General features: G+C 42.7%; 3 protein-coding genes and 1 non-coding gene across 4 annotated transcripts; 2 read left to right on the plus strand and 2 right to left on the minus strand.

Moving 5' to 3' along the window:
* Nucleotides 1-7029: 7029 nt before the first annotated feature.
* On the minus strand, nt 7030-91795 carry FYCO1 (FYVE and coiled-coil domain autophagy adaptor 1). Its single transcript, XM_049777297.1, has 18 exons — nt 91689-91795; nt 81556-81692; nt 76769-76875; nt 73683-73808; nt 69373-69479; nt 67701-67844; nt 64951-65038; nt 59265-61652; nt 58227-58319; nt 57467-57585; nt 55130-55297; nt 52376-52525; nt 51702-51910; nt 47405-47537; nt 29883-29978; nt 18364-18574; nt 8879-8988; nt 7030-7230 (listed from the first exon to the last, which is right to left on the minus strand). The coding sequence occupies exons 2-18, from the start codon at nt 81608-81610 to the stop codon at nt 7155-7157; spliced, it is 4380 nt and encodes a 1459-aa protein (XP_049633254.1). The 5' UTR covers nt 81611-81692; nt 91689-91795; the 3' UTR covers nt 7030-7154.
* CXCR6 (C-X-C motif chemokine receptor 6) lies at nt 40733-41776 on the plus strand. The gene has a single exon (XM_049776722.1). It carries the CDS (start codon nt 40733-40735, stop codon nt 41774-41776), a length of 1044 nt encoding a protein of 347 aa, XP_049632679.1.
* Nucleotides 91796-97906: 6111 nt separating the features above from the next.
* XCR1 (X-C motif chemokine receptor 1) lies at nt 97907-98908 on the minus strand. The gene has a single exon (XM_049777400.1). It carries the CDS (start codon nt 98906-98908, stop codon nt 97907-97909), a length of 1002 nt encoding a protein of 333 aa, XP_049633357.1.
* A 14041-nt stretch (nt 98909-112949) lies between these two features.
* LOC126015225 (U6 spliceosomal RNA) lies at nt 112950-113056 on the plus strand. Its single transcript, XR_007498112.1, has one exon. It is a non-coding gene; the product is annotated as a U6 spliceosomal RNA (small nuclear RNA).
* Nucleotides 113057-144179: the final 31123 nt, after the last annotated feature.

The raw sequence follows: 144179 nt of genomic DNA on the forward strand, positions 1-144179 counted from the left end.
CGGAGAGACAGCACAGCAGTGTTTGCCTTGCAAGCAGCCGACCCAAGACCTAAGGTGGTTGGTTCAAATCCCGGCGTCCCATATAGTCCCCCGTGCCTGCCAGGAACTATTTCTGAGCAGACAGCCAGGAGTAACCCCTGAGCGCTGCCGGATGTGGTCGAAAAACCAAATATATATACATAAATTTTTGTATATATACATATATGATCACAAAGGAAACAATTGAAATATATTTATCTATTAGAACAAATATATGAACATATTCCTCTTTATTAACTAAATAAAATTTATCAGTAGGTTTAATGACAACCTAAATCTCAGAGTGAATATAGGAATAAAAGATATTCCAAGTGTAAAACAGTTGCCACATAATATCAATTGTTACTGGTGATACTCTCAGGTCTTGCTAATCCATACCAACATATGTTATCTAGCATCAAAGAAAGATTATCAAAGAAAGACCTTCTAACATTTATAATTATAGAAGTTAAAGGAATATACCATTTCCCCATCCAAGTTCAGAGACCTGCATTCTGTATACAAACCAGCTTGGGAACCATGTTTAATCAGATGTCCCCCAACCCATATCAATTGGTACCAAACTCAACTACCTTCTTCTAATTTTGGGGGGGGGTTGTGTCACATCCGCAGCACTCAGGGGTTACTCCTGGCTCTATGCTCAGAAATTGCTCCTAGCAGGCTCAGGGTATCATATGGGATGCAAGGATTCGAACCACTGTCCTTCTGCATGCAAGGCAAATGCCCTACCTCCATGCTATCTCTCTGGCCCCACTTCTAATTCTTTGTTTGTTTTTATTTTTTTGTTAATTTGGGGGCCACATGCGGCCGTGATCAAGGGTCATTCCTGGCTCTATGCTCAGGGATCATTTCTTTTCTTTTCTTTTCTTTTCTTTTTTTTTTTTTTTTTGGTTTTTCGGGCCACACCCATTTGATGCTCAGGGGTTACTCCCGTCTAAGAGTTCAGAAATTGCCTCTGGCTTGGGGGGACCATATGGGACGCTGGGGGATTGAACCACGGTCCTTTCTTGGCTAGCACTTGCAAGGCAGACACCTTACCTCTAGCGCCACCTCACCGGCCCCAGGGTTCATTTCTTTTTTTTTTTTTTTTTTTGGTTTTTGGTTTTTGGGCCACACCCGGCGTTGCTCAGGAGTTACTCCTGGCTGTCTGCTCATAAATAGCTCCTGGCAGGCACGGGGGACCATATGGGACACCGGGATTCGAACCAACCACCTTTGGTTCTGGATCGGCTGTTTGCAAGGCAAACGCCACTGTGCTATCTCTCCGGGCCCAGGGTTCATTTCTTGAGGGGCTCAGAGACCATATGTAAGGCCAGAGATTGACATGGGTTGGCTGTGTGCAAGGCAAATGCCTTTACCCTTGTATCATCATCCTATTTTACTTCTTTAATTATGGACATGAGTGAAACAACTCTGGATTTTCCCAGTTTGCTAATTAACTGTCAATTAGAAGTATTATCCTTACATGTAAATTTAAGTCATAAAATTTTGTAGTGATAAAAGATGTCATCTGTTTAAGGGTTTCACAACAAAATTATTTCACAACAAAATTAACTCATTTAGAAATACCTTATTCTCAGAACTAAATTTCATATTTTGAAAGGTTTTTAAAATTTATTTAAAGAAAATGTGTCACAGTTGACATAGTTGATCATAGTATATTTGTTCCCAGATAATTTATTATTTCTTTTATAATAATACTTCTTATTTGACCAAGGTGGATTACATACCTTTCACAGTAATATTTTAGGTACATATTAACATTAAATCAGGGGATTCCCATCACCAAAGTTGTCCTCCCTCCACCCCCATTCCCAGCTTGCATTCCATATCCCCCTCCCTTACCCACCGGGAATGCCAAATTTTTCATTTTTAACTTTTAACATAGTTAACCCAAATTCTAACCCTAGCCCTAACTCTAACCATAATTTTTTTGGGGTCACACCCAGCAGTGTTTAGGGGTTACTCATGGCTCTACACTCAGAAATAGCTCCTGGCAGGCTCAGGGACCATATGGGATGCCGGATTCGAACCACTGTCCTTCTGCACGCAAGGCAAATGCCCTAACTCCATGCTATCTCTCTGGCCCTGTTCCCAGATAATTTAAAGCAGAGTTTTTGAGATAAAAAAAAAATAAAATGGACCCAAAGAATAAAAAAAGAAAAAGTACAGTAGCAATCATGCTTGTATAAATTATTGTATCACAAATAAAGTCATTAATACAATAGCAAAAGTCTAAGTAAGCTCTTGCTGTTACCTGTCCATTCTGTTAAATTGGGGTGTTCCTTTAGAGATGACGGCATCAAAAAAATGACATTGTTCAGAAATTCAAAGCACTAACTGATACTATGACTTTTAGGGGCATATACTCAGCTTGCAGACCTCTGTAGCAAGTCAGCCCCTGAAGAGGTTAACTGATGGAGGGATGGAGGATGAGGCCTTTCTCTTCCAGCTCGGAGTACGCGTCTGCCACCCTGTCTAGCCGAGGGTTCTGAGGTGAAACGGAGGGTAAACAGCTCGCAGACAGTCAGGCTCGTGGAAATATTCGCTTTATTCGGTGGACAAGACTGAAGTCCAAAGACTCAGCTTCAGTTCCAGCCCAAAAGCCCTGGCCTTCCACAGACTCTTGTTTTTATCCACCAGAATCAGGTACCACCCAATGGTGGGATCAGACACCAACCAATGGTGGAAGCAGAATCAGTACTACCCTAGGGTGGAGGCAGAATGCCAGGTCACACCCTAGGGTAGGGCACAATCACCAATCAGTTTAGGGTGAGTAACATAGTAATCCCCTAAAATATTTACATACACAACAGACCTCCAGTGATGAAACAGGGCCATTGGGAGAATGGTGATTCTGGGTGATGGAGACAGCAAGTATGTCTTCGTCAGGGCAGAGGCATGTTCCACCCTCTCTCCTCCTGAGATGGCTAGTTTTCTGCTGTGTGTGCTGGTGTACCCATAATCTTTCATGGCTCAGTTCACATCTCATGAGAGAAAAGAGAGAGCCTATGGAGCTGGCATTAGAATATATAAGCCTCCCAGGAACATTTTCCCTTTCTTCCTATGGCAGATGCCCCCTTCTTGGGAACAAGAAATTACCTCTTAGTGACAATTCCAAGCAGCCACAGCCCAGGACAAACTTGGTTTAAGATCCTACCTTTTGGGAAAGAGACTATCTCGCCTGGTCCGTCTATTGAGCTGTGAAAGTCTGACTCCTCCCAGGCTTCAGCTGGAGCTGCCAGCTGTAGAGAAGTTTGGTGCATCGCATACGTGCCAGGAGGAGGGAGGAAGCCACAGCAGCATGAGGAACACACATCAAAGGCCAGACGTTAACACTCAGGCTTCGAGTAGCTTCACCATCTTTCTTCAGAAAACGGTGGGTGTGGGAAAAGTAAAAGGCTGAACTTTCAACCCTAGGCCACTGTGAACGGCTTTCACAACAGCTGGGCTTCCCCCCCAGTTTTTTGGTGGCTTCAACTGCAACAGCTCATTCAAAAAAAAAAGTGTGTTTTCTCATCTCAGGACCCAGACTTTATTATCTTTTTGCTCTATGAACGGGTGTGGTTAGCCAATGCCTGGCACCAGATTTTTCCCATGCATCTTCAAACCGAAAGGGCTGACCCTGTTGAGACTCTTTTTGAGTCACTCGTGAAACCTTGTCATCCTCTGATGGGGCCCATAAGCCTAGAATGAAACTAGCAGCTCCCTGTGTCCTGGGGTCTACATACACTCAAAGCTCAGTGAAAACCTTATGAAACCCTATGGAAACCCCAAGCAGAAACATTGGGTTATATAAGGTGTATTGGGTGAGATATAGTTATGTGGGAGGCTACAGAGAGTTGTGCTGGATAACGCTTACACACACACACACACACACACACACACACACACACACACACACACACACACCACACCACACCACACAAACACACACACACACCACACCACACCACACAAACACACACACACACACACACACACACACGGACACTCGCAGCCAACCTCAATTTGATCCCTGGCCATCCATATGGTCCCCCAAACATCCAGGAGCCCTGAGCACAGAGACAGGAGTAATGCCTGAGCACTACCAGATGTGGCCCCCAAACCAAAAACTAAAAAAAAAAAAAAAAAAAAAAAAAAAAAGCTATATCTCAGGACTGTGTCTTGAACTTGAACTTCAGCTTCCCTTACCCTCCTCCAGCAAGTATCCCTTTGCCTTCCTCTACCATGGGCATTTCCAGTATTCTCTCCCATTGGTTAATGGACTGCTGGTGACCTGACATAATATTGGGATTGACACCCAATCAAGGCCATTATTGGTGAGGTGGCAGATTCTCCTTGTGTCTAATTTACTTGCTGCTGTGGAAAGGAGGGGAGGGTGGGAGAAGATAAATGAAACATGGGCCTTGCTCTTAAGGCTTGGGCACTCAAAAGGGAAGGATGCAGTTATTCTTGGGGTGGGATGAGAAGTGAGTTAGAGGGTCTGCCTAACATAATCTTGATCCCACAGTTCAGGTGTGATGGGATCACATCACTCAGGATCCATATTCCGAGATCTGAGATGCAGGGCAAGTTGTTATATGAGAGGCTTTGTTCAACTTTGTACCCTATGCCATTGACTCGTGTGTAGTTTTGAGTTCTCTGTGTACTCTCTGCTGGCCCCCACCCTTTCTGCTCCAGGACTTGGCAAGATCAGAGGCTTGATCTTAGCTCATCTGGGTCGTGGCCAGTGCATCAGGAGAGGGTATGGGTCAGAGCAGATGGGGAAGTGGCAGCCATCCATCCCTAGTAGCATTGGCTGCCTCCAGTTTCTCTCAAACATTTCAGTAAGAGATAATGCACCACTGTCCAGCATATGGAGCACATTCTAACTCCTAATGACTGATTTTCTTGATCTCCTGATAGCGCAATGGAATGAGGCAACACTCCACTCAATAATATCATAGTGTTCGCTTTATTTAGAACCCTGAGGTTAAAAAGGAAACATTTCCAAATGGTAGAGCAGAAGCTACAAAAGACGGTTTGGGGATTGAAAAACTTTTCACCCTACTGTGCAGGCGGGTGCTGTCATTTGATGTGCTTCTGGGTAATTCTTTGGCAGAAGAGACTAAACTGGATTCCCAGTTCTGCTATCCTCTAAAGGCTCGAGCACTGAGTATGAGTCAATTAAAGTGCAATTCTGATTCCAAAGCTGCATTCAGAGGCTTAGGCGCTGCTTTGCAGTCACCAGAAAATGCTCTAGTTAAGAGGTTCTAATGAAGCCTCTGATTAGAGATGCCACCTGAAATTTACAGATAAACCTTTACTATTTTTTCAGAAGTGTTTCAGAGTTCAGTCTTCTTGGAAGAATCACAATCAGGGGAGAGCCTATACTAGGGTATATATACTAATATATTCTATACTAGGATACTAAAAAGTATCTGGTAGGTGTTTTTAAAAACAGGAATGGCCAGTTCAGCAGCATTAAGGCCAACCCTTTTCTCTAAGCAGCACACGCACATGCTCTCTGCTTTCAATCTCAGCACCTCAGCACCTCAAGGGTGAGGCTCTCCCCTGCGATCAGTGGACATTTCAGAAATAAAACTCCTACCAATGAAACGCTGTGGACATCAAACCATCAAATCAAAATACACAGACTTGGATAGGTTTTTTTTTTTTAATCTCCTAGTATGGATTTTCTTTTCCAAGTCTAGAATGACTTCACTATCGTAGGAGACAAGTGGGAAATGTTAAAAATTGTCCCCTTTGTTTTTGTGTGTTTTGTGTTTTTTTTTCCCTAGAGTGGTTTCTCATTCCTACATTCAAGTTTCCTGTCCAAGGATTTCTTTGCCTACAGTTGACCCAGTCTACTGTAGGCAAGTGGGCCCAGCTAGGAACATGCAACTCCAGATGCCCTTTTTCCTTGGAAATGTGTGCCCATGTGTCTGGGAGAAGCTGGTCAGTGGCTTCAGAGATGCCGTAAATAAGGCAGCAGGTCTCGGCACTAAACAGCAAGTGTGACTGACTAAGAGAGCAGGGCCACCAATGAATTGTCTGTTTCTCCCTCTTTATCTATCTGCTTCCCTCCCTCCATTCTTCCCTTCTACTTTTTCTTCTTCCCTCCTTTCCTATCTTCCTCCCTTCTTTCCTTCCTCCTTCCCTTCCTTCTTTCCTTCCTTTTAAAAATAAGGAGCTGGAAAAAAGAAAGGACCTGGGATCCCAAAAGTATTTATTTTGTGTAGATTTCCAGTGTGCATCAGTCTATTTACTGGCTGGGCCAACCACTCTAAATAGCTGTGCTCCATGCCTATTTGTATTTTAAAACACAAATGCTTATAGTAAGGATGAAATTACTTATACAAACTACTCTGAAATTGACCAAGGTATACCCTAGCTCAATAGTACACAGAAAACATAAGTGGACACAGGAATAGAACAAAGGACAAATGTCTACTACACACATGAACCTGCCAGGATCAATGTGGTTACTGGGGATTGGGAAGTTCTTTAACATACAGAGGCCTTTGTGTGCCACCATAGTTGATGCTGGAGATATCACATCACAGCCCTATATCTGCTGGTGAAATGGCTGTGGGTTGGTTTCTTAAGACTCAGGAAGATTTTATTTATTTTTAGGGTCTCTGGGGCATACTCAATGCTCTCTCTAATCCTGCAGAAGCAGCCACATGGCATCTGGCTCTGCTCACCTGCGCTGCACCTAAACCCTGACTATGGGCACAAAGTGGCCAGTAGAGAGGTGGATTTTCTGCAGTGGAAGGAGGGACCCCAAAACTGCAGGAAGACCTCTCCTCCTTGTTCAGGAAATGGATTCAGGCACAAGCCACGCACTGCCAGGGACCTGGCATCTGGGGTGTGAGGTCCCAAGACCAGAGTACATCAAGCATAAAGACAATTGAGTCTCTGGAGGATGGAAAGTTGCTGGAGCCCTTAGAAGCCGCAGGGGCTGAGTGCTGGTGCAGTGTAGGTTAAAAAAACTGTATATGTATATATATATAAAATATACATATATTAATATATATTTAAATTTTAGTGCTTTAGGTGACAAGTAAGAAAGAGTAGTGTGTCCTATAAATAAAGTGTAAAGAGAAGCCGTTGAGATCCAGGTGCTGTGGCTACAGGAAATCACTTCCATCATAGATCACAGGTCTGTCAACTGTCAAACGATAAAACACCCTTTTGGAGACAAATCTGAGGAAACAGAAAGAAAAGGAGGTGTTGTAAGTTTGAGAGGCAATACTTTCCCTGGGGCAATGGCCTGGATGGATGATAGGCGAGGGGATCAAAGTGAGGAGACTCTAGACCTTATTTAGACATCTGTGCCTCCCCCTTTACCCCAATGCCTTGTCCAATGGAGTATCTTCCATGTAAAGGGCCAGCGTGCCTTGAGATGTGACACTGTAAACTCTACCTGGACTTGGGAACAGAAACACCCCTTAAGAAACCTGCTGTGGGGCCAGAGAGATAGCATGGAGGAAAGGCATTTGCCTTTCATGCAGAGGGTCAGTGGTTCGAATCCCAGCATTCCATATGGTCCCCCGAGCCTGCCAGGAGCGATCTCTGAGCACAGAGCCAGGAGTAACCCCTGAGCGCTGCCGGGTGTGACCCAAAAACAAAAACAAAAAAATGACACCCTGCTGTAAACCATGCCCTCACATGGCTACTCTGAGGTGACCCCTGGATCTTGGTGGTTCAGACTACATGGGGGAGTGGATGGAGCAGCACTGAGATGAGGCATATGTGGAGCTGACCATAAATTTCATTCTGATTGGGCATGAAAATCTCTGTTCTTCTTGACTTGAAAATCTCCTGAAGCCCCTGAGATGACATCAACAGGCTCTAGTCAGATTTGTGGGAGCACCATAGTTACCAGTGCAAAGGGAAACCTCAGCAAACTTCCCTGTCATCTTCACTAGCCCATTCTGAGGCTGAGTGAAATAGTGGTAAATCTCACAGTCAGCAAGATGAAATGGGCAAAACTGAAGTCATGGGGGAAAGATAACAGTCTGGGACTGCCAGATCCCATCCAGCCCCAACCTCTGCCCTTCTTACTCATGTCTTTGGATGTTTTGTGTCTGAGCCAAGGAGTTCTGCAAGTTCAAGGCATTTGCCTCTTCACCATGAAAACCTCATTCCTTCCTTCTTTGATGTATGCTCTTGGCTTTAAATTCAGGGTACTCAAGGTCAGGAGATCGGGAGGGGAGGATATAGTTTTCCCTTAGAATGCCCAATCAAATGATTCTGAAAAGCATCATGGGCTGGCTTGGAGACTGAAGTGGAGGAGATGTGGCTACTAGATGTGGTCAGTTGTTGATGCTGATCACGTGTGGCTCATAAAATAGGCAACCTCGAGTAAGAGCTTATGCTGAAGCTAGAAAATAAGAAGGGAAAGGTACCCTTGCCACTGTAGCCTTAAGCACTGTCTCACATGTCCATGAAGGAGGGTTTTTCTCTCATGGTCCACACTCAATTGCTACTCTCCTCTGACTCAACAGTCATTCATAAGTATTTACACTGTCTCTGTGGGGATGGCAGTGTGGGCAGGGACGGCCATTTTCTCATTTCAGGTGTACAGCACCTTCTGCAGTGATGTGAGGAGAAAGTCCCTCCACAGACCGGATGCTGTGTGGGCCTATCAGAGTGGAGGGTCTCAGCTTACGTATCAGCATGAGCTTGTGAATGTAACCTGGTGGCATGGACACACCACAGTCCAAGGGGTTGACATCAAAGAGCAAATTATAGTAAACAGCAGCAACTAACCACTTTCCTTTAAATATTTGCTCCTGAGGCCCAGTGATGGGTGGGTTCACTGGGGTGTGATGAGTGAGGAAGCCCTTACCTGGAGAAGGTGTTGTCGAAGATGAGCATGTAGATGCCGGGGGCACGAACCTTGAGCTGGCCCTGAATGTTCTCCTTGTGGGAATTGCATCGGGTGGTAGGAATGAGCACCTGGGAGAAAGGACAGGTGAAAAATACCGGAGGCTGAGAGGATCCTCAGAGCCTCAGTTCTCTGCCTGTGTCAACTTTGAGCAGCCTGGTGTCTTCCATGTACCCCAAGTTTGCTCAGCACTAATGGTGGAAGAGGGCTGTATGAGTTTCAATGAACCAGCATTCTGGACAAGTGGTCCTCAGCTCCTCCTGACCATGCTAAATGTTTGCTAATCTGCTCCTTTATCAGGACAAAGAATACTTCACTGTCTTCATGAAGTTGGGGATTATTCTAGTAAAATCCATGAAATGGGAATGGCTGTGGGCCCCTGTTGTTCCCTGGGCAGTGGAGGGTTGGGAGGTTCAGATCAGTATGGCTCAGGCCAGGCCTCCCTTTCACACTTCTGTCTATTTTAGGACAATGCCCAGAGGTTCTCCAGGGTTACTCTTGGTGGTAATTGTAAGACCATTGGTGGTGGGGTTAGAAGCCATGGCCTCACATAGGCAAGTGCACTGAGCCAGGCCCTATCTCTCAGTGCACTTACACACTTGGAAAGCTGCTAAGTCCACTTTCCTCCAGGCAAATACTCTGGGCTCTATCCTTACCATCTCTCTAAGTGCCACCACATTCTGTCCAATTTTGGCCTTATTAATTCACATGTTCCAGGGCTTTAAATCATCAGCCTTACTCTGAATTCCACAAGAGCAAGAAATTTGTTATAGGAAACATTTTCTCCGGATATGTTCTAAGGGCCTCATGGCCAGATGGCAAACCAGAGCAAATAAATATCTGCTGCACAGGGTCACATCTGGGCACCTTGAAAGGCCAACCTGTTCCCTGTGAGGTAGCCTTCAATCCGCTGACCAGCAAAGGCACATTTCAAAACTGAGAATGCAATAGGACTTGCAATAGGAAAAATGAAGTAAACAGAGATAACCAATATTAAAAAATATATTACTAGAATATACACTTAAGAAACCTGTTTCACAATGCATACCGAAGCCTTCATTTCAAGCTGAATATAAAGAGAAGTTCTCCTGATCAACATAGCTTCACATTGCTGTGGTCATGAGCACAAAACCTCGTTATGAAATGAATGCTTTTTTTCACTGAGTTTGGTTACAATTTTTCCCTGCTAAGCACTTTTTAAACTTACAAAATTGTTAAATTCAAAAGAGTTATAAAGATATGTTCACTCTTCCAACTTAAACTTTACTATGACTGCATATTTCTTCTTGGCTGCAACGTTTCCAGAGTGATGTGAGTTCCCACGAAAGGTTCTAGCCCATGGGTTGTACAATTTCATGAATACGTCAGACAGGAAAACATCCCATTAGGGCAGTAAAAAGTACCGAGATAAAGTGGCATAAAGATAGTCTTCGATATGTTTGTGATAGAAAAAGTATAGTCACTTTGTAGACCAATCCATAAATATTAGCATCACCATAATAATGTTATCTCAACAATTAAAAATGAATAAACATTCAAAAATATAAATAAGAAAGATGCTTGGACAGGAGAACTGGGAGGTACCTCTTCTAGCCCCTGGTTTTTGTTGTTGTTGGTGGTGGTAGGATGTTAGGTAAGACTTCCTGGAAGAAGCATCACTGAACTAGGACAATTTGGCTCATTATGGGATGTCTGGCTGTTCAGAGTAATAAAAAACAATATATTCAAAGACATCAAAGGATGGCTAAGATTGACCCTCCCAGGAAATAATGAAGAAAAATAGACAAAACATAAAACAAGTTTTAAAAATGTGGTGGCTGTTCTTGGGAGTATTCAGATGGTGGTGGTGTTTGGGGGTCACCATGTCCACACCAGGAAGTTCTCAGGTTTTTTTTGGGGGGGGGAGGGTCAGACCTGGTGGCACTCAGGGGTTACTCCTGGCTTCTGTGCTGAGAAATCACTCCTGGCAGGCTGGGGGACTATATGGAATGCCAGGAATCGAACTTGGGTCTATCCTGTGTTGGCTGCATGCAAGGCAAACACTGTACCACTGTGCTATCTATCACTCGGGCCAGGAAGTTTTCAGGAGAAGGAAGTCAAGTGTCAGAGATAGAATCCAGGTTCTTGCAAATACAAGGCAAGTACTCTATCTCTGAGTCTCATTCCTAGTCTAAAACAATAGGTTTTAGGCAGTGATTGGAACCAAGTGAGCTGTCTTACTATTTTCAGAGCAAAAGAGAATCTTAACTAGAAGGAACAAACAAAAAACAAATAGTGTGGTACAGAGTCAAACCTAAATTATGTCAATAATCACATTAAATGTAAATAATCTAAACATCCCAGTTAAAAAGTCGATGATTAGGTTGACCTAACTCCATTAGAGCCACAAGAAATGCAATATAAATAAAAAATATACAATAGGCTAAAAGGGTGTAAAGTGATATACTATCCTAGCCCTACTGAAAGAAAGCTAGATTGATTAGAATAGCATCATAGATTTATATACATGAACATGGCGAGGGACCGGCGAGATAGCATGAAGGTAAGGCATTTGCCTTCCATGCAGAAGGACGGTGGTTCGAATCCCCGCACCCCATATTGTCCCCCATGCCTGCCAGGGGCAATTTCTGAGCATAGAGCCAGGAGTAACCCCTGAGCACTGCCGGGTGTGACTCCAAAACCAAAAACAAACAAAACAAACAAACAAATAAAAAACAAGAACATGGCTAGAGGTAAGTTCAGGATAGATACTATACTTCATTAAGAAGACTTAATCCTGGGGCCGGCGAAGTGGCGCTAGAGGTAAGGTGTCTGCCTTGTTTTTTTTTTTTTTTTTTTTTTTTTGGTTTTTTGGGCTACACCCGGTGACGCTCAGAGGTTACTCCTGGCTATGCGCTCAGAAGTCACTCCTGGCTTGGGGGACCATATGGGACACCGGGGGATCGAACCGCGGTCCGTCCAAGGCTAGCGCAGGTAAGGCAGGCACCTTACCTCCAGCGCCACCGCCCGGCCCCAAGGTGTCTGCCTTGTAAGCCCTAGCCAAGGAAAGATCGCGACCTCGGTTCCATCCCCCGGCATCCCATATGGTCCCCCCAAGCCAGGGGCAATTTCTGAGCGCTTAGCCAGGAGTAACCCCTGAGCGTCAAATGGGTGTGGCCCAAAAAACCAAAAAAAAATTTCAAAACAAAAAACAAAACGAAAAAAAAAAAAAAAGAAGACTTAATCCTAAACAACTGTCCCTGAAGACAAAAATTTTAAGATACATTAAACAAAAAATGATAGAATTATAAGGAGAGAAGCACAAATCCATGATTAGAGTCGGAGAATTTTGTACCTCTCCAGAATGTATAGATTAAGTAGAAAGAAACAGCATTATCATTCAACACCTGTAACTTTTTATTTTTATTTTTTTTGGTTTTCGAGTCACACCCGGCAATGCTCAGGGGATCATATGGGATGCCTGGATTCAAACCACCATCCTTCTGCATGCAAGGCAAATGTTATCTCTCCGGCCCCAACATCTGTAACTTTTGGCCACAAAGTTGAGTTTTAGTCTATCACCAGTCAATTGACCCAATACTCAACCACTTTCTGTTATCTTCTATCCCTCTGTTAAGTACTGTTTTTTTCCCTTATAATTTAAGAGTTTTTGTTTTTTCATTTGTTCATGTTTTATTTCTTTATCTTCCACACAATTGAAATTGTACAACACGTGTTTTTGAACTTTCTTTGCTTAGCATACTATCTTCAAAGTCCATCCATACTTTTGCAAATAGTAAAATTTCATCTTTAAGAAAAGTATAGAGCTGAGTAATATTCCATGTACAACACTGTGCTATAAAACATTTTCATTGCAAACATATATGATGGCAGTTAGAATTTTTAAGCCATGTATGTAGCGAATTAGACCTTCTAGATTTTTTTTGTATACTATGATACACAACAAAATCACCTAAAGATGTTTTGCTCAATATATCTATCCCTAATGTTAAGTCCTATATTACTGTATACCTCATGTTCATTCATTCAATGGACTCCCCCTCTCCCAAGTGAGCTACTTAAAATAATGCTGCAATGAACATAGGCACTACAACATCTTTTCTAATTAGTATTTTATGTTTTTTAGAGAAATACCTTGAATTGGAATGGCAGAAACATAATGTATTTCCATTCTTTTGTTTTGCTCTGATTATTTGTTTGTGGGAGGATACCTGGTGATGCTCAGGCGTTACTCTTGGCTATGCACTCTGGAGTCATTCCTGGTGGGCTAGGGAACCATATGGGACATGCAATTCCTACCCTCTGTACTATCTCTCTTACCCTAACATATTTCTATTTTTAATTTTTTAGGAATCTGCAGTCCATTTTCCTTCAGGCAGCATCAGCTAATACTCCATTAACCATGTTTAAGATTTTCCTTTGGGCCGGGAAGGTGGCGCTACAGGTTAGGTGTCTGCCTTGCAAGCGGATGGACCGCGGTTCGATCCCCCGGTGTCCCATATGGTCCTCCCAAGCCAGGGGTGATTTCTGAGCACATAGCCAGGAGTAACCCCTGAGCGTCAAACGGGTGTGGCCCAAAAACCAAAAAAAAAACAAAAATTTTCCTTTTATCTTTTTCTTCTAGTAGAGAAAACAGTTGACAATGCTAAGGAATACCAGGATATTTTGGAAATGTAGAATTGGACTGTTTGTGATTTTTTCCTGTTTTCTGAAGATTTTCTTGCTAAATATTTCCCTTTTGTGCCTATAGGCTCAGGTGGCTATTGTCTTTGTTTTCACTTGTCCCTAGAATACTTGATTTATCTATTCATTTTCTCATCGATCTCATTCAACAGCCAATCAGTATTATGATATTTAATCTCCATATTTTTATGATTTTTTGGTTGACTTCTAGTTTCATACCACTGTGATCAGAAAAGATGCTTGCCATTATTTTAAACATCACAAATTTGTTAAGACTTCTTTTGTGTCATTGAGAATGTTTCATGTAGACTTGTAAAATCTTCTGCAGTTTTGGATGACACAATCTCTACGGACCTATTTAATCCATCTGGTCAAATGCATCACTTAACGCCACTGCTCTTTTGTTGAGTTGTCCAGATGGTCTATCCACTGACTTAAGTGGAACCTGAAAGTTTCTTACTTCCTACTGTGTTATGTCAATGTATCCCTGCAGGTCTGTTAGTATTTGCTTTATACATTTTTGTGTGCCTAAGTTGGGTGCATATACATTAATAAGTATAATGTCTTATGATGGGCACCTCAATCATTAAATATTATCTCTTTGTTACAATCTTTCTGACTGAAAGACTTCCATCTGATATAAGTATTGGAGTTTCTGCTCTCTTAGGTTCCATTTTTTTGAGAATTATATTCTATTCCTTAACTTTAAACTGATGTTTTTCATGAAGTTGAATTCTTGGATACATAATTAGGTTTTGTTTTTAAGTCCACCCACCGTATGGGCACCTTTTAGTTGATGAATTCAGTCCATTTATATCTAAAGTGATTATTTTTTTGTTTTTTGGTTGTTCTATATCTTTATTGTTTCTTTTTACAATGTATTTTCCACTTACTATTATATTTACGTCTATTTTATCATGTTTTCTCAGTTTCCTCCTATTTGTGCTATGCCTCTGCTCCAGATTATTGTCTTGTGGTTACTCCAGGGGTTGTATAGAATGTCTGGTAGCATAAGTAGCCCCCCCCTTTTTTTTTTGCTCCTCTGATATTTTTTGTGGCCTCAAGCAGGTTGTGAAACTTCTCTGCCCAAGTTGACCTTTTCTTTAGCACAGAACCTGGGCTTTCCTCTTTATTCTGTCTCTATGTGTCACGCTAGTCTTCAGCCCTGAGCCACCTTATGTCCTTGATTCATATTCTTTGCCAAATTCACAATTTCTAATCTTACTGTTGAGGCATGACCTTGATAGAGTTAGTCCCAAGTAGACAGTGCTTGATAAATGTCACAAGGCATGGAGCTGGCTCTGCTGCATTGCGTCCTCTGTTGGCTGCTTCTTCACTAAACCATTTCCTTTTACTCCCTTCCATACCCTAATTCAGCTCAGAGGTCTCCTGTCCTTCTTACTGACCCATGACCCATGCACAGCCATCGTGTCCACCTACAACATCATGGCACTCCTCACCTAGAATCATAGTTGTCTAATTGCCAGGTCTCTTCTGATTGTACTGTGACCTCTTCAAGAACAGATATACTGTTGTTCTAACTTCTCTTTCTACCCTCTGTGGGTCCTAGAGAGACCCAGAATATAGCAGAAACTCAATAAGTAGTTGTGAACAGACTGTAAAGTACACAGTACAGTTTCTTATACTTGTATTTCCATAATCATGAAATAGGAGTAGCACAATTGATGTGATATCCTGTTATATCTTATAAGGCCCTGGCCAGTAAGGAAGTTTTAGATGGGGGACAAGCAGGATAAAAATTCTTTTCTTGGGGCCGGAGAGATAGCATGGACATAAGGCATTTGCCTTGCATGCAGAAGGATGGTGGTTCGAATCCCGGCATCCCATATGGTCCCCCGAGCCTGCCAGGAGCAATTTCTGAGTGTAGAACCAGGAGTAACCCCTGAGCACTGCCGGGTGTGACCCAAAAACCAAAAGAAAAAAAATTCTTTTCAGACACAAATAAAAGCTGCTACTCAGAGGTATGGGTAACAGAAGGCAGAGCAATACCAGAACATCCTTCTCATTCTGTAGAATCTACAGTGATTATGGACTTCTTCTGCCCCCTAGCGTCCACTATGGAAAAGACAATGGAGTCATCATTTCCAACTTTATTATTTTTGTTTTTTTGGGGCCACAAATGATGGTGCTCAGGGTTTAGTCCTGGCTTTGTGCTCAGGGATTACTCCTGGAGGGGCTCAGGGAACCATAAGGGATTCCAGGGATCCAACCTAGGTAATCCATGTGCAAGGCAAGTGCTCTACTGGCTGTATTATTGCTCTGGTCCCCCTTTCTGACTTTCTGTCTGGAAGGAGACATGAGAAATATATTGTGTTCTTTGCCTCCTGGAAGACCCAGGTCACAAAGTTTCTGATTCCTATTGGAGTCACACAGGTCTTCAGGGCAATAAGGATTTGTCAGGTGAAAAATAAAATAGGAAAGAGGCCCATAGCTAAGTTATATTGCAATATATATATATATATTGCAAGTAGATTGGCAATGACCTGGGCATCTGATTTGGTAACCCCTTGTCCCCTTACAAAAATATTAATGTCTAAACTGGAGGTACAAAGAGCTGAATGCTTAGTAGTTGTTGGGAGTTTGAGGGGGAATAGCAAAGGCCTGGTGACAAATTCTTGATAGTGAGGTTGTTTTTTTCTAGAGCAGAGTTTATGAGAACACCGGGTGAGATGCTACTGAAATAACTATCCCTCACTCTGAGTTCAGGAACTGAGTCAGGAACTTTTGCTCCTTATGTGCATATGGGACCAAGATATTCCTCCCAGAGACAGCACCATCCTCTTTGTGGGGTCAAACCACAAAAACGTGTCACCACTCCCAGGTTATAAGCCCCAGCACCTTCTGACTGGAGATTTGAAACCAGGTAGGTGTTATAGCTGCAAGTGCTCAAAAGAAAATGACATATGGTCCACCGATCCCTGCCAAGAATAATCCCTGAGGACGGAGCAATAGCACAGTAGTAAGGCATTTGCCTTGTATGCAGCTAACATAAGACAGACCCTGGTTTGAATCCCAGCATCCCATATGGTTCCCTGAGCCTGCTAGGAGTATAGAGCCAGGAGTAACTCCTGAGTGCTGCTGAGTATGACCCCAAAACAACAATAAAAACAAAACAAAACAAAACAAAATAAAAAGAATGATCCCTGAGTTCAGAGCCAGGAGTAAACCTTGAGCACAACCAAGAATAAAACACAAAGCAAAGGTTGGGGGGGGGATGAGAGGGCAGTTTTTAAATAAGATGATAAGACACCAATGAATTATTGAACCAAGTCCAATTATGAAGACTAGGATTAAATGTCTGGAATGAAGTCAGAGAGGCCAGAGAGGACAAAGCACTCTCTGACAGGCAGAAGGTAATTGGGTAAGGCTGGGAGGAACTTGAACCCATTCTGGCACTTTCCTCCATGAGAGTGGTGGAACAGGGTAGACTGCTGTATGCTCTGCTCAGACACCAAGCCTGACTCATGTATCTCCATATTTTCTCATACCCGAACCAGGGTCTCCTGGGGATATTCAATAGCCACACAAATAGAGAGCCAGGGAATCATGTCTCACAATGATTTCAAATTTTTTCCCTCTTCATCTTGAGTCTTTTTACATGTAAGGAAATGGAGACATTTTCTAGTAGTCAATCAGCTGAAGGTCTACTCTAAGTGCAGATCTGGTATATCTTGACTAACCATATCTTTTTTTTCCTCATCATTGATTCAAATCCACCCAGACAGGTCCTCTTGCTGTCTTCCAGAAAAGATTCTAGCATGGAATTCAGAAGCAGGTACAGGTCCCTCTTCCTCACCCCACCATACCCCCAAATCAAACTCTTCCCAGAATTCTTTTGTCTTGTATTCACCCCTATCAACTATCATTTTTGAGATCTAGACCAGTGTGACTCTCCCCCATGGCTATTCTTGGGACTCATCTTAGGAGGTTGGGTGATACCCCTGGAGATTGTGACCCAGTGGTTTGTGACCCAGTGGTATGGGTCACTTAGGATGACTTCAGAAAGGATGTTGAGGTACTCGTCACATGCAGCCAAGGCTGAGAATACTCGCAGACTGCCAAAATTCCATGCTTAGGACATCATGGAGTGGATGAACTGGCATGATTTTTAAGCCCAATCACTACTAGTGACATAACAGATACATCTCTGCTGACATCTTTTGGGGAGATGCTCTGTACTAAAAGCTAACATCCAGAAGTAAAGAGGTTACACTTCCTCTCACAGGGGCCCTAGCCAATTTTCTTTTCTTTTCTTTTCTTTTCTTTGTTTTTGCTTTTGTTTTTGTTTTTCTTTTTGTGTCACACCCTGCAGCGCTCAGGGATTACTCCTGGCAGGCTCGGGGGACCATATGGGATGCCGTGATTCAAATCAACATTCTTCTGCATGCAAGGCAAACACCCTACCTCCATGCTATCTCTCTGGCCCAGGCAATTTTCTTTTGTCCTGGATAGCTTGATTGAAAAAGTAACCTTAGATAAAGTAATATATGTGTATTTCTCCAAGTCTCATCTATGAACCAGGCCAAAGCTGTCTAAGAACAAGATGTCCTGCTGGCACCAGAATCAAGATTTCTTGGGTCTCTGGGTTCCTCTTCTCCCAGCTGGACAAATGCAGGTACACTGTGGGCAGGGTGATATAGCTTCCAGGGTGCCCCCACCCTGTTGTCTCTTTTTGAGAGCACACCCAGGCCAGCAGGGGGCAGGATGCTCAGGAGAGGAGCTCAGTGGTGGAGTGGTCTTACCTTACACTGATCCAGAGGGGAGTCCTCCGTCTCCTGGAAGACCACGCTGAAGGAGATGCTCTTGGGGTCAGAGGAAAAGACCCAGCTGATGGTGAAGCCTGCCTCATTCACAGTGATGGGGATGAGGCTGTAGGTATTGGATTTCACGAACAGTTCCCTGTTGCCTTCCCCAAAGTGGATGATTTCGTCCACTGTAAGGGGCAACTTTATCCTGAAAGAAAAATGAAGAGAAGGGTCTGTTCAAAAGGATCAAGAATCTGAGTCCATGGGCCAGGTCATCTGAGGTTCAGAGGTGGCTGGAGAACCTGGTGTACCTTGAGATGACAAAAACTGGGTAAGCTTGATGGCAGTTTAATGTTGGGAGAAAAACCGTTCACCAAAATAAATAAATAAATAAATAAAAAATAAAAGTAAAAGCAAATGCTTCCTGAGCATCCACTACATTCCAGGTACAGTTCAAGGTGCTGGGGATAGGGTAGCAAATACTGAAAAGTCCTTGCTGGAACAAACCTGGAATGGCACCTAAAAGCTTGGTAGGACCAAGAGGCATGCCGAGCCACTCTATGCCTCTCTTGAACAAATGGGCACAGAGCCTTTGGTTTCCAAAGCTTTCCTAAAGCCACTCATCAAGTACCTGCCCACATCCTCTCCCCTGGCTCTGCTCAGTTTCCTGCTCTGGTCCCTTTACTGAATGAGCACAATGAAGCCCTTCTTCTGTCCTTAAGGATCTCCTATTCTGTCAGGGGTCTTGCTTCTTGTTGAAATATGAAGCTTGTGGCCTGCCCAGTGATTCCCGACTATGAGTGTTGCCTGTGTGTGTTTTTCCACTGTCCTGTCTCCGAAACCTCTTGGGAGTGGGCCTTAAAGGGCCCAGAAAAATAGCATTCCCAGAGGCTCCAAAGAACCCCACCACAACACGCAGAAAAAAATCACACTATAAGCGGGAAAATGGGGAAACTGCGCAAGCAATCAACATGCACAGAGAATGAAGACGATAGCTCGGATGACCTAAAAAGTTGTTTCTGTTGAGCTTATCATAGACTTCTATTTTCATCTGTTCCCATTCTTTGACTAATTTTTCCATTGTCTGTTCATTTGCTTTACGTTTTTTTCCCCCAATCTCTCCCGCTGTATGGAGTTGTTATTTATCTCATCTTCCACAGCACCAATTCTTTTCTCAGCTTCTGTTACCATGGTATAGAGCTTATGCATTTTGTCATTCAATTCGTTTACTGAGTTTTTCACGCCTGTTATTTGACCTGTTGTTTCAGTTTGGAGTTTTGTGATTTCTGTCTTCATATTTTCTTGGTTCTTATTAGTGTTCTGTTCAACTCAATCCATGGTTTCTTTGAGTTCTTTGAACATCTTTCATATTTCTTGTCTAAACTCATTATCTGAGAGATTGATTAGTTGGTTGGCCATTTTTTGGTCATCAGAATTGTCATCTTCATTCTCTATGTCTTATGCTGGCCTGTGTTTTTCCCCATTGTCACACTTGTATTGTGGGTATTCATTGTCTAAATTATGTGCGCGGCCATGCTCCTCTGGCTCCGCCCTTTCTGGGTGGGTCGACTTGCCTCCAAGGAAGATGAGCCCTCTGTGGATAAAGTCTCACACAGGATCAAATCTTAGGCCTGAGCAGGCAGCAGAGAAGACAGTCCGGGGACAGATGATGGGCTTCAGTGATCCAGCTCAGTTCTTTTTTTTTTTTTTTTTTTTTTTTAAATGTTTTTAAATAATAAAAAAATCACATTGATTAAAAAAGAAAGGAAGGATTGATACCAAATTTTTCTTTTTTTTTTTTTTCTGTGCTAGTGAAGTTCATATCTTTTTTTTTTTTTAATGCATAATTTTTTTTTTATTTAAACACCTTGATTACATACATGATTGGGTTTGGGTTTCAGTCATAAAAGGAACACCACCCATCACCAGTGCAACATTCCCATCACCCAAGTCCCAAATCTCCCTCCTCCCCACCCAACCCCCGCCTGTACCCTAAACAGGCTCTACATTTCCCTCATACATTCTCAATATTAGGACAGTTCAAAATGTAGTTATTTCTCTAACTAAACTCATCACTCTTTGTGGTGAGCTTCCTGAGGTGAGCTGGAACTTCCAGCTCTTTTCTCTTTTGTGTCTGAAAATTATTATTACCAGGGTGTCTTTCATTTTTCTTAAAACCCATAGATGAGTGAGACCATTCTGCGTTTTTCTCTCTCTCTCTGACTTATTTCACTCAGCATAATAGATTCCATGTACATCCATGTATAGGAAAATTTCATGACTTCATCTCTCCTGACAGCTGCATAATATTCCATTGTGTATATGTACCACAGTTTCTTTAGCCATTCGTCTGTTGAAGGGCATCTTGGTTGTTTCCAGAGTCTTGCTATGGTAAATAGAGCTGCAATGAATATAGGTGTAAGGAAGGGGTTTTTGTATTGCATTTTTGTGTTCCTAGGGTATATTCCTAGGAGTGGTATAGCTGGATCGTATGGGAGCTCGATTTCCAGTTTTTGGAGGAATCTCCATATCGCTTTCCATAAAGGTTGAACTAGACAGCATTCCCACCAGCAGTGGATAAGAGTTCCTTTCTCTCCACATCCCCGCCAACACTGTTTATTCTCATTCTTTGTGATGTGTGCCATTCTCTGGGGTGTGAGGTGGTATCTCATCGTTGTTTTGATTTGCATCTCCCTGATGATTAGTGATGTGGAACATTTTTTCATGTGTCTTTTGGCCATGCGTATTTCTTCTTTGTCAAAGTGTCTGTTCATTTCTTCTCCCCATTTTTTGATGGGGTTAGATGTTTTTTTCTTGTAAAGTTCTGTCAGTGCCTTGTATATTTTGGAGATTAGCCCCTTATCTGATGGGTATTGGGTGAATAGTTTCTCCCACTCAGTGGGTGGCTCTTGTATCCTGGGCACTATTTCCTTTGAGGTGCAGAAGCTTCTCAGCTTAATATATTCCCATCTGTTAATCTCTGCTTTCACTTGCTTGGAGAGTGCAGTTTCCTCCTTGAAGATGCCTGTAATGTCCTGTAGTGTTTTGCCTATGTGCTGTTCTATATATCTTATGGTTTTGGGGCTGATATCGAGGTCTTTAATCCATTTGGATTTTACCTTCGTACATGATGTTAGCTGGGGGTCTAAGTTTAATTTTTTGCAAGTGGCTATCCAATTGTGCCAACACCACTTGTTGAAGAGGCTTTCCCTGCTCCATTTAGGATTTCCTGCTCCTTTATCAAAAATTAGATGGTTGTATCTCTGGGGAACATTTTCTGAGTATTCAAGCCTATTCCACTGATCTGAGGACCTATCTTTATTCCAATACCATGCTGTTTTGATAACTGTTGCTTTGTAGTACAGTTTAAAGTTGGGAAAAGTAATTCCTCCCATATTCTTTTTCCCAATGATTGCTTTAGCTATTCGAGGGTGTTTATTGTTCCAAATGAATTTCAAAAGTGTCTGATCCACTTCTTTGAAGAATGTCATGGGTATCTTTAGAGGGATGGCATTAAATCTGTATAATGCCTTGGGGAGTATTGACATTTTGATGATGTTAATCCTGCCAATCCATGAGCAGGGTATGTGTTTCCATTTCCGTGTGTCCTCTCTTATTTCTTGGAGCAGAGTTTTATAGTTTTCTTTGTATAGGTCCTTCACATATTTAGTCAAGTTGATTCCAAGATATTTGAGTTTGTGTGGTACTATTGTGAATGGGGTTGTTTTCTTAATGTCCATTTCATCCTTATTACTATTGGTATATAGAAAGGCCATTGATTTTTGTGTGTTAATTTTGTAGCCTGCCACCTTGCTATATGATTCTATTGTTTCTAGAAGCTTTTTGATAGAGTCTTTAGGGTTTTCTAAGTAGAGTATCATGTCATCTGCAAACAGTGAGAGCTTGACTTCTTCATTTCCTATCTGGATTCCCTTGATATCCTTTTCTTGCCTAATCGCTATAGCAAGTACTTCCAGTGCTATGTTGAATAGGAGTGGTGAGAGAGGACAGCCTTGTCTTGTGCCAGAATTTAGAGGGAAGGCTTTCAGTTTTTCTCCATTGAGGATAATATTTGCCACTGGCTTGTGGTAGATGGCCTTCACTATATTGAGAAAGGTTCCCTCCATTCCCATCTTGCTGAGAGTTTTGATCAAGAATGGGTGTTGGACCTTATCAAATGCTTTCTCTGCATCTATTGATATGATCATGTGGTTTTTATTTTTCTTGTTATTGATGTTGTGTATTATGTTGATAGATTTACGGATGTTAAACCAGCCTTGCATTCCTGGGATGAAACCTACTTGATCATAGTGGATGATCTTCTTAACGAGGCATTGAATCCTATTTGCCAGGATTTTGTTGAGGATCTTTGCATCTGCATTCATCAGTGATATTGGTCTGTAATTTTCTTTTTTGGTAGCGTCTCTGTCTGGTTTAGGTATCAAGGTGATGTTGGCTTCATAAAGCTATTTGGAAGTGTTTCTGTTTGTTCAATTTCATGAAAGAGTCTTGCCAAGATTGGCAGTAGTTCCTCTTGGAAAGTTTGATAGAATTCATTAGTGAATCCATCTGGACCTGGGCTTTTGTTTTTCGGCAGACATTTGATTACTGTTTTAATTTCATCAATGGTGATGGGGGTGTTTAGATATGCTACATCCTCTTCCTTCAACCGTGGAAGATTATAAGAGTCCAAGAATTTATCCATTTCTTCCAGGTTCTCATTTTTAGTGGCGTAGAGTTTTTCAAAGTAGTTTCTGATTACCCTTTGAATCTCTGTCATATCAGTAGTGATCTCTCCTTTTTCATTCCTGATACGAGTTATCAAGTTTCTCTCTCTCTCTTTCTTTGTTAGGTTTGCCAGTGGTCTATCAATCTTGTTTATTTTTTCAAAGAACCAACTTCTGCTTTCGTTGATCTTTCGAATTGTTTTTTGAGTTTCCACTTCGTTGATTTCTGCTCTCAACTTTGTTATTTCCTTCTGTCTTCCTATTCTTGGGTCCTTTTGTTGAGCATTTTCTAGTTCCATTAGCTGTGTCATTAAGCTACTCAGGTAAGCTCCTTCTTCCTTCCTGATGTGTGCTTGCAAAGCTATAAATTTTCCTCTCAGTACTGCTTTTGCTGTGTCCCATAAGTTCTGAGAGTTTGTGTCTTTATTGTCATTTGTTTCCAGGAACCTTTTTATTTCCTCCTTGATTTCATCTCGGACCCACTGGTTATTGAGCATGAGGCTGTTTAACTTCCAGGTGTTAAAGTGTTTCTTCTGAGTCCCTTTGGAGTTCACAAATAATTTCAGAGCCTTGTGGTCAGCGAAGGTAGTCTGCAAAATTTCTATCCTCTTGATCTTATGGAGGTATGTTTTATGTGCCAGCATGTAGTCTATCCTGGAGAATGTCCCATGTACATTGGAGAAGAATGTGTATCCAGGTTTCTGGGGATGGAGTGTCCTATATATATCCACTAGGCCTCTTTCTTCCATTTCTCTCCTCAGGTCTAGTATATTCTTGTTGGGTTTCAGTCTGGTTGACCTGTCCAGTGTTGACAAAGCCGTGTTAAGGTCCCCCACAATTATTGTGTTGTTGTTGATATTATTTTTCAGATTTGTCAACAGTTGTATTAAATATTTTGCTGGCCCCTCATTCGGTGCATATATGTTTAGGAGAGTGAATTCTTCCTGCTCTACGTACCCCTTGATTAATATAAAATGTCCGTCTTTGTCCCTTACAACCTTCCTGAGTATAAAGTTTGCATTATCTGATATTAGTATGGCCACTCCAGCTTTTTTATGGGTGTTGTTTGCTTGGATAACTTTTCTCCAGCCTTTTATTTTGAGTCTATGTTTGTTCTGACTATTCAGGTGCGTTTCTTGTAGGCAGCAGAAGGTTGGATTGAGTTTTTTGATCCATTTAGCCACTCTGTGTCTCTTAACTGGTGCATTTAGTCCATTGACGTTGAGAGAAAGAATTGTCCTGGGATTTAACGCCATCTTTATTTCAAAATTTGGTGTGTCTTTTGGGTAGTCTTGTCTTAGATTAGGTCTTTCAGTTTTTCTCTTAAGACTGGTTTTGTGTCTGTGAAGTTTCTGAGCTGTTTTTTGTCTGTGAAACCATGTATTCTTCCATCAAACCGGAAAGTGAGTTTTGCTGGGTATAGTATTCTGGGTGAAGCATTCATTTCATTCAGTCTTGTCACAATATCCCACCATTGCTTTCTGGCATTGAGCGTTTCTGGTGACAGGTCTGCTGTAAATCTCAGGGAAGCTTGCTTGAACATGATTTCCCCTTTTGATCTTGCTGTTTTCAGAATTCTGTCTCTATCTGTGGGATTTGTCATTGTGACTAGGATGTGTCTTGGGGTGGTTTTTCTGGGGTCTCTTTTGGTTGGTACTCTTCGGGCATGCAGGATTTGATCACATATATTCTTTAGCTCTGGAAGTTTCTCTTTAATGATGTTCTTGACCATTGATTCTTCCTGGAAATTTTCTTCCTGGGTCTCTGGGACTCCAATGATTCTTAAGTTGTTTCTGTTGATCTTATCATAGACTTCTATTTTCGTCTGTTCCCATTCTTTGACTAATTTTTCCATTGTCTGCTCATTTGCTTTAAGTTTTTTGTCCAATCTCTCCTGCTGTATGGAATTGTTATGTATCTCATCTTCCACAGCACCAAGTCTATTCTCAGCTTCTGATACCCTGTCCCAGAGCTTATCCATTTTGTCATTCACTTCGTTTACTGACTTTTTCAGTCCTGTTAGTTGACATGTTATTTCAGTTTGGAGTTTTGTCATTTCTGCCTTCATATTTTCTTGGTTCTTATTAGTGTTCTGTTCAACTCGATCCATGGTTTCTTGGAGTCTGTTGAGCACCTTCCATATTGCTAGTCTAAAGTCCTTATCGGAGAGGTTGATTAGTTGTTCAGTCATTATCTGGTCCTCAGAATTGTCATCTTCATTCTCTATGTCTGATGCTGGCCTGCGTTGTTTCCCCATTGTCACACTTGTATTGTGGGTTTTTCTACGTGTTGTGGTGGTATTCATTGTCTATATGATGTAGGCAGCACACTCCTCTGGCTCCTCCCTTTCTGGATGGGCTGACTTGCCTCTAAGGGAGGGGAGTCCTCCGTGGATGAAGCCTCACACTGGGTCAAATCTTAGGCCCGAGCATGCAACAGAGAAGACAGTCCAGAGAGAAATGTTTGCTTCTGTGATATAGCGCCGTTCTTAGTGTGATTTTTCCTTCTTGTTGCAATGGAGTTCTTTCCTTAGAAAGAGTGCACGGCCGCGTAGCGGAGCGGAGAGGCCGTGCTCCTCTGAGCCTCTTTTTGCCCCACTCGCAAGAGTTTCACGCAAGAGGACAGTAGACAGACATAGACAGGTCACACTCACAGTCTTTCACAGCTGAGCCCCACTGGGCCGGTGTACTTTCGCGGATTTTCCCCGCCTGGTGTCACACACAGGGAGCCAGCTTTTGCAAAGGATAGCCGGTTTTTATGCTCTGAAGTCCCTCCCTGAAAATGGCGTCTGGGCGAGCGAGGTTTCTGGAGGCTCTTTTTGCCCCACTCGCAAGAGTTTCACGCAAGAGGACAGTAGACAGACATAGACAGGTCACACTCACAGTCTTTCACAGCTGAGCCCCACTGGGCCGGTGTACTTTCGCGGATTTTCCCCGCCTGGTGTCACACACAGGGAGCCAGCTTTTGCAAAGGATAGCCGGTTTTTATGCTCTGAAGTCCCTCCCTGAAAATGGCGTCTGGGCGAGCGAGGTTTCTGGAGGCTCTTTTTGCCCCACTCGCAAGAGTTTCACGCAAGAGGACAGTAGACAGACATAGACAGGTCACACTCACAGTCTTTCACAGCTGAGCCCCACTGGGCCGGTGTACTTTCGCGGATTTCCCCGCCTGGTGTCACACACAGGGAGCCAGCTTTTGCAAAGGATAGCCGGTTTTTATGCTCTGAAGTCCCTCTCCATCATTTTTCGTTGTTGTTATTGTTTTTTTTGTTTGTTTTTTTGGGCCACACCCGGTGATGCTCCTGGCTATGTGCTTAGAAATCGCTCCTGGCTTGCGGGACCCTATGGGACACCAGGGGATTGAACCATGGTCTGTCTCCCAGCTCAGTTCTTAAGTGTGGATTTTTCTTCCTGTTGCAGTGAAGAGCGCATGGCTCGGTAGCGAAGCGGAGCCTCTGGGTGTGCGAATTTTCTGGGCCCTTTTCGGCCCACTTCCAAGAGATTTAGGAGGCAGGACAGGAGACAAACACACACAGGTAGCACTCACTTAGTCTCTTTCTTGACTGAGTGTGACCCCCACTATGAAGCTCTTGGAGTTGTGTGGCATCTCTGAGGTCACAGGCTCGGGTCTCCCATCAAAAACACAAATCCTACCCACTTCTCATTCTGTCTCCCTACCACAGCAAGCGCCACCTTGTGACACACATCACAATTTATTTACTTCCTGAAATTGAAGTTTGCCTCTCTCATCCTCTGTTAGAAATGAGACTCTACGAGGACAAAAATAAAGTATTCTTTGAGTTATTCTCTAAGGACCCAGACAGTCTTTTGCATGCACAAGGCATGAAAAAAAAAATATTTGAGGATGTGGAGTAGAGAGCACAGCAGGTAGGGCACTTGCCTGGCATCCCATATGGTCCCTTTGAGGATCACCAGGAGTGATTCCTGAGTGGAGATCCAGGAATAACCTCTGAACACAGTCAGATGTAGCCACAAAGCAAAAAGAATAAAAGAATTGAGGATGTGCATTTTGTAGTTTCATGTGTTCAGTCATATAGCCACAGGGCACAGATGTTGGAAAAGGTATGATATGGGAAAATATACATGCAACATAAAATGAAATGTTAACTATTTACATTTTAAATTATATACATACAAATAATTATCTATTTTCGTGTATATGATCAAACTTTATGCTTTAAAAAAACTATATACATATACCTGAAAAACTATACCAATGTTGTTTATTATCCAACTTTTTTTAACTTTTTACAATGAAAATGGTTCTTATGGGGCTGAAGAGATAGCATGGAGGTAAGGCATTTGCCTTTCATGCAGAAGGATGGTGGCTCGAATCCCAGCATCCCATATGGTCCCCTGAGCCTGCCAGGAGTGATTTCTGAGTGTAGAGCCAGAAGTAACCCCTGAGCACTGTCGGGTGTGACCCAAAACCCAAAATCCAAACACCCCCCCCCCAAAGGTTCTTACAATAAGAAAACAAAAAGGATAAAAAATTAATCACTTAAAAGAGTTAAAATATGAGGCTGGAGCGATAGTGCAGCGGTACGGTGTTTGCCTTGCATGTGGCTGACCCAGGAAGGACCTCAGTTTTATCCCTGGTGTCCCATATGGTCGTTCCCCCAAGCCAGAAATGATTTCTTAGTGCAGAGCCAGGAGTAACCACTGAGCGTCCAAAAACCAAAAAAAAAGAAGAAGAAAAAAAAGTTGAAATATAACAATAATGAAAGTGTTTGTCTTTATTACTGAATAAATGAGATGTAGTACATGTGGATACCATATACATATTTATATACACACATGAAATGGAATGCCATTTAGCTATCAAGTAGTATGGAATCAAGGGTATTAAACAACAACAAAGAAATCAGAAGAAATACAAGTATGGAAGATTTTACTCATGCATGCGATGTTAGGAAATAAAATAGATACGTGGAAAAAAATAAAAGTAAAACAGTGAACACTAATAACAGAACCAAGTTTACTGACGAGAAAGTGGAAGCCAAGGAAAAGGACGAAGGGGTGAAAAGAAAGGATGGTGAGACTTACTTATTTTTCCTAAATATTAAAAAAAAAACCAGGGGCTGGAACAGTGGTGTGCGCCAGCCTAGGATGGACAATGGTTCGATTCCCGGCATCGCGTATGGGCCCCCAGGCCAAGAGCAATTTCTGAGCACATGGCTAGGAGTAACCCCTGAATGTCACTGGGTGTGGCTGAAAAACCAAAAAAATAAAAAAAAATAAAAAAAACAGAAATTATAAAACCAACTACCTTTGACCACTTAAAATAAGAAAACAAGGGGGAGCCAGAAAGATAGCATGGAGGTAAGGTGTTTGCCTTGCATGCCGAAGGTCAGTGGTTCGAATCCTGGCATCCCATATGGTCCCCTGAGCCTGCCAGGGGCTATTTCTGAGCATAGAGCCAGGAGTAACCCCTGAGCGCTGCCAGGTGTGACCCAAAAAAAACAAAAAAAACAACAAAAACAAACAAACAAACAAAAAACCAAGGAGCTGGAGAAATAGCACAGAAGGCAGGTGCTTGCCTTGTACACAGCTGACTCCAACAAAATATTTGGCTTCCCAGAAACCAGAGATAGCATGAAGGTAGGGTGTTTGCCTTGCATGCAGAAGGACAGTGGTTCGAATCCCAGCATCCCATATGGTCCCCCGTGCCTGCCAGGAGCGATATCTGAGCATAGAGCCAGGAGTAACCCCTGAGTGCTGCTGGGTGTGACCCAAAAACAAACAAACAAAAAAAAAGAAAAAAATATTTGGCTTCCCACTTCTATCAGGAAGGGTCCCTGAGAACAAAGCCAAGAGTAAGCTCTAAGGGCCAGAGCGATAGTGCAGTGGTAGGGGGCTTGCCTTGCACATGGCTGACCCAGGAAGGACCTTGGTTCGATCCCTGGCGTCCCATGATTCCCCAAGCCAGGAGCATTTTCTGAGCGCATAGCCAGGAGTAACCCCTGAGCGTCACCAGGTGTGGTCCAAAAGCTAAAAAAAAAAAAGAGTAAGCTCTGAGCAGAGCTACGAGTAGTCTCCTGTTCCTCCAAGGGAAGAAAAGCAAGCACAGTTTGTTTTCAAAAAGAACACAGGGGGAGGAGGTGAGGGAAGTGTGGTTAAAGGGGACACAGTTCAGTTCTTGTCTCCATATTCTTGGAGAGAAGATCACTATTCTACGGGCCTCAGCTTCTCCTCTGGCAAAACTGAAGAGGGAGCTAGCTGGGCATTGAGTTAGAAACTGTGCCTGCTGGTTGACTGCTGACTATAATAATTGATTTATTCAAATCCTAGCAGGCAGTGAATCCTATCAGAAGGAAGACAGACTCTGAACAATCTCCCTCAAACACAGGATGTAAAGAACCAGAGGAAGGACACTGAAGATTCAAGATCAACAGAAACTGAGAACTGGTCTTCAGTAGGAAGATCACCAGAAGACAGGGGATGTGGGGGGACGACATTGGAAAAAGATGAAGGTAGCAGACACTGGAATGATTTGTGCCTGAAACTTACTAGAAGTTGTATTGCCAATCATGGTGCCTAAAAGAAAATTAGTAAAAAATTAAAAAAAAAAAAACAACAACAACAACAACCACCCAGCAGTTTGCACTATAGAGGAAATGTTGCTCCCTACCTAAATGATGCCTAAAAATGGGAGAGGAGCAGAGACAGAAAGTTAGCTGGGTGATATACTAACACCTCAGAGTGCTTCCCAGCTCAGGCCAGGCAAAACAACACTCGCGCCTCCTCTCTTGCTCAGGAGCCCGTCACTCACATCAGTTCTCCAAAGCGCAGCAGGCAGATTTCAGCATCTTGACTCAGAGGCAAGTCTTCTGCATCCTCTGGTGTCAGTGAGTTGGATGTGGCATCCCTGAAACGGCAAACAAGAAGACAGCTGCTTAGCTATCAGAGGATACGGTCATGTAGTCATGCTTGGGGAAGGTGCTGGAAGATTAGTCACCTGAATCCAGGGCACTGAAGAGAGTGCAAGCCAGAAATAAGGGTTAGGAACTGGAGTGATAATAGAATGGGTAGCATGTTTGCCTTGCACATGGCAGACCTGGTCTCAATCTCTGGCATCCTCTATTGTTCCTTGAACCTGCCAGGAGTAAGTCCTGAGAGCAGAGCCAGGAGAAAGCCCTGAGCACTTTCCAGTGTGGCCCCAAAACAAAAAGAAACAAATAAGGGACACAGCACACCTGCTCACAAGCTTGAGGCCTGTCAGTGACCGACCTCCACTTCTCTCCCCAGTCAGCCCACACCCTCAAAAGAGGGGACAGGCACACCCACCTTACCACAGGGAGAGGGGCATGCATTGGTGGGCAGAGTCTCTCTCTGCTGCCTGTATCCAATTTGCAGCTTCAGGGGGAGGTTGGGCACTATCTAGGGAACCTAGTAGCTCAAAACAAGGCGGCACTCAACAGCCTGGGCCTCACATTCATTTGCTTTCAGGCCTGGTAACTGCTTTCTCTGCTGGAAGTTTCCAGGGTATGGGAACCTACTTTTAGGGTTGATGCTGTGAACAGGGGTGGGGACTGACCTGGGCAACCTCTGGCATTAGCTAGACTAGATCATCTGATCTGCACTAAAGCCCGCAGTGGGAGATAATCTCTGCTCCCCCCCCCCCACCCCCCCACCCCCCCGCCTCCTGCACAGCATCTTCCCTCTGGAGCAGAATTCATTCAGGTTCCAGAGAACATGGAAGGCAGCAGTGGTCCTGGGAGTCAAAAGGGACTCTTGCCTGGGCTCTCTATAACTGAGTGACTTTGGTGGGGGGTTCCTGTCCTAGATGACACCAGGTTCTTCTAACTCAAAGGCAGCTTACTTCCAAGGGCCTAAGGAGGTGCTTTTAGGACGCCACAGAAAAGGCAGCCCACTCTGGCTTTGGTCTTGACCTTTTTCTCCTAGCATAAGCTCGTGCCCTGCAGATCTTGTGCCCCTAGAGACAAATGGTGATGTCTCATCTGCCTGTTGATCAAAAATATAAAATATACTATGTACCTTAAATATTACTGTGAAAGATTTGTTATTCACTATTGGTCACAATAAAAACTATTAAAAAATTGAGAAAGTCAATCTAGTCTCCCAACTTACTCAATGGACATTTGTTTTCAAATGCACAGGAGGAAAATTGATCCTCTACTAAGCTGCCTTGTTAATATATATATTTCTGAGTTACTAAAAGTTGTTAGAGGAAGTTTTATAACTGCTAAAATGTATGTGTTTCTCTTTATAAATAAATTGACTTTTCTACTCAAAAAGTATATAAAGTATATAGTCCATATGTTGGATGAGGTTGCCCCAGGCACCGTGTTTCTAACCCCTCACGTGGACGGGTCTAATGAAGAAGGGTTATAGCAGCAGACTGACAAGCGGTCAGTTAAATTTTCAACAGAGTCAGCTTGCTTTTAGTCCATGGCCCTGTCCACTATGTGCTTTTCCTCACATGAGCTTTCTCTGCTAAGGTTTTTGCTACCCCTCTCGCCTTGAATTGAATTGAATGACAATTCAATGGCAAAATAAAAACTATAAGGATAAATACATATCTATATTTACCTCGGTGTTATCTACAACAGCTAAGATCTGGAAATAACCCAACTGCCTGCTAACTGGTGAGTGGATAAGGTAAGTACGGTATGCACTCAATGGAACACTACTTGACTATAGGAAAAGATGAAATCCTGCAGTTTGCTTAAACTAGGATGAAACAAGAAGGTATCACTGGGGCCGGGAAGGTGGCGCTAGAGGTAAGGTGTCTACCTTGCAAGCGCTAGCATAGGACGGACCACGGCTCGATTCCCCGGCGTCCCATATGGTCCCCCCAAGCCAGGGGCGATTTCTGAGCACATAGCCAGGAGTAACCCCTGAGTGTCAAACGGGTGTGGCCCAAAAACCAAAAAAAAAAAAAAAAAAAAGAAGGTATCACAATAAAGTGAATCAGAAGTATAAAACAGCATAGTATTGGAATAAAGACAGACCCTCAGATCACTGGAAAAGGCTTGAGTACTCAGAGAATGTTCCCCAGACATACAATCACCTAATTTTTTATAAAGAAGCAAGAAACCCTAAATGGAGCAGGGAAAGCCTCATTAAACAAGTGGTGTTGGCACAACTGGTTAGCCACTTGCAAAAATGGGAACTTAGACCATCAGCTAACATCATGTATGAAGGTAAAATCCAAATGGATTAAAGACCTTGATATCAGACTTGATACCATAAGGTATATAGAACAACACATAGGTAAAACACTCCATGACATTGAGACTAAAGGCATCTTCAAGGAGAAATTGCACTCTCCGAACAAGTGGAAGCAGAGATAAACAGATGGGAATACCTTAAGCTGAGAAGTTTCTGCACCTCAAAGGAAATAGTGCCCAGGATACAAGAGCCACCCACTGTGTGGGAAAACTATTCACCCAATATCCATCAGATAAGGGGCTAATATCCAAAATATACAGGGCATTGACAGAACTTTACAAGAAAAAAATACATCTAATCCCATCAAAAAATGGAGAAAAGAAATGAATAGACAATGCCAAAATAGAAAAGACACATGAAAAAATGCTCCTCATCACTAATCATCAGGGAGATGCAAATCAAATCAACGATGAGATACCACCTCACTCCACAGAGAATGGCACACATCACAAAGAATGAGAACAAGCAGCATTGGCAGGGATGTGGAGAGAAAGGAACTCTTATTCACTGCTGGTGGGAATGCTGTCTAGTCCAACCTCTATGGAAAGCGATATGGAGATTCCTCCAAAAACTGGAAATTGAGCTACCATACAATCCAGCTATACCACTCCTAGGAATATACCCTAGGAACACAAGAATACAATACAAAAGCTCCTTCCGCACACCTATATTTATTGCAGCACTATATACAATAGCCAGACTCTGGAAACAACCAAGATGCCATTCAACAGATGAATGACTAAAGAAGCTGCGGTACATATACACAATGGAATATTATGCAGTCATCAGGAGAGATGAAGTCATGAAATTTTCCTATACATGGATGTACATGGAATCTATTATGCTGAGTGAAATAAGTCAGAGGGAAAGAGATAGACACAGAATAGTCTCAATCATCCATGGGTTTTAAGAAAAATAAAAGACATTTTTGCAATAATCCTCAGAGACAAAGAGAGGAGGGCTGGAAGGTCCAGCTCACAACATGAAGCTCACCACAAAGAGTGGTGAGTGCAGTTAGAGAAATAACTACACTGAGAACTATCATAACCATGTGAATGAATGAGGGAAGTGGAAAGTCTGTCTAGAGTACAGGTGGGGATGGGGTGGGATGAAGGGAGATTTGGGACATTGGTGGTGGGAATGTTGTACTGGTGAAGGTGGGTGTTCTTTACATGACTGAAAACTAATCACAATCATGTTTGTAATCAAGATGTTTAAATAAAGTTATTAATTAAAAAAAGAAAAAAAGAAAGACAAAATACCAGATATAGTTTCACAGAGAGCAGAACAAAGCAAGGCGACCAACATTCCTGAGGAACAGTAGAGGAGGGGCCATGGCAGTGGTGTACTGGAAGCAAAATAGCAAAACTTTTGTAATCTGTGGTAGAAATCATGATGCTTTGATGTTCAAAAGTATTCTGATTATTTCTTCTCTTCCTCCATCTCTCCTGCCTCTGATGACCACGATTAGAGATAACTTCTGGTTAACTGGAAGTGATGATTCAAGAGTAGCCCTAACCTTTACCCACTGGAACAGAGGTGAGGCGAGGATGGAGAAAGGAGTGGGCAAATTGGATTACTCGTGATTACTCTTGGAGGTGATACCGAGTTTTCCCTTAGATATTGAGCCTTGCCTTCCCTTGTCTTCCCTCTTTCCTTTTCTTCCCTCCCCCTCCCTTACCCGCCTTTCCCCCTTCCCTCCTCTCTTGCCCTCTTTCTTCCCTTCCCTTCCCCTCCCCTTCCTTTCTCTTCCCTTTCCTTCCCTTACCCTCCTCCTTCCCTTCCCTTTTCCCTGTCCTTCCCCCTTCCCTTCCCTCTTTCCTTTCCTCCCCTTCCCCTTCTCTTCCCTTCTCCCTTCCCCTCCTTCTTCCCATCACTTCTTTTCCCTTCCCCTTTCCCTTCCCTTTCCTTTCCTTCCCTTCCCTGCTTCCCTTCCCTTTCCTTTCTTCTTCCCTTCCCTTCTCCCTTTTCTTCCCCCATATCTTCACTTTCCTTCCCCTAACCCTTCCCTTCCCTTCCCCTTCCCTTCTCCTTTCTCCCTTTCCTTCCTCCTCCCTTCCCTTTCTATCCCCCCTCCCCAACTCATTGGTGCTCAGAGCCTACTTGGGGGACCAACAAGGATGCTGGAGATCAGTCCTGAGTCAGACACATATAAGGCAAAGAACACTACTCATTGTACATCTCTCTGGCCCTGAGAGTTTGCCTCTCAATAGCATTACAAACAGAGTACATCAGGATCCATTTAGTAGGCTGGGAGTCAACTTATCTATAAACAACATGAATTTAGTAGAACAGAAATATCAACACAATAGCAGATGGTACGTGAGTGTCAGGATTTTTATGAGGCACTTTTTTTTGTAAAGGCTACCAAATTTTTTTCTTTTTCCTATCTTTTTATCTCCAACAAAATCACATAATTTGAATCATTCAGCCTCATAAATTGAGGAGAAAAAAGGGTGATACCAGGGCCAGTCATATGAACATGTAGTGGAAATAAAAAATGATCAGACTTGAACACCAAATCCAAAGTCAATGACAACAGAATAGATACCCAATCTACAACAAGTTCTAAAGTGGAGACCAGTTACACTAGTATTCTGGGGGTTAAAGGAGGGAGGCTCTCTCTCTCTCTCTTTCTTTCTCTCTCTCTCTCTTGACTTTATGCTTATGTGCTGTACATAACAGGGCGGTCGAAATAAATGTATTTATTAAAAAGACCACTAGAAGGCACCCTTTTTCCTACTAGAGTCATTTCCTTTCTGCTGTCTTGATTTTTCTCAGAAAAGATCTAAAGCAGACTTGATGCGACTGCAAGTGACTTTTCTCTTCTTCTGACCGTGAGAAGCATCTGCCAGCTAGGGGACTGAGAGGGCTGATGGCACGCCATTCTTTTCTGGTGAAGTTTTGTCCCCAAGATGTCTGGCGACTTGCTGGATCTACTGAGATGACTGATCATCTTGCATCTCTGGGCAGCTGTTGTGTATATTGCAGTGAGTCTCTGCTCACAAAAAGCCTTAGTGACGTACCTCAGGGTAAAGAGGTACTTTTTCCAAAACCCTCAACAGGAACTCACTGTTCCTCACTGAGGAATCTGATGCTTTCATAACCAAGAAGGAACCAAGAGTGACCAGGAAACAAGGGGTTTGTTGGAAAAGCACCCAACATCATGGCGCAGGATTCCATGCTGGCCTGGATGATAGGCCTTAAGAGTGAGTGTATGGAAGGGGAGTTGGGGGAGGGAGATGCTTGCAGCTTGACCTCTGTAGCTGGAATCTAGAGTGTTCTAAAAACTCTCATACATCAAAATGCTCATTTATGCTAATTCTGCAGATTTCCTGGTGAGCAGACAGGCCAGGAGAGTTATGGATGCCTTCGAAGCCCCCATTCTCTTAGAGTTTCACTGATAAATCTCAAGAGCCTCATTTGGTCCTCAGCCCCATAAGGCCTGGCAAAAGGAGAAGCACCATTTGCTCTGATAAACCATGGCAGCCTCCACTGGAGAACCACCACCATAAACAAGGAAAAAAATGTGACCATTCCAACTTGATAGCATAAAAAGGAATGAATTGCTTGGCTCCTTGGTTTTGTCAGCCATATGGAAACTCGCTGCTGGAGAGCACGGAAACAGTGCTTATCGGTGCATCATCACAGAGGGGCGCATCTGCATGCATTCTTGGATTTGTTCTGTGCATGTGCTCAGTGGCCACTCCAAGTTGTGCTGGAGGTCACTTCTGGGAGTGCTTAAATCATATGATGCCAGGAATTGAATCCAGTTCTGTAGCATGCAAAGCATGCACTTAGCCCATTGAACTCTCTCTCTCTCTCTCTCTCTCTCTCTCTCTCTCTCTCTCCTCTCCTCTCCTCTCCCCCCACTTGCACCCTCTTGTTTTACTATTAAAGTAAACTCCTAGTAGGTTTTTCACTCTCATTTTTTTTTGTTATTGTTTTTGGCCATTGGCTTCCTTTTGGCCATTGGCTTCCTTTTGTCCAGGAAACAAGTGAAGAAAAAAGCACTCTGGTACTTGATTTCTGATTACTTGGTAACTATAATATGTACTATAAAACATGCAAACCTAAACATAAAAGCTTGTCTGCATAATCAATTCCCAGGAATAGCTCAACAAGCTATCATCAACATGTCTGCTGTTTTGTGAGGTTACTTTTTCTGTGGCCCTTCTGACTCAACCTCCACTGTTGCCATCACCTAACAATGCCCCTGCAGCTGGACTCTTTCTTGGCATCAGGTTCTGGAATTGACCCTGGACTCTCATCCATGAGTAGCCAACATTCTGATGAGGACCTCAGCTTGAGACGGTCAGGAATTGGGATGGACTGAGCAGGTAGACAGACTTCTATAATGAATCTGCAGCAGGCAGTAGTCTTGGGTCCTCTATAGATTCTTCTGTTCATTTCTAGTCAGAAAAATGTTTTCCAGGGGAAACCCAAGCCCTATGGCTGGGACTGGTTCTTGAGAGGTGTAGGGTTTTGTTTCAAAGAAAAGTAATGGCCAGGAGACGAAGACTCCTCCGAGCTGTCTCATTTTCCTTTTTACAAAAGAAACTTTATAAACTGGATGAAATAAAATTCTTGTCCCTATGAGTGGCTCATCTCCTCTGACTGAGCTGCAGGCTTTCCACGGAAGAGATTTCCACTGGAGATTGGTTTGACAAATGCAGCCAAGGTCCCCCAAGCAAATACACCACCCTTCGCTAGAAGCACATGATGTGCACATGGGGCCATCAGGTGAGGGCCTACTTCCCCCCTAGTCTACAGAAAAGCACTCTGAGAGAGGGGAACACAATTGAATGAGTGTCTGACAAGGCTTCAATCATTGTAATTCCACCTTGTGAACTGGTCCCAAGCAAGGGGTTTCTGGGAAAAGCCTGTTAGTCAGTCCTCAGAGTGAGCCAGGCAAACACTTGGAAGGTTACTTCAGGCCTTCTCCCCTTCAGATCTGGCTGTGTCTGCTTATTTGTTTATTTGCTGCTGGGTCCCCTCTGGCTGTTCTTTTATCTTTTCATCCTCTTCAGACCTGACAAAGCCTCCGGAATTCTGCCTCAGGAGAACACCCCCACTCACCTGCACCAGGGCAAATAGTTTGAGATCACTGATAATCTATGAAAATATCATCACGTTTTCTTTTTAGCCAAGGCCCCAGGGATAACTCCATACTCAAAAAATTTAGGAAAGTTAGCTTGAACTTTGTTGTCAGATGAACCCCTTAGTAAACTAATTTTGATAATCTGCTTATTCCTCTCTAGTGACTAGATTACATGATAGTAGTAACTGGGAGCATCCAGGACAGTCCCTAACTACTAGCAGAACTTAGTATTTTTCCCAGATCTTAGGATTGTTCCTAGCACCTTAAATCCTGCCCTAGAGAGGAACCTTGGGTGAAGGCTTGTTCAGGAGAGTGATAGCAGAGAAGATGAGGAGAAAACTGGCTGGATAGGAGTTCAACATCAGAGAAACTACTTCCAGGAAAATGGAACTAGAGTCCTTATCTCTACCTTGATCTCCCCAGAGAAGAGGACAGGGGTATATAACTCAAGCACACATTCTTAATTCTCATCTTCTGAGGTGTTATTGCCACAAATGCCTACATATGTTTGGCCAACAAATAGAATCGTAATGTTGTCAAGGTTCTCAACACCTACGGGGAATCCAGGAGTGGAAAGGGCAGTCTTGGGGAGCCATATGATTCCATTCATTTCAGAGTAGATGAGCATAGCCTGCTAAGAGTCTGGAATGGGGTTAGTTTCGGAGCAAGTACTCCATCAGGTCCACTGACACAGATTATAGGCCATTAATCTGGAAGCAACAGAGACTCGGGTCCCTCTAGTTACTATCTGGTGGCTAGAGTGATAGCACAGTGGGTAGAGAGTTTGCCTTGCAAGCGGCTGACCAGGGTTCAACCTCTGGCGTCCCATATGGTCCCCTGAGACTGCCAGGAGTGATTTCTGAGCTCAGAGCCAGAAGTAACTCCTGAGCACTGCCAGGCATGCCCCCTGTCCCAATAAATAAAAATAAAAGCGTTATCAGTGTGGGGCTGTTATTGCAGCAATGGTCTTCAATACTGTTCTCTACTAAGAAAAGATTAGGTCTGCCTTGCCTCGTATGACTGCTAGAAGAATGGTGGGTGGCAGGTTATGTTGGAGCTGCACGCATGCGCAATCACACAACTCAGGCCAGAGATGAACTCGGCATCGATTTAGCCCCAGATTGTTCCAAAAATATTCTGTGACTAGTGACTGAAATACATTCAAGATGCCAAAGCTACCAGTTTTCAGTAGGCTTCCAGAGTCAGATCTGTTTCCGTGTTGAAACAGACAATGTTGTAATAGCCCTGCTAGGGGAAGAAAAAGTCCTCAGTGAGGAGTCAGTGGTTTTGGAGTATCAGAGCAGTCGTTCCTATCTTTGACCCTCCCACCTTTCAGTTACAGGAGGAGTCAAGTGCTTCTGATCTCGAAGACTGAGGTAAGATTGGTGCTCAAAATAACCAACCAGGAGTTCTTCAAACACACTCAACAGAAACAGAGTTCACATCACAGAGGGACAGAGGCAGACCTTGTCCTGAGCCATCTCCTATCTGAAATAAACCAACAGTGCATCTCTTGACGGCAAAGGTGAGGGCTGACTGGGTGATGTTGGGGCTCTGACTCATGCATGGAGCATATTACAGTGGAAACAGTCTAGTTTTTGAAGTTCAAAATTTACTTGTCATTTGCTACTGTGAGGGCTCAATGAGTGTTAATGTGCAAATGACTCACCCAGGTTCTGGGCACAGAGTAAGACTGAGTAGGGTGATGGCTCTGGTATCAAGGCAGTAAGGTCCTTGCAGGGACATTAAAAGTCTAGTCACTGGCTATATTTGTGCCCTGAGTATTGCTCTTCCTATGTGTTTTCCATTTCTTTTATATGTTATGTTATGTTATGATGTTATGTTATATGACAAGCTATTGGCCAAGATGATTGCTTACTATCTTTTCTCAATCTAAGTAAATATATCATTCTAGGCACTTTAAAACATAAGGAGAAAAAATAAGGACGAAGGGTAGTGTGCTCTTGCTGATTAGATTCAATCGTTTCTCTGCATTAAGTAATATAGTTCAAACTTATTCATCATGGATTCTTCCTCTTCTTTTTTTTTTTTTTTTTGTTTCTGGGCACAACTGATGGCGCTCAGGAGTTATTCCTGGCTCTATGCTCAGGAATTTCTCCTGGCAGTATTCGGGGACCCATTTCTAGGAGGGGTCAAGTGCTTCTGATTTCTAAGCCTTGCATGCTGCCGACGTGGGTTCCATCGCTGGTAATCCAGTATCTGCTTTTCTTAAGATATCTCAAGTATTGGCATATAAATGGAAAAGATTCATTGCACACTGATCATTTTAAGGCCTAAACTGGTAAAACTAATGATGCTCTAAAACCACGGGTTAATTCATCCTGATATCTGTCTGATCCTTAGGGTTAAATGCCAGCAGGGTCAAATTGACATAAAGAAGGTTCAGAAGTGACAATTTTAATGCACTGGGAGCCCCAGGCAAGGTAAGGCAGTGGTGAGCTGATCTTTGCTGCTAGCCTTACTGCAAGAAGGCTGCTCTTCTGTTCCATTTTCAATGCACACATGCAGCCTGACACTGTTAATTCTGAAAGTTCAAGCTCTGTTCCTTTCTGAGAAAATGAACCTCTTTAAAGACCAGTAAATTGGGAGATGAGGCTCTGAGAGTGGGATGGCAAACTAGAGGCAGATAAAGGGAAAAGTTTGGGTCTGAAAAACACCCAATTTCTTGATCATAAAACCAACTTACCCAAGGTGCCTTCTTTTCATTTCTTTTGATGTTATGTAAATAAGGAAAAGAAAAGGCAGGGCAGGTCTGAGTTCTCCAGGAACATGCCTATTTATAGAGAATGGGACTGGCTGGTTGGGCAGTTGCTGTAAGCTGGAGATAGATGAGACCAGGCTCTCTCTGCCTATTAAAAGACAGGGCTGTTCTTGCAAATTCTTTCAAAGGTAGACCTTCGCTCTCAAGACCATTCAGCACAGGAATTTTTTGCATTGTGGGTTGAGTTATCTTCCAGGTGGGTAAGATTCAAAGGATTTTTAGATATAATAAAAATTCTCTCAACTTGTTAGAGCAATCTCCCTTCAATAACTGGTGGATTTTTTTTTTTTTTTTGGGTCACATCTGGCAGCGCTCAGGGGTTACTCCTAGCTCCATACTCAGAAATCGCTTTGGGCAGACTCGGGAGACCATATGAGATGCCGGGATTCGAGTCACCGTCCGCCTGCATACAAGGCAATTGCCTTACCTCCATGCTATCTTTCCAGCCCCATAACTGGTGGATTTAAGAGGATATTTATCCCCTCATTGCAGGTATATCGTCGGTCCCAAACAGAACTCCTGTGTTTGACTTACAGGTGTTATCATGCCAGACACCATGTTTCATGAGGATGAATTTCAGATTTTCAACATTTCTGATGGCGATGACCAGGAGCATCAAACCTTCTGGCACTTCAGAAAGTTCTTTTTGCCCTGCATGTATGTGGCAGTATTCATCTGTGGCCTGGTGGGGAACTCCCTGGTACTGGTCATATACATCTTCTACCAGAAGCTGAAGAGCCTAACAGATATATTCCTTATGAATTTGCCTGTGGCTGACCTGCTGTTTGTCTGTACTTTGCCCTTCTGGGCCTATGCAGGCTTCCATGAGTGGGTCTTTGGTGACATTCCTTGCAAAATCCTGTTGGGCATGTATACTTTGAACTTCTATACATCCATGCTCACACTCACCTGCATCACTGTGGACCGCTTCATTGCTGTGGTTCAGGCCACCAAGGTCTACAACCAGAAGGCCAAAAGGATGATCTGGGGTAAGGCCATCTGCTTATCCATATGGGTGATTTCCTTGCTGGTTTCTTTGCCTCAGATTATCTATGCCAATGTCACTCACACAGACAAGTACAACTGTGCCTACGATGAAGAAAGACTTTCCACGATGGTCCTTTCCATCCAGTTGATACTGGGGTTTTTCTTGCCACTTCTCACCATGATTATCTGCTACTCAGTCATCATCAAGAACTTGTTTCAGGCACGAAGCTTTCAGAAGCATAAGTCTCTGAAGATCATCTTCCTGGTGGTAGCTGTGTTCCTTCTGACCCAGATGCCTTTCAACCTTGTGAAACTCATCTGCAGCACAAACTGGGAATATTCTCTCATGACCAGTTTTCATTATGCCATCACAGTGACAGAGTCCATTGCTTTCCTGCGTGCCTGCCTTAACCCTGTGCTTTATGCTTTTGTTGGCCTAAAGTTTAGGAAGAACTTCTATAAACTTATGAAAGACATTGGCTGCCCTTACTTCAGGGTCTCAAGCCAAGGAAAGTCCTCTGAGGATGCTTTTCGGACTTCTCCTTCCCACAATGCAGACGCCACTGGCATGTTCCAGCTAAAAAGCCACTCAGATGGATAAGGGGCTTGAATAAAGGGAAGATTTGCTTACAGTTTGTACATTCTCATGGAAAAGTAATCTAATGCTATAGCTAATGTTGGACGGAAGGAACATATTTTGTTCTCTTCTTCAATACCCATGCCCAAAGCTCCCCAGGAATGCTGACACCATGAGAATGTCTGATGAGGAAGATGTAAGACATCGTATCTTCTTCACTGGGACTAAAACTGGAAATGGTCAACAAAGTTGTTGATGGCAGATGACACTTTGGGATCTCTCCCAGATTCCTCTAGCTCCTGGGAAGCAAGAGAGACTAGAGAGGTTATGAGTTGCTGGCACATGGCTGAGCCCTCATTTACCTAATATAAATGAGATCAGTCTTGGCCTCATGTTGGGGTCCAACTCCAGTACAGTACCTGTCTGTAGTCTCTTTCTGATGAATTCTTAGAGGACTAAACACCAAAGACTATGAATGAGCCCCAATAACTCAGAGTCAGTTGAGAGTCCCAAAGGTCCATCAAAAGCTACAAAACTGTGTGTGTGTGCAAGTCAGTTTAGATGACATGACTCTAAAGAAGCATTTCTGAGATTGGTTCTTCAATGTGTTTTTTTACCAAAACAGAATTACTTAATGCCCCTCACCATCTTTCTGCACACATATAAAACATACAGATGTACATATACTACACACAGATCACTCAGGTCATTTTCATGACCAGAAAATAAATCTTTTTAACAGCCTACCTAATCCTTTAAGCTTCTTTTATTCTTAGGCATGTTCTGCTTTAATGTAGCATGTCTGAAACCCACCAGCGATAATGGTGGATTCAGAACATAGCAAATTGGTTAAAAGTTTTCTGGGCTCTGCTGTCAAGGAAATGGAACATACCAGAAATAAAAACTCTCTTCTGTGGTTCTAACCTTCTGTCAAAATGTAAGGGGCATTCTGCCTTGTGGTCACAGAATGAGGCTGAGTTTTAAATGTCAGGTTGCTTATGCATGGTTGTTTGATCCCTATAATCTATTGGGCAGGCTTAAACATTGATTTTTGACGCAAAAGGTTCAAAGCCACTAACTGGATTTCAGAGGACCGATGCAAACAAGTGTGCAGGTAGGTAGGTGGGCCAGCCCTGGCTTCCCGAGTATAGCTGTGAGGTCTGAAAAAATCAGAACAAACCCAGTTCAATCTCTCATGAGTTAGTAATCTCTTTCCTTTTGGTGAAACATAACTAAACAGAATCCACCTTGAAGAGTGATTGTAAAGAGACCTTGAAAATACTAGCATGGTTTGTGTTTTGAGGAAGAAGGGCTCCTAAAGGGCAGTAGTTAGAAGCCACATACTATTTCCTGTCAGTTGGCAAAGCTTAGGGACACTTGCCTTGTGCTTTTAGGAGCCTTCAGAAGCTGTATGGCGCACCACATGCATCCAGTTTCCTTCTAAGTACAGGCCAGACTTTGTGGATCCCGTAGTTCCAACCCACATTTCATAGATGTGTTGACACATCCATGAGAAAGCTGCACTGCTGTGATTGGGCAACATGGACCACCAAGAGTGCCTTCAATCAACATGGTATTACCAATGCCCTTTTGTAGGGACTAGAGACTGTGCCCTCCTTCTGCCACCTTCCAATTTTCAAGTGAGGAAACTAGTTCAGCACCTGCCAAAGCTCACCCAGTGGAGGTGTGGCTGGGGCACTTGTGGACAGGTGTCTCTGCCCATACACACCTCACAGGGGTTCCAAGCAGCTGAAAGGCCTGGGTAGCTAGCAAATCTGGACTCGTATGATGGTAGAGATGCTGGACTAACCGAATCACCAGGCAGCTTTCTAGCCTTAATCATCATTGTGCCATATCCTGTTACCATTTTGTGTTTGAGCTGCCAGGCATGAAATCTCCTGGTTGGTAACAGACCTGCTGCAGGTCTCAGGTACACAAAGCTGACCACAAAGCGACAGCTCACAACTGGTGACTGCAGAGATAATCTGTGAGTCAAGTGAGGGGGGTCTGTGAGTTGGTCAAAGTCAGTATCATCTGGGTATCTGAGATAATTTTCCTTGGAGAAGAACATGCTGCTAAGTGCTAGATTTCAGGGCACATAAAAGACGTGCATGGCTGAGCCCCTGACATCACCACTCAGGTCAGATACCAGGAAAACAATGCACAAGCCCAGAAGGCTTCCAGGCACCAAGAACTAGACTCCGGTCTTCCTTCACACTTTCTCCTCACATCCTCCCAAGTGCACTGGAGGGAGAGCTGGCCCTCCTTTGGACAGATGAGGGGGACTGAGTTCAAGGGGCAAAGGCTGCTCCAGAGATGGAACCTAAAGTGGTTATGAGGGATCTAACCAAGTGTCAGATTCTGGGGGCCTTCACTGCCACATGGTCTTGATCAGAAGAGGGGAACACCTTGTGCAATAACTGTCCTATGATCAGGGAGTAAATATTTGCTTTGCTCATCTTCCTGGGATTACTAGGGCTGAGGATAGCAGGATGCCAGGCCTGGGCTCCAGTTGTGGTGGGCTGGGCCAGCCACAGGAGGACTATACATACACATCTGGAGGATGCTGGAGGACATCACTCTCTCACTGAGATAAGGCTACACTCCCATGCTCGGCCCATCGGGGAGGGACCTCTGAGACAGCTTAAGAATCTTCAGAATCCTTGCCTATCTCCCTGGCAGGCTGGATTCTGAGAACTCTTTCTGTCCTATTGGTGCCAGAAAAGGCAAGAAGACAACATCCTGAGCCCTAAGAATGGGTCTGTGTGGGGAGAAGTGGATACCGGAGACAGGTTTTTGATGTAAAATTGCAGAGTGAGGACCCAGAAAAGAGAGTTGTATACATTAAAATGAGAACCTGGGGGAAAAGTTCAGGGTCCAAAGCCATATCATCTTGGATAAGTTATCTGGCCTCCTCAGGCCTGTACATTGGGCAGAATTCCTAGTACTGTGAAAGACTGGAATGGATGAAGGCAGCTGGATGAGGCTCTATCTATATGGTATTTTTGTTTTGTTTTGCTTTTTGTCACACCTGGTGACAAACAGGCGTTACACCTGGCTATGAGCTCAGAAAATGCCCCTGGCTTGGGGGACCATATGGGACACCAGGGGATCGAACCATGGTCTGTCCTAGGTTAGCGCATGCAAGGCAAACAACCTACCGCCTGCACCACCACTTTGGCCCCTCTATACGATAAATAAGTGCCCTCTGAGTCATTTCCTCGTTGCTGATTTCTTTTCAAAGTTGTTCTTCAGAGAAGCTTCCAAGGTCCAGGGTTCCTTACTTCCCCTGTACAACCTCACATTCCTGGTGTTTCTCCTTTGTTTTGGAGCTGCCAGGCAAGAAATCTCCTGGTTGGGAAGTGAAAGAGCAGGAGAGAAAGTTCCCCAAGATGCTGGGGATATATCTGGAGGTAGTGCACAAAAGCACATGATGAGGTGGGCCAAGGTCAGTTCGGTGAGTCTGGAGGCTGCTCTTGGTTCTCCTCACAAACAGACCATGGGGACAGCAGGTTCCTGTTGGCTAGCCAATGTCTGTCTACCTGGGAGGTCCTGGGCTAGGAGGCTGGCAGTTTTCTTTCCTTGGGACATTTTATAATGTCCTGTAACTCAAAACATGCATTTATTAGAGTTCATAAACTCTTCTGGTTTGGTTTTTACTGGGAAAGGGGAACAGGAGGCAGGGTATGTGGGTAGGAAATGTGTGTGTGTGTGTGTGTGTGTGTGTGTGTGTGTGTGTGTGTGTGTGTGACAACTCATCATTCTACCCACCACATGGAGGCTGTGGCCATTTAAAGTTGTGGTATGGCTATGGGCAGTGGCTTGGTATTACTGGAGTGGAATATTCAGAGGGGTAGAACAAGAATCCAGGGGCTCTGGGAGAATCTAAGGTGATGCAGACATCTCAGAGAGAGGACTGTGATTAGGAATGCTCTGTAAGCAGGGCCCAAAGGTGCAGAAGCAACAATGAGCAGGGGCCACCTAGAGCTGGGTGATGGAGAAGCCTCATCCACTGTCGAGTCAGATGCTAGAGTAGTGGGAAAAAATTAACTGAGTCGAAAATCTCAGAAAGATGAAGGATGTTATCTAACAGGCAGAAGAAATCGGGGAGGATCAACTCACAATCCACCCAGCTTTCCTCTGAGTTCTGGGAGGAGAGAGAGAGCACCAGAGATCTCAATGCTCTGGACAAAGGCATCACTGAAACTTAATGGAGAGTAAAAGAGAAAATGTCCAACCCAGGCATCTTGTCAATTCTTTTGAATTTCTTTGCGATGGAAATAATAGTTGAATGAGAATTAGGGGCTAAGAAACAGAGCAAGTCTTTGGTGAGAGAAAGTTGATACTTTCTCATGGATTCCAAGGTGTCAATGCCTGACATCTTAGTAGGAAGGTACTTTCCATGGTTATTTCATGTTTTTAGAAATTAGCCCCCACAAAACTCTACTCACTATGCCTGCTAGAAAATACACCCCAGCCCAATCCCCCCAAAATGAGAGGTCAGCAGATAATGAGCACTGCAGTTGATGCTATCATTGCACAGTCCCAGGGAGGATCAGCAGATCTGAACCACTGACTGGGGATCATAAGATAGTGGGGATGAGCAAGTTGCAGGCGGGTAGAGGGGAAGTTCCTGCAGGACATGGGGTAACCGACTCATATGGACTTTGATTGCTTTTAGAATGTGGGGACTCCAGAGGTGTTGAGACAGAAAGAGGCATTTATGAAGAGCACAGATTCACCCAAGCAACTGAACCTAAATCCAGCTTTCCTTTCTCATGGCACCATTACCAAGTCTGATTACTGGTTCCACAAGATAAATGTGCTTTTTGTTTATTCATTTATTTTTGGGTTGGGTGGGGGGCACATCTGGCTGGGTCAGAGCACAAGGGTGGCTCAGCACTTGGGATCACTGTTGAAGGGCTCTGGACTCTATGTGGTGCTGGGGTTCAAACCAGATCTACCATGTGCAAGGCAAGTACCTTAACACGTTTATTATCTCTTTGTCCCCGGAATGTGGTATTTTTCCAAAGTGGCAAATTGCTCTGTATGGCCATGGGAAACACATCTAAGGGGTTCTTAAGTGTTGAACTGTGGTCTCTCAGATATCTAGGTTGAACTTTAATCTCCACCACACCTCAGAATGTGACTGTATTTGTATATACAACCCATGAAAAAGCAAGAGCTTAAAAATGAAGCCAATCCGATATCAGAGGAAGCACATACTGAGGGATGAATAAGAGAGGAGAATAAGAAAGCTGCATTTGTGACCCAGGAAAGAGATCTCTCTAGACCCCAAACGTGCTGGTACTTTGGTCTTTAGCTTTCCAGACTCTGTCATTGAGAGAAACCTGGGGTGTTCTGTGATGATGCTTCTAAATAGATTAAGACAGTTGCCCAAGCCTAGGGAAGTCCTAATAGAGATGCTGAAAACAAAGAGGCCAACTTTCAGGTCTCAGAACTCTCTGACAAACCTGGACACTGACTATTTCCCTTTTCCTGGTGTTCTTCAATGACCAGCCCACCCCCCAAATACTGGTGTAAGGCCCCTTTCTTTAAGCAAAGAAACTCAAATCTAACTTTTCTGTGCACTGAAATCAAGGCATGAGGGCCAGGGCTTGCTGAATACCGGCTAGTGTGATTTCTACTCACTGTTCCATCATATTCCGGTCAAGAGATTCAGTCTCAGTGGGTGTTTCAGGCAGGGAAGAGCCAGACTCCTGTATCTGACACAGTTCCTCATCTGTGATGATGTCAAACACGGCATCGTCTGGGACCCTGCAGTCTGGGTTTACGTGTTGGTCACAGAGGCAGGTGAGGAGAGAGAGAGAGAGAAGCAAAGTGACAAGTAAGCACATGGTTGGAATTGGAGGCATATGAGGGGAGAAGAGGGAAGGCATCTAATGTAGGACACCTCTAGGTCACAGCTGCTCTGTGCTGGTGAGAAAAATGGCTCTGGGGACAATCTAGAAAGCTGAGAAGGGAACTATAGGTAAAACATTTGGGAGATAATTTTAAGTCCCTTAGTCAGAGCAGAGAGAACTTTCAACCTCTGACATAGTCCCTGATATCCCTTATTTAGAAGGAAAAGGCTCTACTAAAACCTTACTTACTAGGCAAAAACCTACAGGAAAGGAAATACTTTTACAACACTGAATCCTTGCTCTGTGGGACACAGGTTCTACCTACTCCTGCTCTGAATACAGGGGTCTGTCTGCCATGCAATTCCCCCTTTCACTGTGGGGTGGAAAAATGGTTCCTCAGCTTAAGGAGTCACAGCGCGCAATGTGCTTTTGACTGGGACTGCGTGTCCAACACTGCAGTTGGAAGGATGCAGTAGGACACTCCACGCCAGTCACCTAACTACAGACACTCACTTGAGTGTGTCATGGAAAATGTGATCTCACCTCTCTGGTATGTGGTTGGGATAGTGAGAAGAGGAGAGAGGAAGACAGAAAGAAAGAAGCAGGTCAATAGGAAATGACAGAAACCAAAACAAGTAACCTCAGAGCCATCACATTGTGGCATGGTATCACCGTGTAGTCACTGATTGCCATCAGTGTGAGGCAGGGCAAGGGACTCTCAGGCTAATTAATCTTGTCTGTAGTCTGAAGGGTTTGGGACACAAGCTAAGAAGGGGGAGCTGGAACTGGTCTCCTCCTACAGACAGTCACCCTCTTGTATATACCTCAGAAGTCTGTCAGAGGGAAGAGAAAATGGGCAACAGGGATTCAAAATGATGTCCATAGAGGAAAATGGAAATTACTAAAAGAAGTTCTAAATAAGAAGAGAATCATAGCATATTCAAGGGCCGGAAAATCCGATTATATTAAGATGTCAACTCTCCCAAAACTGGTCTGGAGAGTCAATTCAATTCCAAACAATATTTCATTAGGATTATTTGTGTTTTGGTTTGCAGGGTCAAGGATCAAAGCTAGGACCTCATACATGTGGGGTGTCTATTCAACTACTGAGCCACATTTCCAGCCCTCACTAGGATTTCTCTTTCAGAAATTGGAGAGCTGATTCTAAAAGTTCCACACAGATGCAAGAAAAATTGCAAGCTCTGCAATTGAAAAAATAAGAGTAGAAGAACCTATTCTATCTGATTTCAAGACTCAGTAAACTATTGTGAACACAGCAGTATTGATATTTGTAAAAAGAAATAGCACACATATAAATGAACAGAATAGGAAGTCCAGTCATATAAAGGCAATTTTTTTCTTCAGTGCAGTGATCAGGGGACCATACAATGCTTGGGATAAACCTGGAGATTCCACATGCAAAAAAATTTACATATGCCACAGCCCTTTGAGTCCTTTGAGTCATTTCTGCAGCTGGTTTTTGTGTCTATTTGTTTGGGGTTCATAGCTGGTAGTGCTTGGAAGCTATTCCTGACTCTATATTGGGGATTACTCTAGGTCGTGCTCAGAGGACTCTGTAGTATTAGGGATCAAAATAGAGCCCCCACCCCAGATTCAATGTCACTATGTACCTAAAACATTACTGTGAAAGACTTATAATCCACTTTGGTCAAAATAAAAATTATTTAATTAAAAAAAGAAAAAAATTAAATTAATAAAGAATACATTATTTTAGTTTAAAAATAAAAACAGAGCCCCCTGCATGAAAAACCAGAGACATGCTTTACTTGTACTCAATCTGCTGAGATATGTCTCTGGTTCCTCTGCAATTTAGTTTTGACAAAGATGTTAAAGCAAGTTTATAGGAAAGGAAAAGACGTTAAACCAATGTTACTATAATAATTGAAAATACCATTTTTAAAAAATCTTTAAATTTCTACTCAGAGGGTTCAACTCATATAAAAATTACATTAAAATAGATCACAGATCTAAAGATACAACTTAATACTCATAAAATTTCTAAAAGAACATAAGAGATCTTTGAGTGACTGGGTTAAACCAAGACAGCTATAAAGTAAAAACAGTTGATTTATAAAGAAAAAACTAGGAGTTATTAAAAAATAGGAATACTTGAAGCAATTAAATGTGCAAGCTAGGGGCCGGTGAGGTGGCGCTAGAGGTAAGGTGTCTGCCTTGCAAGCGCTAGCCAAGGATCAGGACCGCGGTTCGATCCCCCGGCGTCCCATATGGTCCCCCAAGCCAGGAGCGACTTCTGAGCGCATAGCCAGGAGTAACCCCTGAGCATCACCAAGTGTGGCCCAAAAACCAAAAAAAAAAAAAAAAAAATGTGCAAGCTATACCTAATCTAGTTTGTCCCAAGTTTAAGAAAATAAACCTGACATACAGGACTTTGTAAAAATTATAAAATTTTGGGGCCGGGCGGTGGCGCTAGAGGTAAGGTGCCTGCCTTGCCTGCGCTAGCCTTGGACGGACCGAGGTTCGATCCCCCGGCATCCCATATGGTCCCCCAAGCCAGGAGTGACTTCTGAGCTCATAGCCAGGAGTAACCCCTGAGCGTCACCGGGTGTGGCCCAAAAACCAAAAAAAAAAAAAAAAAAAAAAAAAAAAAAAAAAAAAAAAAAATTATAAAATTTTGGGGCCAGAGAAATAGCACAGCGGTAGAGTGTTTGCCTTGAATGCATTTGCCTTGGGATGGACCAGTGTTTGAATCCCGGCATTCCATATGGTCCCGTGAGCCTTCTAGGAGCAATTTTTGAGTGCAGATCCAGGAGTAACCCTTGAGTGCCACCGGATGTGACCCAAAAACATACATATAAAATTTTGTTCTTTGAAAGAAAAACTTACAGTTTAGGAGATTTATAAAATATACATGTAAAACAAAACAAAACCCCTATGTCAGAACTTATAAGGAAGTCAATATAGAATTCAATACTGAAAAAGTATTGAATGGACAAAAGGTCAGTAAAAGAACAAATGGACAAAAAAAGGCCAGTAAAATATATACTCATACACTCCAGCAGTGCTCATACTTGAAGTAAATTATGGGCCTGCCAACATCCCACAATGACCTAGATAAAATAAAGAAGAAAGAAGAGCATTCTGAAGGCTGGCTGACCTGGACTCAGGAAAGACCCAACAAGTGATAAGCTACAGAGGAACTGATTCTGGGCCCGGAGAGATAGCACAGCGTTGTTTGCCTTGCAAGCAGCCGACCCAGGACCAAAGGTGGTTGGTTCGAATCCCGGTGTCCCATATGGTCCCCCGTGCCTGCCAGGAGCTATTTCTGAGCAGACAGCCAGGAGTAACCCCTGAGCACTGCCGGGTGTGGCCCAAAAACCAAAAAAAAAAAACAAAAAAAAAAACAGAGGAACTGATTCTGGAATGAAGATGAGATTTACTTGTGCCCATGTCATTCCAGTTCTATCTTGTGCCAGAGATCCACAGCCAGTCCCAGAGAGGTTAGCCTGGGCCAGCCTAAGAGACTGTGCTCAGAGGAAAAGCAGCAAGAATTCATCCTGCTTCCGTTTAGTGGGTTAAAGGAGGCAAAGGAGGAAACAACCACTGGCCACTCAGAGAATGTGATCAACAGAGAGAGTACAGAATCCTTAGTCACCTGGGGGAGGCTTGGATATGGGGGTCAAAGTGCTGGGGACAGTGTTTTTTCCTGAAGTGTGAGCTGCACTGGTGACAAGTAAGGGAAGAGGTACAGACAGATCTCAAGGCTCAAGAGAGTTCAATGGCTGGATGCATGCTTTGCAGGCAGGATCCTCAAGTCTGATTCCTCTCATGACAAGGGCCCCTAAGGACTGAGTCAGAAGAAGCAACTGAACAACACTGAGTGTGGTGGCCCAAAAACCTAAAAGATACAGGTCTTAAATCTAAGTAACTGAATCATAGCAAGTAAAAGTGATTTTCTTTTCAATTCTCTTTCCATCCTAATCACATCAAAAAGAAAGTCCCAAATTGGTTTTAGTACCTTTTTAATGCCTAAGTTTGGAAAACATCAAAGTTATCTTAGCTGCTAGGGGCGGTGGTGGCACCCTGGGATGGAGCAGGAGCCTAACCTTGGTCTCCCCCTGGAAGGCTAGTTTGGACCGGCGATGACATAGAGCTAGGCTCTCCCAGGCTTGTGCTCGAGCCACTGCTGTTGGGAGAGCTGAGCCCTTCGCTGAACTTCTGGAAGCAGGCTCGGCAGCAGCGTTCCTTCTTCCCATTTGGCTTGGTCAGGACGTAGTTGTTGCAGCAGTAGTAACAGAAGCAGCGGCCACATATCCTAGGGAGGAGAGCAGCACAGGTTGGTGAGGACCATATCCTGGGTGCCTCGTGGGCTTGTTTGGTCCCAAAACTGGGCTCTGTGTGGGTAATGGATGCTATGGATGCTATACGACTCGCCTCCTACCAGGCCCACTCCACAGATTCCAAAGAAATGGAATTTCTGACCTGGGCAGATAATTCCGCATCTGCTCAACCCTCTAGGAGAGCCATGCATGCTGGCCTTCCTCTGTGCCTGGTGAGGGCTTGCTCTCTTCTGCTCCTCCTGTAAAGCCATGGCCCCTGTTTTCCTAGTTCCAACATTGCCCTTTTCCTCTGGCTTTACTTCTCTTCCCTACAGGGGTCCCATACAATGGAAAGGTAGCACCCTCTTCCCAGCCAGTCAAGCAGCTAGGGTCCATCAGGGTCCCTGGTGCCGAGCCACTGGCTCAAGCTCAGGGTGCCAGGGTGCATGCTGTCTACTGACCTGCAGTGGTGCCTCCGCACCATCCAGCTGAACTCCCGCTTACAGTCCAAGCAGTGGTTCAGCTCTGCTTCCCCAAGTTCCTTCTCCTCAGCATTGAGCTTCTGCTGGAATTCTAAGGCATCTGACTTTTGCCACAGAGCATCCTTGTCCCTGTGACCAAAGAAGAGAAGAATCTATGAAAACAATAGAACTATCACTGACTCTTTATAAAAAAACTGATTCCAAATTCCCTAAGACAAAGAAGAAAAAAAATCATTTTGATTATTGGAAATACAAACTAGACTTTGTAGAAAATGAGATTAAACTCAGATCAGGGGCTACTGGCCCAATCAGCCACTGAGCGCTCCAAATCAAATACTTCTTTCTCTCCTTCCTCCATGCAAAACTTGGCAGGCTTGGTTGGTGTGAGTAGGACCCGATCATTCCCGAAGCAGGCCTACACCCTATTGGCTCTGACTCCAGGAGACTAGGCACTTGCCAACTCTGGAAAGTGTGAAAACCTGGTGTTCCCCTCATATACTTTTGGGAAGGCGGGCCCAAGATTTTTGCCTAAAGTCACAAATGCTAGTTCCAAACTAGCAAGTCAATGATATGTAGACACAATTTTAACTTTAAAAACTAGTTCTAATTTAACATCCCAGTTCTAAACTAATTCTCCAGTGAAATTTGGAGATACTGACACTTGTTTATCTCTGGCTGCTAACAGCAAAAGAAAAGGGTTAATCAGATTTTAGGAAGGTAGGTCAGAGTACAAAAAGAGCTCGTCAGATCTTATGTGGTTCTGAAAGGAAAGACTCCCGACCATACTTAAACTGTTTTCTATTAATAAGGCTGAAAGTTATTTAATCTATCATTATAAAAAATATCATCTACTAATGAGGAAATATATAAGATTGGGGAGAACCTATTTCATGACTTCACAGATATGGGGTATGTAATCATCAAAATCTCCCCTAACGCAAACTCTACCAGATGAATGACCTGGTTTCATCAAAAGTAAATTGCAACAAGGGAGAGAAAGAGAGAGAGAGAGAGAGAGAGAGAGAGAGAGAGAGAGAGAGAGAGACAGAGACAGAGACAGAGACAGAGGACGAGAGACAGAGAGACAGAGAATGATAGAAAGAGTTAGAGAACAAATCACCATGAAATGTTCAAATATAATTTAGATTATAACTAGAAAATATCAACAAAGCAAATTGGAAAATTTAAAACTAGATAGATTATATGGGGCTGGCACTATAGTGCAGCAGTAGGGCATTTTGCCTTGCATGTGACTGACCCAGGACAGACCCGAGTTTGATCCCCTGGTCCCATATGGTCCCGCAAGCCAGGAGCAATTTCTGAGCACATAACCAGAAGTAATCCCAAGCATCACCAGGTGTGGCCCCAAAACAAACGAACAAACAAAAACTTAGATAGATTATAATACTAAGAATTAGTTCATCTTAATGCATGGTCATGGATGATACTGCAATTATTTAAAACGTAGAGTCTGTTTTTGAAAAGTACATACTGAAATGTCTGAGGATTAAATGATACTATGACTGAACTATGCCTTAAAATAAACTAGAGTTGGGGGAAGGGCAAGGGAAAATGGAATAAAACAAAACTGGCCATGAGTTGAATTCTGTAAAGACCGGGAAGCAGGTATACAAGAGTACACCATGTTAGATTAGTTTCTATATTTGATAATTTTTATAAGCTCAAGATAAAGAACTTTTGGTATGGCTTCTCAATGTGGAGAATTCTAGAACAATTTCACGTAAAGCTCCAGGTGTCTATTTTCACTTAAGACAGCAACCTGATGGGGCTGGAGCGGTGGTGCTAGAGGTAAGGCATCTGCCTTGCAAGCGCTAGCCTAGGACGGACTGTGATTCGATCCCCTGGTGTCTCAGATGAGCCCCAAGCCAGGAGTGATTTCTGAGTGCATAGCTAGGAGTAACTACCGAGTGTCACTGGGTGTGGCCCCAAAACAAAAAAACAAGGACAAAAAAAAAAGAAGGCAACCTGGCCACTGTGCTCAGTGCTGATGCAGCAGCATCTGGTAGAAGACAAGCATGCAGTGGGATGAGCACCTTCGGCCTCCAGCTCCCTGACACACCTCACTGATCCAATCTACAGGTTTACAGCTGCTGTTGGCTCCCTGAAGGCACTGAAGTTTGGGACTACTTAGACTGGGGGAAGTGGGGGTGCAAAAGGGGAAAGGAAGTTAGGAAAGTAACAACAGGTATTTGGGGGAAATTCCAGAAAATATTAAAATGTATTGTCCTTCTTGTGGCTAAGTACACAGAGAGTTTGAAAATAATTTGTCACACTATGAAGCCACAGAACAGCCACACTCCAATGGAAAGAGTGAGACTCACTCTTAGGTCACTCGAGATGGAATAGGTCTAGTACATGTGTGTGTATCCTAAACAACAGAACACAGGTAGAGGGGCCCGCTTCCCTCGAGGCTTCTTTTTTTGGTTTTTGGGCATCACACAATGACGCTTACGGGTTACTCCTGGCTATGTGCTCAGAAATCACTACTGGCTTGGGGGACCATATGGGACACCGGGGGATCAAACCACGATCCGTCCTAGGTTAGTGTGTGTAAGGCAAATGCCCTACTGCCTGCGCCACTGCTCTGGCCCCTCCCTTCAGGCATTTATTATTATTTTTTTAATTTCCTAGAATAGCTGCATTTCTTCTAAGAAAAAAAAAAAAAACAGACTTGGTGAAAGCCTTTGCCCTCTAGTCTGACCCAACACTCACCTGAGCAGCTCTATCAGGCGTTCTTCCAGATACTTCTTGGTTCTATTCAGGTCATCCAGGTCAGCAAGCAGCTTCCGGTCATTTTCCTCCCTGTTTGTCACTTCCTCGCAGAGTTTGTCATAATACTCTTGGCTTTTGGTTTGGGCTTTTTCAAGTTCCTCCTGTGTCCTGGTGGAAGCATGGTCAAGTTTTGCTGCTCACTCATAATGTCCAGCTGTCCATGTACCCACCCAGGGGTGGGTTCTCCAACAAACACAGAAACTCTTCACACTCACTCAACCACAAACACACACCCCAGACCAGGGTTATTCCAGGAGCACCAAATGACATTAGGCTGGGTGAGCAAATGTCGGCACTGTTTGGTTTTGAAGCAGAGACTGAAGTAGTTCAGGGAGCCCATGGGGAAAGATGCGCACACACAACTCATGATATGGGACTTTGCATGAAGATGGGGGGAGTCAAAACGGAAAAGGCAGGGACTGCTTTCTGGAGGAATCACACTGTCCTCTGGGGTGCTGTGGGATTCAGGTGTGTGGGGCACAGCATAGGGTGCTCTGTCTGTACAGAGGTGCTCTATCTGACAGAGCTAAAGCTGCAGTAATTCAATCCAGGTGCTGTGGAGTCTCTTCACTTACAGCACATGGACTATTGCCTTCCTACCCTTGCCTACTCAACCCTTAGCTCACCGATGCCCTGCAGAGGTCCCAAGATGCTCTGTGCATTTTGCAGGATGTTTACAAAAAAAAAGGTGCTAAAGATTAGAGAGCTCTAAAGAGACTAACTGCTCTAAAAGCACACACAGGCATAACCAGAGTCCAATCCTGGTCAGATGAAGTGAGGAGTTAAAAGAATTGCTTTAAGAAATCTAACAGTTGCTGTTTTAGTTTTTTGAAGCTTTTATTTACTTATTTTGACTTTGGGGTTATAGTTGGCAATGCTCAGGAATTCTTTCATGCTCTATGCTCAGCGATTACTCCTGGTAGGGCTCTGGGAACCATATCTAGAGATTGAACCCAGGTCAGTTATTTGCAAGGCAAGTACCTTATCCTCTGTACTATCTTTCAGTCCCTAATCTGTAGCATTAAAAAAAAAAATAAACAAATCACCATCATCAGCTTATCTTGTCTTTAAGTTGTCCTGTGAAGACAATTTGCCATATGCAGTTGGAGCTCTATAGGATTAGAATTTTGAAAATATCAGATGAAAAAAAGTGGATGGATATCCAAATTATTTTATCTCCAACTTCCATGGTGTCTCCAACCAGCTGGGGGCAGCATGCAACAGTTCAGTTCCAGTCTCCTCTCTTCCCCTACACCCTGATAGGACTAACTTGGCTCCATCCACAGGGCCATCAGCTCAGGCTTACACTCTAGGTGGGTCCAAATCGAAAGAGACGGTAAGGCTTGTGGATGCCTTGGGGCTGGTCAGACTTAAAGGTGAAAGGCTCAAGGGCCAGAGAGAGTGGTAGGGTATTTGCCTTGCATGTGCCCAACCCAGGATGGACCTGGGTTTCATTCCTGGCATCCCATATGTCCCCTTAGCCTGCCCAGGAGCACAGAGCCAGGAATAATCCCTGAGCGTCCCGGATGTGGCCCAAAAACTCAAAAACGGTAAAAGAATCAAGATGAAAGGGTCAGAGCTTGATGGACTCTCTCTCTCTCTCTCTCTCTCTCTCTCTCTCTCTCTCTCTCTCTCGTTTTCTCTCTCTCACTCTCTCTCTCTCACCAGTCCCCCACAAAATAAAATAAAAACTATCTCTCTCTATATTTTATAAGAAACTGTTGAGAAAAACACACAGGAGACAAACAGGCTGGGTTCCCACCCCACAACCCAGAAGACCTGACTCTTGGGCAGTGACTTAGCTTTATTGGGCCTCCCTTTCCTCAACTGCACAATGGGAATAAATAATAGTACTAGCTTCCTAGAACTGCAGGAAGGATTACCTGGGCAAAGAGCTGTAACAAGATTAAAGCAGTGCCTGCCTCCCCTGTGCCCCCCCCCACTTCAGAACTATCTAAATGTTTACTACTATTTTAACAAACATTACGACAGTCCCCTTTCCATTCTGTGCTGAGTTTTGCAAAGCAAGTAGTGAGTAAACTGTAAAATGCCCTCCGGAGATAAGAAGGTTGTGCAGTGGTCGATAGGGTGGCAATGGGCCTGGTGCCAGACTCTCTGGTGTCTGCTTCTGACACGCAGCACCTTCTAAGGCTGTGGCTTTTCTTGCAAAAGGAAATTTCGAGCCTGGTATGAGTGTCTGACTTTCTAAATGACTTTCTGCAGGAACAAGTGCCTTCCCCGCTGACCGCACCACCGCAGAGGGGGTATGGAACCCACCTGCCCAGGTTTTCTCGCAGCGCAGCCTCTTCCTCCTTCTTCTTCAGCATATCGGCCTGGCTCTCTGCAAGGCGGCTGCTTGCACAGCTCAGCTGCTCTCCCAAATCTGCCTGGGTAGCCTGGCACAGAGAGGCTCTGCTTGCAGAAGCCCATGCAAAGTTGCCATGGGGGACTGCAGTGCCCTCCTCCAACCCAGTGGTCCAGGTTCTAATTGAATGGACCTTTGGATTTAAGGTCTACTTGGGAGGGTGACACGCCTCTCTCACGGTGGCCCTTTAACTGCAATTGGTGATGGTGGTTGGAGGGGAAGGCAGGATCAGGATCTCTGGGACAGGGGGTGAAGATGGGGCAACAGGGAACAGAATTCATTTGGAAGAGTCCCTGCCCTCAACACGGGGTCTTGGCATCACCCCTGCACCTGTGCAAGGCAGAATCAGCAATGAGCAATGCCTACAGAGGGCTCCAAAGGACAGCATGTTTCTTTGCCAGTAGTCACTGGGATGGGTGAGAAACACAACTGGCAGCTGGGCATCCAACAGGAGTGGTGGGAAGGGGACGGGACATGACCCCAAGGGATCTCAAAGGTATGTGACGACAGCTGCAGCTTGGGAGTGGACCGTTCCTTGGGAGTCCTCTGAGGTAGTGCAGGGAAATGGAACCAGATCCTGCTTTTACAGAATGGCCCCTTCTTCCCCTTCGGGGTCAGCTGCTAGCCAAGGCTCACAGGCAGGCTCTTCCCAAGTGCCCAGGCAGTCCCTACCTTCAGCTTCCCCACAGCTTCCTCGGCAGCCTGTAGCTTCTGACTTTGTATCTCCAGCTGGTCCCGGAGGCTCCTGCATTCTTCATTCGCTGTCTGGGAAGGATGAGAAGTGATTGTAGAAGCAGTCATTGTTCTGAGGCTCCTCTGGCTCCATCCACCCAGGCAGTAAAAATAAACCCTTTTTTTACCAACCCCAAACTCCAAAACTCCATAGGCTTTGGACTTCAGTGGTAACAAATCCCTTTCAAGCTTACTAAGAGACTTAGTTCAAATCGCAAGCTTTGCATTCAAATTCTGCAAAATGTGTCCTTTGGGCCACATGGAGTGATATGAGAAGGGAGGACTCCTCCAAGGCTCATCTGAGGAGGGGTAAGGAGTGGCATAATGCAAACACAGCCAGGGTCCATCACTGAAAGCCAAAGCCCAGACAACTGCCCTGTCCTCACTCCCTTGCCATGGAGCCTTCTCCTTGGCATGCAGAAACCCATTCTCCCAAGTTCATGTATCCCAGGGTTTTGTGAAAAGGAACCATGTATGCTCCACATGTGGCACCTAGTCTCAGGCCAGCACCTGAAGGATCAGAGGGGCCAGAAACCCAGACTGAGGCAGGTCAGATACCTGAGCAGAGGTTTCAATTAAAAAAATATGCCAAGCTATATACTAGATGTTTAATGTGCACCTGCCATTCCAGGGCCCGCTGTGTGCGCTGCAGAGTGGGGGGAAGGCACAGGCTTTCCAACCATTGGATATCCTGGAGGAAGCCCCCAAAACTGAGCCTGACACATGCGGCTCTCTAGCTTCAAACATTCTATGCAGAACGAGTTGTGCGCAATGACTTCAAGTGTGGACTTTGGGACTGAGGCCCAAGATGCTGTGCATAAGGAGAGCAGGAGGGAACCTCACTCAACTGGGACAACGCCCCCCCCCCCCAGTGAGATGTCACCCGGACAAAAGGACACCCTTCCCTCATGTGCCCCAGACACTTCCTCCCCACCTCCAAGAACCAGGTGGAGTCCAAAAGCACAAAGCTAGAGTTACCTTCAGTTTGCTTTGAGAGTCCATGATCTCAGTGCTCATTTGGAACTTGAGAGTGTCATGCTCCTGGCGCGAGGTCTCCTGGAGGCTCTGAACCTGCTGCTCAGCCTGGGCCAGCTGTGCCTGCAGGCCTGGCAGCAGGCTGGCAGCTTCCTTGGCCGCCTTCAGCTCCTCCTGCAAGCTCTCCTTCTCCTGCTGCAGGCCTGCCACTTGGTGTTCCAGGACCTCGTGTTTCTTTGAGGCTGTCTCTTTGGTGTCCTGAAGCTCTTGGATGGTGCAAGCCAGGGTCCTCTCCACCCGCTCCTTCTCTGCAGTCAGTGCACAGACCTGGACACCCAACTCGGCCGTGTCAGTGTTGGCACGATGCAGTTGCTCCTGCAGTTCGGCATGCTCCACCTCAGCTTCCTGGGAACTGCATTTTGCCTGTGCCAGCAGTTCTTGTAGGGCCTGCAGATCTTCATCCCTCTGTTGAGCTGCGTTGGCCCTTTCCTCTTGCAAGGTTCCTTCCCGCTCTGAGCACTGCAGAAGCTCCTGGACGTGTGCTCTGTTGAGAGCTTCATTCTGCTCCTTCAGCTGCTGCACCAGGGCCTTGTGCTCCCCCAGCGTCTCCTCGGCCACACTCAGCTGGCTCTGCACCTTCTCCTGGTCCTCTAAGGCTGCCTGGAGTCTGGCCTGAAGGTCCACTACCTTGGCCTCTAGTCGCTGCGCCTCTCCCTGATGGACCTCTACCTGCGTCTGAGCAAGAACCAGTTGCGCAGTGAGCTCGCGGGAGGCGCTGTCCTGGGGTGGGTTGAGTCCCTGCTGGCTGTTTTCTGCTCTGAGGGGCTCAAGCATCTGGGGTTGCTGCTGGCCCATGAGAGCCTGGAGCTTCTCTGCCTGGGCCTCTGCGAGTCGCTGGCTGGCCTCCACCTGCTCCCGCAGTTGCTGGCATTCGGCCTCCTTGCTCTGCAGGGCCGCCTCCTTCTCTGCCACACGGGTCTTCATGGTCTCCTTGGCCTTCTTCACAGCGAGGAGACTGGCTTCCATGTGGTCACCCATGTGCCGGATGCTGGCCTGCTCGGCCTCCAGAGAGGCCACGGAGTCCTGGAGAGAGGCCTCCCGCTTCTGGAGGGCCTGGTAGTCTGTCTGGAGGGCCTGCAGCTTGCCTTCCAGGGCCTGGTTGCGACTCACCAAATTCTGCAGCTCCTTCTCCAACTCTTGGTTGGCCTGCTGGAGTCTCTTCTCCTCATGGTGGCTCTCGGTTGTCTTTGTGTTGTCTATCTGTCCGTCCTTCGGGCCTCTCTGCTCCTCCTCCTCCTCCAGTTGAGTGATCTGGGTGATGGCAGAGTTTTGGGGCCCCAGAGGCTCACTCTGGTTGGAGAGCTGCTCCAGCATCCCCACCTTCTGGGCCAGGCGGTCTCTGTCCTGGATGAGGAGCTTCTTCTGCTCTTCCAAGTCACTCACATGCTGGCTCACCTGGGCCAGCTGCGCCTCCAGCAGGGGAAGCTGCCGAGTGAGGGAACGGGTCTCTTGTTCCAGCAGCGCCTTGTCCTCCTGCAGTCCCTGCTCCTCCCGCTTCACCTCCAGCAGCTCTCCCTGCAGGGAGAGGACCCGGCTGAAAGACTCCTGGAGATCTGTTTGGAGCTGGGCCACCTGCTTTCTCTTCTCGAGTAGCTCGTCCAGGAATGGCTCCATCTCTATCATCTGGTCTTCCAGGCTGACCCGGGCCTCCTCCTTCTGCTGCACCTCTTTGAGCAGTTGCTCCAGGCGGGCACTCTGCTGCCTCCTGAGCTCCTGCATTTCAGCTTTTTCCCCTTCGAGGGCCTGGAGCTTCTCCTCGAGTCCCAGGGCCACATTGCTGGAGGCGAGCTCCGGCTGTGGCTGTCCCTTTGGCTCCAAGGCCAGGTCCACTTTGTGTTCAGCTCCACCTGGCTGGCTGTGGATGCTGGCCAGATGTTGGTTCTTCCTGTCCAGTGAGTCCCAGGTGGCCTCAAGGTCCCGAGCCAGGGGCTGCAGCAGGGCCTCCATCCGCTGCAGGACTGAATCATAATCCTCCTTCTTGGCTGCGCCTAGCTCTAGAGCCTGTAAGCATGTCTGCAACTCTCGTACTGTGCTCTGTGTAGCCTGCGTAACTTCCCATTGCTTCTGGAGTTCGGCCATCACAAACGTGAGGTAAGCACTGTTCTCTGCTACCATGCAACCCCGATCCTTCTCCTCTCTCAGCTGCTCTTTCTGCAAGCTGACGGTTGTCCTCAGCTCCTGGTTCTCTCTCTCGAGCTGCTGTATTCGCTCCTGGAGCTGCTTTTCCCGCACCTCCAGCTGGTCCAGCTCCACCCGCATCTCATCAAAGCCTTCCAGAGCCTCGTTGTTGAAGCCGCTGTTCTGGTCAAAGCTTGAGGCCAGCTCTTGAGTCTGTGGAGGGAAAATAAAAAGTAAGTGTCACTGGGCTGAAGCCACCTGGCTACCTGGAAAGGAGACTTCAGTGTTTCATGGAGAGACATAAAAATAAATGCAGAAATTGGGGCCGGGCGGTGGTGCTAGAGGTAAGGTGCCTGCCTTGCCTGCGCTAGCCTTGGACGAACCGCAGTTCGATCCCCCGGCCCATATGGTCCCCCAAGCCAGGAGCAACTTCTGAGTGCATAGCCAGGAGTAATCCCTGAATGTCACTGGGAGTGGCCCAAAAACCAAAATAAATAAATAAATAAATAAAATGCAGAAATTATAAGACCTGAAAGCCAGTTTATCTAGTAACTGGATATACTCTAACCCCCGTGCTCATAACCACAGCCAAAGGAGAGAAGTAGCACATCCCAGGATGAAACACCACGAGTCCTGCAGAGACTCAGAACTTAGACTTGTCGTCCACTTTGCGTTACTGCTTTAGTGACTTCGGGGATGTTGATCTTTCTTTCATTCACGGTGTTGACCGAAACCACCTTCAACCCTGCTGACCCACTGCAACATAACCACAACATCTGAGATAATTAAATCACAAAAGAGATTAAAGATTTGTCTATTTCCTACTTTTAATACTTCTTTTTTTGTGTGGGGGGCTCACCTGGCAATGCTCAGGGGTTACTTCTGGCTCTGTACTCAGAAATTACTCCTGGCAGGTTCAGGGCACCGTATGGGATGCCTGAGATTGAACCTGGTGGGCAGCATGCAAGGCAAATGTCCTACCCACTATGCTATGGCTCTGGCCCCAATACTTTTTATCTTCATCACTTTTATCTGCTGATTAAGTGCTCTTTCCCACAAAGCAATATAGAAGTGGGACTATTTCCTTCTTTTTTTTTTTTAATCTTTTTCCGTTCTTGGTTTTTGGACTACACCTCAGGATTCTCAGGGGTTATTCCTGCCTCTGTGTTCAGGACTGACTGCTGGTGGTACTCAGGGAACTACATGGAATGCAGGGGACTGAACCCAGGTTGGCCACATGCAAGGCAAGTAACTTACCCACTGTACTATATCTCTGGGCCAAAAACATTTCCTATTTCTAACAATACTAATGCTTCTGCTAACACTTTTTTTTTGTTTGTTTGTTTGTTTGTTTTGTTTTTGGGCCATACCCGGCAGTGCTCAGGGGTTACTCCTGGCTATCTGCTCAGAAATAGCTCATGGCAGGCACAGGGGGACCATATGGGACGCCGGGATTCGAACCAACCACCTTAGGTTCTGGATCAGCTGCTTGCAAGGCAAACACTGCTGTGCTATCTCTCCGGGCCCAACACATATTTTTTTATTTTTTGGTTTATCGAGTCACACCCGTTTGATGCTCAGGGGTTACTCCTGGCTAAGCACTCAGAAATTGCTCCTGACTTGGGGGGACCGTATGGGACACCGGGATCGAACCACGTTCCTTCCTTGACTGGTACTTGCAAAGCAGACACCTTACCTCTAGCGCCACCTCACCGGCCCCAAAGGAAGACAAAAGGAAGCAATGACAGTACAGCAGTGACAGAGCCCAGACATATAGTAATTCTGTGGTTCTGTAACTGAAGCTGGAACTCATCACTTCTTTTTTTTTTTTTTTTTTTTTTGGTTTTTGGGGCCACACCCATTTGATGTTCAAGGGTTACTCCTGGCTAAGCGCTCAGAAATTGCCCCTGGCTTTGGGGGGACCATATGGGACATCAGGGGATTGAAGCGCGGTCCTTCCTTGGCTAGTGCTTGCAAGGCAGGCACCTTACCTCTAGCGCCACCTCGCAGGCCCCCACTTATTTTTTAATGAAAATAATTACTTTATTTAAGCAGCATGATTAAAAACATGTTCATAATTGGGTTTCAGCTATAAAATGCACACTCCCACCCACCAGTGCAACTTTCCTGCCACCAATGTCCCCCATTTACCTCTTCCCCCATCCCTGCCTGTCTTCGAGGCAGGCATTGTAAATCTCTATCATTGTCATGGTAGTTGCTAGTGTAGTTATTTCTCTAACTGCACTACCACTCTTTGTGATAAGCTTCATTCATATCCTGGGCTGGTCCTTTCAAAGCTCATCTCTATTGTGTTTGGGTATTATTATTAAGATGCTGTATTTTATTTTTCTTAAATCCCACAGATTAGACTATTCTGTGTTTATCTCTCTCCCTATGACTTATTTCACACATCATAATATTCTCCATAGACATCCATGTATAGGCAAAGTTTGTTATTTCATTTTTTTCCTAACAGTTGTGTAGTATTCCATTGTGTAGATGTACTACCGCTTTCTCTAGCCACTCATCTGTTGTCAGGCACCTAGGTTGTTTTCAGATTTTGGCTATTGTAAATCGCACTGCTATGAACATAGGAATGCAGAGGGCATTACTGCATTGTGGTATATCCCTAGGAGTGGTATAGCTGGATCATATGGGAGCTCAATGACCAGTTATTTAAGGAAAATCCATATTGTTTTCCAGAAAGTCTAGACTAGCTGGCATTCCTATCAGCAGTGAATGAGAGTGCCTTTCTCCCTATATCCACCCCAGCACTGGTTGCTCTTGTTCTCTGTAATGTGTGCCAGTCTCTGTGTAGTGAAATGATACCTCATTTTCATTTTGATTTGCATCTCTCTGATGATTAGTGATGTGGAGCATTTTTTTCATGTGTCTTTTGGTTATCTCTTATTTGGTTATTCTTCTTTGAGGAAAGATCTGTTAATTTCTTCTCCCCATTTTTTGATGGGGTTTGATGTCTTTTTCTTCTTAACTTCTGTCAGCACCTTGTATATCTTGGATTTTAGCCCCTTATCTGATTGCTGAGGTGTGATTAGTTTTTCCCAGTCTGTGTGTGTGACCTTTTTACCCTAGCTACTGTTTTCTTTGAAGTGCAGAAGCTTCTCAGTTTGAACCTTCTAACACTTACGAATTGCTTGCTTATGCTTGCTTATGGTACATTCAATCTTCTGCTCTACACTCACTCTACACCTACCCTACATTTTTTTACAGATGAGAAATTTGAAGCTTCATCTTCCCTGAACCATTCAGTTGTGAGGAGCAAGACGGATGTGGCTCCAGTACGTAAGCCTTTTCTTTTAGAATACTTTAAAAACTGGTATAAGAATTAAAAATTTAAAAGGTCTAGGTTCTATTTGGCTATAGGAAACCTACAGTACAGAAAATAGTGGTTGGAGGAGCAGATGTCTGAAAACAGGAAACTGAGCAACTGAGAACAAAGGCATATCGGGAATGTACTGCCATGAGGAAGATCTGGCCTTCCTGGCATTACCTGCAGGTAGCTCACCAAGCTGCTCATGCTGGAGCTTCGGCTTGGGGGTTTCCACATGTAAGCAGATGAGCCGGGGGTCACTGTCCTCCTGCAGGGCCATATAACAGAAATGCCCATATCAGAGCATATTTACACATACACACACACACACACACAAGCAGGGAGACTGCAGATGTCGCTAGGCAACTAGATGGTGTTAGAGGTAACACAGTGGTCCTCAAACTATGGCGCGGGCCACAAATTGTATTTGTATCTGTTTTGTTTCTTCATTGCAAAATAAGATATATGCAGTGTGCATAAGAATTTGTTCATAAGCTTTGTTTTTTTCTATAGTCAGGCCCTCCAATGGTCTGAGGGACAGTGAACTGGCCCCCTGTTTAAAAAGTTTGAGGACCCCTGGGTAAAGCCTCTGGAGAAAGTGTAAAAATTCACAATCCAACAAAGATCACATTTTATGTCACTCTTAAGTGTAAGGACACCTTTCCTCCTACTGCCAAAACAACTAAGTAAGTCTAACAGTATCCAATGTTTGTATATTGTTTGCCTTGAATCTTTTATGCTTGCCATGGTCTGTCAACTAGGAGAGGACCAAGTAGCCTTGAATCTGATAAATAAGGTTTACACTGTGCTCTTAGGCTCCTGGGTACCACTTAATATTATATCTCTGCAGTGTGGCTAGAAGACGCACTTCCAATTCAAGTGAGTGCAACAGTCAGTGCAGAGACAGAACATTTCCCTCACTAGAGTACATTCCAGCTGACAGCACTAGTCTAGAACATGAAGGCTTATATGACACTTCTTGTTTCAGTAGGAACAACTGTAAACTCTACGCTTCTTTTTTTTGTTTTGTTTTGTTTTGAGGCCATCCCCAGCGGCACTTGGTTTTACCACTAGCTCTGTGCTCAGAAATTACTTTAGGCAGGCTCAGGGAACCAAATGGGATGTTGGGGATTGAACCTGTGTTAGCCAATGTGCAAGGCAAATGCCCTACCCGCTGCACTCCATCATTCCCGCATCACTCCAGTGATGCCCTGGTCCTACCAATGATCTAGCATCACTCCAGTCCTGAGATAAAAGTTTTTCCATAAAAAATTTTTAAAAATTGTTAATTAGGAAACTACTCTGAAGGACAGAAGAGTACACAGAATTATTTCTGCAATTTTTCTTAAATTGTAAAGCAATTTCAAAACAAAAAACTTTTTTTTTTATTTTTGTTTTTTGTATTTTTTTCCTTTGGTTTTTGGGCCACACCCGGTGACACTCAGGGATTACTCCTGGCTATGCACTCAGAAATCGCTCCTGGCTTGGAGGACCATATGGACCATATGGGATGCAGAGGAATCGAACCACAGTCTGTCCTAAGTTAGTGCGTGCAAGGCAAACGCCCTACCAATTGCGCCACTGCTCTGGTCCCAAAACAAAAAAGGTTTTTAAATGATATATCAAGTAGATAAATATGACAGGATGTCCCTCATTACATTTTCCTGTATACAAAGTACTTCCAAATAAAAACATAAAATATTGATGTTAAGAATGCCTCATTAGGGCCCGGAGAGATAGCATACCAGTGTTTGCCTTGCAAGCAGCCGATCCAGGACCAAAGGTGGTTGGTTCAAATCCCGGTGTCCCATATGGTCCCCCGTGCCTGCCAGGAGCTATTTCTGAGCAGACAGCCAGGAGTAAGCCCTGAGCACTGCCGGGTGTGGCCCAAAAACAAAAAAAAAAGAATGCCTCATTAAAAGAAAGCAAAAGGCAAAGAATGCTGGATTTGAGTCTGATGCCTTGGTCCTACCAACGATCAGCTGTGTGTCTTTGAATAAGTCTTTCACCCTCTCTCCCTTCTCTGCCTCCCTCTTTCCTTCCCTCATTTCCTCCCACCCTTCTTCCTTCATAATTTTGGGCTGCAGTCCAATGGCAGTGGTCAGTGCTTATTCACAGCTTATTCCTGGCTTTACACTTGGAGATCACTCTTAGTGGGAGTGATCCAAATGGGGTTCCAGGAATCAAACTCAGGTTATCTGCACTCAAGACAATGCCTTATCCACTGTACTATCACTCTGGGCCCTCCCTCCACTTGCTGAGCCTCACTGAGAGTAGCATTAGGGTTGGGGGCCAGAGCGATATTACAGTGGTAGGGCGTTTGCCGTGCATACTGTTGGTGGACCCGGATTTGATCACAGGCATTCCATATGGCCTCCCAAGTCTTTCAGGAGCAATTTCTGAGCGCAGAGCCAGAAGTAACTCTTGAGTGCTGCTGGGTGTGACCCAAAAGCCAAAAAAAAAAAAGGTAGGATGGGGTCAACTTAGCATGGTTGTCTACTTTGGTAAAAGAGATGAAAATATAGCACTCTTCCTAGTTGAATGGAAGCTCTCACTTCCTCTCTCATTCTTCGAACTTCTACTAGTAATCCCAATAGGAAAAGACCTCTTGTTCATCTCTCCATATCCACAAGTACCTGAATACATTTAAACATCTTGGGTGTTTAAACATCTTGGGTGTTGTCTATGGATCATCATGGACCCATACCCATACCATGGTACATTAGGTTAGTGTAAGGCTGGAGCTTTCAACTGTCATATTAGTTATGATTCAACAAAGTCTATAAAAATTAACAGGCATAAGAGTTGTAAAGCTTTATACAAAGTACTGAGCTAGCAAAATGGCTCAGAGTCAACTGGTGTCAATCTTCAATATGATTAAAAAAAATATCTCCCCCTTGAGTTTTAAACCAAGAAAATCTTCAAGGTACCTGGCAAAGGTGGGCCAGGCAGCATCCAAATCATAGCCCCTTGATGCTAGGTCAAACTGGACTTCGTTCAGCTCATAGAGTTGGACCATAATGTCAGAGTTCATTTTAGGCTTCAGAAAGGGACTTCTTGCATAGTACCAGTCACTATAGGAAATAAAAAGGGAATAAATTATAAAAGCAATCAGATAAAAAATCAAGTTAATGAATTCTCCTAGTATGGTTCCACCTCATCAAATTAAAATTCCATTAAATCAATTAAAGACACACACAGAGATCATCTGATTTTCATAATATCTAAAACAAATGAGCCACCTTTTGACTTATTATATATTTCTCTATAACAATACAAGAAAACTTAAATCCAAATTACCTGCCAAGAAATGGCCCCTAAAGGAATTAAATACTTATTATTTTTTGAAACATAACTTCATCCTTTATTCCTTCTGGAAAATTAAATATAGAACACTGAATGTAGGGGCCAGAGAGATAGCACAATGGCATTTGCCTTGCAAGCAGCTGATCCAGGACCTAAGGTGATTGGTTCAAATCCTAGTGTCCCATATGGTCCCCCGTGCCTGCCAGGAGCTATTTCTGAGCAGATAGCCAGGAGAAACCCCTGAGCACTGCTGGGTGAGACCCAAAAACCAAAAAAAAAACAAAAACAAAAACAAAAACAACACTGAACATAAAGGTTAAATTGTTTAGACAACAATTTAAAAGTCAAGGGCAAGGTGGTGACTAGTTCATGGAAAGCAATAAAATTAAAATTTTAAATTAAAAAATTAATTAATAAATTTAAAGAACTATTTGATTAACATCCCCAAACTGTGATATGCTAGAAGCCCTACTGCTTATGACAGTTTGACAAAATATCTATAAATAACCATCAAATCAAAGAGGCCATAGTCTCAATTATAGGAATTTACAAGGCCTATTCATGCAAGAGAAATGGATCTTTATGCACATCAATTTTTAATATGACAAGATGAAGCAAAATGTTTTCCAACAATATTTTTAAATTCATAAATTATTTTTGATCAGGTAGGAAGACACCCCTAGGAAGAGGAGAGGCAGATCTGGAGAATGTGTGTTCGGAAATCCTGAGGACCAGGTGTAAGGTACCTGATTTGTAACTTATACCTTGCCCTCCCCTCTCTCCTTCACATGTTCAGTGCCATATCTTTCCCCATTCCTGCCCTTCCCAAGTTTCTGCACTAACATCACAAAGACTGACTATATGGACAGCCCAGAAGGGGCACAGAAGCTCTAGACATGCCCAGCAGGTATGACGCAGCATCTCTCCTGACTCCTGGGTTGATGATGTAAAAGCCTCACCGGAAATTCTAAGTACCAAGGACAAGCTAAGTACAGGGAAATAATTACACAGTATGAGGAATAAAGAGATCTAGGCCCAAGCTCTTTTAGGTCCCAACATTAGTGTAGAAGAGAGAAATCCCCACTAAACATCTCTCGCCTTGCCTATGAAAATCCATTGCACTCTGCCCTACATGCATCAAAAATGGTGGAAGGAAGGTGCAAAAGAGGGTGATGCGGAAGGGCTTTACTTAGGGTGTGACACAAGCAGACACAGCTGCATTTGTCACTATAACGAATGAGGGGGCTTTAGTACTTCACAGAATGTAATGGGAACAAGCATCAGCTGTACATTTACCTGGTGACTTTGGTATTCATGAAGCATTGCTGTAAGGTGTCTGCCAGCCTCTGATGCACCAAAGAGTAGCGAATAAATGCTCTGCCTTTTCCCAAAGATGTCCGAAGCTGCAAAGAAACAGATAACATAAAATTAAAACTGTCCACTTACCTCCAAACTAGGCATCAAGGCTTCAAAGATGGCTTCCCAAACAGAAAAAACCAGAAGATTTCACTTAATTTACCCTTCATACTGGCTTTATTCAGGACCCTCATAGGGCTAATAATTACTGATCCTCAGAGGATGAACTCCAGAGAATGAGGCCCACCCAGAGAAGGGGGTGGACCTCTCGCACTTATTCTCAGACTCCAACTGAGATAAACGTGTAGATTTAGCACATATGCTCAGGAAAACATGTGTGAGTGGCTCTCAAATATCAGCAGACTCTATCAGATGCTATTCTCCTTCCTCTGCTAAAGGGGCTGAGAGGAGGGATGCTTCTTGGTGACCCAGTCATGCTGGAATAACAAAAATGTCTGTCCTTCTGTTTCAGGAAGTCTGAGGTGAAGGTGCAGAAGGTCCGGATGGAGGCCTATCTCTGACACCTCTTCCCACAGTGCCAAAATATGGCTTATGTCGAAAAGGGGATCAGTTAGTCAGAGACTTGGCTAAACAGGGTTCCAACTGTATTCACACAACTGCTGAGGTGAATAGAATATAGGGGATAATCACAGAGGACACTTGAGATTAATTTGCAAATCAGGATCCCCAAAGCTCAAAATAGCCAAATCCATAGAACCACTCAGCCCACTGCCTCCTACACACACACACACACACACACACACACACACACACACACACATGCACGCACAACTCAAAACATCATCCCAATCCTTCATCCTAACATGACTGGACTGGACAGGAAATCCGTGGTAGAGTCTCTGCTCTGACACATTAATTATTGTGTGAACATCCTGGTATCTAGAACCTACACCTCAGAGTTGCATGTCTTACTATTAACTCAACATCTTAAGTATTGTTAAAAAAACAAAAAGGTGTGAAACCTCAAGAACTACTGAGGCTGCAGAATGTTAGTCTTTGTTAGTTCTGTGGGTTTGGGTCACTGGCTTTATACAGGCTACCAGGCTATGTCTGTAGGTGGATGGGGGGCTGATTTTTGGTCTTTGGGTCCACACCCAATAAGGCTCAGGGCTTGGGGCTGGAGAGATAGCATGGAGGTAAGGCGTTTGCCTTTCATGCAGGAGGTCATCGGTTCGAATTCCGGCGCCCCATATGGTCCCCCGTGCCTGCCAGGAGCTATTTCTGAGCAGAGAGCCAGGAGTAACCCCTGAGCACCGCCGGGTGTGGCCCAAAAACCAAAAAAAAAAAAAAAAAAAAGGCTCAGGGCTTATTCCTGACTCTGTACACTCAGAAATCATTCCTGTCAGGACTTAGGGGACCATATGTGGTATTAGGGATGGAACCTGGGTCAGCCCCATGCAAAGCAAGTGTCCTATCCACTATACTATCTCACTGCCCCCCACGGGGAAAATATGAAGATTCCCCCCCTCCAAACACCTTTTCATTCCATGAGGGGAGAGCAAAGTGTTAGTATGAAGAGTACCTTGGGACAGAAGAGAAGAGCTGAGTAAGGCAGTGTGAAGCCTGGCATGCCAGTCAGACCAAAACCCCTCCCACAGGAGCCTTGAAATCTCACCAGAATCTCATGTCACTACCCACATGTGAGAGGCCCCAGGCATAGGTTTGTCCTCATAGCAAAACAGTCATCAAAAAATAGAACTGAGGACCTCAAAAATTTCCTAGTGGCAAACATTTGAGGCGATATTTTCAATTGAACCTGTGAGCTGAACTGACTATCTGTAAAATAAGCCTTTTTTTGAAAATAATAATAATAATAATAATGGAGCTTTTTATTTTAAAGGCATTTTTTTTGTTGTTTATTTTGGGGGGGAAGGAAGACATACCTGGTGGTGCTCAGGGGTTACTCCCAGCTCTGTGCTCAGAAATCACTCCTGGCAGGGCTGGAGCGATAGCACAGTGGTAAGGCGTTTGCCTTGCATGTGACCAACAAAGGACGGACTCCAGTTCGAATCCCAGCATCCCATATGGTTCCCCGAACCTGCCAGGAGCAACTTCTGAGTGCAGAGCCAGGAGTAATCCCTGAGCACCTCCAGGTGTGACCCCAAAACCAAACACCAAAAAAATAATCACTTCTGGTAGGCTAAGGGACCATATGGGATGCCAGAGGATTGAGCTCGGGTTCGTCCCTGGTCAGCCACATGGCAAGGCAAACATCCTACTGCTGTGCTCCGGCTCAGTTAAAGGCATTGTAGAACATCTTTTGAGGAAGAAACTCATCCCTTTGTACCTTAAATAAAATACTGTGAAGATTCTTAGTTTTTGTTTCTAACACCACAGGTTTGCTTTCAAAACCCGGTTCCTTAAATTGTTAGCATCTAATCCCAGCTCCTAACGGGCTTGACTGAGAAGCGAAAGCAACAATGGACAGGAAGTCTACAAAGGATACTTGGAGGCGATTCCGCTTTCAACCAGGCAGGGAGCCAGAGCCTGAACAGAGGTGCACCCTGTTCCCATCTGGTCTCCTGAGGTAAACATGCAAAGTCAAAACTAGACTCTTTCAAAAGCCCTAGAAGTAGCTCATCGGGAACTTTAGACCATGTTAGCCAGAAGGCTGCTTTCCACTCCAAAGAGCCCTGAGGAGCCCAATTACACTTCCTTTTGGGGCGGGAGGGGGGACGATGTGGTAGGTGACACCTGGCTGGATTTAGGATTTACTCTGGCTCTGTAAAAGTTTAGGGATCATTCCTGGTGGTTCTTATGGGACCCTATGTGGTATCAGAGAATAAACCAGGTCAGCCGCATGTAAGAAAAGTGTCCCCATTTACTGTACTATCCTCCTGGACCCTAAATAATACTTCCCATTGATTAGCTTTTGATGCTGGCTCATTGACTCGGATGGCATTTAACTATTAAAATTAACCCAGATGGGGCTAGAGCAATAGCACAGTGGGTAGGGTGCTTGCCTTGCATGTGACCAAGCTGGGTTTGGTCACCAGCAGCCCATATGGTTCCCTGTTCCCTGCGAGGAGTGATTCCTGATATAAAGCCAGGAATAAGGCCTGAGCATTGCCGAGTGTATCGTGCAGCCTACTGACCTAGTAATACCCTAGGCAATTCTACCAATGATGCCTCAGAGACAAGACTTCAGAGGAGAGATGAGACAAGTGAACCCTTTGTGCCAACTTCCGAGAAACCACTGTTGTCTGTACAAGCAGGGAACACTAATACTATGAGAAGTCAAGTTTCCCTGACCCTGATGCCAGAAGATCTGACTGCCTAACATGAAAAGAAAACTAGCCAGAAGCATAACCCTAGAAAATGAGGATGAAAATTCAACTTATTTCCATCCTTGGGGTGTCTGAGGTCATAAAGCTGGAGCCTTTAGTTGCTCTGAAGAGCCAAAGCAAGGACAGGGGCACTAGAAACCTTCTCCAAATTCACAAACACAGCTCGGCACCCAGGATCTCAGTGGCTCACTGGGAAGATCCCATAAGACCTGTCAGAGCTGCCGCGTGTTTAAGGAACCTGCAGAGCAGAATGACCCTCAGCTTCTGAGCTGTCATATGGTGTGTGCAGCTGATGAAAAATGTCTACCTCTCAATACCCTGCAGATAAAATCAGCTCTGGAGGACAGAGTGCAGAAGATCTTCCCAGAGTTCCGAGCTCTGTGGCCTTTCCAGAAGGCCAGTCAAAGGACAGATCTCCTGATTTTAAAGGTACTGCTAAGATAACAGGAAAGATTAAACAGACAAATTCTTAGTTTCCTCTCTGCCCCAAGTCTGAGATTTACTAGATTGTGGGGGAGGAGGAAGAGAAGATTATTAACACACCAGCATTTTAAGAAATCTCTCTTAAGATCTCCTATCATCCTCTTTATTTCAAGTCCAAATTTCCTGGGTAATTTCCTGTAAGAAAAGCTGACTTATATACCAAATATACCAAGAATTTCATCTAAAAATGCTTAGCAATGGAGGCATCCAGAACCAACATCAGGTTGACTAGTCTGCACTGCTGGGTATGTGAGGGCTATGTACAGGCCTATCACGACAGATCTATTCCTCAGCTTGGGAAAATCTTGTTTAGGAGACTCCCCTGAATCCAATCCCTGAACTGGACTTCGCTGCTTCATGACTTGCATGACCCAACTTCCGCACCTGGCTGTCAGCACCAAAGATGTGTATGCATGAGACACACAATAGGAAGATGTGACCCTGTTCCATTGGGCTTACCTCTGAGATAGACTTGACAAAGCGAATCCCATCATTGGCTCCTTTCACCTTTGCCAGGCAGGCACAGAAATAATCCCAGTAGTCCTTCCTGGTGCCTAGGAGGGTAGCCTTTTCCTTCTGATCAAACTGGGTAGGGAAAAAAAAGACAGAGATCAGAGGTCCAAACCCATTGTTGGTCATTTATTCATTTATAGAAATAGTGACAATAGTTTTGAAGCAGTGAAGCACTGAATAAGGTCCATCACTAGCATTAATTTTTTTCCAGATGAGGGTATTTCACTCTCCAATTCACAGAGAAGGAAAGTGAAGCTAGGAGTGGTTAACTGGCTTGAAGTGCAACACTAGTGAAATTTAGGAATAATATTCCTCCTACTGCCAAATTATCCCTTAAAGGTAATTCTGTGCCCAGAGCTGGGGAAAGGATCAGCAAAATTGCTAGTAACACATGATAAAGACACACAGTGGTAACATGTGGAGTCCTATTTTTGTCTCAATTTATGTAATAAAAGAGTTAGTGGCATGTTATCAAGTATTAATACTGTTTCAATACACTATAATAAAAGCACATAAATGCCAGCTATGAGTCATTGCAAATTGGTCATTTCAAATGGATCAATTGAAAAATAAGCCCCTTCCACATTTCCCAATATATTTCTCAGTAAACCCCTTCCATATTTCCCAGAGAATAAAAGGAGTTGAAGAAGCCTGGAAGGGCAAATACTTCAATGTGCTGCGGATAACTCAGGTATCTCTGCAGGACTCTCATCCTAGCCACTTTTGTGACTATGATGCTGCAAACCACAAGTGTTCAAAATAACACAAAAATTCCTCAGTTTGATCCCTGGTGTCCCATATGGTCCCCCAAGCCAGGAGCTATTTCTGAGCGCATAGCCAGGAGTAACCACTGAGAATCACCAAATGTGGCCCAAAAACAAAAACAAAAAAAGGAAGGAAGGAAGGGAGGGAGGGAGGGGGAGAGAGAGAGAGAGAGAGAGAGAGAGAGAGAGAGAGAGAGAGAGAGAAAAAGAAAGAAAGAAAGAAAGAGAGAGAGAAAGAAAGAAAGAAAGAAAGAAAGAAAGAAAGAAAGAAAGAAAGAAGAAAGAGAAAGAAAGAAAGAAGAAAGAAGAAAGAAAGAAAGAAAGAAAGAAAGAAAGAGAGAGAGAGAGAGAGAGAAAGAAGAAAGAAAGAAAGAAAGAAAGAAAGAAAGAAAGAAAGAAAGAGAGAGAGAGAGAGAGAGAGAGAAAGAAAGAAAGAAAGAAAGAAAGATACACTGAGAAGACGTGACAACAACAATGACCTGCGAGAAGACATGACAACAACGATGACCTGCTCTACAGGACATGGTTCTCTCTATTGCCCCTTAAGTGTGAGGTGAAACGAGAGGATGCTCTGCACCATCCTGACTGCAATATGGGATATGCAGACTCCAGGATCTTTAATACAGAAGAATGATACCAACAACAGAGACTATGTGAGGAATGGAGGTGTATTGCCACTACAGACTATGACTTGAATTGGACAAACTAGTTTGCCTGGAGCCTAGAGTCAGTCCTGTGCCAGGAAACTTCAGGGGTAGGGTCTCCATGTATTTAGACCATAATTTGTCTTTCCATGTCCCTTATGTTTTGGTGGGCCTATGCAAACAAATGCCACTTTAATATCGTTTTTTACTATGTTCTCTTGACTCCAATCCTTAAGAAAAACAACCCATTAAAACTTTTGAGGTTAACTTAAACTAGTAAGCATGTGCATGGAACTAGAGAAATGTACTTTGCCCTCAATGTTTAAAGAGTTACATAAGTCTAATATCTTTAGATTATATGGTGTGCTGCTAAGAAACAATATGTACTACAACTGGGGATTTGAGGGACAAAGTAATTGTATTGTACATGGGTTCAGTTTTGTTTTTCTTAATGTTCTTTGGCTGAAAGTTCAAGGCTGGGATATCATCGATGGAACTACTGAGAATCCTGTTTATGGGTGATTGGGCTTCCACTGTAACTTTACCCTGTCCTCTTTCTTTGCATCTTTGTTGTCATAATTAAAATAATAAAAAAAAAAAAAAAGAAAGAAAGAAAGAAAGAAAGAAAGAAAGAAAGAAGAAAGAAAGAAAGAAAGAAAGAAAGAAAGAAAGAAAGAAAGAAAGAAAGAAAGAAAGAAAGAAAGAAAGAGAGAGAGAAAGAATGAAAGAAAGAGAGAAAGAAAGAAAGAAAGAAAGAAAGAAAGAAAGAAAGAAAGAAAGAAAGAAAGAAAGAAAGAAAGAAAGAAAGAAAGAAAGAAAGAAAGAAAGAAAGAAAGAAAGAAAGAAAGAAAGAAAGAAAAGAAATCCAGGTTAAAAAAAATAATAGGAAAAATTATAATACCCTGTCCCACCATCCCCTCGGTAAGTCTCTGGTAATGCAGTGCTACCAAAACACTGTTAGCTTCTCTTTCTCCTCCTGCCTGTAGGAGCTACTTTTCTACTTTTCTACATCTGCTAGATTCCTCCCATTAATGGTCTTCAGCCATTCTGAAACCTGCAAAGAGGCTCTGGGAGGTGAAAACTCGCTGAATATGGGAACTCTGCACTTCAGGAATAGAGTGGACATAAGAATCATATTAATCATTGTGAATTCAAGTTGTGTAATTAAGTTGGAGACTTCCTAGAGTGACTCCAGAAGACCAAATAAGCCGGGGAAGATAAGAACCATAGCAACAGGTCTAATGTGCTCCCTATCAGGCAGCAGCTCTGATAGGCTTCTCTCTGAAGGACCTCCCAAGAGGCCACAACCTTGGCACAAGTACTGGTATGTAAAAATATACAAATCTAATTGGAGAAAGATTCACAGTCATCCAAAGAGTAAGTCATGGCTCTGTGATAATGGAATATTGAGTCTGTCTTAAATGATCTACATCACCAAAGAAAATTCTCAGTTCCCAAAACCAGGGGCAATAGTCTAGTTAGTTCCCCGGAGGATGATACTTGGAGGCTTGAGCCTATGGAAGGCACATGTCTGCCCTTCTGCTCCTATCTTTCCCATCCACAGCCTAAATGTCAGAAGCAGCCCAGGACAGAAGCAAGAGACAATAGGAGAGAAGTCACTTACCTGTAGGAGATACTCAAGTTTGTAGGAAAACTTATGCAAGCTGGTGTTGTCATCAGTGATGGGTTCACCTGCCTCCTTAAATTCTTTGCTTAGTTCTGTAACAGCATCTGTATGACAACGAACAGGGAACAGGGAGCCAGAGAGAGAAGCAGAGTAAGCCCAGGAGTGACAAAAGTCAATGATTAGCAATGTACCAGGGCACTTGGGCAAGTAAAGCGCTACTCATGCCCCTTTGCCCCTATGGAGATTATTCAAGAGAGCAGTCACTTAGCAGTAACTTGCTGATAGGGCTCAGTTAAGCCTGCATGCCCACTAGCAGGGATTCCCTGGCCAACCACTTTGCCATATGGCCGGATAACTGAGAAGCGTTGTAATACTGACCTAAAAAAAGCTTTATCCTTTATTCTAGCCAAGTTTCTTAGTCTCCATTACATCCCAGTGCTCAGTACAGTTAAGTTCAGGGTCAAAAAAAGCCAGAATGTGAAAATAAGAGGATAACTCCAACAAAGGCAGCAATAAAACCTGTTTCTGTTGACTGACTGCTTATGGGAGATAGGCTTTTCTAATTGTTCCTATCTCCCTGAGATCTCTAAATCTGTAGAGAGGTAGGAATTGCCTCATTTCAAAAAATCCAAAATGCAATTGATTCTCCAATGACAGAACATTTTAGAGCTGTTAAAAATAAAAGTACTGGTGGGCTGGAGTGGTGGTGCAGGGCATAAGGCACATGCCAGCCTAGGACAGACGACAGTCTGATCCCCCAGTGTTCCATATGGTCCCCCAAGCCAGGAGCAATTTCTGAGCATGTAGCCAAAAGTAACCCCTGAGCATTACCGGTTGTGGCCGAAAAACCAAGAAATATAAATAAATAAATAAATAAATAAATAAATAAATAAATAAATAAATAAAAGTACTGGGGTCAGAGGGAGAGAAAAGCAGGCAAGCTAGCTGTCTCAAATGCAGCCATAATACTCTACAAATCCATCCATCTGTAAGCAAGCTTCACGACTTCAGAGGTACCTCTTTAATTCTAAAAAAATTTATCTACCTGTGCAGGAAAAGGGAATAAAAACAAATAAATGGTACCACCCAAAGCTCACCTCACAGCCTCTAGAACAGTTGGATTACATGTTGGGCTTTGTTTAGATGCTAGGAAATATGTCCTCAAATTGAGCATGCTGGACAAAACTATCTTCTCTGATCATTCTAAAGAAGAAAAGGATCCTCCAGCAAGTCCCTGTTCTAAGTCACTGGAGTTAGGAAGCAAACTGGTTCCACATTGAAACTGTGCTCTAGCTAAAATGGAATCAGCCCAGACTATATGGACAAAGGCCACAACAAAGACAGGTTCTTGGGACTAATTTTTATGATGATGTTCTTTCTGTTCCCTACTAGCAGTATCCTGGGGTGAGCACTGTAAGCAGAGCAGGGAAGATGCTCAGGCTCCTTGCCCTAGTCTCAGGCTGGGTACACACCCACATTCTAAGCTGGGAACACCTGACTTAAAAAGAAAGAGCCTTTGGCTATAAAATCTAAAATGTTCTGAACTAACATCTGAAAACCGAAGTGAGCTTATGTTCAAGTGCTTTTCCCAATGGTCTTGAGAAGGAGTGGGGTGGGATTGATCATCAAACCTGCTGAGCACAGGAGGAAAGCAACTGCACCTTGGAAAGGTGAAGGAACTTGCCTATCGCCTTCTAGGATGAAAAGGTGGAGAAAGAAATGCCCACCTCCAGAGCCCTAACTACTGCAGGCCACTGGAGCATAGGCACTTTCCTGTGGAGGAGTGAACGCCAAGGTCAGGAGTGCGGGGATAACACCGCCCCACTCACATCACAAATGCCATAGATTCATATGATCATATGAAAGTTACCAACAGAGAAAAAATTCCCACCCAGTGGGAAAGTTTCAGTGAGCTAAGTACACATAGGATACAGGACAGTCACCAGTGTCAAGACACAGAACAGATGCAGCTAGCTCATGGGGGTGAGACAGCGAGGGAGCAACTGGAAAAAAAAAAGCCATCACCTGTTTACCTGGTATAAGGATCTCTAACTGAGAATGGAGCCTCTTTTCCCTCCTTATAGAGCCATCAATTCCTAAAGCTTTCCTTAAGAACCTGAGGTTGCAATTGAAGATGGCTCACTCTGGGGGAAGACTGAAGGCAAGGCAAACTCAACTTTGTGGGACTGTGAGTTTCAGCAAGGAGTGCACAGGTATGGTGGAGAGCATTAGGGGTGTGTGTGTGTGTGTGTGTGTGTGCGTGTGTGTGTGTGTGTGTGTGTGTGTGCGTGCGCGTGTGTGTACATGAGGGATTTAAGGGAAGTCATCTAACTTCTCTATGCCTGTGTCTGATCTGTGTCTGTTTCTACCTCACAGGACCAAGTGCAGGAGTCTGGATTGTTATCAAATGAGGCATGTTTAAGATCATGCCTAGGAGGTAAGAAACACTGTTTAAACATTTGCTCCTACAGGCTGTAAGCACTCTGTAAACAGAAGAGAATCCTGAAGAAGTGAGGTCATCTCCTTGACCTATAACTTCAGAATGTAGGCTATACTCTGACTACCACTAGCTAAAAGACCCATGGTCTGAGAGATTGTGGCTAGTCACTGCTCTGTCTGAGCATTTAAGAACATGCATGATATGCATGATATCCCTTCAGTAACAATATTGTTAAAGGGAAAAAAGGAGAGAGAGAGAGAGAGAGAGAGAGAGAGAGAGAGAGAGAGAGAGAGAGAGAGAGAGAGAATAAAAACATCTGCCAAACTAGATGCAGGAAGAAAGGGACTTTCATGTACTGCTGATGAAAATGCAGACTGGTTCAGCCTTTTGGGGAAAAAAAATGTGGACATTCCTTAAAAAGCTAGAAAATTGAACTTCCATATGATCCAGCAATACCATTCCTAGGACATACTCTAGGAACACAAAAACACAATACAAAAATGCTCTCTGCACTCCTATACTCATCACAGCACTATTTAGAATAGCCAGAATCTAGAAACAACCTAGGTGTCTAACAACAGATGAGTAGCTAAAGAACTGGTATATCTACACAATGGAATAATAAGTAGCCATCGGGAAAAATGAAGTCATGAAATTTGCTTATATGTGAATGAATGGACAAGGAAATTATTATGCTGAGTGAAATGAGTCAGAGGGACAGGAATAGACATAGAATAATCTCACTCATTTATGGGATATGAGAAAAAAGGAAAGACAGTATGGCAATAATACCCACAGAAAATAGAGATGAGGGCCTAGAGGACCTAGAGGTAGGGAACTTGCCACAAAGAGCAGTGAGCGCAGTTAGAGTAGAAAAGGGTCTACTATGTCAATGATAGTTTGAACTGATCACTCTGGACAAAAACTCGGTACTGGAAGGGAGTAAAGTGGCATGCATGATACCCTTTCCTTAACAATAGTATAAACCACAGTCTCATACATAGAGAGAGAGAAAAAGAGAAAGATAGAGACAGAGATAGAAAGACAGAAATAAAAACAGAGAGAGAGAGAAAGAGAAAGAGACACAGAGAGACAAGAGACATAGACAGGGAAAGAGAAAGAGAGAAAGAGAAAAGAAAGAGAAAGAGAGAGAGAGAGAGAGAGAGAGAGAGAGAGAGAGAGAGAGAGAGAGAAATGCCTTCCCCAGAGACAGGCAGAGATAGAGAGCTGGAGGGAACAGGGAGACATTGGCGGCAGGAAATCGTGCACTGGTGAAGGGTGGTATACATTCTATGACTGAAACCCAACTATAACAATTCTGTAACCATGGTGTTTAAATGAAAGAATAAAAAACATGTCTGCCAGAGGCTAGCAGTGCCGAGGACAGAGAGGAGGGCTGGAGGGAAACTAGGGACTTTGGTGGTGGGAAATGTACTCTGGTAAATGAAGAGTATTAGACACTCTATGACTGAAACTCAATCATAAACAACTTTATGACTATATTTTCACAGTGATTCAATCACATTTATTTAAATAAAACTTCTACTTTCAGTATGTCATGAATGGCTTCCTGTTTTATAAAAATGGGCCAAGATCCAATGAGGCTCTGCAGAGGGTGGAAAACTTGCCAAAATGCTGACCTTTGGGGCATCACGTGGAAGCGTGAACCCGGGCCCTAGATTCTGCAGCCAGTCTAGAAAGCAGACCACTGCTCCCGATTCTACACCTCCTCACACACTTTCCCTCCATGTCTTTCTCCAGTAAAGCTGCCTGGATGTCAGGAGACTGCAGACCCAGAAATGGTGCATGTCACAGGCTGCAGAACTGCCAGCTAGGTTGGAGAGCAAAACAAGAAAGACGGGTATCTGGTCTTCCTGCTGAGAGGGTGGAAAAACATTCCTCCTCAAATGAGCCAACTCAGCCCAGAGAAGTGTGACTCAGCCCAACTTAACAGATAACTTGAAAACAGACAGACAGACATATAAATATACATACACACACACACACACACACACACACACACACACACGCACACACACACACACACACACACATACACACACATATATATACAAAATGAAATTGGACCCTGACTCAGGAAGGATTATATGAAACCACTTATGAGTGGTTCCAACAGGCCTTGTGTGGACGACCAGGCAAGCTCTCCCAGCCTTACATAAAGAGGACATTTGAGCCCCAAATATTCAGTATGTTGTGTCCCGAGGGGTTGAGTTACTCTCAGGGTGACCAAAGATGAAAGGACTGGATTTCCATTGGCAGCAGCAAAAGTCCAATCACAGGCCCCTCAAAACCCAACCCACTGCGCTCCAGGGCCTAACTGTACCTTGCAAATCACGAATAATTCTCTGGATCTGGCTCTCGGAGCTAGCAGAGGCCATGGCCACTGGATGCAGGCCAGCTCCCTGGGCTGTTTGCTCCTGCCTGGGTCCGGTCAGCAATGGTCAGACTCCATGGCGGCACCTGCACAGGGGAGGGGAAAGAGGCCGTGGAGAAAGAATTCACTGACAGATCAGGATGGCAGTGAAGAGGCGAAGAGAAACGCTGCTCTGTCCAAACTGTCTTTCAGTTTAGGAAGGGTTCACCCTTCAGTGCGGGCCTTGCTCTGTGGCCATTCTCTGGCTGGTTTCACACACTCTGATATTGAGACATAATGTCCTGGCTCAGGGCTTATAAAAACAACATGCTGAACCAAAGGGATGGCTTGTTCCTTCTGAGCTCCCTTCCTTAGTATCTCTTTCTAAGGCAGGACTACCTCGCTTTCCGCTCTAAAAAATACCTCCCTTTCCCCTGTCCTGTCGGCTGGACCCACTTTGAGACAGGTCCTTAAGCCTAAGGGCCCACTCTCCCCAGAGTCTGTCTCCCTACCCCAGCCCCACAGACTTCTTCTGAGGAAAGCCAGTAAGAGGGGCCCAAATCCGGAAGGAAGGACACATACCCTGGAGTTTCCGAACCAAGGTGGGCTTGGCTGGCTTCAGCAGGGAAGTGGCTCCCTGGTGGCAGCTCACTCTGACCGGGTGTGCAAACACAACCTGCCTGCCATCAAGAGCCTGCCCGGCCCTCTGTCCCCATGCCTCTATTTTAAGCTCGTTACAGTCCTCTTGTGACTGGTGAATCCTGAGTTACCAGGCCTACTTGGGCAGCTGTTGGAGTGATTTAAGGACACAGGAATGGCCAAACACCAAAAACGATGAGAAGCTCTGAGTAGCATTGGAAAAAAGTCTGAACAGATCTTCTGACTCTGTCAGAACCTCTGATACTGTTCTTGGATGCCCAGCACAAAGTACTGTTTGCTGGCAAAAGCAGAGTGCAGGAGTAGAGGATGCTGTGGAAGCAGCCGCTGTGCTCCAAGACCCGATCATTGCTGAGTCTTATCTAGTTGGTGCTTTACACACAGGATCAGTTAAGCTCTCACCATCTCCGTTTTGGGTAGAAACTGGCACTCAGAGAGATCATGTAACCTAAAGTCAGGGCTGGTAAGGAGTGGAATCAGGGTTTGAACCCCAGCAAGATCAATTTCAAACCTTATATGTGACCTTGCAACTGAGTCAATCACTATAGTAGTCACTCAACCATTTCCATATCCAACAGGCTTCCCAAATGCAGCTCTGTGCCTTCCTCACATGTGTTGGACCCCCATCTCCCATCATCACCTTCCTCTCTCTGGCCCTGGGGTCAAGGAAAGATGAGCCCAAGTCGAAATGATCCTAGTCACAGTTTCTCCAAGTAAGTACAGAAGCATCCTGTTCCTGTGTCAGTGCCTCCTGAGGAGAGGACCAGATCTACTCTTAACTCACAAGCCAGTGGAGCTGTGATTCAGTGAGAATAGGTACAGAGAATGCATCTCTAGGCTGGGTAGAGAGCGGCAAGGACACACCCACACAACACCCTCTTTCATGACTTCAGCCACAGAGCAAAGCCCCTCCACAAGCACTGGTAGCCAATCTTTCACAGATCCCAAACCTGGGTATGAGGTAGCAGAGAAGCTGCTGGCCTGTACCCTGGCCCCTCTACAGGTCCCCTGCTAGCATATAGCTGATCAGGATCCAGATCCATCAGCCAGAGTCCAGGCCTTTGCCTGATCACCCGCCACTCTCTCCAATCCAGCATACTCTGCTGATGCCAAGTTCCCAGGTCTTTGGAATTGCTGGTTACACAAGAGCATTTTCCCAAGAACCCCTGTGTCCAGCAAGGGAATGAACCCAAGGAAAGTGCTGCTGCTGCTGCTGGGCCTGGAGGTCAGAGTGCATCCCTTTCACCACACCACATGGCTGGGGTGGGGGGTCACCACCTCACAAGTTTTCCAGAAGTAAATCAGTATTTCTGGGAAGAAGCTAGGCACCACAGGGAGGCTATTCTCCCAGACTTGCAAAGGCCTGCTTTTAGCATTTTGTCTTCTTCTCCTTGTCTGAGAACATTATTTAGCTGGGAGGGAGAGAGGGGCACTGTTCCCACACTCCACTCAGCTTCCTGTGTCTCAAGGTAAGCTTGTCCATTGAGGGGTGGCCTAAATATTACTCTGCTACTTCTAGTATAGAATATGGGGTTCTGCCCAACACTGATAACCAATTGGTGTAGTTTCTTGTGATTGAACCCCAGAGAAAGGGTCAGGCTACATGACTGCAGACCAGATTCTAGAGCCATGTCCTAGGTGCTGCTTGGACTTCTGACCAAAAGAACTAAAAACAAGGCTTAGTTCAGTCCTGATCCCCTCTTCAGGATTGAACAATTTGTTAGTAAACTAAGAGAAGCAATTTAATGCTACATTAGTTTGCTATAAAGGATACAATATGGGGGCAGTCAAATGAAAGATCTACATAGATTTGGGGAACAGGAGGAAGAGGAGGCGTATGGAGCTTCTGCTCCTAACACTCTGCTGGATTGATCAACTCAGAATCATTTAATTTTTTTTTTAACTTTTTTGATTTAGGGCCACACCTGGCAGTGTTCAGGGCTTATTCCTGGCTTTGTGCTCAGAGATCACTCCTGGTAGAACTTGAGAGATTGGGCCCAAAGAGATAGCACAGCGGCATTTGCCTTGCAAGCAGCCGATCCAGGACCAAAGGTGGTTGGTTCGAATCCCGGTGTCCCGCATGGTCCCCCGTGCCTGCCAGGAGTTATTTCTGAGCAGACAGCCAGAAGTAACCCCTGAGCAATGCTGGGTGTGGCCCAAAAAAACAAACAAACAAACAAAAAAGAACTTGAGAGATCATATGGGGTACCAGGGATTGAACCCTTGCACTTGTGTACAAGTCAAGTATCCTACCCAGTGTACAATTGCTCCAACTTCCCCAGAACTATACTGCTTAGAGGGCCACAGAGGTTTCATTACATGAGCAGGACTTATTAAATCACTGGCCATTGGCCATCACTCCATATTCAATCCCTTTCCAGATGCCTTGAATTAAGGGAGATATAAATTTCAACAGCCTATGAGTTGGTTGATTCCTTTGGCAACCGCTCCCATCCTAAAGTTGTAGATCAGTCCCCCAAGAGTCAAATTACTAGGTATGGTTGAAAGAGCTTTGTTATGACAAATAAAAAAGATGTTGTTATTGCCTCTGTCACTCAGGAAATCGCAAGTTCTAACCTGAGACAAAAACAAAATGCCTATTTCATACTGTCACAGAAATCACAAACCTGTGGCACTAATCAGACAGACATTGACCTCCATACCCATCGGTAAACTGCTTGCTCAGCTGAACAGAGACTCAGAGAGGCATGTGGCCAAACACTGCTTCAACATGGGGACAGGAGAAGGAGACGGTGGTGGAGAAGTACTCCAGGCTCCATACCTTGCAAAGTACTCAAAGTGAAAATCACCTCCGTGATTTTTAATAAGAACCTCAGGGTTCTGATTATAGGACATGTAAGACTCTCTATCACTTATGGCTGACCCTGGTTTGATCCCCAGAACTGCAAATGGACTTCTGGGGACCACCAGGAGTAACCCCTGAGCACAGAACTGGGAGTATCCTATAAGCAGTACTGGGAGTGGTCCAAAAATCCACCAACCAAACTAAAACAAATAAATAAACAAAAAAACGAAAAACAACAAAACAAAAACTTACATCATTGTCCAGACAGATTCTTTCAAACACCAGAAAAAAAATGTTTTTTTTTAAATGGGGGTTTTTTATAGAATTTTACCCAATGCTGAATTCTATTACCAACAACTCAAAACTATCTTTAGAGTTATCCAGAATGTATGAAAACATCCAGTCTTATGATAAAGGGCAAAACAGATTAAGTGAGTAAGAAATATTTCTATCTATTACCTAGGACTATTGCCCATGTTTCTAGTCACAGCCTACATATCACTTAGAGGTTAAGGCCCTCCCTCCCAATTCCTCCTTTCCTTGCCCAGATGCTCAAAATGTCTTAATAATTGTGAATATAATTTAGTCCCAAATTAAGATACTAAGATGCCAACTAACTATACATAAACTTATTTACACTGTGGCACCAACAACTGATAGATAGTCCATAATATGGCTCAGAAACTGAGTATGATATGAGCAATATAGCATTTGAGTAACAACATGAAAAGACTAAAAGTTCAGACATGAAGGAGATCTAGGGCATGAAAGACAGCCTTGCAGTACCCTTCATTTTTTTTGTTTTTTACTTGCTCCCAAGAGCAGCTAAGGCTGACCCACAGAGGGCCCCACACACTGGGCTACTCTCCCCAACTCCCAAACTGAGGGAAGTGGAGGCAGAAATCTGCTGTAAATCCTACTAAGAGACAGTTCAGACAGTCAAATCCAGCAGGACTTCCTGGAAAAGCCCAATGCTGTGGCCTAGTTAAGCACATCCAATAATATCTTTCTAGCCCCCTACCTGCAACAGGAAGGCTGGAGGTCTTGGTGCTAAGTGCTGAAGTGCTTGATGGGTAGGTGGGCTCCCTTCATCAGCACTTCAAAAGGGTGCCCAAGAGAGTGCTCAAGCATCTCTCAGAGAAAGACATTTCCGCATGGGTCCATTAGGTGACCCAACTGCTTAGACCTGTTATTAAAGTGTTGACCAACCGCATGCTTGAGTCTTCTTTCCAAACACTCCTTACTTCCTGTCATCTCTCTCTCAAAGGGAATGACACCTGGGTTTACCATTACTTAAGGAACCTTCTCCTGGTCTTTTCCCTTGTACAAATTATTCCAGGTTTTTTTGATTACTGCTCCCTGGTACATACACAAAACTAGCCTCAGTTCCAACCCACGGGCCTAGAACTGGGCCAAGAAAAACCTGTGGGTGTGAGGTATTGCTTCCGGCCCCTGGGGGAGGCTGACTTCTATTCCTTTTAGAAAGCTGGGGAGCTGCTTCAAGCAGAATCCATGTTATCTGTATTTGGAACTGCTGGGCCCCTTGGAGAAAGCAACCAAGAGGAGGTGGCAGCAAATGAGCAGAAAACTTGAGCAGGTTCTAGCTACAAGAGCTAGTAGGCCATTGAGAGTCAACTGGCACATCGACTCCTGCCCCAAACAGAACCACCTACACAGAAGTGGGGGAAAACTTCTAGATGTAAATAAATGTCCTAGATCCCTGAGAATCTCCTTGGCCAGTGTATCAAAGAAGTTAGTCCAGACAGTGATGAATCATTGGCAGGGTATGTTTTCACCACAGTACACAACCTGGAGGAAGACATGACACCAGAATGTGGTAAGAAACTGCCTGCCAGGAAAGAGAAATTTGTGGGGTACCTTGAATCTAATGCAAGCTTGACCAAAGAGCTGGGCTTACAGCTGTGAATCAGCATGGAAGAGCCTTTTCCTTAAAGAAAAGGAACCTCCCATAGAAAAAGATAGCACTCCAAAAAGCTTAGTCAAATGAGAGATCACCTGAGGCTTGGCAAGTACTTGGATAAAAACAGGTGAGCACACAAGGCACCAAACCTCACCTGTGTACTTTGTCCTGGTTCTCAGCATCTCTGGGAAGGGGGCTCTCCTTTCTGGCTTTCTGCCTCTTCCACCACAATTGTCATTCATCTCTTGTTGACTCTATCTTGAGCATATGTTTGAAGCTCCATTGCTCATCCTTATTCCTCACCCCCCAACACAGTCTGACACAGAGAGAACCCTTAGAAAATTACCACTTAATTAGTTAATGGGCTAAAACCAAGCACATGCTTTTATACTACAAACCAAACCAAATTAAGAATTAGGCATAAAAAAAAAATTATAAGAGCACCAAAATGTAAATAGTAATTATCCTTTAATAATATGAAATTTGAACACATTTTTAAAAAGAACTCTATGAGCACCACTGGGTGTGACCCAAAAGCAAAACAAAACAAAACAAAACAAACAAACAACAAAAGGGGACTGAAGAAATAGCACAGGGCAAGAGCATTTGTCTTGAACATGGCTGATCCAGGATGGACTGTGGTTCGAATCCCGGCATCCCTTATGGTCCCCTGTGCCTGTCAGGAGCGATTTCTGAGTGCAGAACCAGAAATAACCCCTGAGCACCACTGAGTGTGGCCCAAAAACCAATCAATCAATCAATAAAGTTTTTAAATAAATAAATAAATGTAAAGTCCTCTTTGAAGTCAATTCTCTACCCCAAGCTAGGAGTATATATAGTACTTAAGTTCCTGAGTTAGTTGGTAATACTTGTCTTTGGTTTCCAGAATCAGATATAGAGCCAGAGGGAAAACAATCAAACCACAGTTCCTCTTTCGTAGCTCCTTAGAGCTACACTGATGCACAGGCCCTAATACCTGAATAGAGGATATGGCTCTTCTAGAAGCAGATATTGGTATTTCTCAAATCCCATAAAGACTTGTGCAAATAGGAAGGATCACTGAGAGCCACTACAACTGGTTGCAACATGAAAAGAAGAAAAAACTTCTGGCCCAAATGAACATACTTTCTGCCATCCTTTTCTGAAAGCCATGGATGGTGCTCTGAAGCTGAAGCTCTTATTAGTGGGACAGTTGCAAATCTTTCAGCCATTTTAAAAGACTGATCTAAAAAAAAAACAAATGACAAACACTGACTTGTGGCAATATTACAATATCCACTATACTGACTTATTCAGTAGATCAAACAAAAATTCTTTTCCTGATCAAAAGCTGCTTCTTTCCTACATTGGCACTGAAATTACAAAAAGGAAATGCCTTTTCAGGCACCAAATGACTTGACTTTGACAAAGTCAACCCTGAATCATCTCTGCTCATAGGTGGCTTCTGAGGGTTACCAGGCACCAGTTAATGGACTCACCTGCTCTTCTGCTTGGGGTTAATCCAGCAAATGCACCTCCAAAACTTCCTACAATTGGTTTTCACCATAAGACCACAAGGAGACAATACACTTCCTCAGCCTCTGCCTCAGGTTGAAAAGATAGTCTAGTCTTGAGTCTCTAAGTACCTGGGGAATCATTAAGGAACCCAAATTGTCTTGTGGTCAACCCTCTCCTACTACAGAGAAAAGGGGGCTTCCATTTCTTTTCTCTCTCTTTTTCTTCTTTTTGTTTTTTTTTTGGGGGGGGGGGCATGCCAGCAATGTTCAGGAGTTACTCCTGGCAGTGTTCAGGGGACCATAAGGGATGCTGGGATCAAACCTGGGTAGGCCAAGTACAAGGCAAATGGTGTACTTACTGTACTATTATTCCAGACCCTATTGCCATTTCTCAAGTGCCTATCTAAGATTCTGCAGGAAGGGGCTGCTCTATTTGTGCTTCCTTGTGGGTAGTTCCTCTAAACATAAAGATATGTTGGGGCAACCCTGCCCTGAGCAAGACAGAGCCTAAATCCTCTCAGGGCAGAAAACTCTGGGACTCTCTTTTCAAGAAGTGATTGGGTCAAATCCCTTCTCCTTACCAGAAATTCCAGCAGCCCCCACCTGGTTCCTTTGTATGCTTGTTTACAACTTGGATTTACTGGAAAACAGAGATTATTTTGTAAACCTGGGTGGGACTGGCTCAGGAGAGCCAGAGCTATCTGTCCTAACTGCCCCACCCAAGGGTGGTCTCTGTGCTCAATAAAAAAAATGGCAGTTCTAGCAGGCAGCTTCCTCTCCATACCAGACTACTTGTATTTTACCCTCAGCCTGGTTTGGATTATTTCATGCGTGACCCCAATTCAAACTCCTTCACATGGCATGTGGGATGATTTTATACCCACCTACCACCACCATCTTCCTAGAAGAAAAATGGCCTGACTCCTCTACCAAGCTCCAAAAGAAAATAATGGCTATTAATACTTCCCAGGTAGCCTGACCCTAGCTGCTACCTCTGTGACATTTTAAGGAAAGGAGGGAGGTTCCCTTTTATACACAAATTACAACAGCCCAGTGCCACAACCTATACTCTCCAACAGAAAGGGCCCAACTCTCAGTCTTAACCTTATCAAACTTCCAAGCCACCAAATTTGTTTCAGATCTATAAATCTTAGACCATGTAGCCACAACACCTCAATGTTTTATAGTAGTGTCAGACCAGTCATATCACAGGAAATCTGATGGGAAAGTTACACAGAAATCTAAAAAGCTCACTCAGCCTAAACAGTAACACAGAACTAGCACCAACCATCGTTCAAGTAAATCCTTAGACTCTGACTTCAGAAACACCATGGAGATATAGAACAATCATTTCAAATTGACCCCTGTTTGATAATTCCATTTCCCTTTGTGTTGTAACAAACAATATGAAACAAATGTGTTTATGCCTGTATGGAGGCAAGTTATGGTAATGGGTGGGAAATTGGGAACACTGGTGAAGGAAAGGTCACACTGTTGGCAGGGTTGATGTTTGAACATTCAATGCCTGAAATGACTGTCTTATGAAGAACTTGGCAGATTATGGCACTATAGTAAAAATTAGAAAAGAATAAATAAGAACAAAGAATACAGGTCTCAATGTGTAACTCCTGAGCCCAAGATCCTCCTGCCTCAGGGAGCAGCCAAAAGATCAACCAACTGTAGACAAACAGAACAATGGTCAAAGTGAAATAGCTGGGGCCGGAGAGATAGCACAGAGGTGGGGTGTTTGCCTCGCATACAGCCGACCCAGGACGGAGGGTGGTTCGATTCCTGGCATTCCATATAGTCCCCTGTGCCTGCCAGGAGTGATTTCTGAGCGCAGAGCCAGGAGCAACCCCTGAGCACCACCGGTGTGACTCCAAAACAAACAAAAAAACAAGCAAACAAAAAAGTGAAATAGCAATGGTTGAATCTAAGAAGTGGGCATGTAGATGTTTCCTTACAACCAAAACAAGATGAGCTGAAGGGGTAGTACAGTGAATGGGGTGCTTGCCTTGTTTGAGGCTCCTTAAAAGTTCAATCCCTGGCATCCCATATGGTCCTTGGATTCCCTAGGGTAAACCCTGAGCTCCACCGAATGTAGACCAAAAATAAATAGAAAACAAAACAATATAGAAAACGGGAGTCACTGGAGGCAAGAAACCTCAGAAACCAGACAGCATAGGACAGCCACCTCTCTTGCCAACATCAGCAAGTGGCAGTCGATGCATGGAGGCAGATGGCCAGAGAGAAGGCTACAGACAGAGCTTCTTTCTGTGGCAGGAGGGCAGCGAGTCCAGGATAGTTTGCTCCGGCAACCTCAGAGACGGCTGACCCATTTTTCTGCAGGGAAAGGAAACTGCTGATGTGAGATAAGCAAAGGGATAGGGCAGTGAGTGGGGGGCCGTGGCTAACACAGTTAAGCACTACCCCTACCTATTTTTTTTTCTTTCTGGAGGAGGCAGCTGCCAAAAGGAAGTGTGGGCATCAGAGGACATGTGAAGTCATGAGGGCAGGATTGCTGTGCCAACCATGCTGCTTTTTTGTTTGTTTGTTTGTTTGTTTGTTTTTAACTCAAAACATTAGATTCCACCCTGCCCTCTCCAACCCACACACTGAGCTTTGAAGACTCTGCCCCAAATCCATCCTGGCCACACAGGACCATCTGTCTGCTTGCAGACAGCCCTGGGGCCTTCTCCAAGGGGCTGAACTTGGATCTGAGAGTCGCCCCCCAGGATCCCAACAGTCACCTAGGGGTGGGGTAGGGAGAGGGATGAACCCTTGTCACCCAGGTGCACTTCTGGGACTCAACAGCCTCTTAAACTGAGTTAGGGGACACCCGGGACCTGTCCCCCTTAGGCCCAGAGGCCAAAACTTGTTAACGAATAACACCTGCACCAGACAGGCTCCCAGGTGGAAGAATGGCTCAGGAGGGAAGGGGGTTCTGGAATGGTTTGGGGGGAGATTGGGAGGGCTCAGTCTTTGTATCTGATCACCTAAAGCAGTAGCCCCGAGTTCCAGAGTCAGCTTCACCTCCCAGGGATGCTCCCCCAGACCCTCCAAGGCTGGAGCCAGAGGCCAACCAAGGCAGGGTCTAGGGGAGACCCTGGAGGGCGGGGACAGTGGAGGCAACAGGTGACAAGCACCCCGGAGTTTTCCACTCCCGAGCCGAGATCGGCTGACGCCAGGCCCTGAGTTCCCGCAGACTTCCCGCGCCACTTACGAGCTCAAGGATCCCCGGCGGGGCACAAGCGAAACTTTCTGGGGTCAAGAGGAAGAATAAGGGAGCGCTGAGCGGGAGGCCATGATACGCAGGATACTCCGGCAAGAGAGGCCGGGAACTACAACTCCCGGCATGCCCCGCGCGACCTTGTTGGACACCTCCCGCCGAGCCTCACGGACTGATGGGCGCCGACTACAATTCCCGACAGGCTGTGCGCTTGAAAACGCCTTCGGGTCTCGCCCCTCCCACCTTCCTTGTTTTGCCCCGCCCACTAAGCCAGCCCGGCTTTAACCCTTTGAATCCTGGACTGAGTGTTAAGGCACACACATCCTAAGGATTTTTGAATTCAGAATCGTGACTCTGGGAAGTTGACATCTGACTATCTCTGAGTTGTTTTTGTGCGTGTGCTGTCAATGAAAAATACAACTAACACCCAAAGATTTATTAATATGTAAGGAAGCAATCATCTTTTTTTATATGTTGGATCCAATGGAAGAACATGATATATATTGCTGGGCATGATGTCTCATGTTTTTAGTTGCATTTTTGTCCCATCTTTTTGGATAGACTCATTTCTTCACAGTGGGACTTGGTAAAAATCAGTGCTGAAAAACTGTGTTCATAAAATACCATTCCTTAATTTTTATCCCACTCTTAGCTCAATTTATATTTATATTTTATAGGTTTAAAGCATTCTGGACTCTGTTGAACACATTGCATTTGTCAGTAATATCTCTTATGGGAACAAAAGAGCAAGGCAGCTGTCTACCTGCTTCTTCAGCTTGTGACTGGATTTCATCCCTTAGTGCTAGCTGCACCATCCTGCACATGTTTCCACCATTTAAGCCTAAAAACACTCACACGATTTAGCTGATGGTCAGTGAAACAAGGCACCACGAAAAAATGGAAAAAGAGAGGACGTAGAGTAGAATACTATATATAGGAAGTGAAAGATATTCTCTTAGTTAATTTGTGAAGTTGTTCTTTTGGCTTGATGACCCTACCCTATACGGTTCACACCCTTAGTGCTTAGAGGTAGCCCTGGATAGTACACAGGGACCTTGCCATGCTGTGGATGGCTTTCTATGTGCAACCCTTGTGCACAGGCCATCCAGCTATCTCCTTGACACTTTTTTTTTACTTAATTTTAGACTATAGCCTTTTAATTACCATCGTTGATAAATTAGGTATAAGTATAAATCAAATTAAATGAATGGGGAGCCAGTTGGGGAGAAGTGATTTTTCAAATTCTCTTTCCCTATTAAAAATTATGAAATGAAGGGGGATGAGAAACCAGAGGGAAACCATTGTCTGAAGAGTTTTATGAAGTATGAAAGGATGAAAGCAATTTCATTTCAATCGTATGGTCTAGTTCTTTGCTTTGGAACTTAGACCCAAAAGGAATTAGGAGAGTACACAAATTTAATATTTAGAGAAGGCCTATTATATATGGAACACTATGCCTTAAAGCCACAATGTTGTATTTAAAACTCACATGAGCCAGAACCAGAGCCACATGGAGAGAGAGAGAGAGAGAGAGAGAGAGAGAGAGAGAGAGAGAGAGAGAGAGAGAGAGAGAGAGAGAGAGAGAGAGAGAGAGAGAGAGAGAGAGAGAGCTCAATGGACTCAGTACATCTTTTGCATATTCAGGAGGCCCCCATCCAATCTCGGGCACTGCCTGATTCACTGGGTATCCAAGCACTACAATGAGTGATTCCCAATCAAAGATGGAAATTTTGGGTGTCTCCCAAATAACTAAATAAATAAAAAATAAAAAGTGCAAACAATAAAATAAAATCCTTGCTCAATAATTGGCAAAATGGGTTAGATGATGTTAGATGGGGTACCGGTACCATATGGCTGTAGTTGACAATGCTGCCAGCTGAGGGTGCTACTGGGCTGTGATTTCCCCATCTGGACGTTCTCAAACAAAATTATCTTCTTCCCTGACATCTGTATAACCCCAAAGGGCAACTCCAAGAGATCTGGTGTTATTTTATCCTACCCTTAGAAGTGTCATTTTTGCTGTTCTCTGTAGATCATATTCAGGAAGAGGATACATTGAACCCCATCTCAATGAAAGTAATGACATAGACTTTGAGGATATGTTTTAAAACTCTATACTTAGTTCCTTCAACTTTATTAAAATGATACTTCTTAATGAGACTTTCCCAGTCTTCCCATCTCTCTGATTCCGTACATCAGCCCCGACCCTATAGTTTCTTTCCTTTGCTTTATTTGTGCTCTGTGAAAACATGGCTACCAGGCCAAGGAAGAGATAAGCATGTAAATCTGAGCATTTAATATGGACTTTAGCTCCTGGGCAATTTTTATTAAGGTTAAAATTTCCCATCATCCTGACTCTTATGAAAATGTTCCACACTTTTCCTTCCAGTCTCTCTTCTATATTCCTTTCTTAGTTCTAAACCCAAATAAAAATTCCCCATAAGACAAACTCTCTCATGAATTTACATAATAATTTTGCAAAAAAAAATAAGGCATATTCATCATGTTAGTTTTTTATTTGTACAAATGATCTGTTTTTTTTTTTCAAGTCAAAAAAAGCAAGTATTTTTATACATATGACCTCATGTACACTTTGAGAAGTAAGTAGAGTTTGCCTTTGTATTGTTGACATTTATAGTTTTATAGACATGGATGCTGAGGCTCTAAGAGGCCCAAGGTAACAGTGGGTAAATAAAAGATATTGGCTTTAGGGGATGAGACTGCTGAGTCTTTTCTGTTACTTTGGAAACTGATGTTGATGGATCTCTTGTCTCATATTCTGTAGACTTAATATATGAAGGTCATTAGGATTCCAACAAACCCAGTGATGTCAAGGCTGGTGGGTGCTAGAGAAGAGTTTATGGGAAGTCCTTTGGGTGATAAAACTCAAGGAACTTCCATTCTGGCTGAAGTCATATGAGTTCTGGAACAGCTGTGGACTGAGCAGTCTGTTCCTTCTCAGAAACCAGAATTTTTGTCCTATTCTGTTTCAGAAGCAATGGAAGTGGTGATGCATTCATGGAGATCTTCTCTGGGAAGATCTTTTATGTTTTTTTGTTGGAAGTATGGTAGAGCTTCAGACCTGTATCTAGAGAACATTTTTTTCCCTACTAGAAGGAATAGGACTACAAAAGTTCAGATGATATTGAACAGGGTTTTAGTGGAAAAGAAAGAGAGAGCACAGCTAGTAGTTCATGGAGGTGTGTGGACTAAGAGTTTATGATGTTGAACAAATTTGTAAGTCCATTCTTTTATAGTATGCTCTTTCATTGTCCTACTTATACTCCCACCACCACCCCCTCTCTCTCTGCAGTTGGATTCCTAAAATGTTAGGTTAGTTTAATTAAATATTTTTTCTTGGAAGAAGTTTATTTGGGATGCCAAAACATCTCAATAAAGAAAGAGTTAGACATGATTGTATTTGATGAAGTGCTCCTAGAGATATGGAAGTGCCTTTGGAAAAAATTACTCAGATAAGCATCCTGGATATAAAGAAATAGTATGGGTGTGGAGAGTGGTGAGTAAGCTTCTCAAAAGGAAATTTTCTGGAATATAGTACCTCAAACTTTACTCTGTAGGTTCAAATCCCCATGGTGCTTTGGTTTGACCAAGTGGACATGAAAACTAAAACCTACTGTCCTTTGACTCCTTAGTTACAGCCTGACCTCTGAATAGAAGTTGAGTAATATTTATTAATATCAGTGTTAGGAATTGTTAAATAATTAGCTTAACCAGAAATATGCTAAAATATATCCGATCAACAACTATGTTATTATCTCTTTCCCTTTGCTGTTTTCTTTTCCATCTACTATAAATGATAATTCCACTTGTTGGTTAGAAAATTGCTGATTTTCCAACTCTTTAAAGGTACTACTGATTTTAAAAACTTTTGTGGGCACAGAGACCAGGGAACAGGGGCAAAGGGGGTCAGGGTCTGGGTCATATTTGAGTGGTACTCAGAGCTTACTTTTGGTTCATTACTCCTGGCACAGCTGAAGTTGACCAAACTGGGTTGACTAAGGCAAGGCAAGCACTTTGACTATTTAACTATTTCCCCCATACTATTTCTCAAGCCAGCTTGCCTAATTTTTAAAACCAGATCCTCCCTTTTTCCTAACTAACTTAAATTCCTCCAAAGTTGACTTTTCACAGGTGACTAGGTCACTGACAGTTGGAATGGAAGAGGGGGTGCCTTACAGATTCTGTAGGCTCTTACTAAGGATGCATCAGCAACCACTTTCTTTTAAAATGTCTATATTGAGGGCCCACTAATTGAGTGCAAGGTCTTGCTCAAGAAACTGTGGAAGATTCTGGAATTTCCATTGTCAAGGTAATGCGCTCAATGTTCCTAACAAGGGCACAGATTAAAATCACCTGGAGAAGATTTTTCCAAAGGCCTCATCCAGAGCTAAATTAGGTTGACAGGCTGGGACAATATGGGTGTGGCTTGGCAAAGTTTTAAAGATTGGCTTTTGTCTCTCTTTAGGTGTAAAACTTTGGAATAGTTTAAGAGGCAGATGAATGTCCCACTAACTAAAATGAGGCTGAATATCAACATTACCACAGAGAGGGATAGACATATGCTCTGAAATAGTTGGCTAGGGAAGAAAGATAAATATCCATAAATCATTAGACTACGACAAAGAAGGTACAATATGTCCCAGGACAAGACTCCAAGAAAGCATAAATTAGAATAATGACAGATGTCCTTCTTGCATCCTTTGAGTTCAGTGATAACTCACCTGTATCCAAGTTTGGAGGGGTACAAACCTATCCCCTGACACTGCATTTGGATGGCGGCAGGGGAATCAGTGAGGCACATATGTGTAAGGGAGCAGCAACAAGATCTATTTTTGAGGAAACAAGCTGAGTGCTATGGAAACCTGAAGAGTTTTTCTAAAAAACTGGATTTTCATGTGGGGCATTTTGGCTAGCGAGCAAAGAGATAAGTATTCCAGGCCTGAGTAATATATAAAAAAGACCTAGAGGTAATATATTGGGAAGTGACATGTCAACAAAAGGTCCCAGAGTCTTTTTTGATTGGATCTGTTTTGGGAGGTAAAAGTGGAAAGAGACTGGAAATTTTATCGGTAGTAGATGGTAAAGGCCTTAAAAGATTTGAAGAAGTGTCTAAGCCTTGTTTGTCAATAGGAGGAGTCAATGGGGTTTTGAAACATCTTGGGGGCCTTGCAGAGGATGTTAGGGAACAAAATGAACAAATGCTAAAAATGAAATTATTTGAGGACAGATTTATAGACATGCAATGGCAAGAAACTGTGAGACACTGAAGGTGGATTTCCCCGGGACTTGGTCATAGACGTGGAGAAAAAGGAAAGGCAGCATACATGATGACTCAGGTTTGGAGTATGTAAGTATGGCGGGGTGGGGAGTTGAAGAGAAGCTGGTGCCATTAATCAAGCATGTCCATGGAAAGTGTGGAATCTCAATGGAGGATGAGAAGTGTAGGAATCTTCACCTTAGGTATCTTGGCCAAGATGAGTCTTCACTTCTGGGTCCTTTAGACTGGCCTGTTGGTACCTGGTGTATACCTACTTTGTTCCTCTTTATTTTCTCCAAATGAATGCATTGTGCAGAATGTAGCACTTAGAGCTTCAACAAGAGGCTGATGCTCATAACTAGCACTTAGCTCAGGTGCAAGTTCCAGTTATGTCCCAGAAACTGCAACTATAATACAGAACTTGTCTCCAGTACACCTAAAGATGTTCCAAATCCAAATTTCATTCTGAGTATGCTTCTTTGAGGATGTAGTTACTTTAGTTCTGTATATAGGAACATCTTGAATCTATAGCAGAGCGGAACAAACAAGATCAGCTGGAGCAGTCCAACAGACAGGAAAGGAAAAATCATCTTGCCAGTATCTTGTATTTACAAAGTTTTTACAACCTTTAGTTTCAGGATCTTGAAAGATGCTCCTTTCTGGGAATCATATTACATTCTAAGTAATAATGTGAAACCCATGTCAATGTAAATAAATGGGGGCATCAATAATGGAACAGAATTCAAGAAACATTTTTCTAGGTGACAATATAGCATTCCCAGGTGGGAAGCCACATTTTTTTTTGAAGAAGAAGAGGCAGGATGGGGACATATTATCCTTGCAGGCACAGAATCCCCAATGTTGCACCTTCTATTTCTCTTTGCTATCCCTCCAGCTCTTCTGTGCACCCTTGCATGTACCTCCAAACTCCCTCTCAATAGAAGGAAGCACCCTCATAGTTGAATCCACCCAGGGAGTGAGGTTTGGGGAATGGACTGGATGCCTGCTGCTGGCAGAGCCAGTAACGCCGGAAGAGATTTTTAAGGTGTCTGCGGAACTTGATGCCCACAAAGACATAGAGCACTGGGTTGAGGCAGCAGTGGGAGAAGGCAAGATGCCGGCAGATGAGCAAGGCGTAGTCTATCTGTTGTTTGGTCTGGCAGTCTTTGATAAATTGAAGTTTCAATAACGTCTCCAGAAACAAAATCAGGTTGTAGGGAGCCCAGCTGAGAAAGTAAGCCACCACAATAGTAAGGATAAGCAGGACTGTCCGGTGGTGACGTTTGGATCGCATGCGAAGCAGGGTGCGAAGAATTTTCACATAGCAGAACACAATAGTTCCCAGAGAGAGTAGGAAGAAGGTATTGTGCTGGTAGACAGAGATGACATGCCACTTGATCTCTGAATAGTCACATCGACCATAATTCACCTCGTGGAACATGGTGTCAGGGATGGAGGATAGGATACTGGCTGTCCACATGACTGTGGTCACCATCATGCGGCACTTGAAGGTGTTAAAATTCAAGGAGGAGAGGGGGTTCACTACAGATAGGTAGCGGTGGACTGTCATAACGGTCAGGAAGAAGATGCTGCTGTATAGGCTGATGGAAAAGAGCATGTTGGAGAGTTTACACACGAAGTCTCCCAGAAACCAGTCAATGTGATATTCTAAGATCCACAAAGGCATCAAGCTAGAGAACACCAGGTCTGAAATGCACAGATTGAGGATGAAGACATTGGTGAGAGACTCCAGATTTTCATATTTCACCAGGACCCACAATACCAGGCTGTTGCCCAGCAGGCTGAGGAGGAATACCAGGGGGTAGAAGACGGTGGTGCTCATGGTGGCAAAGTCAAATGACTCGTGTTCGCACACAAAACTATCCATGTCATAGTCAACAGTGAAGTTGTCATCTGGGTTGTCTGTGGTCTCCATTTAGAGGTGGAGGGAATCTGAAATGAGAGAAGCATGGTGTTTTTTGTTTGTTTGTTTGTTTGTTTTTGGTTTTTGGTTTTTGGGTCACACCCGGCAGTGCTCAGGAATTACTTCTGGCTGTCTGCTCAGAAATAGCTCCTGGGCCCGGAGAGATAGCACAGCGGCGTTTGCCTTGCAAGCAGCCGATCCAGGACCAAAGGTGGTTGGTTCGAATCCCGGTGTCCCATATGGTCCCCCGTGCCTGCCAGGAGCTATTTCTGAGCAGACAGCCAGGAGTAACCCCTGAGCACCGTCGGGTGTGACCCAAAAACCAAAAAAAAAAAAAAAAAAGAAATAGCACCGGGCCGGCACGGGGGACCATATGGGACACCGGGATTCGAACCAACCACCTTTGGTCCTGGATTGGCTGCTTGCAAGGCAAACACCGCTGTGCTATCTCTCCGGGCCCAGAAGCATGGTGTTTTAAGTGAAGAGATTAAGTTATAGATCAACAGGACCCATTTTACACACGCACGCGCGCGCACACACACACACACACACACACACACACACACACACACACACACACATTAAATAAGGACCAGAGACCAGCTTCTAGTTGGTGAACTATTTGTAATAAGATTAAGGACTTTTGGCAGAACATCAAGTCCCTATGTGTACTATTTAGTCTTGTTCATTTTTTTCTTACAAGATTTTCTTTCTTTTATAAATAAACTCTTTAATTGAATCATCATAAGGTACAGTTACAGAGTAGTTCATGATTTAGTTTCAGTCATACTTTGTACAACACTTTTCACCAGTGCACATTTCCTACCACCAGTGTCCCCAGTTTCTCTCCTTTCCTCCTCCTCCTTCTCCTCTTTCTTCTTCTTTTCCTCTTTTTTCTCTTTCTTCTCCTCCTCCACCTCTTCCTCTACTTCTCCTCCACCTCCTCCTCTCCTCTTCCTCTCCTCCTCCTTCCTCCTCTTCCTCCCCCTCTCTCCTCCTCTTATTCCCTTTTATTTTTTATTTATATTTTTTCTTCATATTCCCTTTTAGACACTGTGGTTCTTGCAAGATTTTCCTTATTTTCCTTATGTAAGAAGCAATGTATCAACACCCAAATAAATGAAGAGAATTGAAAATAGTTTATAGGATTTTGTTTTGTATTCTTTTGATTTATGGAAATTAGTACAATACATTTGTATGCTGCTGCCCACTTGTGAGTCTTTGGGTTTTTATTGTGTTTGTTTGTTTGTTTGTTTTGGGGCCATACCTGGCAGTGCTCAGGGGTTACTCCTAGTTCTTCACTCAGAAATTACTCTTGTTAGGGCATTTGCCTTGCATGCAGCTGCCCAGGATAAAGCTGGATTTATCTCTGGCGTTCCATATGGTCCCCCAAGCCAGGAGCAATTTCTGAGCCCATAGTCAGGAGTAACCCCTAAGTGTCACTGGGTGTGGCCCAAAATCCAAAAACCAAAAAATAAAGAAGAAAAAAAGAAAAGAAATTACCGTTGTTAGTGCCCAACCCACTGTATTATTCCATGTGGTTGGCAGTGTGCAAGACAAGTGTCCTACCCACTGTACTATTGCTCTAGCCCCTGAGATTCTCATATTTAGGGTTTCTAGTTGGAGTAACTATGTTACTATGGTTTTTTTTGGGGGGGGGTTTGGTTTTTCAGACCACACCCATTTGATACTCAGGGTTACTCCTGGCTAAGTGCTCAGAAATTGCCCCTGGCTTAGGGGGACCATATGGGACGCTGGGGGATCGAACCACGGTCCTTCCTTGGCTAGCGCTTGCAAGGCAGACACCTTACCTCTAGCGCTATCTTGCTGGCCCCGTTACTATGTTTTTTTATGGAGGTTTTCTTTTTTTGCATTGTTGGGGTTCAAATTTCTTGTGAATTTTAAAGAGTGCCTAATTTATGCATTTGAACCCATTACACTTAATTTTTTTTTCTTATTGGGCCAAACCTGTGGTGTTCAGGGGTTAGTTCTAGCTCTGCACTCAGAAATTATACTTGGTAGTGCTTGGGGAATGCCAGGGATCAAATCCTGGTTGATTGCATGCAAGTCAAGCACTCTACCCCCTGTATGATCTCTCTGGAAACATAAACTTTCAGTTATACTTATTTCTTACATATAAAAATTGTGTATTTATATCTTATAGATAAATTTAATGCACATTACAGCAAACTTATCTCTGACATATACAAGACAGTGTTAGATTCTAGGCTATAAACTTGAGTAATTAATAGACTAAGCAGTGTATAGTTTAGAATAAAATCAGAAATTAGATATTTGTTATTTCCTGCAGTATGACAAATTGGAAGTGGAACTATTTTGGAATAGAAGCATTCTAATTACCTTTTTCTTTCTCCCTTTCTTTCTCCCTTTCTTTCTCCCTTTCTTTCTCCCTTTCTTTCTTTCTTTTTTCTTTCTTTCTTCTTTCTTTCTTTCTTTCTTTCTTTTCTTTCTTTCTTTCTTTCTTTCTTTCTTTTTTCTTTCTTTCTTTCTTTCTTTCTTTCTTTCTTTTTCTTTCTTTCTCTTTCTTTTCTCTCTTTTTTCTTTTTTCTTTTTTTTTGTTTCTGGGTCAAACATAGTGATGCTTAGGGCTAACTCCTTGCTCTGCTCTCAGGATTTACTCCTGGAGGTGCTCAGGGACCATAAAGGATGCCGTGGATATAACCTGGGTTGCTGTGTGATAGGCAACTACCCTCCGTACCCACTGTACTGTCACTCTAGCCCTATTCTAAATAACTTTTGTATCAGATAGATAACCCCCAACTCCATTGTATTATTGCTTTTCTTTCTCCAGACCACTGATGACTGGCCATCTTTTGACTATTAGCACTCCATCTATATGGGTAAAATTTCTTTCTTTTTTCTTTTTTTTTAAATATATTTTTTATTTAAGTAACATGATCATAGTTGGGTTAGAGTCATAACCAGAACACCCCCCTTCACCAGTGTAACATTCCCCCCTCTCCCTTCCCATCCCCTGCCTGTATTCAAGACAGGCATTCTACTACAGTTATTTGTTTTTAAGTTCAGTGAGTTACATTTTTTTTCCTTAAAGGATAAAAGTAAAAAAATATAGTAAAGGTGTGATAGTGGCAATCACCGTTGTTTGCATAGGTCCAGAAAAATGGGGAAAATGGAGGGTAAGATTTCTTAACATTAAAACCTCTCCCTCTATTATTTAAATTCATTAGAAATAACAAGTGTTTATAAATTCTTCATGTTTGAACATTTCTCATGAATACTGAACAAAGCAAAAGGGAGATGGGCTGGCTTCTTGGCCTACATCACTGGTGAATTATAGTCACAAATCTCACCTCTGAGCACCTCTAAGGTTCCCCTCAGCTCTGCAGGAGTCCTTAGGCTCCTCTGCCTGACAGGGAAATCATTGCTGTTGGACTAGTTAACTTCTATTTTACCCTCATGCCCTGGTCTTTTCTTGCTGTATAATCCTGAATATTGCCATTAGAATGAGTTGGTAAGAGAACTTTTTGGACAAGCGTATCTGATTAGCAAATACTGGGCTATATTGCCTAGAGAATAATTAACTTGGTTCCACACAACCCTTCCATTTTTATCAGGGTGCTGTAATAGTTTCATGCATACATCGTTCCAACACCCCTCCCACTACCATATTGCCCACTTTCCTAAAGAACCCCCTACTAATTTCTTCCCTCCCTCCCATTAATCTCAATTCTATAAATCATATCCAGTTCTAATGCCACTGGCCATTTATTCTTCCCTCGCCACATTTCTTTACATTTAACTATGATAGAATAAACTCTGGTGAGACCAATCCTAAATATGAGAATGATAATAGAATAAGAACAAAAAGGAGTAATTTCTACAGTTACTACTGAGCTACCAAAAGATGGTGAATATTATTCCCGCCCCCCACTGGGGGAATTATACCCTAGTCTTCTGTATGCAAAGCATGTGCTTTGCTTCTGAACTATGCCCAGAGCCCAAGATTGTAAATACTGAAAGAGTTTAAGAAAAAAAGAGAACAGGGGGCCAGCGAGGTGGCGCTAGAGGTGGGGTGTCTGCCTTGCAAGCACTAGCCAAGGAAGGACCGCGGTTCGATCCCCCAGCGTCCCATATGGTCCCCCCAAATCCAGGGGCAATTTCTGAGCGCTTAGCCAGGAGTAAACCCTGAGCATCAAAACGGGTGTGGCCTGAAAAACCAAAAAAAAAAAAAGAAAAAAAAAAAGAGAAAAAGAAAAAAAGGACAGGAAAACAGCATAGGGGAGATTCCATGAGTAATTCCTGAGTGCAGAACCAGGAGTAACCTTGAGAATTATCATGTGCAGCCCATAAACAAAACAAAACAGTATTCTGACCAGTTACTAAAACAAATAGGATAATCAGGTTAACAGATTCAACAGCTTAAATAAAATGGTCAAGTTTCTTTGGGGGGGGGGCGTTTGGTTTTTGGATCACACCCGGCAGTGCTCAGGGGTTACTTCTGGCTCTATGTTCACAAATTGCTTCTGGCAGGCTCAGGGGACCATATGGGATGCTGGGATTCGAACCACCATCCGTCCTTTTGCATGCAAGGCAAATGCCTTAACTCCATGCTATCTCTTCGGCCCCATGGTCAAGTTTCTTTAAAGAGTCAGTCTACGAAAACTGACAAAATTGTGTGGAAAATATAAATAGTCCTATATTTATTATAGACACTTAGTTAACCATTAAAAAGAAAATTCCAAAACTACATAATTGTTCTAGTGCATATGTTAAACATAAAGAAAAATAAAACAAAAAACAAAACAAAAATTTTACAATAAATCCCTCGTGTATAGACATAAAAACATTTAATTAAACATTAACAAATCATATATAGCTATACACTTGAAACAGATATTGATAACCATCCTGGTTTTTAATCCCAGAAACAAGATTGGTTTAATATGTTGAAAAATAAATTAAGTCATGTGCTAGTCCTTTCTGATATCACAATAGTGAAGTACCTATTCATGACAATGAAGGGGAGAAAATATTTTTAATTTTTAATTTGAAAGTTTAAATTCTCATCAAATTAGCACTGAAAGTTATCTACAGAAACCATCTGCTTTTCCATAGTTTGTGTTTTTGTTGTTAGTTTTCCCAGCATTTCAAAAGTAACTCATGGTTTGATTATTGGCCTGGGGGATACAAAGGAAAATGATTACCTGATCTTAAATCACTCTCTTACATCCCCGGAGTTTGGCCCTTTTTCAGAAATAACTACTCTCCCTCTTCATCACTGTGGTTCCAAGTTCTAAGAATCAACTTAACTTTCTGGTACAAAAGACAATTTGGAGTGAAAACACACAGCAGAATTGTTCAGCCACCAAGAAAGAAAATACTTTACATCATCCTTACTTTTCTACAGCATAAGAAGAGAAGCCTTGTGCATAATGGCTCCACTCAAAATATGGTTCACAGACCAGTTATGTTAGCCAGACAGATTTTTGGAAATTTCCAGATCTATGGCATCAGAACTTTCAGAGAAAGATTCAGGTATCTGAATATTTACTGGCACATTAGGTGATTCTGAATCCCATAAAATTTTAGAACTCTGGTCTAGACTATTAGCAAGATAAGAAAATATAAGTTTAATTTTTATAAGTGAGCTCACCTGTTCGCACACTTCTTTCCTTGAGCTTTGAAGCAGAAGTGATGCTTTCCTCTATTATATTTTAAGAAATCAAAACCCCTGCCTTTGGCTGAAAAAGAAAGTTTACTGTGTAAGGGGCGGGTTGGGGTACTGAAATCTCTAGAGGGGAATAGCTACGTCACTTATAATAACATATCTACAGAGCAAAGAATGAATTGGAAGACCTAGGGGATAGTTCAGTGACAAAAAAAATCTTTCTTTCAAGCTTGAGCTGAGATTTGGAACCCCAGTTGCTATTCACAGGCACTGTGTATGGTCCCCACACTTTGACATTTGTGACCCCCAGCTCTGAAACAGAATGTGCATTTTCTGAACCACCCCACAGCTGAGCACCGCAGCTGAAATGTTCATCCTAGGCAAGGACCACAAGGGAAAGATGTGGAATGTGGCCAGAATGTGACTCTGGAAAGCACATGTGTTAGCATCACAGTGAAACCAGCCCCCTCCCGCACCCCCAGGGAACATGACCATCAAGGAGAGTGGCCCCTGTGTGCTTTGTAGCTAAATGTGTCAACATCACAGCCAATCATGTGTGTGATCCTTCATAGTCATCACAATGATAACGAAGGAGAGGAAATATTTTTAATTTTTAATATGTAAAAAAATAAATTAAAAGAATGCATTTGGATCCCTACTTGGCATGAGATGCGAACATGTGTGACAGTGAATCTAAAGCTATAACCTATATGTATCAACAGACACTATCAAGAAATGAGAGGGGAATTTTGATTAGGACTGAATGGAGTCTGCTGCTAGTTTTTGGAACTATTGACGTCTTCATGAAATATTGATCTTAAGTGTATGCCATAGAGACAAGCTAGAAGGGAAGGGATGGGATGGAAAGGAAACTGGGGAAATTGGTGGCTAGAAATGAATATTGGTAAAGGAATGGGCGCTTAAACATTCTATAACTGAAACTCAACTATCAAATTTTTAACACTGTATCTCATGGTGGTCTAGTAGAAATTAAAAATTAAAACTTTTAATTTAAAAAAATTGAGTTTTCAAAGCCCTAAAGATCTTCAGTTTCCCCTAATGGTGTCTTCTGTTTTTCAGTATTCAGATGTCACACTATTTGCTTATATTTCTTTCTAAGCATTTTAATTTAATGCTGTGGAAGAAAATGCTTTATGGGAATATGAAAATACAACTGATTTTAATATATTGGTCTTATAGACTACATTTTTGCTGAACTTAGTAGTTTAAATGAATGTGTTTTTAGACCGTAGTTTTTAGACTAATTTAGACTTTTTGATTCATCAAATCATATTTATCTGCACATAAAGTTAGTTTCACTTCCTTTTCAATTTGGGTGCTTTCTGCCACCTGCTCCCACCCTGCCCTCCACTTACCCACCCCCACACCAATTGCCCACCTGACTCCTCAACACAGTGTTGAGTTGTGAATAGGCATTGTGACCTTTCACTTTAAGTTTAACTAGTAACTAAGTCACTTACACAGAGTGAAGGAGCAAGGAAGTCTAGCACCCATCTGGACTGGCTCCAAGGCTGCATATTTTGCAGGTTTAGTTTAGGTTAAAAAAACAAATGACACCAGGGCCGGGGTGGTGGCGCAGAGCCGTAAGGCGTCTGCCATGCCAGCTCTAGCCTAGGATGGACCTTGAAAGATTCGGACATCCTAATCTAGCTGCCCGGAGCAGAGAAATGAAGAGGCTGATGAGTTCCAGCAAATGCTTTGAAAAGTGCTTTAATACTGACCATTCGGAATGGCCAGGGTCTATGGATTCCCAGAATAGGACCAGAACCAAAGACCGCGTGGGTCCCTAGTCACCCCCTTATATAGGATGGGAAGTGGGAGGGGAAGGAGAGTCCTTGAGGGCTGGACACGAATCATTGGTGAGGTAGGGGTAGAGGTGGGGCCGAGGCAGTGACGACTTCCTTAAGGGCGGAGCCAAGGTAGTGACGACTTCCTTAAGGGGCGGGACACCCGCCAAGGTTGGTGGGGGGGTGCTGATTTCCCTTTTCAATCCCCACTTCTTGTACTTGAGGCTTCTAATCCTAGAAGCCAATGTGATTAGGGGCCTCCACTTTCTGATATTCCTGGCTAGAATTATCTGCATGAGCTAATCCGTGGCGTAATACCATAAGTTTAACTTTTTTAACCTGGGTTTATATGAATGTAGTGAGGCAATTATGCATGGGCCAATGGCTACCAGAAATGAAAAGGCCCAGGAGGGACCCCAGTAGGGGTATTAGATAGGGGAGAATCCCACCCCATAAAGACCATAAGGGACCATCCAGTAGCTCCTTATCTTGGCCAGCTACTCTTGATGGTGCTTGATTGTTTCACACATTTGAAATTAACTCTTGTGAGAGTCTGTTATTCCTGTTTAGCCCTGCTGGCCCTGCTCCCCTAGTTATCAATTTACCTGCTACTTCTGAGCCCTACCAGTAGAGTGCTCAGACCTAGGAGTGCCTCCTAAGAGATCTATGCTAGGCAGAAGGATGGGCTCTTTTCCCGGGATGATGTTAATGTTGGGGGGCACTAATGCTGGGACGCATATAAGCTAAATTTTTACCACACATTCATACCTGTTCCGGAGGTAAATACCCTGGGCTAGAGGGAGCAGGCAGGACTTCTGAGCACTGAGTACCTCCTACCTGACCCAGGTTTACAGATTTGGTGCTGTTATGCGAATTTGAGGATTCAAAGCTAAAAGGGGCTACCTTTCAACTAAAGAAGCAAAGGTTAGATTACCTAGTTAGACAGGGACAGCCAGAGGCCAATTCCCCCCCCCAGAAGGGAGGCAAAGGCTGAGGTTTTGCTTTACACACCCATTCCGGCTCCCCCAAACACAACACATGGGAGAAGTAGAGGACCGGAGGTAAGCAGTTCGAGCCCTTCCTTAGCAAGTGCCAGGGAGAGCATTTTCAGAGTCAGTGAGTGCATTAGGGTTGAAGTGTGCCCGCTGGACCCGTATCTTGAGGGGATTCTCAGTGTGCTCCACTGTGAACTCAGGAAGCATGTCGTCCACCTTGACAGCAGTTCTTTCCACATAGGCTCTAGTGTTTGTGAGCGATACCGTTTTACTAGGACCTCTCGGCTTCTGGGGCTCATATGCCTGAGTTCCTTTCAGACTTGGCTTTGTAGGGGGCATCGATGGCGGCCGGCCAAGCTGCTAGGAGAGTGGAAGGGGAAGAGAAAAACATTATAAGGCTCAGAAAACATTTGCGCTGGGGGGCCACCATATGGTTGCTGCTGAAGGAAGACTAGGACTTTTATTCTGGTTCTATGAGCTGACTCAGCTGGGCTTTCAGGGTTTTCTTCTCATAGGCTGTGAATTTCACAACGAAGATAAGGAGGTTTCTGCTTCCTTTTTTTTAATTCTGCAACTTAAACAGCTGTTGGGGTAGAGAGGACAGTAGAGCCCTAAACTCCAGTTGCCTTTCCTGCACTGGGTCAGACAGAGATGAAGAAATTTCATTTTTAGTAATGACTGTTCTACTTTTAACATTACCAAGAGAAGCATAATTTTTGCTACCTGCTTTAACCTCTGGGATAGATAGGCATAATGTTATTTTTAGTTGTTAACTTGGCTTATTAATTCCTGTGGTCTTTCTTTTCCCCTTATTTCTCTTATAGCTTTTTCTGATGACCATTTTGCTTTAGAGATTTCGTCACCCTAGAAGTTATTAGAGGGAACGTGGTCGAAGATCAATCTTCTGTAGCTACTTCAGGCTGACAGGGGACTGCAGTTTCGATCTCTAGATAAGGTGAAATCTCATATTTCCTAAAGGAGCAGTTAACTGGTTCACTTTTGCAATCTTAACACGTGAAAAGGATTAGATTAATTAGACAGGGGAATATTACTTAACCCACTCAGGCCTTGGAGCAGTAAATAGCACAACTTGAATGGCACAGCCGTTCTTATTGTCTGTAATGATAGCACAAATTAAACAACAGAAAACAAAGCATTATAGCATTATGAATAAACACAGCTTTGAGTTACTTCAGTTAGACTAACATTTGCATTTACAGTTTATAATCTGGTTTAATACAACTAGTAAGAGCATTTTTGCATAAGTTACTTCAAAGAAGTGGGTTTTAAGTTAGGCCCACTAGAATTTTAATTAGCTACCAAAAATGGTTTTTCTCTCCACCTTTACCTTGTACCTTACCAGGTATTTGAATAACTTGGCTTTTTCCTTTGCACATATACAGCATGTTGGAGAAATCTCCATCTGGGGCACCCCATTACTTACAGAGCTTTTTTTTTTGAGATAGGTTGTAGACACCAGGTTTTTCATGTCAGTCACTCAGGTTTGCTGATGAGATGGTCAGTTCAGCATCAGAGGATCTTCTGGCTGGCCTGGGCTGTAGGTTTTTTACCCTCTTTAGGAATTTTTAGAGGTGATTTGTCTGTTCCACTTCTCTCCAGGTTTGGACAGAGACTGACCTCGAATTCTCTTCTCCTGAGATTGAGGGGTGAGAGCAGGGGCCCACAGGGCTGTGATGATCTTCTAGGGAAAATCTTCAATTTTCCTTACTCAGGCCATTTATCTCAGTCTCTCTCCGGTCTTTTCAGCCAAATGCTCTACGGATGCCTGCTTGTCACACCACCTCAACTTCAATTATTCCTCTGGAAAGAGGGGCTTTGGGGTCCCCTCACTAATTTTTGGATTTTCTGTCTGCATTGGGGGGTCACTCCTCATGCAGAGAGGAAAGCCATCTGCTTGTATCTTGTGCAAAAGCAACATGATGCCATGACATAAATGGTACTAAAAGTTCTGGGAGAAGAGGAGGAAAAGCAAATATTACTTAAATTACTTAGAGAATTTAGAATCTTTTTCTGCAACAAAATATTTCATACATTTTTTCTTAAAACCATGACCAATTTTATAAAACCTCCTGTGATACAAATATTAATGTTCTTGGTAACATATAATGAAAAATTGCAAAATAATATTTTAATTGCTTAATTTAAATATAGAAATTTACTTAGTTTCTGACCTTGGTTTTGCAGGCAGAAAACACCAGCAATAAAACACCAGCAATTTGCGTTACACAAATTAATTTTGAAAACCAGAAGAATGAATGCTCACTACTTCTGGCAGAACATGCTTAAAAACATTTACACTTTCTTTTAACCTAGAGACATATTAGTAATTATTTATTACACATTTTTAATTTCTTTGCACCACTTTTCTTTCTGCATGCAAGGCAAACGCCCTACCATCCGGCTCCTTCTCTTTTCCTTCCTTTTTTTTTTTTAAAAACTTCTTCACTCTTCCTTTAGCAGTGGTTAAACCTTCACGTGCACCAAAAACAAACAAAAACAACCACAATATTTTGCAACATCCTTATTTTTTTTTTGTTTAATGAAACCTTTTAAGTTAGAAATTTAAAACGCGTCAATAATTTTTTCCTGACTTCCAAACCATTAACTAGATTTTTCTTTGATATGTAAATGACCCACAATACCCCAACAGGTGAGTTTGGGACAATGGTTTGCCCTGGGGGCATGGTGAATTTCCTTCAGGCTGGAGAGTATAAAGGGCAACATTTTTTTTTCCCTTCAGCTAGAGAAAAAAACGGCCAGTTGCTTTCTTTGGGCCTGAACACATGGCAGGATAGTCGGGGATCACAAAGTCCAGAAATTCTCCAGGGAAAATTTATCCCCCGATGGCCATTTGAGAAATCTGGGGTTTGCAATTTCAACACCCTCCGCCATGTCCCTAGCGTGGCCCTTGCACGCACCTGCTCCCTGGTTCGGGGGGGGGGGGGGGTTAGGGCGGGTTTCGGGTGCCCCTCTCCGCCCACGCCGCGGGCAGCGGGGGGTCGCGCGTCCCGCTGGGCGTGGTTGGGTCGCCGGGGGTTTTTGTCTCTTGCTTTTTTTTTTTTCCTCCTCTTGCTCCCGATCACCGGATCCGGCCTTCCTCCCCTCCGTCACCGGTGTTGGCGACTGGCCCTCCCGATCCCGGGCTGGGATGACTGATGGGCGAGGGAGACGCGGGCTCGCCGGCGGTCGGCCCCTTTCCCCAGGGGTCAGCCTGCGAGAGGGGGTCGGGGGCGCGTCCCGTGGTCAGATCAAAGAAAAACATAGAACACACAGACAAAAACAAACAAACAGACAGACAGTGGCGCCACACTGAAACAACCAAACGAATGTGTTCAAGTAATCTCTGCAGCCCACAATAAATCCTAGACAGACAGCTATGCCAATGACCAAGTTTTTGAGCTCCACAAATCACAGGCAGACAACCTCTCTCCCAGCAGCCCGGGAACGTCTTCCCGCTGCTCTTACTGAACCCCTGGGGTACCACCAGGGTTGTGACCTAAGCAGCCCAAAGCTCGTCAACTTTCCTGCCCACCTGGTATTACGCGGCAAGTGGGGGGGACCACACACACCTGGAAACACATCAAGTGGGAGGTCCCTTAGTCACGCGAGGGGACTCAAACCCTCCCTGTTATACAAAGTCTGCTATCACTCACTCGGTTTTCACATCGAGCAAAGAGCTCATCAACATCAGCTAAGCTACCACAAAGTCAGCTTCCCCACGGACACAGATTACAGACAGACACGAAGCAAAGCGCGCTCTCTCTTACACACACACACACACACACACACACACACACACACATCAGAACTCACCAGATCACCTGTTCATAACTGTGTTTCAGGCAGGATAAGGACTCCTGGCTGGCTCGCCAACTGAAAGATTCGGACATCCTAATCTAGCTGCCCGGGAGCAGAGAAAATGAGTTCCAGCAAATGCTTTGAAAAGTGCTTTAATACTGACCATTCGGAATGGCCAGGGGTCTATGGATTCCCAGAATAGGACCAGAACCAAAGACTCCGCGTGGGTCCCTAGTCAACCCCCTTATATAGGATGGGAAGGTGGGAGGGGAAGGGAGAGTCCTTGAGGGCTGGACTTCCGCTACGATAACACGAATCATTGGTGAGGTAGGGGTAGAGGTGGGGCCAGAGGCAGTGAACGACTTCCTTAAGGGCGGAGCCAAGGTAGTGATGACTTCCTTAAGGGATGGGACAAAACCCCGCCAAGGTTGGGGGGGGGCTGATTTCCCTTTTCAACCTCAGTACAATTCACCTGATTAATAGTAAATAACAAGAATATTTAGGTGATCCACTTCCACACCGGTTATGAAAATAAACAACTGGTGGTCAAGAACTAACATGAAAAAATTATTTTGAGTTTAACAGCAAAAATCCTTTGTACATAATTAAACAAATATGACCACATGACTACAACAAATACAGTATTGTTTGCAGAGGGAAAAAGCTAATTTATAGAACCTACTTTCCTTACACACCAGCTAGAATCCAGTTTATACTAAAAGACATCTTGAGACTGGGTCTGGCCTGATTTACATATGTAAAGAGAGTAAGAAAAGATTGAAAAATTTCATGACAGGGACCGGCGTGGTGGCGCTAGAGGTAAGGTTGTCTGCCTTACAAGCGACGTAGCCAAGGAAGGACCAACGGTTTTGATCCCCTGGCATCCCATATGGTCCCCCCCAAGCCAGAGTCAATTTCTGAGCACTTAGCCAGGAGTAACCCCTGAGCATCAAACGGGTGTGGCCCGAAAAACCAAAAAGAAAAAGAAAAATCTCATGACAAACAATGCAGGACAACCCCATGTATAGAGAATGAAGATGGCTGCTCTGATGACCCGGAAAGTACCAAACTGCTAGGTATCCTCTCAGATAAGGGTATTTAGATTAGAATTATGATGGATGTTCATGGAGTTCAAAGAAAGCATGGATAGACTTGAATGGAACACAAATAAGAATCAAGAGGATATAAAGATTGAAATTAGAAAACTTCATACTGAAATAACAGGTCTGAAAAACTTGTTTTATGAATTGAAAACCTCAATGAAAAACCTCTCCACTGGAGTAATGGGCAGCTACGAACAGGGGTCAGTGAGCCAGAAGATGAGAGGCAAAACAACTCCACACAGCAGAAGAGATTGAAGGAAAAAATGATCAGACAAAGGTATAAACTACTCAAATAATGTTGATCGGATGAAAATAGAAAGTCATTGATAAACTCAACAGAAACCATATAGGAATCATTGAAAGTCCCAGAGACCCAGAAAGAGAATAATAATAAGAGAAGTTGGAGGAAGAGTGAGAAGAAGAGAGGGACGAAGAGAAGAAGAAGAAGGTTGAAGAAGAGTAAGAAGGGAAAGAAGAAAAAGAAGAGGAGAAGAAAGAAGAAAAGAAGACAAGAAAAAGAGAGTGAAGGCTAAGGATGTGGTTCATTTTGTAGAGTAGATGACCTATATATGTCAATGCCTAGATTTGATCCCAAGTGAGCTCATGTTCATGCTCGGTTATTCTCACAACTTGTATGTATTCATGTATATATGTGTGTATAAAAATATGTGATATACTGTGCTCCGCTTCGGCAGCACATATAACTAAAATTGAATGATACAGAGAAGATTAGCATGGCCCTTGCGCAAGGATGACACGCAATTCGTGAAACATTCCATTTTTTTTTTTTTTGTTTTCTGGGGGGCCACACCCCATTTGATGCTCAGTGGGTTACTCCTGGCTAAGCGCTCAGAAATCGCCCCTGGGGTTGGAAGACCATATGGGACGCGGGGGGATAGAACCGCGGTCCTTCCTTGGCTACCGCTTGCAAAGGCAGACACCTTACCTCTTAGCGCCACCTCACTGGCCCCAGCTTTCCATATTTTAAAAAAATATGTGATATACTTATGCATGTTTCACATCTAATAAAGCAATCAATAAAAAAATCAATTGGGTGCTATTGATACTATACATTAAAGAGGAAAACAGACACAAAGACCTAAATAATTTGTCAAAAAACATCAACCAGGAAGAGCAGCAAAGCTGATGCCAGAGTTTTATTACTAACCAGCTATTCTATCTCTTGAATGCTTTGAGAATCTTCATCTGATCATGGTAACTGCTCTGCAGTCTGTATTGTTGTTCACATGATCCCCTCATTCAAGCATCCTCAGGTCTGTGACTGTCCCTAAGAATCCCTCTCTTTACAGCAAAATGCCTTGGAAGAATAGTCCAGGGCCCTCCCACTTCCACAAGCAGGTCTGTTTAACTCCCAAATTCTTCAGTCAAGGACTTGATTAGTATGTCATCTCCCAAAATTACTTTTATTATTTTCGTGTCATTGTACATGATTACTGGACCAAGGACATCAAGACAAAGACATTTTTAGTGAAATAGAAGCCTTGCCTGGAAATCATGACAACCCCATGGTGTAGGATAAGTCCAGATGAGTTCACAGCCTCTCCTCTCATGCTTCTTTCCCTACCTCCATCTTGGCTTGTTGAGCTACCTGCATACCCAAGTCTGTGGGGTCGCTCATTGCTTTGCAGGTTTTAGGTTCTTTACGTTGACCGGCTCATGAACTTTCCTGGTTTGTCCACCAGGGGGAGATCGTCTCCTGTGTGATTCTTTATGAAGGAGCTCTGGCAATACTGCTGTTTCAAATGGATGGGGATTTTTGTTTGTTTTTGGGCCACACTCTGTGACGCTCAGGGGTCACTCCTGGCTCTGCGCTCAGAAATCGCTCCTGGCTTGAGGGACCATATGGGACACCGGGGAATCCAAATGCGGTCCGTCCTGGGTCAGCCGCGTGCAAGGCAAAAGCCCTACCTCTGTGCCAACGCTCTGGCCCCTGAAATTATATTTTAGACAAATTAAATAAAAGGTATCATTAAGGTGAATTTTACTTTTTTTTTTTTTTTAGTGATATTTTGGCTGTTTTTTTTGGCCACACCCAGAAGGACTCAGGTTTTATTCTCAGATCTGAAGGGATCACTCTTGTAGGACTGAGGGGACCATTTGTCGTGCTGGGGATAGACCTTGGGCTGGCTGCATGCAAAGCAAGGGCCCTACTGCTGTACAAGTCCTATTTATGGGATTAAAGTGTTTGAGTTCAAAGCTATTTTACAATTGCTTGTGTAACAATGACCTGGCTCGGGCCTCAGAAAAATGGGCATTCTCCATTCACCCTTGAACCAGGGATGCCCTCTACTAAACAGCCAAGGTTGTCTATAACATCATCTGGGATCAATCCTCCACCTGGGAAGACACTACCACTGCTCTCACATCTACCTACTCAAAAGAGACTTCCCTTAACAACCCAGAAGACTTAACAACAACAACAACTGCTGCTTTCAGAACAGGGGTTCTCTGCATTGCCCTCTAATTTTAGAGGTAAAGCTAGAGGATGCTCCACAACATCCTGACTTCGATGTAGGATATGCACAGATTGCCAGGATCTTTAACTACAGAAACCAGACTAAACTAGTATGCCTGGAGCCTAGAGTTGGGTCTTATGCCAGAAAACCTTCAGGGGTATGGTTTCCTTGTATTTAGGCCAAGGCTTTTCCTTTCCATGTCACCCATATTTTGCTGGGTCTATGCAAACAACAATTGGGCACTCTAACACTGTTTTTAGCTGTGTCCTTTGACTCTAATCCTTAACCACTTAAACGATTGAGGTTAACTTAAACCAATAGGAATATGCATGGAACTGGTAAAAAAAAAATATGCCTTCCATGGTTAAAGGAGCTACAAAAATTTTGTGGCTTTTAGATTGCTTTGTGTACCTGCTAAGAAATGTTATAATGTACCACAGTCTGGGGATTTCAGGGACAAAGTAATTGTGCATGGGCTTTGTTTTATTTTTCTTAATGCTCTTTGGCTAAAAGTTCAAAATTAAGGTGTCAGCAAGGGGATTTCTTCTGAGAATTTTGTTTATGGGTGATTGTCTTTCCACTGTAACTTTACCTTGTCCTCTTTCTATGCATATTTGATCTCATAATAAAAAAATATTTTAAAAAATTGCATGTGTGATTTGCTTTACATGCCAGTTGATGGTGCTAGTGTAGAGGATCTCTCCCAAAGTCAAACTCTAAGGTAGATCTACAAAAACTTGACCTCCAAGAAACACAATTAGAAAACCATTGACTTGACTTTACTCATAAAGAAATTGAGACTTATGTTGACCTTGGAGAGTTTTTCAAGTGATAGAATAGTGTTCAAATCCAGTATCTGTTCTGTTTTTAGGATTATACCCACCAGTGCTAAGGGCTTATTCCTGACTTTTCTCAGGGATCACTCCTGGTGAGGTTAGGGGACCATATGGGGTGCTGGGGATCAAACCGGGATTGGCCATGTGCAAGGCAAGCACCCTACATGCTTTACTATTTATTGTTCCAGCCCAAGAACTCAGGTTTTTCTATATCCTATTTTTTTCCCTCTCCATTTATGGAGACGCTTGAATGCCACTGGAAGATGGACACAGATCCTCAGCAAAGTCTTTAAGTTCTTTTATTAAGAAATAGCACCAGTTAAGGTTTCTCTCTGACTCCCTTTCACAGACCCCTACACAGCCAGGAAGCTGCTCTCTTCACCCCCACCCCCCACTTTCCACTCCAGGAACATTTCCTCACTCCTTCTTGCATGACTACAAGCCCATGTGTTATGATTTTGTTTGCTCCCTCCATAAAACTGCATAAAGACACCATCGGCCTTTATCTTTAACTTCCTGTTTACCACCCAATCTTATCCATGGGCTCTGGTTGCCCTTAAAACTAAGTACTGTAAAGATAAGAAAGCAAAACTATTGACACTTGCTATTGGGTGACCCCATCACCACCACCACAGTCTGTGCTATGCTAAGTTCACATAGCCCATAAGCCCTGCGTGCAGAGATGTGACTGGTGACCACATGGCCAATGATTCATGTAGCTGCTGAAGGAACCCTTGGGTGGGGTGACTTCTCTAAAGTCACGTCATGAATCAGCAGTGGGGAAGGTTGAAGACCAGGCCAAAGCCTTAGCACAGCACCAACCACAACCTTCTCCACCACAGCATTCTGATCAGCAGAAATGACATTTGTGGTAGGGGCTTGAGACCCAAATCAAGTGTGAGCCTTTGCATGTATGGGTCTTCCCAGGAAGAATTCCCTGTGACGAGCTTGTTTTTCTTCAGAGATCTTGAATAAGTGGGGGGAAAGGGTTTTCCTAGACAAAGGAATTGTGCGAGTCTCTGCCCTCATGGTAGAGGTAGCTATGGCAGCCATGATAACAATGTCTGCATTCTCATCTCTCTCCTCAGCCCAATTAGACAACATCATGAGACAGAATAGAAGTCTGCTCTGTGGAACAGCATTCACTACAAGGTCTTCCTCTCCAATTCTGCCCCAACTACCTGTACAAACTTTGGGGACAGTCACCCCTGTGCATAATGAATGTTTCTTATTTGCACAATAAATGCATTAATTGCTTCTCTCACTTTTATAAAACTTCGCTCAAAGAAGAGTGACTTAAACCACAGACATTTACTAATCTACATCATTTGTGTGGCTAGAATTTGGGATTAAATTTTCGTGGTGTTTTTTTTGGCCTTTCATGGTCTTTCAGTTTCAGCTTTAAAAAGAATTGATTTATTTAAAAAAACTTAATTTAAACATCGTGGTTTACAAAGTTGTTTTTTTTTTTTTTTTTCAAAAAAGAAAGAGACTGCATTTTGGAAGAAATACAAATGGCCAAAAGACACATGAAAAAATGCTCCACATCACTAATCATCAGGGAAATCAAATCAAAACAACTATGAGGGTACCATTTCACACCATAGAGATTGGCACACATCACAAAGAATGAGAACAAGCATTTGGCGGGGATGTGGAGAGAAAGGAACTCTTATCCACTGCTGGTGGGAATGCTGTCTAGTCCAACCTCTATGGAAAGCGATATGGAGATTCCTCCAAAAATTAGAAATCGAGCTTCCATACGATCCAGCTATACCACTCCTAGGAATATACCCTAGGAACACAAAAATACAATACAAAAATCCCTACCTTACACCTATATTCATGTCAGCACTATTTACCATAGCAAGAGTTTGGAAACAACCAAGATACCCTTCAACAGATGAATGGCTAAAGAAACTGTGGTACATATACACAATGGACTATTACACAGCTGTCAGGAGAGATGAAGTTATGAAATTTTCCTATACATTGATGTACATGGAATCTATTATGCTGAGTGAAATAAGTCAGAAAGAGAGAGCGAAACGCAGAATGGTCTCACTCAATTATGGGTTTTTAAGAAAAATGAAAGACATTCTTGCAATAATAATTTTCAGACACAAAAGAGAGAAGGGCTGGAAGTTACAGCTCACCTCATGAAGCTCACCACACAGAGTGATGAGTTTAGTTAGAGAAAAACTACATTTTGAACTATCCTAATAATGAGAATGTATGAGGGAAATAGAAAGTCTGTCTAGAGTACAGGTGGGGGTTGGGTGGGGAGGAGGGAGATTTGGGACATTGGTGATGGAAATGTTGCACTGGTGATGGGTGGTGTTTTTTACATGACTAAAACCCAAACACAATCATGTATGTAATCAAGGTGTTTAAATAAAATATATATAAAAATACACACACACACACACACAGAGAAAGAGGCTGCATTTTAGTGTTTAGATATTTTCTCCAAACTTTCAAGCTTGGTACAGACTATCAGGTCCAAGATCCTAGATGTAATGCCTTTAGTCCTTTCATACATTCTATTTTCTCAAGTCATATCAACTTTATCTTCATAATTAATTCCAATCCTGCTCACTCATATTTTATCTTTATACCTCCATGTACATATTGGAAAGTCCACATCACATTCCTGTAAGTGGTCTGATCTTATCTGTAACTAAACCTATCCCAAGCCCCCATACTCCCCTTTTCAAAAAAACAAAAATTCATAATCATTCCAAATTCCTCTTCATCTCTCCCTAACCCTATCCTGTGTTTTCATTGATGCTGATTCTGGTAAATCTCTCATCTCTCAGTTGCTTCATACCTACTCTTCCAATCCTAGTTCCATGTCTCATCAGATAACGCATTAGCAATACTCTTCAGAGTATCCCCTCCAATATGTCTTTCATTCTGTCAGCAATATGTTCCTTAAAAAATAAATATATTCAGAAATTTGCTAAATAAATTCAACTGAAGGACTGTTGCATGCAGAATTAAGTCCAGCTCATTTACCTGGTAGGCTTGCAGACCTAAAATAATTTCCCTTAGAGATTTATAACAATTGGGATAAGATTGACATATGTTGAAATGTACATATATTAAGAATATAGTTTATTTTTGACAAGTATATACACTCATGTAACCAATCTCTCAATCAAAATACAGAACATTTCTCTGGCTTTAGAAAATTCACTCTTGGGGGCCGGGAAGGTGGCGCTGGAGATAAGGTGTCTGCCTTGTAAGCACTACCAAGGAACGGACCGCGGTTCGATCCCCCGGCGTCCCATATGGTCCCCCCCAAGCCAGGGGCGATTTCTGAGCACATAGCCAGGAGTAACCCCTGAGCGTCAAACGGGTGTGGCCCAAAAAAAAACAAACAAAAAAAAAAAAAAGAAAATTCACTCTTGTCATTTTTCAATCTATTTCCACATTTCCATAGATACCCAGTGTTCTGATTTTTACTGTTACTGATTAATTTTATCTATTCTCAACATAAAGTTAACATCAAGTGATATTCTATTTATACATCACATAATAGTTTGGAGATTCAATTATGCTGTTCTGCAAGTCAGTACTTCATTTATTTTTATTGCGAAGAGTTCATTAGACTTCATGATGAAGCCAACAACTTAAGTTGCTTCCATTTGGGACCAAGATCATAAATAAGTTATAAGCATTCTTTTTTTATACCTTTATTTAAACACAGTGATTAAAATATGATTGTAGTTGTATTTCAGTCATGTAAAGAACACCCCCCTTCACCAGTGCAATATTCTCATCACCAATGTCCCAAATCTCCCTCCTCCCCATCCCATCCCACGAGACAGACTTTCTACTTCCCTCATTCATTCACATTTTTAGGATAGTTCTCAATGTAGTTATTTCTCTAACAGAACTTATCACTCTTTGTGGCGAGCTTCATGTACTGAGCTGGACCTTCCAGCCCTACTCTCTTTTGTCTCTGAGAATTATTGCAAAAATGTCTTTTCTTTTTCTTTTTTTTTGGCCACACCCATTTGATGCTCAGGGGTTACTCTTGGCTAAGTGCTCAGAAATTACCCCTGGCTTGGGAGGGACCATATGGGACGCTGGGGGATCAAACCGAGGTCCTTCCTTGCCTAGCGCTTGCAAGGCAGACACCTTACCTCTAGCGCCACCTCACTGGCCCAGTCTTTTATTTTTCTTAAAACTCATAGATGAGTAGACTATTCTGCATCTATCTCTCTCCCTCAGACTTATTTCACTCAGCATAATAGATTCCATGTACATCCATGTATAGGAAAATTTCTTGACTTCATCTCTCCTGACAGCTGCATAATATTCCATTGTGTATATGTACTACAGTTTCTTTAGCCATTCATCTGTTGAATCTTGGTTGTTTTTCAGAGTCTGGATATTGTAAATAGTGCTGCAATGAATATAGGCATGAGGAAGGGATTTTTGTATTGTATTTTTGTGTTCCTGTGGTATATCCCTAGGAGTGGCATAGCTGGATCATATGGGAGATCAATTTTCAGTTTTTGAAGGAATCTCCATATTGCTTTCCATAAAGGTTGGACTAGATAGCATTCCCACCAGCAGTGAAAAAGAGTTCCTTTCTCTCCACAACCCTACCAACACTGCTTGTTCTCATTTTTTGTGATGTGCTCCAATCTCTGTGGTGTGAAATGGTACCTCATAGTTGTTTTGATTTGCATCTCCCTGATTATTAGTTATATGGAGCATCTTTTCATGTACCTTTTGACCATTTGTATTTCTTCTTTTACAAAGTGTCTGTTCATTTCTTCTCCCCATTTTTTTTATGGGATTAGATGTTTATTTCTTGTAAAGTTTCATCAGGGCCTTTTATGTTTTGGATATTAGTCCTTACCTGATGGTACTGGGTGAATAGTTTTTCCCACTCAGTGGTGGCTCTTGTATCCTTGGCACTATTTCTTTTGCGGTGCAGAAGCTTCTCAGCTTAATATAGTCCCATCTGTTTATCTCTGCTTCCACTTGTTTGGAGAGTGTTGTTTCCTCCTTAAAGATGTCTTTAGTCTCAATGTCATGGCGTGTTTTACCTACATGTTGTTCTATATACCTTATGGTCTCAGGTCTGATATCAAGGTCTTTAATCCACTTGGATTTGACCTTCGTGCATGGTGTTAGCTGGGGGTCTGAATTTGCTGTTTTGCAAGTGGCTAACCAGTTGTGCCAACACCACTTGTTGAAGAGGCTTTCCTTGCTCCATTTAGGGTTTCTTGCTTTTTTATAAAAAACTAGACGATTGTATGTCTGGGGAACATTCTCTGAGTAATCAAGCCTATTCCACTGATCCGAGGGTCTGTTTTTATTCCAATACCATGCTGTTTTTATAACTATTGCTTTGTAATATAGCTTAAAATTGGGAAAAGTAATGCCTCCCATATTCCTTTTCCCAAGGACTGCTTTAGCTATTTGAGGGTGTTTATTGTTCCAAATGAATATTAGAAGCATTTGATCCACTTCTTTGAAGAATGTCATGGGTATCTTTAGAGGGATCGCATTAAATCTGTACAATGCTTTGGGGAGTATTGCCATTTTAATGATATTGATCCTGCCAATCCATGAGCAGAGTATGTGTTTCCGTTTCCGCATGTCCTCTCTTATTTCTTGCAGCAGAGTTTTATAGTTTTCTTTGTATAGGTCCAATGTTTAGTTAGGTTGACTCCAAGTTATTTGAATTTGTGTGTTACTAATGGTTTACAAAGTTTTTCATAATACTATTGTTTGGGGCATTCAATGTTCTAGCGCTTATCCCACCATCAATGTGGCCTTTCCTCAATAGTTTCCCATCCATCCAGCAAGCTAACCTCCTTAGTAGGCACAAAATAATCCATTTTGTACTGCATCATACAACAAAATGGTAAGTGGAATTATAAAAAACAAAATTCAGTAAAAGAAAACTTGTGAAAATTGTCATATCTCACAATGGTGTAATTTAAGTCATTGCCTTAAGTTTTACTGAGTTGTTTGTGGCTATCCTTAGTTGCTCAAGCTGCTTTGAGTCAAGCTTCTGGTAAATTTGTTCCTCATCAGCAGTTAATGCTTGATTTATAAGGACCAAAACTTATTTGTGCCTAGGCCTGAGGTTTTGGGTCTTCCTTTCTGTTATGGCCCACAATCATCTCATCTGTTCCCTTGACGCAGCCCAAAATCTGACTCCAAACCTGAGGGCCATTCCATACTAAAAAGAACCTTGGTATGCAGTCAACTTGTAACTGCTGTTCTTGGCAGGTATTGGTTCTTGAGATTGGCATGATGGCCATACAGGATTGTCTGTAACTATTCACTTCAGGAATATTTAAAATTAATTGAGTCTTACTTAGTGATGTTTGATTTTTTTTTTATTCTCATTAGTAATCTGGCCAGACAAGGGATCACACTGACCAGCCCAGCTTTAGGAACTGTTGAATTCAGAATTCAATGCTATCTAATCCTATTCCCTTAGAATGGTCTAGTACTAGGTCTTAGCCTTACTTTCTCCTCCTCAACCCATAGTCTATTTCCATGTGTATAATGTGGCTCCAGAGACAGTGATTTGATTTCTGTAAGGAGTTAATGGCAATGAGGCCTGCAGATCCCCTGACTACTCCATTTATTTACCCCCACTCCTCATGGCCTATGTTATTGTTTATATGATGGACACTCCTCTGCTTGAGGTCTTAGCATGAGCCTCAGGACATTTCTTTTTTTTTAATAAATCTTTATTTAAGCACCATGATTATAAGCATGTTTGTGGTTGGGTTTCAGTCATAAACAGGATACCCTTCTTCACCAGTGCAATGTTCCCATCACCAATGCCAGGATATTTCTTTCCCCTTTCACAAAGAGGAAGCTAGGCAGTATCAGGCCTCTGGGGTTTCTTTCCATTATCCTCAAGAGTCTGACAGCTAATAACTCTGAAACATCTTTTCTTCTTTGTTGTTTAGAGCAGGGATTCCTGGGAACAGATTAGGAAGTGTTTAGGGTTTGGTTTTTTTCATCTGTAGAATAGACATTATTCAAACTCTGCTGCAGAGGTTGAGAGACGATATATGAGTGAAGGCACATGGTACTAATTTGATCCCAGCTCCACATAGCTCCCAATCTCCCAAACCCTGTCCTGCCCCAGGCAAACATCTTGTCTGCAGCCTCAGAGGTCCTTGAGCATCAACACTGCGTCCTATATAATCCCTGACATTTTGAATTCCAAGGATAAGTTTTTCTTTGGCCCTCACATTGACTCATAGGCCCAGTTGGCTGAGGTTTTCTAGGGGTGACCACCTGGCTTTCTGAACATTGCTTGGAGCATCCTCATTTGAAAATTAAAAAAACATCAGGCTGGAGAGAGAACACAGTGGTAGGACATTTGCCTTGCATGCAGCCGATCCAGGATGAATGGTGGTTCAAATGCCCTGGCATCCCATATGATCTACCGTGTCTTCCAGAAGCCATTTATGAGCATAGAGCCAGGAGTAATCCATGAGCGCCACCAGGTGTAACTCAAAAACCCAAAAATAAAAAAGAAAATTAAAAAAAACTTCTTTTTTTGCTCTAACTTTATCTCCAACAGGTGTCCTACAGATGCAACCAACAGGAAGAGGCTTTCATAGGACACCTGCATATGAATAGGAATGGGACGGGGTCAAGAAACATGGTACTTTGGGGTCTCTCCAAGTTCTCAAGTTCTCTATAGGGCCTAATTGTTTCAGTTTGTTCTGTGTCTCTCTCCATCTTCTCTTTCTCTCAGAGGATGATCTTTAATTTCTCCAGCCCTGAACCCTAGATGAGGTTAGTTTAATCAATAGATGTCCCCTAATATTAATTTTCTCCCCAATAAAAATATCTCCAAGTTCTTAGCTGTAGCAAGTCAGCCCCTGAAGAGGTTGACTGATGGTGGGATGGAGGATGAGGCCTTTTTCTTCCAGCTCGGAGCACGCGTCTGCCACCCTGTCTAGCCCATGGTTCTGAGGTGAAACGGCGGGTAAACAGCTCGCAGACAGTCAGGCTCGTGGAAATATTCGCTTTATTCGGAGGACAAGACTGAAGTCCAAAGACTCAGCTTCAGTTCCAGCCCAAAAGCCCTGGCCTTCCACAGACTCTTGTTTTTATCCACCAGAATCAGGTACCACCCAATGGTGGGATCAGATACCAACCAATGGTGGAAGCAGAATCAGGTACTACCCTAGGGTGGAAGCAGAATGCCAGGTCACACCCTAGGGTAGGGCACAATCACCGATCAGTTTAGGGTGAATAACATAGTAATCCCATAAAATATTTACATACACAACACTTAGCTACTCACAGTGCTTTCTAGACCAGAGAAACATCACTCAGTCTTCCTGAAATCTGGGTGTGCATCATGCTTTGACTAATGGATCTGAGAGCAAGACATCTGGACAACTTCCAGGCTGCATTTTAAATGAAGTTTTCCTGGAGTGTTTTCTTTACAGCTTGTTAGACTATTGCTCTGCTATGGGTCATCTTGAACAGTGCAGATAAGAACATCAAAGTGTGTGCAGAACAACAAGATAGAGAGCTGCTATCCCAATGCAACATTGCAAAAACAGTTTCAATATTCTCTTAGACTTCTGCATGAGAAAAAAAGTGAATATATGGGGCCAGAGAAATAGTTAAGGTGATTGCTTACACATGGTTGACCTGGATTCAATCCTCAGAAATGCATATGGCTCCCCAAGCACTGCCAGGAGTACTCCCTGAACACAAAGCCAGGAATAAGCCAGCCCTGAGCATCTTTGGGTATGGCCCTCAAACAAACAAAAAAGACATCTATTAATTTTAGTCACATTAATTGAGGTTTAAATTACAGCAACCAAACCACTCTTATAGTTAACATTAAGAATTCATATCTTACACTGTCTTCATTATTGCCTTTTATTTCTTCATTTGCAGTGGTACAAACCACAATATCACAAAAGAAATGAGAGGGGGGGAGAGCAAGAGCAAGCAAGTGAGCAAGCGAGCAAGCGAGAGAGAGAGAGAGAGAGAGAGAGAGAGAGAGAGAGAGAGAGAGAGAGAGAGAGAGAGAGAGAGAGACAGAGAGAGACAGAGAGAGAAGGAGAGAGAGTAAGAGAGAGAGAGAGAGAGAGAGAGAGAAGTAAAATGCCTGCCCCAGAGACAGGCAGGAGAGGTTGGATGGGAGGGAAGAGGGCATCAGGGAGGGTGAGAGGGAAACTGTTGACATTGGTGGCGGAAAATGTCACTGCATACTGGTGAAGGCTGTTATATGCATTGTATGACTGTAACTCAATCATGAACCACTTTATCTGTGGAAAATAAAAACTATTATAAACAACCTTGTAACCATGGTGCTTAATTTTTTTTTAAAAAGTGAGAAAAAATAGAAATGCTTGCCTTCAAGTCAACTGCCTGAGCTAGACAGTCTTTACTTGGGCTCCTTTGTTCAATGTCTACCCTTTACCCTATGGTTGTCTTGCATAGAGAACAGTTTAGCACAGATGTCTTGGCCAGGGTTTCTAGGGAGGGCAGTTTCATTCAGGAAGGGATATGCAATATGACAGGTTGGCCTCAAACAAGCATAATAAGCATCTATTCATTAGTCTGGGTCGTGGAAAAATTTTCAAAGGTAATTCATAAATAAAATAATGAGTTTGAGAAGTTGCTATTATTACTACCGAGTTTTTGTTATTTGTAGACATATCTAAGTTTGGTGAATAAAGAAGAGTATTCCCATATTGGGATATCTGAAGAATAAAGTGCTGAGATGCTTACCTCCACATCTCTCCTACATCCAGGATAAGATAATAAATTTCTAGAAAACCTCAATCTCACCATGTGGAGCTTGGAGATCCTTGATCAGATTTTTCCAGGGATGCATAGACTTGCAAAGCAAGATCCCTGTCAGCTACCTTCACCCAACTCTCTGGCTCTGGATCTTAGAGCATCTGAAGGCAGATGTTGGATAGATTCAGAGTAAAGAGTTCGAGCCTATAGTCATTCTGAAACCTTGAAGCATTGTAAAATAGACCATTTTTTCTGAGAAATTTTGGACTTCTGCTCTTACACATAGGTGTTTCTAAACTGTTTCTGGGGGTGGATTATCTCATCAGCTCATCTGTGACTCAGATGTGCTTACCTAGAAGGTTCACATCCTCTGGTACAACCCTTCAGGAAGGAGTCCCTAACTCCTGCTTCCCTAACACACTGTTATCCACCCAGGGTTTGTTGAGGGGTGAGAAAGAAATGTCTAAGAATTTCTCCCAAGGATGAAGTTCCAGAAAACACTTCTTGGCATGCTACCACTGAATGCAATTATTTAAATAAATCATATGCAAGCAAACATTCATCTTCATCTAGCCAGATGAATGGAATACTTAGGAATATGAGTCTGACTTTGTAAAAGTAACCTTAGCATCTTAATTATACTTTTATATTTTATTTAGTAGTTGTATAGATCTTAAGTAAAATATGTACTTAGGTAGATATTACCTGTTGGTTATACTTAAATCAATGCTTCCTATTTTATTTATTTATTTTTGTTTTGTTTTGGGGCCACACCCAGTGGCACTCAGCGGTTACTCCTGGCTCTGTGCTCAGAAAACACTCCTGCAGGCTCAGGGGACCATATGAAATGCTGGGGATCAAATCTGGGTTAGCCGCATACAAGGCAAATGCCCTATCTATTGTGCTATCACTCTGGCCCCTTTTTTGTTTTTGTTTTTGTTTTGTCTGGGTAACTTGATCTCAGGAGCAATGTTTCCTAGTGTAAAGTTCCTAGAAATTTAAATTCATAAGCTATTGCTGCTAAACAGGGCCTGAGAACTTGTAAAACTAATTTTTCTGAGTTTCAGATGAAGATATTAAAGTCCAAATAATTTAAGCAATTTCTCCAGGGTCATACAGTTAGCCTGTTACTTATGGTAGAATTGTTCCACAAATATTTCTCTGTTGGGTCCATTTCAACAAAAGTTCTACCCACCAAATTTTAAAACTTATGTATTAACCACATAAATTTGGTACTTTTATATTATAGATAAGAAGAAAAACAAAATTATAATAGAAAGTGAGGGGAAATGATCCACATAATATCTTTTTTTAAAACCTGAAATCTACTTATTACTTTTGAGATCCTGTATTACTCTTCTTTCCAAGATTTCCTCTTAAAAAGTATCTTCTTTTGATCATGCCTTATATATAATATTTTTATTTAAGCACCATAATACAAACATGTTTGTAGTTGGGTTTCAGTTATAAAAAAGAACACCCCCTTCCACAAGGCAACCTTCCCATCACCAACGCCTACTATTTCACTTCTCCCTGTACCCTGCCTATCTTCAAGACAGGCATTCTATTTCTCTCATTCACTAACATTATCATGTAGTTGTTAGTTAGTGTAGTTGTTAGTGTAGTTTCTCTAACTGCACTCACCACTCTTTGTGGTAAGCTTTATATTGTGGGCTGGTCTTTCCAGGCCTCATCGCTATTGTCTCTGGGTATTATTACAATAATTATTTTTATTTTTCTTAAATTCCACAAATGAGTGACACTATTCTATGTCTATCTCTCTCCCTCTGACTTATTTCACTCAGCACAATAGTTTCCATTTTCATCCATGTAGAGGAAAATTTCATGACTTCATTTTTTCTGACAGCTGCATAGTATTCCATTGTGTAATGAATCACAGTTTCTTTAGCCACTCATCTGTTGTCAGGCATTTGGGTTGTTTTCAGATTCTAGGTATTGTAAATAGCACTGTAATAAATAAAGGTGTTCAGCAGGTATTTTTGTACTGTGATTTTGTGTTCCTAGGGTATATCCCTAGGAGTGGTATAGCTATATCATATGTGTTCCTAGGGTATATCCCTAGGATTGGTATAGCTATATCATATGGGAGCTCAATGACCAGTTTTTTGAGGAATCTTCATATTATGTTCCATAAAGGCTGGACTAGATGGCATTCCTACCAGCAGTAAATGAGAGTTCCTTTCTCCCACAGCCCCACCACGCACTATTGTTCTTGGTGGGTTGTGTGTGTGTGTGTGTGTGTGTATTTGTGTGTGTGTGAGATGTGTGTGTGATGTGTTTAATTTTCAGGTGTTGAAGTTTTTCTTCTATATCTCTTTGTAGTTCACTTCTAATTTCAGTGCATTGTAATATGAGAAGATAATTTTTACAATTTCTATTCCCTTGGTTTTATGAAGATATGTTTTATGGGCCAGTCTGTGGTCTATCTTGGAGGAATGACCCATGTGCATTGGAGAAGAATGTGTATTGAGTTTTCTGGGGGTGGAGTGCCCCATATAGATAGGCTGCTTTCTTTCCATTTCTCCCTTTCAGAGCTATTATATTCTTGTTGGGTTCCAGCCTGATTGATCTATCAAGGGGTGATAGGGCAGTGTTGAGGTCTCCCACTATTATTATGTTGCTATTGATGTCTTCTTTCAGATTTGTCAACATTTGTATTAAATATTTTGGTGGTCCCTCATTGGGTGCATATATGCTTAGGAGTGCATTTTTTCCTATTGTACATATTCCTTGATTATTGTGAATTGTTCATTTTTGTCCTTGTCATTTTTCTAAGTCTAAAGTTTCTGGTTTTTGATATTAATATGGGCACTCCAGCTTCTTTTTTTTTGGTTTTTGGGCCACACCCGGCCTTGCTCAGAGGTTACTCCTGGCTGTCTGCTCAGAAATGGCTCCTGGCAGCACGGGGACCATATGGGACACCGGGATTCGAACCAACCACCTTTGTTCCTGGATTGGCTGCTTGCAAGGCAAACACCGCTGTGCTATCTCTCCGGGCCCGCACTCCAGCTTCTTAAAGGGAATTGTTTGCTTGGATGCTTGTCCTCCAACCTTTGATTTTGAGTCTATATTTATTCTGACTATTCAGATGTGTTTCTTGTGGCAGCAGAATGATAGATTCAGCTTTTTGATCCATTTTGCCACTCTGTGTCTCTTGACTGGTGCATTTAGTCCATTGGCATTGAGAAAGATAATTGTCATGGGATTTAGTGTCATCTTTATGTAGGAACTTTGGCATGTCTTAAAGAGACCTTTCAGCTTTTCTTTTAAAGCTAGTTTTGAATCTGTAAAGTTTCTGAGCTGTTGTTTATCCGTGAAGCTGATTATACTTCCTTCAAACCTGAATGTGGTTCTAGCTGGGTGCAGGATTCTAGGTGAAGCATTCAATTGGTTGAGTTTTTTCACTATATCACACCACTGCCTTCTGGCCTTGAGGGTTTCTTGTGACAGGTCTGCTGTAAATCTTAAGGATGCTCCTTTGAATATAATCTACCTCTTTGATCTTGCTGCTTTCAGTATTCTATCCTTATCTGTGGAATTATTCATTGTGAGTAAGATGTGTCTTGGGGTGTTTTTCTTCACGTCTCTTTTAGCTGGTACTCTTTGAGCATGCAGTATCTGGTTGCATGCAGTCTTTAGCTCTGGGAGTTTCTCTGCAATGATTTAAATCCTAGATTTTGACTAGGCCTACTGCACATATTTTTTTAGTTCCCATAATTCCCTTTTCATGGGTAGTATATCATCGTGTATGTTTATTTCCAGAAAGAATGATTTAGAGTCAATTCTCTGAGTGCTTTCATCTCTTATTAAACCTCCAAACTCTAATTTCTCCTCTAAGCTGGATTGGTAAAACATCAAATTCTAGCTACAACATTATTCATTTAGTTTTTAAAGGTAGTTTCTCCTTGTCTTCAGCAGCTAGTATGATAAATGAGAAGAATTCTTCATTCTTGTTTTTACTTGTCTGCTGGCAGTCTCACTCCTCTGAGTATATTTAGGATTCTCTTTTATTATTAGTTCTTAATTTTCATGAGGCTGCTTTTTTGGTTTACTAATTATAATTCTAGGTTCATGGGGGTTCTTTCAATCTAAAACTTTTGTCTTCTCATCTCTGGGAGAGTTTTTTCAATTATTTATTTAATCATTTTCTTCTTTTTTCACCCATTTTCTTCCTAAAAATTTCTACTACACAAAGTCCTACTTCTTAAAGTAAAGCTGTATGTATATTTTTTCTCTCAAATTATACACTTTTACCATTTTACTGTTTGGAGATCTTGATGTATTCGTTATCTTTTCAGTTGTTTGGTTAAGTTATATTTTTATTTGCATGCATTATGTTGATATACTAATAACTGAATCTGGAAATTATTTGAGGTAATTAAGAGGATTTTTAAAAAAGAATTATGTATAATATTAATTATATATAATAATACAAATTATTTTATAACTATAAGCCATATTGCATCATAATTAAAGATAAATTATTTTATAACATGATTTAAAACAAGCTTTTAGTTTATAACCATTCTTTTTATTCTGTTTTGCTTTGTTTTGTTTGTGGGGCCACATCTGGTAGTGCTCAGGGCTTACTCCTGGCTCTGTGCTTAGGGATCACTCTTGGCTAGAGTGGGGGACCATGTATGATACCAGGGTCAGACATGCAAGGCAAGCAACCCTACCCACTGTACTCTCTCCAGCCTCTACCTGTTTAATTTTAATATGAGTGTTTTTCTCTTGGTACATCATCTTGATTCTTCCTGAGAGTAATTTACTTAGCTCTACCACTATCAGGCCTATTTGCTCTATTTACTTCTCTTAATTCTTTTCTCTTTCTGTGTGAGTGACTGATTGGCAGCTGCTTCTGTGCAAGTGTGCCAGGCTGGACTGTTTAATTATAGTAACTGGAGTTTCCTCTTCTCTGGATGAAAATGCTGATGATGTGTTGTTCTCTGGGTGAGGAAGGGGCATTGACTAGTAAGTTTCACTTCACTTTATCTGAGATGGTGTAAGCCCTAGCCTCTTCCAGTCAGTCTTGATTAACTTAAAAAAATAAAAGCTTATTTTTTAAGTTTCATCTTTGGTGCAAGATCTGCTCCCTTCTGCACGTAGGAGTGGGTATATGTGGGGCCACTTCCCCCATTACTTCTATATGAACAATCTATCAGTCATGTGTTACCTTCCTGAGCTTTGTACTTGCTCACTTTAGTAGGTTCCATCGTGATGCAGTCCTGTTTTGATCAGTAACTTTACTCCTCTAGCTCCAAAATTCTCTGAACATTAGCCTCTCAACTTGAGATTTTTATAGATACTTTCCATCTTCTTTCCCTACTTACAAAATTCATCATCATCTTTGGTCTGCTGCCCTCTTTCGTATTCACAGCTTTCATGAATTGATTCATCCTTGCATGTCTGTCTTATTTCAACATGTTTTCTATCAAGAGAGTTGAGGGGGCCCCGGGGATACTAAGGGGTAAAGTAATCACCTTGCAGGTGCAGTTGTGAAGCCAAGAGTGGTGAAGAGGGGTATTGTGTTTATGACTGAAACCCAACTACAAACATGCTTGTGATCATGGTGTTAAATAAATACATATATATATATATATATACATATATATATATATAAAGAGTTTGATCCCAGAATAATCCCACATGCTGTGTTGATCCTGGTGGAACTGCCATTTATGATCCCTGAAATAACAGTGTCTAATTTCTGTCTCACTATAACCAAAGTGGTGGCCCACAGCTGTGCTAAAACACAACAGCCAAGAATATAATTATGGTGAGCATTGAATCCAAATGTACAAATAGCAGAGATCAAGAATATGAGCCTAGCACAAAGCACATGCAACCCTGTTCATTGTAGCAATTCCAACCATTTCAATAGCAACAATAATAAAATTTGAAAATGACAGGATTTGATCAATGTAACTGGTTGTTATCTTAAAAGGTAATTAGATATTAGTTCAGATACATTTTTAAGTGAAGTTTGTTTTCTGAGACATATAAGAATGTTTTCAATGTGAATAGCATAGGAAATAATTAGATTACCCAAATGTTCATGTTTCTTAAATTTGTGGATAAAATTATAATTTTAACCTAATGTGTCATAACAATAAAATTATGTGATGTGGTATTTTTCTAGCTCATTAATCTACTATTAAAACAAGATTAATTTCCATCAAAATATTTCCTAGTTATTTATGGGGTATACAGTGGGATGCCAGGGAAGATTGTCCTGGAAAACATGGGAGGACACAAATTAGCTTGTTGACATGTTACTTAGAATATTGAAAATTGGGGGAAAATATCCAATAATAAAAAAATAAGTAAAATATGTAAGAGTCAACAACATTACAGAGTTCTTGAGTAATATTTATGGGTGTTTCTACAATATGGAATAATTTTTAGGTCAAATACTCAGTGAAAAAAGCTATAAAACTGTATTATTCTAACCTTACTTATTAATTTTTACCATATGAAAGCAATTATAACCAATGCTTTTCTTGCCCCCTTTTCCTTTTTTTTCTTGATTCACCGAATTTCAAAATTACTAAGTTATTCAAGATTTAGTTTTAGTCATAAAGGTTTCGACACCAACTCCTTCACCACTGACCACTTTCCTCCATCAATAGCCCCAGTTTCTCTCCCTCCCAGGTCAGCTTCATACAAGGAAAAATATTTACCAACTGTTTGTCACTCCAGCACCTCAATTTATTTTATATGTTGGTAGGAAAGATTTTCATCTTAGAAACGGACTTTCTCATATACTTCCTTAAAATTAAAAAGTTAAGTAGGACTTCTTAGAACCTGACTACTCAGCTTCTAGCCCACACTCTCTTGCTGCCTCTTCTCTCATCCATATTGTTTATGAAGGGCTAGCCACTTGATTTCAAGAGTTTTCTAGTTCTGCTTTTAACAGTCCTTTGCAAAGCAGAATATTGTGACATTTTCTTCTTTCTTGGTCTGAGAGTTGCGGGAATACTTTTGCCCGACTTTTTTTTTGTTTGTTTGTTTCTTTTTTGTTTCTGAAGCAACATCCTTCGATGCTCAGGACGTGCTCCTGGCTTTGTGCTTAAGGATTTCTTCTGGCAGTGCTCAGAGATTATGTACAGTGCTATGATTCTAACCAGGGTCTGTGGCTTGCCAGATAAGTTCCTTAATCTCTGCACTATCTCTCTGGCTCTGTCTTTTTGGAAAACAAAACAATAACAAAGAAAAGCCTTTTTCATGCTCATTAGATTTTGAAGAGCAGGGAGAATTTTAAATCAACTTAATTCCCACATATTTCCCAGTTGTTTTTATATATTTAATACTGATTAAAGGAACCAGACAGGGCCGGAGAGAAAGCATGGAGGGAGGGGTTTGCCTTACATGCAGAAGGTCGGTGGTTCGAATCCCGGCATCTCATATGGTCCCCTGAGCCTGCCAGGAGCAATTTCTGAGCATAGAGCCAGGAGTAACCCTGAACAACTGCCAGGTGTGACAATAAATAAATAAATAAATAAATAAATAAGAAAGAAACCAGACCATTTGAATTAAGTTTCCATTTTCAAGGAAAATAGGAAAAAGGGACTAGAGATATAATACAGCAGGGGAGGTGCTTGCCTTGCATACAGCCAACCTGGATATAAATCCCTGGTACTCTTTGGCCCCTGAGCCCACTAGGAGTAATTTAAGAGCACAGAGCAGGAGGAGAACCTAAGTACTGCTATGTGTAGCCCAAACCAAAAGAAAAAAAAGGAAGGAAAGAAAGAGAGAAAGAAAGAAAGAAAGAAAGAAAGAAAGAAAGAAAGAAAGAAGAAAGAAAGAAAGAAAGAAAGAAAGAAAGAAAGAAAGAAAAGAAAGAAAGAAAGAAAGAAAGAAAGAAAGAAAGAAAGAAAGAAAGAAAGAAAGAAAGAAAGAAGAAAGAAAGAAAGAAAGAAAGAAAGAAGAAAGAAAGAGAGAGAGAGAGAGAAAGAAAGGAAAGAAAGAAAGGAAAGAAAGAAAGAAAGAAGAAAGAAAGATGAAATAGAAGAAGAGAGAAGAAAGAAAGAAAGAAAGAAAGATAAGAAAGAAGAAAGAAAGAAAGGAAAGAAAGAAAGAAAGAAAGAAAGAAAGAAAGAAAGAAAGAAGAAATAGAAAAGAAAGAAAGAAAGAAAGAAGAGGGAGGGAGGGAGGAAGAGAGGAAGGAAGGAAGGAGAAGAGAAAGAAAGAAAGAAAGAAAGAAAGAAAGAAAGGAAAAGAAAGAAAAGAAAGAAAGAAAGAAAGAAAGATAGAAAGAAGAAGAAAGAAAGAAAGAAGAAAGAAAGAAAAGAAAGAAAGAAAGAAAGAAAGAGGGAGGGAGGGAGGAAGGAAGGAAGAAGGAAGGAAGAAAGAAAGAAAGAGAGAGAGAAAGAAAGAAAGAAAGAAAGAAGGAAGAAAGAAAAAAGAGAGAGAAAGAAAGAAAGAGAAAGGAAGAAGGAAGGAAAAAAAGGAAGAAGGAAAGAAAGAGAGAATAAGTTTTTACTTTTCTCTATATAGCCTGCTCCTTAAGAGCATGAATGATCTCTAGGACAGAAAATCTGACGTCTTTCACAACCTGTTGGCTTGTTGCTAGTAAGCTTGTCACCTTGTCTCTTAATTTATTATCTCTGTCAATCTGCAAGTGGAACTAGATCTCTGAGTTTATGTATATAAATTATATATATATATATATATATATATATATATATATATATATTGTGTCATCTGAGTAGCAAGCTACTTTTGCTCTTGTGTTTAAGGAACATTGCTAACAAAGTGAGTGGGTGTTTGTATTGGGATTGTCATTGATGATTATCTCAAGTGAGTCTATGTCCACAAAAGGACATTTGACATACAGTAAAAACAGTAAATATTCCAATACAATAAGCCAGAACTTCCACTTACCTATATTTTGTTTGTTTGTGTTGGTTCACACTTAGAAGTGCTCAGGGCTTACTAATGGCTCTAGGTTCAAGGATCATTACTGGTGATGCTCAGGTGCCTCTATGAGTTGCTGCTGAACAAACTAAGGTTGGCTGCATGTAAGCATAAGTGTCTTAACCCCTCTACTCGCTAACAAGTCCAATTTCTATGTATCTTAAGAAAAAATTATAGATAATCATTTACAGAATAGCCTCATCTTAAATCAACTCTACAGGATAGTTTCAAAGTCAAGATAACTAGTAAATGCTTAGCATATAGTGTTACAAGTACCAAATATTATTCTTAGAGTTTTACAAGTGTTTAATATTCTAATTAATACAGTGAGGGATAGCCCTATCTTATGAAAAAGGAGCCTGAATCTCAAAGAGATTCAATGATACGCTCAAGGTCACCAGCATAACTTTCAACTCAGAGTGTTCAGTTTTATGCTCTACTGCTCAAAGACTGTGATCCAGTTGCACCACTATGATGTAGCACAACACAAATGTATATAATATTATATGGACAAAATGGTTTATCAAGAAACATGGTCACTCAGTCTGTTTTTATTCTTTTTTGAAAATTTAATACCAAATGTACAGGACTAAGAATGGGAAAAAAGTCCACTAAGGTTGGGCACTAATTTTTGGTTAAATTTAAATTGATTTCAATTTTCTTCTTTTTAGCTTTTGAAGACAGAAAATAATTTTTAAAAGTATCACCTTTACTTATTCATATATGAGGGTGCCATAAAGCAAGGTACACTGTCTCTAGGCTAGGGAAAATGGTGGGAGGTGGGCCAGATCTTAGGAAATTAGGGAGAACACATGGAAAATTTCATGGAAGAGGATGTGTTTGAAATGGGTCTTGCATGGTTGAAATTGGCCAAGAAAACTCTAAGATTAAATTGTATTGTTTCTGAAATTTCTAGTCATTGTTTTTTTTGTTTGTTTTTTCTTGGAATCCTTCGAATTTCTCCATTACTTTGTTCCGGAAAGCACTTCAGTGAATCAACAGATTTCCACCTTGGGGGCGCCCTTGATCTTTAGGAAAGAACCACAGTGGTCTCTGTAACACGCACAGTTCAAAGTGGAGGATGGGTAGGTTATTTCTGTGGTTTGCAGAAGCAAGCAACCTTGGAGACATTTGCAATACCAAATTACTAGAAATGACTAAACTTTACATAGAAGGAGACAGGTATCAAAAAGGGGCCCCATCAAGAGAACTTCTAGACTGCAGAGTCTCTCCCAGTGATCATAGAGTCATCCTTGCAAAACTGATCTTGTGTGTCAGTTTCAAACCTGAACAGCCTTACTGTGCACTGAGTCTCTGAGAAAGTTCCTCAGATATTTTAGTGTGTCCATAGATAATGCCCAACTGCATCTGACCCTTGAGATAAGGGCCCTGCTTTGGCAGCTCCTCCATAGGCTCCAGCTCTCTGTGTCTGGTTTCTGTCTTCCAGGCCTTACATACATCAAGGCTTCTCTAGCCTAGAACAAGGATCATAAGGATCATACATGCTGCTGCATGTTTATTGCTGAACTGCTTCAGGTCCTCTCGGAGAAGAGATGGATACCAATGATGCCCAATCTTGTCCATCCTATCTCACCTCACAGAACTCAGAGACTTGATCTAAGAGCAGGGGGTCAAAGAGGTGTGTATTCTGTCACACCTCTTACATCCTCCTCTCCCCACTCCCACACAGACTTTGACAGGAAACTGCTATGCAAGGCTGGCTAAAAAGACCACACTGGTTCTCAGCTGTTATCTAGGTTGGTTTTTCAAAGTAGGAAGTGACTCACTAGCCAATAGATTCATTATATAAAGGTTTTTTTTAGTTCAAACCTGACTATGCCAGGATATTGGCTGGTGTGGTGGGTACTTGTGAAGGGAGGGCAGAATGAAAGAGGCATCTGCATTCCCTATCCCCTCTCTCTGTCATTTTCTTTCATTTTGATGCTGTGGGAATAAGTCAGCCTGGCACGAGAGCTACTTTCCTCAGCTGAGAGGAAAGTAATTTAATCCTTTGGAGACACCTAACAGGCTCCCAACAGCCCAGAGAGTTGAATTTATATTTATGTCTTTGAGAAACCTCATCCTCTTTTCACTCAGTTCAGGGACATGATTTACTTACCCTAATTCACTGTGTAGTCTGACCCCAAGTTCTTCAAGCATGACCTTGGAGTGGTGTTTGGCATGTATTTATCCAGTATCATATAGAAGGGTGAGATAGAACTCAAGTATTAGTTCAGAAAAAAAAAAAATAGAGTATCTCTAGGTCTGTCTAAGGACTCAGTTTCTTCTTGTGTGCCACATCCGTCCTGAAGACAGAAGGGAACCAATTTCCTTCATTTTTTCTGCTTCAAAAAGAGAACAATTCCACACACAAACACACACCCTACCCCACTCCCATTCCTGTATTTCAATGATCTTTCTGAAAAGAGAAGCATTAGAGAAATAAATATTTAGTTTTTAAGATACATACTTTATTCTGTACATAAGATAAGCACCTGGAATATGATTTTAGCGGGTGGGTTCCTTCGTAGACATTGAAGGACTTCATTGTTTGTCTTTTTAAACACACCTGCTTGAAGAGAAAGGCATTCAGTTTTAAGAAACTTATTGACCTAATAATTTCTTTAAGTAAGTTAGGTGTTCATTTTTCGTTTTGTTTGTTTTAGTTTTTGAGCTACACTTGGCTGTGCTCAGAGCTTATTCCTGGTTCTTTGCCCAGGGGGAACATACTTGGGACTGAACCAGCAGTTAGTCACATGTAAGGCAAGCACCTTATCTACACTACTAATTTTTGAAAGTAAGAGTTTAGTTTTTGGGCCCGGAGAGATAGCACAGCGGCGTTTGCCTTGCAAACAGCCGATCCAGGACCAAAGGTGGTTGGTTCGAATCCCGGTGTCCCATATGGTCCCCGTGACTGCCAGGAGCTATTTCTGAGCAGACAGCTAGGAGTAACCCTGAGCACGGCCGGGTGTGGCCCAAAAACCAAAAAAAAAAAAAAAAAAAAAAAAAGAGTTTATTTTTTTTTTTTTTTTTCGTTTTTGGGTCTCACCCGGCAGTGCTCAGGGGTTACTCCTGGCTCCATGCTCAGAAATTGCTCCTGGCAAGCACAGGGGATCATATGGGACACCGGGATCAGAACCGATGACCTTCTGCATGAAAGGCAAACGCCTTACCTCCATGCTATCTCTCCGGCCCTGAGTTTAGATTTTTTTTTAAACAGATGCTATCTTTCATGTTTTGTCTCTTTTAAATAATAATGGATTTAGTCTAGTGAAAATGACACCCACCTATTAACCCAAAACAAAGATGTTACCCCCATCTTCCTCTTTCTTTTAAACCTATCCCTTTAATATGTAAAAGCCCACTTGGATCACTCTACCCTCCTCTCGACAGGTGGATTTTGGACTGGGATAATACAGAAAAGTCAGTTTTGGCATAATGTGTACTGAGAGACCATGAAGGAGAAGTCTCTGAATTCATGATTTTCTCCTGACTGGCTTGTTTATTAATTTTTCATGGCTACCCTCCCTGCTTCAGACCCATCGGCCTGGGGTGGAAACACAGCATGTAGGAATTAACTTAACAATGTGGGACTTATTTTACAGTGTAGCATCTTAAATTTTTTTTATTTTTAAATGTGTTTCTAAAAATAAAATTGATACACAGCAAGACATTATTTTTCATATGGCAATTTTAAAGTTCAATGTATTCAAAAGCTTTACAGTCATTTATGGTAAGTGATACAAATGACTGCACTATTATCAAGAGGAGAAATTTATCTTTATCTTTTTTTTTTTGTAAGGGACCACACACAGAAGTTTTGACAGGGTGAGTGGTTGGTCCATTTCCCTGATGCCTCTCTGGCAATGCCAGACTGACCAGGCAACACAGGCAGGCAAATGCAGGTTGAAACACTGTGCTCAGCATTGCTAGTTGGTGCATGGAATTTATAGAAGCTAGGCACATACTATACTACTTGAGCTAAATCCCCAACCTAAACCCTTGGTTTAGCCCAGGAAATGGAGTGAAAGTCATATTCTGCCAGTTCCGAGCACAGAAACCTGATATTCTTTCTCAGAACCTGCTAACTGCCATGATAATGAGCTCTGATTAGACCTTATGTTGGTGAGAAAGATAGCTATTGGCCCTACCAATAGCTAGCCTCAGCTAACCTGGCACCTGACTACAGTTGAATGAATCAATCCAACAGTGAATAGAATTTTCAGTCAAATCCACCTATTGCTGACTTGCATCAACAATAAAAAAAAATGTATGACATTTTTATTCAAGAGAACTAGCACCTGCTTACATACTAGTCCACAAACCAGCAGTTATTACCAAAATGATAGGCCAGTGTTTTTAACCTTTTAATACTTGTAAACCTGGCAATGATCCAAGGACTGGCCATTGAAAATCCCATCTTTATAGTCCTGGGATTGGCCATGTCTGCTAGGCAGCTATATTTAATGAATGCACATCCTGCTGAAGACAGACTTCCATACCTTGAAGTGACATCCTTTCTTGACATTGAAAGGGTCTTCTATCTTCTCATTTCAAAATTGTTTCATTTTGTGGGCCATAATCAACCAAGAATTAATTTTTGCGGCACAAAGCAGAGAACTAGTAGTTGCTACTCCTCCGATTCATACCTTATATGCTTAAAATATTTCCATATTATTACAAAAAATATAGAGAAGAATAGCAACAATAAAATCAAAACTTTCTCAAAATGACAAAACATCAACAACCACTTTTAAATGCTTATTTCTAGACTTCTTTTTTCTTTCTTTTTGGTTTTTGGTTTTTGGGTCACACCCAGCAGCACTCAGGGGTTACTCCTGGGTCTATGCTCAGAAATTGCTCTTGGCAGGCTCAGGGGACCATATGGGATTCCAGGATTTGAACCACCGTCCTTCTGCATGCAAGGCAAATGCCTTACCTCCATGCTATCTCTCTGGCTTTATTTCTAGATTTCTTAATTGTGGTGGTGGTTGAAATTGTGAACAAAGCATATTATACATTTTTCTTACCTAGCATTGTAATGTTTGTGTTCCAGTTCTCTCTAATAACTTTTAATGTTGACATAGAGTATGCCATTTGAATATACTAGAACTTATTTAACCAGGACTTACTTTTAGACTTTATGCTATTTTCAGCTCTTCAGTAGAAAGCATTGACTCCTAGACAAGCATCTCTGATAAGCCCTTTGGTATCAAATTTGGAATGAAAATTTTGATTTAAAAGGTATGAATAACAAAAAAAATCTATACTAAAATAAAGTCTATAGTAAGATCTATACCAACATAAGATCTAAAGTTAAAGTGAAATTTCCTAGAAATGAACTGCTAGTTTCTACTTCATGGAGTATCCTACCACATATTCCACCTTACTAATTTTACTGAAATAAATGAATGATCCAATTCTCATCTGACTCATTTAGACAGCACCAGATCATCTGCTGATGAGAACATAAAATGTGGAAGAAGCACATAGGGAGAAAGAAACCCTATCATCACATCTTAGTATAGTTTCTTCCTTCTCTTAAATATATTTGACCAAAAGAAGTGTTGATTTATAGAATCTATTCCTTCTCTGTGGTCTACCCAGCTACACAGAGCCTGATCCAAAGGTCAGGGTAAATGCATGAGATTTTGATTTAATTGATTCTTAGAGCAAAAGAATGAACCAAAACATCTGTATGTCTGTGGGGGAGAGGACAGAGGGAACAGATGAACTATTCGTTTTGCACTATAGGCTCAAAATACAAAATGACTAACGCTAAGGGAAAAAAATTCCAGCCTGCATAAATGAAAAACCTCCAGGCTTTAGCTGCAGGCACTGTGAAAGCATAGTTAGCCCAGGGTATCAGGAGTTTCCTAGAAGAATAAAAACCCAGAATGATTTTTGCAGAGTAAATAGGGTTTGTTGGACAAATAAAGTAAGTAGTTTCTAGATAAACAGGAGAGTTGACTGCAGTGTGAAAGAGGGAAAACAAAGCAGAAGGGACCCAGGGCAGAAGGGTAAGTTAGAGCAGAGGAGGGAGGGCCTGGTCAGAATAAGTGTTCCAAGCTTGCCACAAAGCATGCATTTTTGAATGTATGGAAGAATAGGGACAGGTTTAGGAAAGGAGTCTTGAAGCATTTTGACAGCTGTGTGAGCATTGTAAAATGGATAGTCTACCATTGTCTTCATTTTGCTGGGTAGCAATTCAGGTGAATATCTTGGAAATGAAGATGGATCATCCAAGACTTAAAATTCCCATAGTGCAATGGTTTCATCCATGTGTGTGTGTGTGTGTGTGTGTGTGTGTGTGTGTGTGTGTGTGTGTGTGTGTGCGCGCGCGCGCGCGTGTGTGTGCATGCTTGTTGATATGCCTGAATAACTTGGAGTTCTCACAAGGTCAGATCACAATTTTTTTATTTCTTGCCTGAAAAATTACTTTCCAGCAAACTAGTCAGTGAGTTCCAGCAAAGCAAACTTCAAAAGGTCTATTGTGGTCAATTATCATTGTTGCTGCATTATGAAAGTACTTACTGGGATTGGACATATTTTAAAATAGAAAATATTACATTTTGATTATATGACTGAAAGGGGAGGTGTCTGTAGCTATGTTATGCTTTAATATAAAACTGTATATTAGCCCATGCTGTAGATGATCAGATCATCTTTTTCATGATCTTTGAGTTATTCACCCTATGTCACATATCTCCAAACCCTGGTGAATGAAACTGAATCAGGGCTGTGCATGAAATAATCCAGACCAGGCTGAAGGTCAGACATATATAGTCTGGCCATTTTTTACCTCGTATTTCCACCAAGCTGCCTACCAGAACTGTTTTTATTGAGTACAGGGACCACCTCCAGGTGGGGCAGCTATCCTAAGCCTGTCCTGCCCAGGTTTACATAGAAAACCTTTGTTTTGAGTGAAACCAAGTTGTAAACAAACAGGTACAAAGAAACCTGGGATGATCTTTGTTTTGAGTAAAATAAGTTGTAACCTAACACTTCACATCTTTATAAGCTACATGATTTTTGTTGCGATGTGTATTGGATCATGAATTTATATACATTTTGCCAATCTTTATCAAATTCTCAATTCTTTTACTTTTAAATCATAAATTTACAATAAAGTAAATTTACAAATAAATTTACAAATAAAGTATCTAATCTTTCTCTCACCTTTAGGACTTGGGATCAATGAAAACTAGAATTGGACTTTCCTGGGACTCGGAATTTGCCTGAGCTCATTTGGCCTCTGGCCCCCTTTTCAGAAATAAGTTACTCAACACCTTCCTGAAAATTTACATTCTTTAAATGAACAAATAGAATTCCCCACCCCCCTCCTTTCTAACAACATAATTCTAGCAGGCCTACCCTCTATAGGGGGCAATATTGCCCACTTTGGGAAACACTGCCTTCAAATTACTTTGATCTGAAATTTTCTCCCAGGATCTAAGTAAACCCTTCAAGTTTCTGCAGCACAACTTAATGCACAATTCTGAGGACCCTTCACGGCAGATTTGATCCTGAGGATGTCTCTGTATATAGAACAGCTGCTACATGGGCCATTTAGGAAGTTCACTGGAACACCCGCCTCTTTCATGCTCTACTCCGTGATCCAATCCTTCCAAAGCCTCTGTGCTGTCTAACCACCCTTCCAAAAAAAAAAAATTTTGAAGCTGTACACCAGCAAATCTGTCAGACCACCATTGCCGTACTCTCTAGTTTGGTCCAGTATCTAAGTTTTCTTAGTCAACTGCCCACTAGTTTTAGAAACTAGGTTTAGAATCTTCTTCATTCACTATTCTTCCTTAGAAATATGCCTCACTACCCATCAGATAAGGGGCTAATCTCCAAAATATACAAAGCACTGACAGAACTTTACAAGAAAAAAACATCTAATCCCATCAAAAAATGGGGAGAAGAAATGAACAGACACTTTGACAAAGAAGAAATACAAATGGCCCAAAGACACATGAAAAAATGCTCTACATCACTAATCATCAGGGAGATGCAAATCAAAACAACGATGAGATACCACCTCACACCCCAGAGAATGGCACACATCACAAAGAATGAGAATAAACAGTGTTGGCGGGGATGTGGAGAGAAAGGAACTCTTATCCACTGCTGGTGGGAATGCCATCTAGTTCAACCTTTATGGAAAGCGATATGGAGATTCCTCCAAAAACTGGAAATCGAGTTCCCATACAATCCAGCTATACCACTCCTAGGAATATACCCTAGGAACACAAAAATACAATACAAAAACCCCTTCCTTACACCTATATTTATTGCAGCACTATTTACCATAGCAAGACTCTGGAAAAAACCAAGATGCCCTTCAACAGACGAATGGCTAAAGAAACTGTGGTACATATACACAATGGAATATTATGCAGCTGTCAGGAGAGATGAAGTCATGAAATTTTCCTATACATGGATGTACATGGAATCTATTATGCTGAGTGAAATAAGTCAGAGAGAGAGAGAGAAAAAACGCAGAATGGTCTCACTCATCTATGGGTTTTAAGAAAAATGAAAGACACCCTTGTAATAATAATTTTCAGACACAAAAGAGAAAAGAGCTAGAAGTTCCAGCTCACCTCAGGAAGCTCACCACAAAGAGTGATGAGTTTAGTTAGAGAAATAACTACATTTTGAACTGTCCTAATAACGAGAATGTATGAGGAAAATGGAGAGCCTGTCTAGAGTACAGGCGGGGGTCGTGTGGGGAGGAGGGAGACTTGGGACATTGGTGATGGGAATGTTGCACTGGTGATGGGTGGTGTTCTTTACATGACTGAAACCCAAACACAATCTTGTATGTAATCAAGGTGTTTAAATAAATTTAAAAAAAAAAGAAAGAAATACACCTCACTAGTATCTGATTTCTTGCAGCATCTACGTATTTTATACTATCGTCTCAACAGATGATTCAACTGGGACTTTCACAACAGAAATCTGTGGAGACAAATTGTTACACAGACAAGTTTTCTTTTTCTTTCTTTCTTTCTTTCTTTCTTTCTTTCTTTCTTTCTTTCTTTCTTTCTTTCTTTCTTTCTTTCTTTCTTTCTTTCTTTCTTTCTTTCTTTCTTTCTTTCTTTCTTTCTTTCTTTCTTTCTTTCTTTCTTTCTTTCTTTCTTTCTTTCTTTCTTTCTTTCTTTCTTTCTTTCTTTCTTTCTTTCTTTCTTTCTTTCTTTCTTTCTTTCTTCTTTGTTCTTTCTTTTTTTGTTAGTTTTTGGGTCACACCCTGCAGTGCTCAGGGGTTACTCCTGGCTATACACTCAGAAATCTCTCCTGGCAGGCTCAGGGAACCACATGGGATGCCAAGATTCAAACCACTGACCTGCATGCAAGGCAAAAACCTTACCTCATGCTATCTCTCCAGCCCCCAAGTTTTCTTTTTCTTTTTCTTTTTTTCTTTTTTTTGGTTTTTGGGCCACACCCGGTAACGTTCAGGGGTTACTCCTGGCTATGTGCTCAGAAGTTGCTCCTGGCTTGGGGGACCATATGGGACACTGGGGGATCGAACCGCTGTCCGTCCAAGGCTAGTGCAGGCAAGGTAGGCACCTTACCTTTAGCACCACCGCCCGGCCCCAAGTTTTCTTTTCTTAACTGCTTACTGAAAAACTGGTTTCTCTTGTACAAAAGGGAGGATTGAACAAGATTGCTCCACTGTTTCTCTCAACTTGGGTAAAGATTGAACATATTTCTTTATGACAGTAGACTCCAATCTACCCTTTTCTTCTAATATTATTTTTAACAACTTTTGAAAGATCTGCAATTCAGGAATGAAGAATGTAATCAATATAATTTCATGTGATATCCTTTTATATTATATAATATATAATTATATATACACAATGTTTACGGGCTGTGGT

Source organism: Suncus etruscus, chromosome 7, assembly GCF_024139225.1.
Source record: "Suncus etruscus isolate mSunEtr1 chromosome 7, mSunEtr1.pri.cur, whole genome shotgun sequence".
In the NCBI taxonomy this organism is placed as follows: Eukaryota; Metazoa; Chordata; class Mammalia; order Eulipotyphla; family Soricidae; genus Suncus; species Suncus etruscus.

Coding starts and splice junctions, on each gene's coding strand:
- CXCR6 (XM_049776722.1), top strand. CDS start 40,733: ATGCCAGACACCATGTTTCATGAGGATGAATTTCAGATTTTCAACATT.
- FYCO1 (XM_049777297.1), bottom strand. CDS start 81,610: ATGGCCTCTGCTAGCTCCGAGAGCCAGATCCAGAGAATTATTCGTGAT. Junction 67,845..69,372: donor ATGAATACCAAAGTCACCAG/GTAAATGTACAG, acceptor TATTTCCTATAG/TGACTGGTACTATGCAAGAA. Junction 52,526..55,129: donor CGCCTGATAGAGCTGCTCAG/GTGAGTGTTGGG, acceptor CTTTGGTCACAG/GGACAAGGATGCTCTGTGGC.
- XCR1 (XM_049777400.1), bottom strand. CDS start 98,908: ATGGAGACCACAGACAACCCAGATGACAACTTCACTGTTGACTATGAC.